Source organism: Marmota monax, unplaced genomic scaffold (assembly GCF_021218885.2).
Source record: "Marmota monax isolate L192 unplaced genomic scaffold, Marmota_monax_Labrador192_F-V1.1 WCK01_AAM20220418_F8-fsc00336, whole genome shotgun sequence".
Taxonomy (NCBI): domain Eukaryota; kingdom Metazoa; phylum Chordata; class Mammalia; order Rodentia; family Sciuridae; genus Marmota; species Marmota monax.
The window spans coordinates 585,567-708,102 of NW_026693839.1; the positions used below are offsets into that span (position 1 = coordinate 585,567).

At 35.8% G+C, this 122,536-nt stretch overlaps 1 protein-coding gene and 1 non-coding gene across 9 annotated transcripts; one reads left to right on the forward strand and one right to left on the reverse strand.

Moving 5' to 3' along the window:
- Window positions 1-19,315: 19,315 nt before the first annotated feature.
- On the reverse strand, window positions 19,316-109,562 carry Kif27 (kinesin family member 27). 8 transcript variants are annotated; one of them, XM_046462430.1, is made up of 18 exons: window positions 109,458-109,562; window positions 103,857-104,241; window positions 95,426-95,626; window positions 91,387-92,345; window positions 87,299-87,442; window positions 76,374-76,571; window positions 72,590-72,759; window positions 72,009-72,112; window positions 69,118-69,273; window positions 65,385-65,590; window positions 61,404-61,601; window positions 46,481-46,594; window positions 44,641-44,817; window positions 38,261-38,476; window positions 31,273-31,479; window positions 29,306-29,504; window positions 26,909-27,073; window positions 19,316-20,805 (listed from the first exon to the last, which is right to left on the reverse strand). In XM_046462430.1, the coding sequence occupies exons 2-18, from the start codon at window positions 104,152-104,154 to the stop codon at window positions 20,321-20,323; spliced, it is 4,197 nt and encodes a 1,398-aa protein (XP_046318386.1). In that variant the 5' UTR covers window positions 104,155-104,241; window positions 109,458-109,562; the 3' UTR covers window positions 19,316-20,320. The 8 variants fall into 8 exon arrangements, with proteins under 8 accessions (XP_046318386.1, XP_046318390.1, XP_058440986.1 ...); XM_046462434.2 differs by lacking the exon at window positions 109,458-109,562 and adding an exon at window positions 96,642-96,749 and having other exon boundaries at window positions 103,857-103,996; XM_058585003.1 differs by lacking the exon at window positions 109,458-109,562 and having other exon boundaries at window positions 103,857-106,243.
- Trnaa-agc (transfer RNA alanine (anticodon AGC)) lies at window positions 77,883-77,954 on the forward strand. The gene has a single exon. It is a non-coding gene; the product is annotated as a tRNA-Ala (tRNA).
- Window positions 109,563-122,536: the final 12,974 nt, after the last annotated feature.

Here is a 122,536-nt window from a genome sequence, read left to right on the forward strand (position 1 = left end):
TGATCTTCCTATATCAGCCTCTTGAGCTCTGGGATTAAAGATGTATGCCACTGTATCTGGTATTTTTTTATACTTATACCATCTCTTAAAAAAAAAGATTTGGGCAAGCAAAAGTAAACTAGTCTGACTGCTATATAAAGTGTAAGAAAGAAACATAGCAGGCTCTCCATGGCCTTCAGATTTCTTTTCTTTGTTTATTATATATATATATATTTGTTTTAGATGGATATGATACTTTTATTTTTATGTAGTGCTGAGGATCAAACCCAGTGCCTCACATGTGCTAGGCAAGCACTCTACCACTGAGCTACAACCCCAGCCCCTGATTTTTTTTAGGGTCCTTTGTTACCTAACCCTTCCTGTCCTCATTTCCAGCATCCTTGGTATCAGCACTAATCCATTCAGTCATTCAGCAGATACTTATTCAAAGCATCTGGTGTACCAGGTCTATTACTAGACTGCTAGTAGTTCCCTGAACACATGATATTGTCTCCTACTTCTTAGGCTTTGCAATGGGATTTTCTGATCTGAAATGTAACTTTTATTCCTATACCTTCCTAAGGCCAACATGTCCATTAATAAACAAAGGTGAGGGGAAGCTTTATCATACCCCTAAAAGTTATACTCTACCACAGCCTTATATTCTTCATTATGTTATGAGCCTCATAAGAGTAGAAACCTTGTGTTTTAGTTACTGGTATGTCACTACAGTGCCAGATTTATTGTTTGCATTCAAATGTTGTTAAATGAACAGATCCCAAATGTAATTGTCCATTTATCTGTCTTTTCTCAACATGGTGTATGCCTCTTGGTGCATGGGTCTGTGATATAATCAACTTTGTTTCTTATAGCATTTAGCCCTTACATAAAACCTAGCACACAAAAATGTGTTTAGTAAATTAATTGTCAGTATTACCATTAATCTTGAAGATATATAACACTGAGGAATACACAGAAAGTATCCTGATGACAAAGAGACATGAGGTGCTGAAGGCTGTCCCTGTGTTTCACTTAAATAGGAAAAATACATATGAAAGACACAAAACTATGAACTACAAGTGTCAAATGACCTACTGAGCTCTATGCTCTCAACTCCATTAATTTAGAAATAAAATAAAAATAATTCTTAAAATAGTCTTAAAATAACCAGGTAAAATTTTATCAACAACAATAAAAGGTGGATTTCCTATTCATTAAATTGGTAAGGTAAGCACTTCTTGATTCATGACATATGTTTATAACCTGAATTTACTTTTCACTAAAAGTAAACCAGGGTCGATATACAAAAATCAATTGTATTTCTCGACAGTAGTAGTGAACAGCTCAAGAGATTAACAGTTTCACTTATAATAATGTCAAAAAGAATTTATGAAAAAGTTTAGCCAAAGAAGTGTAAGACATGTACACTGAAAACTACAAAACATGGTTAAAAGAATGTAAAGATACACCACATTCATGTCATGGATTGGAAGACATGATATGGTTAAGATGGCAATACTACTAAAATTGATCTATAGATTCCATGAAAATCCTATAAAAATTCCAATTTTTTTTCTTTGCTCAATGGGTGGGTGACTGATTCTAAAACTCATATGGAAAATCAAGGGACCCCAAATAACCAAAACAATATTAAAAAAGAACAAAGTTTATGGATTTGCATTCCCTAACTTGAAAATTTACTGCAAAGTTAGAGTTACCAAGACAATGTGGGACTGGCATAGGATAGAAATATAGACCAGTGGAGTAGAACACTAAGAGTCCAGAAATAAATCCCTACATGTGTGGTCAATTGGTTTTCTTTCTTCTTCTTCTTCTTCTTTTCTTTTTTTTTTTTTTTTAGTTGTTGATGGACCTTTATTGCATTTATTTATGTCAAACCCAGTGCCTTGCACATGGTAGGCAAGCACTCTACCACTGAGCTACAACCTTAGCCTGGTCAATTGATTTTCAATAAAAGTGTGCAGACAATGCAATGAGAAACAATAATTTTTTTCAACACATGGTGCTGGATATTTACATGCAAAAACATAAAGTGGGAACCCTACCTCTCACTGAATCAAAAAAAGTATTAATTCAAAAAGGACCAAGGACCCAAATGTAAGATTCAGAACTATAAAATTGTTAAGAAGAAAGCAGAAATCATACCCATGTTTATGGAGCATAATTCTCAATAGCCAACCTATGAAACCAGCCTCAGTATCCACTAATGGAAAGACAAAAGAGAAAATGTGATATACTTACACTGGAATTTTATTCAGCCATAAAGAATTAAATTATGTCATTTTTCAGGAAAATGGATGGAACTTGAGAACATTATGCTAAGCAAAATAAGCCAAACTCAAAAGTAAGGGTCATGTTTTAACTCAGATGTGGAAGCTAGAGCGGAAAAAGGAAAAAAATGTGAGGGGGTATCTTGAAAATTAAAGGGGGATTAGTAGAACAGAGGAAAGGGAGCAGGAAGCAGGAGGAGGGTAAGGAAAGGATAAATATTGGGGAATTATATTGACCAGATTATATTGTTATATCATGTGTATATACAAATATGTAAGAATGAATCCCACCATTGTGTATAATATACCAATAAAAATATGGAAAAGAGGGCTGGGGATGTGGCTCAAGCGATAGCGCGCTCACCTGGCATGCGTGGGTTGCTGGGTTCTGTCCTCAGCACCACATAAAAATAAAGATGCTGGTCCACCAAAAACTAAAAAATAAATATTAAAAAAATTCTCTCTCTTAAAAAAATGGAAAAAAGAAGCATAGGTTTAAATCCACACAATTTTGTATTAAACAATTGGATAAGAAAACTAAACCACAAACAACCAAAGGAAAAACTAGATAAATTTGACTTTAACAAAAGTAAGAATTTTCACAATACAAAGAATACCATCAAGAAAGTGAAACCTAGAGAAAGGGAGAAAATGTTTGTAAATCATATACCTGTAAGGAGAATTGTATCTAGAATATAGTGCAAGGTATGGTGGTGCACATCTGTAATCCAGTGACTTGGGAGGCTGAGGTAGGAGGATCAGAAGTTTGAGGCCAGTCTCAGCAACTTAGACCCAAAGCAACTTAGCAAAACCATCTCAAACTAAAAAATAAGAGAGACTGGGGACATAGCTCAGTGGTAAAATGTCCCTGGGATTTCAATCCCCAGTACCCCCCTAAAAAAGAAGCAGAAAAAAAAAAACCTCTTACAATGCAAAAATGAAAAGACAAATTACTCAGTTTAAAATGAGTAAAGGTACTTCAGCTTTGTTTTATGCCCATTTCACATTGTTGTCTGTGTTGTGATTCAATACCTAGTCCTTGATATTTACATGCAAAAGTATACCATTTCTGATGTATAAAATTGTTTTGTAAATATAGAGAATTCAATTGTAAATAAATTATCATGGCTGTTTAAAAAATAAATAAAATGAGTAAAGGATTTGAAAAGACATTTCTCCAATGATATTCAAATGGCTATTACTAAAAACATTAGTTATTTGGAAAAAAATAACTTAAAACTACAATAAGATGCCCTAGCATTGCTATAATTTTAAAAGAGACAGACAATAACAAGTGTTGGCAAGGACATAGGAAAGCTGGGACCCTAATACATTGCTGTTAGGAGAGGAAAATAGGGCAGCTGTTATGGAAAAAGAATTTCCCTCAAAAAGTTACACACAGAATTACCACATGACTCAGCAATTCCACTCCTAAGAGAATTGAAAACATGTGTTCACATAAAAGCTTATAAATATTCACATCATGCTCTAGTGTGGTTATTTGTAATAACCAAAAAGTAGAAACAACCCATATTTCCACCAATTAATAAAATGGATAAAGTGTGACTTATATATGAAGTATTATTTAGCCATAAAAAGAATGAAATACTGTTACATGCTATAAGGATGAACTTTAAAAACATCCTGAGTGAAGAAGCCAGAGACAAAAGATTACACATTGTATATACCATTTGTATGAAACGTCAAGATAAGGCAAATCTATAGACACAAAAAGATTAGTGGTTGTCAGGGATGAAAAAGGGGGAAATCAGGACTGGTTGTTAATAGGAACAAAGTTTCTTTTCAGAGTGATGAAAATGTTCTGATGTTAGTATGTATTACACAACATAGTGAATATACTAAAAATTACTAATTGTACACCATAAGATGATAAATTTTAGGGGCTAAGTATATCACTCAGATGGTAAAGTGCTTGCTTCACATGCACAAAGCTCTGAGTTCAATCCCCAGCACCACACACATATAAAACAAGATGGTATACTTTATGCAAGGACCTAGGTCTAGCCCCCAGCATCACACACATACACACACACACACACAGAGAACAGGAAATTATGTGTGTTTAATTATGTATACATATCCATGTACATTATGTACATATCTAAAATTATAATTTTATATTTAAAAATAAATTTTTTTAAAAAATTAAGCAGGATCCTAAACTTGAAATAAATTCTAAGCAATTGTTTAGGTCAAAGTGCAAACCTACTTGCAAAAGGACAAAATGGTAAAGTGCCCTTCCCTTCCCATCAGAACTGGTTAGATGTGATTTTTGTGTTCAGATACAATTTATGATACTTGCCCTTTTTTAGCATACATTAGATCAATTGAAAAATAATTTTTTTGTTGTGAGTTTATATCTAGTTCTTACAACATTCTCTTTTACTCTGCTTTATGTTCACCATAGCACTTATTCAGTAGGATATAAGTTCCTTGAGAGAAAGTGTTGTTGGTTCTATCTGCAAAAATAAAAGGTTAGAAAACAAAGCAGGAAAATGCCTATAAGTTTAAAAATCTATAGAAATTTCTATCTGTTCCATATAAATGCCATTTTGTGATGTTTCAGAAAATAAATTACTTGAGCTACCTGTTAATCCTTTGGGAAGAGGCCCAGATTCTTTCCCATATGAGAATTAAAGCCCAGGTTACTAGCCCTGTTCCTGAAGGTCCAGGTTTGCTGTGGTCTGGCCAATTAAACTCACATAATCAGATCCTTACATGCAACTTTCTTTCTCATGGGAGATAGTGAATTTCCTAATAAATCTTACTAAGAGGATCTCAGTACCCTGAAGTTGACTTTCAGGAAAAGTGTATATTAGTATTCTTCCTTTCTGATTTATTTGTTCACAATCCACTAGAATACTTCTGATTGTAGATTCTATTATCCTTAAGGTCTTGGTTTCTCTTGGATTACTTGATCATGGGTGTTTTGATCTAAATACAGACAAAATATTTCTTAACGTTGGCAGATACTTGCAAAATAGGGGGAATGAGCTTCCCTCTGAATACATATGAAGGAGAGGCCACCATGGTAATGTCAAATTTAATTCTAATATACTTATTATATATAGTAGCTAAGAGTGGCAAATGCCAAATGAAGACTGACTACCATTCATCTGATTACATATTTTTGATGTGCGACAAAAATATAAAATTTATTGTTTACCATTTCCTGGTGGGGGGAGGAATATTTAAAATATTTTTATTTAAAATGTTTTTGTGATTACCTAATGGAAACAATTCCATTTAAGACAGTCATCATTATACAAAATACATGTATGAAGATGTGAATTTGGTGTTAACATACCTTATATACAAACAGATATATGATAAATTGTGGTATAAAGGTGTATTAAGAATTGTAATGCAAAAAAAGTAAGAGAGCTCATGTATATTGGCATAATTTGGCGTGAACATACTTTATATAGAGTTATGAAAAATTGTGCTGTGAATGGATAATTATGAATGTAATGCATTCCACTATTGTCATGTATGTAAGAAATAAATTAAAAAATAAATAAAAATAAAAGTTTACACAGAGTTGCCCTCAAAATTAAAAAAAAAAAAAAAGTTGTTTTCTAGCTGTAGTTCAGTAGCTCACAAAGGTAACAACTAAGAAAAGACTATTTCCTCCCATCCCCCCAAAAAAACCCTGATGGTCAAAAACCCAGTGAAAACATATTTTTCATTCATGAATCAAAGAAATGGTCATAAAGCAAAACTTATGCCTATAAAAACAGATTCAGCAAGTTGTTTGTTTTTTGGTAGCAGGGTTTGAACCCAGGGGCGCTTAACCACTGAGCCACATCCCCAGCCCTTTTTATATTTTATTTAGACAGGTTCTGGCTAAGTTGCTTAGGGCCTTCCTAAGTTGCTGAGGCTGGCTTTGAACTTTCAATCCTTCCACCTCAGCCTCCTGAATCTCTGGAATTAGCCATTGCACCTGGCTAGATTCAACAAGTCTTAAATAAATATATGTGATGCTTTGGTTTTAATAATGTTTTCATGTGTTTGATAAAACAACAGACCATTTTCCATATAGTAATTAAAAATAGTAATTTCCCTCTCAATTTATTAAATAAATATTAAGTTGCACTTGAAAATATTTGTAAATGTAAAGGAGTGATTTATAAATAGTTTTTTGTTGTAAAGAAAGGCTATTTGGTTTTTAGGAAACATCATTGTTTAATGTACTCTATATAAAGATTATAACTGGATCATCCTAGTCATCTAACTTGGATCTTGGAACTAACTATGAAAATACCCAAAGAAACAGATGGATTTAAGCCCGATACTGGAATGGAACGATTCAGATGCTGTCCAAGTTCTAGGGATTTCAAGAGGAGACTGAAACCTTAGTGTATAAATACTTTGTCCTATTCCCATTCTCCCATCTACAGCATACAATGCTAGAAAATAACAAAATATTACCAAGTTTAATACTTATAAATAATCAAAATTATAAATCAGTCAAATTCAGCCAACTCTTCATTCTTACTGAGTAGAATAGTGAAATGCCACTGCAGGCCACTAACAAAAATAACATTAATTCTGCCTCTTAAAGTAGGTAGATAGACGCTGATTTGTAATCATGAATGAAAATCTTTTCTCCACAGGGTTTTCAAAAGAAAAATTCAGGGATATTTTAGCAGAGAGAAAAATCTAACAAAAATGGTTAAGATAGTATTGTTTTATAAAAATGAATCCTGTCAATTTTGCCTACAATCAAACGTTTGTTTTTGATACACCATTCATGGTTTTTCACTGGTAAAATTACTTAAATCCAAACTGCTTTCTGTGGTTTATGCTGGGCTATTGGAATTTATCCCAAACTGCTGTCTCTTATAATTCTCTATTGAATGGCTTCACAATTTCCATTTACATTATTTAGGATGGCTTTTCAAGTAATCTCAAATTATATAATCAAAAGAAAGGAGTCAATATAAAAAGTGGGATGTATATTTTCGATTGGTAAATTCAGTACTAACTAGGTATATTCTTTAGGTTTTACAGATAACCAAAGAATAAAGTTAAGTTTTGATCTTTTTGTCAAAGTAAAATATATTCTCTCCAAATATTTTTGAAAACCTTTTGCTTATCTATTGAATGCTTTCCAATAAACCTTTCTTTCCTGTTCTGTCCCCTCCTGCCTCCAGTCATCTAGATGTCTTCTCAGAGCTACTCCAATCCTGGATCACTGTGGAGAGTAAAGGGTAAGTAAATACATAACTATACTTTGTTCTTAATAATTGGAAGGTAGGGATAAAAGTGGTTCTTTTTTTTAATCTTTTTTTTTTTTTGGTGGGGTTCATTTTTTTTTGTATTTTTTGGAACTGGGGGTCGAACCCAGGACTTTGCACGGCAGACACTTTGCCTCTGAGCTACATTCCCAGCTCAAAAGTGGTTCTTCAGGCTGGGGCATAGCTCAGTGGCATAATAGCATTTTCCTAGCATGTCCTTGGTCCTGGGTTTGATCTCTCAGACTATGCTCCCCCCAAATCAAATTAAATTAAAAATAAAGAATAATAAGACACCTCAGATCAAATAAAGTGAATTCTAACAAGATTTACCTCTTTGGACTTGAAAAATTATACTTTGTTTTGTATATACTATAATAAGCTTCAAATTTAATAATATATGAAGTTTAAAAAATTTCCTATTTTCAAATTTCATTACACAGTATTAATAAATGGAGTTTTAAATGTCTAATAATTGTAAGTATATATTTTTATAAAGGTTTAGTTATCTAGTTTTTTCTGTGTTTTTTGTTCTTGGCATAAAGGATCATGCTCATTATAAGAAAGTCTGTGAGACTATTTTATTTTTCTCTTGAACAACTATAAAAAACTCAATAGAACTGTGAGCTGTTGGGTACTATACTACTGCCTGAAATCCCCAGCTACTAGAGAAGTTGAGTCGGGAGGAACACAAATTCAAGGCCAGCCTGGGTAACCCTGTCTCCAAATATAACATAAATATGGCTGGGATGGGGCTAGGGTTGTAGCTCAGTGGCAGAGTACTTGCCTAGAACACGTGAAGTACTGGGTTCAATCTTCAGCCACATATAAATAAATAAATAAAATTAAGGTATTGTGTCCACCTACAACTACAAAAAAAAAAAAAAAAAAAAAAAAAAAGAATGGCTGGTAGAATGCCCCTGGGTTCAATCCCTAGTACTGCAAAAAAATAGACAGATAAGATAACCAGTAGTGGGCCAGGGTTGTAGCTCAGTGGTAGAGAGCTTGTCCAGCATACGTGAGGCACTGGGTTCAATCCCCGGTTCAATCACATAAAAACAAACAAATAAAATAAAAGTATTGTGTCCATCTACAACTTAAAAAAAAACAAACAGTAGTACATAAGACTTAGGTAGAATTAGTCCTAAGACTAATCATATCTTTGGGTGCAAATTACATTGCCAACATTTCAAATAATGAAAATTTTGTTGACTTACTCCGGAACTTCCTAGAAGGAAAAATACGACAAGAACTATGTATAAAGTATCAAAAACCAACATTATAACATCAAGGTTTTCTGAAAATTTTCTTTATAATTTTTCCTTGTTCAAATTACCTCTGTGTTGGGATCATGTTGGATTCAACATTAAGGTCACTTCAACAAACACCAGTATTTGGTGCCCTATATGCAGTGAATTCTATGAGCACGGAATATAAGCAGTAACCCCTGGTGAAGGCAATAAGGGGTGCATTGTTTGTAGAAAATTTAAAAACAATAAAATCCATGTAGTTTTTTTTATTATCAGTAACAAGGACAATAAAAAAATACTACTCCTTATTGGGCAAAGACTTCTACCTTGGTAAACTACTGCCAATTTAGGCTCAAAAATACTACATAGCCAATACATTTGAGACATTTATTGCAGAAGGCTCTCATTCTCACCTTTATTTTAAAATTTTAAAAATATAAATGTAGGGAGTGTGTTACCAGTATTAACAAAGGCAGCCTACAACCTAACTTCAAATGTAAATACATATAATGAATATTTTTTAAAATTCCATCAAGTCAAGAGAAGAATTGTGGACATATGTGACTTTCTACTTGAACCTTCAGATATTAGTACCCCAGTATTTTAAAGTCACAAGTATGTGCCAAAGGAAGTAATTGGAAAGATCTAAACAAGTCATACTTGCATTTAATGTTTGGGAATTTGTGTTTTTCATAGAACTGAACCCACACTAAGTATCTGACTCCATTATAATTCATTCTAAGACTTAAATATAAGACCTTTATTTTTTCAGATAAGGCACCTATTCTCAAATAAGCATTCATAATTTTATTAACCTCAAATTATATAAAATAAGGCAATGCTAGTGGCAATATAGACTATATAACTGAAAATCATCTGTATATGTGCTGATTCTTTGGATCACGAGAGTTCATGAAGATGTGAAGAATTGAGGACACGCTCCCCAGATAAAACCCAAAACAACATTAATAAAATAAATTAATATTTAAGTACAAAGGCAGCCTGAGGAGTATAGTTTAGTGGTAGAGTACTTATTTAGCCCAAATACTGTAAAATAAGAAATTTAAAAAAGCACTTGCTTGTAATCCCAGCAACTCAGGAGGCTGAGGCAGGAGGATTATAAATTGAAGGCCACTTGAACAACTTTGGTTTTTATTTTGAGGCAGGGTCTTGCCTCAAAATAAAAAGCAAAAAGGGCTGGGGATATCGCTTATGGTAAAATGCCCCTGGGTTCAATACTCAGTACAAAAAAAGAAAGAAAAAATAACAAAAACATTTTTTTCATCAATGTTTCCACCACCAATTGTTCCCATACTTATTAGAATTCTCCAACTCTGTAACTCTCTAGTTAAACTAATATTTTATAGAGGCAGACAGTTTTCCTTTCCAATGCTGTTACAGGTAGAGAATAAAAGGACATAACGAACCAAGAAAAGCACAAACATTTTATGTACATGCAAAAAATACAAACACAATGACAAAGTGTTTAATGTGAAAAAGAGAGCAAAATCTGTTCTTAATAGCTGTGTGTGCATACATGTTGTTTTAAATATGTATATTTATTTTATTAAATAATTGCCATAGCAGGGATTGAAACCAAGGGCACTGTGCCACTGAGCTACATCCCCAAGACCTTTTTATTTCGAGGCAAGGGTCTTGCTAAATTGCTGAGACTATCCTTGTACTATGATCCTCCCATTTCTACCTTGTGAGTTGCTGTGAGTTGCTGAGATTACAGGTATGTACCACAGCACCCAGTTATTATAAGTATATTAAAAAATAATTTTATTTGCCCCAAGGGAGGTACCTTATTTTTTATTTATGTGTATATAAATAGTATTTTTATCATAGTATATAAAAGATATATATTTAACCAAAGCCAGGGGGTAAAATCATATCTTTGTTACTTTACAGTCAGATTCACTTGTGCATTATCAAATCAAATCACTGCTTTTCTTGCTTTGTTAGTGAGAAAATGTGTTTTTATTTTCATAGTTAAAACAAATATGTGCTAATTTCTTGGGCAAGTAGGATTCTAGTATCAAAATACATTCTTATAGGATGAATTATTTATAATTAAGGCATTGCACATTAATCTTATAAGAAATTTATAATTGGAACTTTCATGAATATATATATACTTGTTGAGAGCCACAGCCTGAGGGGCCCCAGCAAACTTCCAGCTGCCAGCAAACTTCCAGCTGCCGGCTGATGATTGGCTCACAGCAGCCCCAGCAACATCTAGCTGATTGGCTCCTCGGCCCCAGCAACATCTAGCTGATTGGCTCCTCTGCGGTGATGCTCATTGGACTGTTTCCCTGCCCTTTCAGACCACGGAGCTGCTCATTGGGGGACTTTTTTGGCTCCGCCCACGTGACCCAGCCAATCGGCCTCAAGAGCAGGAGGATTGTGGGAGGTGGAGAGAAGCTGGTGTGAGAGAGAGAGGCTTGGGGAAAGCCGGTGGTGGCAGTTGAGGCTCTGAGGGTTTTTCCTGAGAGACTATTTTGTTTGTCGTGTGTGGTTCTAAAAATAAAGTTAGTTTCTTTTGACAAGTGGCTCCTGATTGTGCCCAGCCAGACTGCGGCATTTGGTGGCCCGTACGGGGAGCGACTGAGGGTAAGTGAACTGCTCGCCCCTGAGGGCAGGGCGAGAGGATGGGTAGCCATTTTAAGATTCTTCTTTTGTTATTTTGTTTCACTTTTGTTTTAAGTTGCCTGTCCCTGGAGATGTGTAAGATGGAAGAAAAACCGCTCACATCTGAGGAACAGATAGGGAGAAAGGACGGATGGACATTTCAGGAGGCTATTATAATGATTTTGTGTTGTTCCAATTTTGTTTCACTCAGTTTCAGTTTTGTTAGGCGTTATCTTGTTGGGTTGTATTATAGTAGAAATACGGGATCAGAAATTAGTAAAAAACAAACTGAAAGAGTGTTAAGTAAATTGTTAGAGGAAGGAGGCATCTCAGTAAAATCAAGAACAATCAGGGCATACGTTGATACAATACAAAAATGTAGCCCATGGCTTTTTAAGGAGGAGTTGTTAAATATATCACAATGGAACCATCATGGTGAAGATTTAAAAAGAATAGAAAAGAAAAGCCCAGGGACTCTGCCAGTTGGCACATTGCCATTGTGGACGTTCATATCTTGTTTGCTTAGTCCAAAGCCTTCAGTTCAGACAATGGTAGAGGAAGAAGAAGACATAATGATTCAAGTAAAAGAGAAGGTCTCTCAAGTTAGTCAGACAGAGGAAAAGATTCAAGTAAAAGAGAAGGCCTCTCAAGCTAGTCAGACAGAGAAAGAAAGTGTAAAACAGAAAAAGCCATCAGGGGGAAAGTTACAACAGGAGACTGCTACTAACACCTTTCTATCACCAGAGGACGTAAATGTCCAACTAACAAGGCCACCTCCATATGCTGGGAGGTCCCCAAGCCCCGCAGTTGATAGTTGGGATCCTGAGACAAGATCTCAAATATTAACATGCCCTGTATTTGAGGCAGGAGGGCAGCGATTTTACCAAGTTTTAAATTTCAAAACAGTGAAGCAGCTAAAAGAGGCTGTAACAACCTATGGTCCTCAAGCACCCTTCACTGTAAGCTTGGTCGAATCCATTAACAACTTGAACATGACGCCAGCAGATTGGGCTAATATGTGTAAAGCTGTGCTAAATGGAGGACAATACCTGTTATGGAAGGTTGCCAATGAGGAATTTTGCAAGGAGACGGCTAGGCGAAATGCAGCAGCTGGTTATCCTCAGAGAAATCTAGATATGTTGTTAGGAAAGGGACCTTATGAGGATCAGCAGCAACAAATTGCATATGATCCTGGCGTATACGCACAAATTGCTGCAGATGCAATTGAGGCATGGAAGACTTTACAAGGACATGGAGGTTTACAAGGTCAATTATCTAAGGTAATACAAGGAGCTAATGAACCTTATGCTGAATTTGTAGATAGGCTTATTCAAACAGCTACCAGAGTTTTTGGGAATACAGAACAAGCAATGCCATTACTAAAACACCTGGCTTATGAGCAAGCGAATCGTTGGTGCAGAGATATCATTAGACCATGGAAACATGAAGATTTAAACACATATATTAAATTATGTAGAGACATTAATGAACAAGAGCAAGTCGTGGCAGCTGCAGTAAAACAGGCTTTAGATGCCAGAGACATTAATGAACAAGGGCAAATTGTGGCAGCTGCAGTAAAACAGGCTTTAGATGCCAGGCCAAGAACATGCTACAATTGTGAACAAACAGGACATTTTAAAAGGAATTGCCCCATTGGAGGAGGGTTTAAGAAAACTAGGTATCAAAGGAGTAGAATACCAGGTATTTGCCCACGATGCCGTAGAGGGAGACATTGGGCTAATGAATGCCGTTCTCAAACCACCATAGAGGGTACTCCATTATCAAAAAACGAACAAGGACCAGGTGTTTATCCACGATATCGTGGAGAAAGGCATCGGGCTCCATTGCCAAAAAACGGACAGGGGGGCCCAATGCTCCGGGGCCCAAAACCACAAATATACGGAGCACTGGAGGAACCCAGCAACCCCATCAGGGTAGTGCCCAGGACACATTGTCCATCAGATCCCTCATCAGACAAACCAGAGGGAGCGCAGGGTTGGACATCTGCGCCTCCGCCAGAGCAGTACTAACTCCAGAGATGGGAGTTCAAATCATTCCCACAGGGGTGAAAGGACCTCTTCCCAAAGGAACAGTAGGCTTATTATTGGGACGCAGCTCTTCTACTCTAAAAGGACTTATGATAAGTCCTGGGGTAATTGATCCCGATTATGAAGGTGAAATAAAAATTATAGCCAGTTCTCCAAAGGGTATATCAGTAATTTCACCAGGAGATAGAATAGCACAGTTACTAATAATACCCAGCCTACATGATAAATTTTCCAGTCGTACTGTAGAAAGAGGTTCCAAGGGATTAGGCTCCACAGGTGTAGATTTGGCTATGCTTTCTTTAAATTTAGATTCTCGCCCCATGCTAAAACTAAATATTCAAGGACATGAATTTAATGGGCTACTGGATACAGGTGCAGACCTTAGCATCATCTCTCGTCAAGAATGGCCAAAACATTGGCCATTACAACAAGCCACTCAAACGCTTCGAGGCCTAGGAGTGGCGACTAATCCCCATAGAAGTGCAATGGTATTAGATTGGAAGGATCCTGAAGGATGTGAAGGAACTATACAGCCATATGTATTGGATCATCTTCCCGTAAATTTATGGGGACGAGATGTCCTAGATCAATTAGGTTTGACATTAACAAATAACATCAACCAAAATGCACCCACTATTATGACTAGACAAGGTTTTAGGAAAGGAAAAAGATTAGAAAAACAAGAACAAGATATAGCAGCACCAATACAAATAGGTCAAGGAACAGACAGACATGGGTTGGATTTTCAGAAAGGGCCACTGAGACAATAAAAATTACTTGGAAATCAGAAAGACCAGTATGGGTTCCTCAGTGGCCCCTGACTAAAGAAAAGATACAAGCAGCCCATGACCTGGTCAAACAACAATTAGCAGAAGGACATATACAACCTTCTGTATCTCCCCATAATACTCCCATTTTTGTCATCAAAAAGAAATCTGGTAAATGGAGATTATTGCAAGATTTAAGAGCCATTAATAATGAGATGGTTATTATGGGACCTGCTCAATCAGGGATTCCTCAGTTGTCTGCTTTGCCAAAAACCTGGTATGTTTTAGTTATAGATATTAAAGATTGTTTTTTTTCAATTCCAATTCATCCTGAGGATAGTCCACGTTTTGCATTTACTATCCCTGCACTGAATCATGAAGGTCCTGATCAGAGATATGAATGGAAAGTACTCCCTCAAGGGATGGCTAACAGCCCAACTATGTGTCAAATTTATGTTAACAAAGTAATCCAGCCACTTAGAAATCAAAATCCTGAACTACAAATATTTCACTATATGGATGATGTATTATTAGCACACAAAGATAAAAACACATTGCTAGAATGTTATGCCACACTTACAAACTTATTAAAAAATTATAATCTAGAGATAGCAATAGATAAAGTACAATTAAATTTTCCAATTAATTATTTAGGAGTTCTATTATCCTCAACCATGGTCCGTCCACCAAAAATTCAAATACGAGTAGATCAACTTAAATCACTTAATGACTTTCAAGAGTTATTAGGAGACATAAATTGGATAAGGCCTTATTTAGGTATACCAACAGGAGAGTTGGGACCTTTATTTGATATCCTAAAAGGTCCATCAGATCCAAATTCACCCCGAATGTTAACACCTGAAGCAAGAAAGGCATTAAAAATCATTGAAACATATATGGAAAATATGCATTTGGATAGAATTGATATAAGTTTGCCTTTATTATTTATTGTACTACCAACAAAAAATATTCCTACAGGAGTATTTTGGCAAGAAGGTCCATTATTATGGATACATTTATCTTATTCTCCTAACACTATTCTTACTAGGTATCCTGAGGCTGTAGGACAATTAATACTCAAAGGAATAAAAGCAGCAAAGGGAGTGTTTGGAATTTCTCCCAATAAAATTATTACTCCATATACTATGAATCAAATTGATGTTAGCTAATGAGTTAAATACTTGGGCAATAATCATGTGCAAATCTAATGTTTCATTTGATAACCACTTACCATCTAATCCTTTATTGTCTTTTTGGTCATTGCATCCTGTAATTTTTCCAAAAATGACAAGAAAAACACCTATCATGAATGCTCCAAATATATTCACTGATGGGTCAAATAATGGTACAGCAGCAGTCGTTACCCCTGATCAAACTTTTACATTTTTAGTACCCAAACAATCAGCTCAAAAGGTAGAGCTTAATGCAGTTTTACAAGCTTTTGTGATGTTTAAAGATTCTGTATTTAATTTATTTTCTGATAGTCAGTATGTAGTTAATGCTATAGTATCTCTTGAAGATGCTGGTAGGATTTCCCCTTCTTCTACTGTTTTCTCTTTGCTTTCCACTATACAAAGTCTAATCTGGGACAGAAAAGATCCATTCTTTATAGGACATATCAGGGCACATACAGGATTGCCTGGAGCCCTTAGTTTGGGCAATGATTTAGCAGATAAAACTACACATGACATACATATTTTCTCTACACTAGAAGAAGCTATAAATTTTCATAAAAAGTTCCATGTCAATGCTAATACTTTACAAAAGCGTTTTAAAATAACTAAGGAACAAGCTAGACAAATAATAAAACAATGTCAAAATTGTGTGACCTTTTTACCACAAGTTAATCTTGGAGTCAATCCTAGAGGATTGATACCTAACCATATTTGGCAGATGGACGTCACACACTTGCCAGAATTTGGAAAATTAAAATATTTGCATGTTACAGTTGATACTTCTTCTGGATTTTTGATGGGCTCCCTTCATGCCGGAGAAAAAACTAAAGATGTTATAGCTCATTGCTTACAAAATTTTGCCACTGTGGGTGTTCCAAAACAGTTAAAAACAGATAATGCCCCTGGTTATACTTCTACCTCTTTTAAACAATTTTGCTCAACATTTGGCATTACTCATATAACAGGAATCCCATACAATCCACAGGGACAAGGCATAGTTGAAAGAGCTCATCAAACTATTAAAATGTACTTATTAAAGCAAAAAGAAGGAATTGGGAAGGGGTATATATTCCCCAAAGATAAACTTAAAATAACCCTTTTTACTCTAAACTTTTTAAATTTGGATTCATCAGGACTTAGTGCTGCGGAAAGGCATATGTGTCCAAAAAATGTGCATAAGCCCAAGGTACTTTGGAAGGATATTCTAACAGGACAATGGAAAGGTCCTGACCCAGTAATTGTCTGGAGTCGGGGGTCTGTTTGTGTGTTTCCACAGGGAGAACAGCAGCCGATTTGGATTCCAGAGAGATTAACCAAGGTCCTGACCCAGTGATTGTCTGGAGTCGGGGGTCTGTTTATGTGTTTCCACAGGGAGAACAGCAGCCGATTTGGATTCCAGAAAGATTAACTAAAGCGATTTCTACAGACCAAAAAGAAGATGATTTGGCTCAAATCCATAACAACTGATATCCAAAACTCCAGTTTGGCTATTCTTACATCTGCAACAGAACCAGGATGCTTTTTTCAATATCTATTTTATTATTGCCCTTTGCCATATCATGAAGTTCTATTTTGTTTTTTGAGCTCATACAGACCTAGGTTAATGTTTTGCTGATCAGTTCTATTTTTTGACTATAGAGTTTTTAAGCATTGCAATGGAGATTTCACCTGTAAAAAGTTATAAGGCCTTTACTATAATGTTATGTGTTGTATGTATTATATTATGTGTGCACACTTGTGTTTTGTGTTATATGTTTGAATGTACGTATGTCCATATATCATATATGATGAGCGCTCATGATAAAATGGATCCAAATATTTTTTTTTCACGTGATTTATATGGTTTAATTTAAATTGGGTAAACAACTGTTGAGGATTGTTTTAATATGTAAACAAAAAAGAAGGTTAACAGATCTGTTTGTTTACTTTCACCTTTCCTTTTCATTATATTTAATAATTCTCTTAAAGACAATGTAAATTGTTAAGAAAATTGTTTTCTTTTAGTGCCTTCTGTAATGTTACATAATTTTTTCTTTAGCCATTATTGCCAGAATTCCTATCTTCATCCCAGTGCCGGTGAAGACAATGTAAATTGTTAAGAAAATTGTTTTCTTTTAGTGCCTTCTGTAATGTTACATAATTTTTTCTTTAGCCATTATTGCCAGAATTCCTATCTTCATCCCAGTGCTGGTGAAGTCAAAGATAAAACCAATCTACAGCTTCTACAATAGCCATCACTGAACTGCTTGCAGAACTTGCCTGGACACATTGTGAGCTCACCTGTATGCATTGTGAACTATCTGTTGGTGCAGCGACTTATGGTAGTGTTGGGGTATTTTTGCTGATGATGTCACCGGTGGTACAATTTTTCAAAGGAGCCCTCAATTGGCTTAATGTCATGCATCCTCCTCTACTAGTGATGGTCTAAAATTTGGGGGCCAACAGAGGTGAGGCAAAGAACCTCACCCCCCCACAGGTGCAAAGGCCTATCCACAAGTATGGCTGTATGCTGGACCGGTAGTCAGTGACGGGTATGATCCAATTGCAGTGGTACCAACCTAAGACAGGAGGCTGACGCCTAGAGGTCAGTTCATCCGATGACGGGTAAGGACCATATGTTGAATTGGACTGCCTAACAGGCACGGTCCCTAAGCCACATGCTTGTTGTTTAAACAGAGAGGGGGAGATGTTGAGAGCCACAGCCTGAGGGGCCCCAGCAAACTTCCAGCTGCCAGCAAACTTCCAGCTGCCGGCTGATGATTGGCTCACAGCAGCCCCAGCAACATCTAGCTGATTGGCTCCTCGGCCCCAGCAACATCTAGCTGATTGGCTCCTCTGCGGTGATGCTCATTGGACTGTTTCCCTGCCCTTTCAGACCACAGAGCTGCTCATTGGGGGACTTTTTTGGCTCCGCCCACGTGACCCAGCCAATCGGCCTCAAGAGCAGGAGGATTGTGGGAGGTGGAGAGAAGCTGGTGTGAGAGAGAGAGGCTTGGGGAAAGCCGGTGGTGGCAGTTGAGGCTCTGAGGGTTTTTCCTGAGAGACTATTTTGTTTGTCGTGTGTGGTTCTAAAAATAAAGTTAGTTTCTTTTGACAAGTGGCTCCTGATTGTGCCCAGCCAGACTGCGGCATATACTAATAAACATATAATTGCTATGCTTTGTTGAAGGCACTAGCCTTTTGCCATAAGACTGAAAAAAAAAATTGTATCATACAAACAAAAGGAAGACTAGCTGAAAACCAGATTATGAGACTTCAAATAGTCTCTGGTAAAAATAAAATTTCCAAGTTAGTTTGTAAATTAATTGTTTGAAACTTGAACAGTTTTTCACTGGGCCAATGTTATAAACTGTTCGGTTTCCAGATAAGTCCACAGAAATCTACTTAACCCATAATTTAAATGAATTTTAGTACCTTGCTTAAGAGATAAACTATTCACTTATTTAGAAGTTTGTTGTCTTTCTTTTCCTGAGGAACAGGTATTTAGCAAATTGGACAAAAAACTCCAGTCCCTAGAGCTAGCAACTAGATAAAGGAAGAAAGCCTTAAGTGGGCACAGAGTGACAGTTTGGGTCTTGGGAGAGATGGTCAGGACAACACAGAGTAAAATACAAAAAAAGTCTGTAACAGCATCAGATAAGAAAAAATGGATTCAACAAGAAGTGGGTAACTCTCATTGGGTAGGCATCTGTTGAGTCAGGGTGGTGTTACTGCTGTCCCCAAATATTAATTAAACTAAGAAACTCAAATTTGGATTTCAAGTAAAAGTTTGGAAAAGAAACAAAATAATACTGTAGGTCATCAGAATGGAATGTTGCCTATAATGAAAAAACAATATGGTGAAAAAGACTGGTTGGATAAATTGTTCAGTTCTTAATTCTAAACATGATGAACAAAAAGGCTGAAACAGAAAATGCAGCAAAAATTTCATTTACAAATTTAGAGTCCCAACGTTGTTTGGTCTGCCTGTTTGAAACTCCTGATGAAGTAGGTTGTAGAGAAAAGTCTCAGACTGAATCCCATCAGATAATTAGCTAATGATCCTTTGACTACATTTCAGGCTTTCCAAAACAGCCTCCATGTTACTAGATATGTCACAATCAATGTTCTTTTCCTGAAAGTGCTGAAATAAATGTTTTTGTATTCTTCTATCATTGTTTCTCTCTTCCATGTAACTATCTTTTCTCCCAATTTTGGTAGCATAAACAAAAGACATGTCAAATGCACATGGCAGGAGAAAGATGAAAATTTACATTTCATTATATTAGCAAACCAATAATATAACACTATAAACAGACAACAATTCTAGAAAAAGAACAGAGATTGTTTTTAAAAAATCAAGACTAATCACCTAACTTCTGTGGGCTCTGACACTAAAATCAACTTTAGTCCATAAACCTGGCAGGTTGTCTTAGCCTACAGACTGTATTTTTGGCAAAAAAAACTTCATCTGTGCCAAAACATATGCAGCAGGTAACTCCCTCTCTAACACAAGAAATATTTATCTGGATCTTTTAAAAACAGCAATATATTTTTATATTAATATATTAAGGATTATTGTATCATAACATGTTTATAATACACTTTTATATTATATAATAGCATACATTTGAAGGATAATTTAATCTATTATTAGTTTTGTTCTTCCAATATACCTGGAAAATAAAAAACAAATAAAATATGCCTGAAAAAAATTTAAGTATATTTGTAAGTGGGAATATTTAAGTGTTATCAAGTATTGTAAAATGTGTTTATTTAATTATTGTGGAAATGTAAATTAAAACTCCCCAAAATATACAATCCTCCCATTCTTCCTTTATCTGGAGAAGAACTAATGAGCTTGAGCTTTACTTTTAACAAGTTAGAGAAAGGAATCTTTTTACATATCTACTATATTAAAATGTCTATCGTTAGATGACTAAGTTTTTAAGTCACTAGGTTTCCTAGACACTTCAATGGAATCAGCAGTCATTGATCCAACCCCAACTCCAAGACTGGAACATCGTAATGATAGTTCCAAGGCAGAAATCTGACGTAATTCTTTACGACACAATTTTACAGGTGTGATACCATGAAGCTGTTCCACATTTCCCACTGGCTGAATTTGGGATGATGATCTACTGTGAGATTTTGTAAACTGATATTCATCTGTTTCTGTTTTATCCTCATTGCTTAACAGTTGCCCACTAGACGGTGCTAAAGAGCTAAAAATAGAAGGTAACTCTGGGGCATCTTCCCAAAGTTTTTGGGAATTTGGTTGTGTTCTTAAATTGCTTGAAGAACTGTTTACTTCTCTTTCTCTTGCACTTAATTTCATACTTTCAGTTCTGGATGCCCATTTAAATTCTTCTGAAATCACACCTGCCTCTTCAGGGTTCAGGACTCCATCTCCAGCATCATGATCTAAAAATAATCCCAAAACCAAAAATTCAGAGATCATTTCCTTCAAATCAGGTATTTTAATCATAATATCCTAACATAACTACATTAATATTACTCACTATGCTTGTTGTTTGTTTAATGTTTCTTTTAGAAACACAATGTGTGAGTATTAATTAATCCACTTATTCCCTGAAAAACTTGGAATCTCTCTATTTGTGTTTCCATGCCTGCCCTCTGCTTAGCTTGTTGCTAGAAAATTTCAAATCCAGCCAAGTGAAAATTTCAAATCCAGCCTCTGTCTTCAAGGACTTGGCATTAAATGTATAAAAAGCTGGTCTTTGGTTGGTTCTCCCAGCATGACAGAAAGGTTCTGATATCCAAATGTACTCAGGGGTGTGTGCCACAACTTCCACCATGGAAATGAAGATGACAGTATACCCTCTCAGTAAGGAACAACCACTGGAATGAGTGATTAGAAGTAAGTGAAAAGACCCAGCTATCCTACTCCTTGGTTTTTACCCAAAGGACTTAAAATCAATGTTTATAGCAGCTCAACTCACGATAGCTAAACTTGGAACCAACCTAGGTGTCCTTCAACAGATTAATGGATAAAGAAAATGTGGTATATATACACAATGGAATATTATTCAGCTTTAAAAAAGAATGAATTTATGGCATTTGATGGTAAATGGATGGCACTAGAGAATATCATAGTAAGTGAAATAAGCCAATCCCAAAATACCAAAGGCTAAGTTTTTTTCTCTGATATGCAGATGCTAACTCACAATAAGGGTGTGTGTGCGGGGAGGCGGGGGGACTAGGGAAAAACAGAGTTACTTTAGGTAGAGGGGAGTGAAGGGAGGGGAGGGAGTAAGGGGGGGTAGGAAGGACAGTAGAATGAATAAGACATTATTACCCTATGTACATATATGACTACACGACCAGTGGGATTCTGCATTATGTACAACCAGAAAAATTAGAAATTATATTCCATTTATATATAATGTATTATAGTGCCATGTATTATACTGTCATGTATAACTAATTAAAACAAATTTTAAAAAAGAAGTGAAGAGATCAAAGCTTAGAAATCGTCAAATCATAATACCTATCATTAAAGACAAAACTTGCTTAAGAGAAATACATATAGGTACTAAATCTAATATGATGAATGCAAACTTCAACATATGACAATACATACTTAATATACTTTTAGTTCTTTGAAGACAAAGTTGCATAGTGACAGACCCCAATTCAAATCTGACCCCCAGATACATTTTATTTGGTCTTTAATGTTAATAATTCTTGACACAAAATTTTAAAATTAGAGTTTCATATAAAATATAGATTTTCAACTTTTCTATAAAAATTAGAAGAGCTAAGAATTTGTGCATAGCAACAGTAGCTGAAAAATTGCCCCTACTCATATAGATGACAACTGTAAAGCCCTCTAATTCTCTTTGGCTTCCTGGTTCCTATAGGCATTCTAGCTTGTAACCTTGGTTTAAAACATTGATTTTTCAGGTTTTGAAGTCCCTCAAAAATAAAAAAACCTGAACTAATAAATGACATAGATCTTCAAATGGAACTAGAGCAGATAACAAGTTGATCATAGATAGTGGCCCCAAACTCTAACTATTGCACATTAGGGTTACCAAGAAGCTTTAAAAAATTCTGCTGCCCAACTCCGAGTGTCATTTTACTTGTAAAGATTTTATGTGAAAGAGCAGAAATGGACCTACTGCCGAGGCTCACTCTCAGGTTCACTTGGATTCTTTATAATAGGAAGTTTCCCACTTGCAAGTTTAAGTTTCCCATTTAAAAATGAAGAAGCAAAACTAGGGAGAGATTAATTTGCCCAAGTTCACACAACTAGTAGAAGAAGTTAAGATTCAAGGGCTGGGAGTATAGCTCAATGGTAGAGCACTTGCCTAGTATGCTTGAGGCTCAAGATTTGATTCCCAGCATTGCCAAAAACAAACAAACAAGGTCTTTTTAAATATTTTTTTAGTTGTTGATATTTATTTATTTATATGTGGGCTGAGAATCAAACCTAGTGCCTCACAAATGCTAGGCAAGTACTCTACCATCGAGCTACAACCCCAGCCCAGGATTCCTTATCTTATATATAGTTTGATAGTGATTTAAATTGGTACAAGAATGGTATTTAAATACTTAAGTGGAAGTGGAAATATTGAGTGGCCATATAAAATTTTATCCTCAAAGTATGTTAAGAAACATATTAACATCATAACTATGACCAACAATTGAACAAGACATTTTACTTAAAATTAATTTTTCTATTTGGAAAAAAATTAAAAGAAGATAAATATAAATCTCATAGGCAGACAACAGAGACTACTATTAAAACCAGTGAATTAAAAGTGGGGTACAGTGGTTTATGCCTTAGTCCCAGTTATTCTGCAGGCTGAGGCAATAGGATTGCTTGAGCCCAGGGGAATTACTTAAGCCCATAAGTTTAAGGCCAGGTTAGGCAATATAGCAAGAGCATGTCTCAAAAAAATAAAAAGAAGACATTTTGGGGAACTCAGAATTTGATATATTTCAATTACTATATGTTATAATTCAAATAGACTTCATTTAATGTTACAAAATTATATCTTGAGATAGGATAATCCTAACATAAGCTCTATCCTTAACATCACTGAAACTATTTTTAAAACAGGATGCAAAAAAAAAAAAAAAAAAAAAAAGAAAATAAGAAAATAATTATGCTAAAATGTAGGTAGATTTATGGATGATTTGTTTTCTGCATTTTCAAAAATTTGTATGACAATGTTATATAATGACATGTTATAGCCAAAAACAGTATTTAAAATGTTTTTAGGTAGAATGGCAAATTAGTGAAATAATATGTTCAACATTATTATCAAGACTAGACTTCTTGGGCAAGTTGGTCAGATAGGTGTGTGTTAGATAGGTGTGTGTTGCATTTTGCACCTCCCCAAGATTATTCAACTTTTTTTATTGTTTCCTTAAAAGACAGAATGAAGGCTGTAGCTCAGCCCACAGAGTACTTGCCTAGCATGCATAAGGCACTGAGTTCGATCCTCAGTACCACATAAAAATAAACAGATAAAATAAAGGCATTCTGTCCATCTATAACTACAAAAAAAAAAAAAAAAACAAAACACAGAACGAGAATCAAGGTTTCTGAAATCTGTGTACCACCATACCACTCTGTCATTTTTCAGAAAAAATGTCTAGTAGACTCAGGAGTATAAACACGGGCCATTTACAAACCAGAAGTCTAATTTCAGTTATCTCAAAATTGAAAGTGGGGGATGGGTCTGTGGCTCAGTGATAGAACACTTGCCTAGCATGTGTGAGGCACTGAGTTCGATCCTCAGCACCACATAAAAATAAATAAATAATATAAACATATTGTGTCCATCTACAACTAATAAAATATATTTAAAAAAATTAAAAGTGGGTGAGATTCTTTTGTTTAAGTGATGGGGATTGAACCCAGGGTCATGTACATGATAAGCACCTTGTACATGATAAGCTACCACACTTAGCTATAGAGTGGGTTTTTTTAAAAGGCTAAAATGGTTTTATGTTAATTGCTTTTTCTTTCTTATTTAATATCTGTTTACTTTTCATTTAAAAAAAAATTTTCAGTACTGGAGAATGAAGCCAGGAGTGTTCTCCTTCTGAGCTACATCTCCAACCCTTTTTAACAATGTTATTTTGAGACAAAGTCTTGCTACGTTGCCCAGACTGGCCTGGAACTTATAATATTCCTATCTCAGTCTTCTAGGAACCTGGGATTAGAGGCATGTGCACCTGGCACTTTTTAATTTTTTGCAAGTAATATTTCAAGTAAAAGTTTTAGTTACATATTTCAGGCATTGTTTTTAAGTAATGAGTTGTATAAATAAGCACCTCTGTACTACCACATTGAGAATCAGAAAGTTTAGTCTCCTTAGAAGGATTTGTATGTTTGTATCATATCTCTCTGTATCTCTGTCTCTGTCTCTGTTTCTCTCTTTTTTTTTGGTACCAGGGATTGAACTCAGGGGCACTCAGCCACTGAGCCACATCCCAACCCTATTTTGTATTTATAGACAGGGTCTCACTGAGTTGCTTAGTGCCTTGCTTTTGCTGAGGCTGGCTTTGAACTCATTATTTTACTTTTTAGTTGTAGTTGGACACAATACCTTTATTTTTTAATTTATTTTTATGTGGTGCTGAGGATAGAACCCAGGGCCTCACACATGCTAGGTGAGCACTCTACTGCTGAGCCACAACCCCAGCCCAGCATATATCTTTTCATTGCATTTATTTTTTTCACTGAACCCATCTTCTGTGCCCATCTTTAAGCAATTTCTTTTAAAGGTACAAATTAGGTCTATTACTGAAATTAGTGCATTATAATTATATATAGGGGCTCATTGTGACCTATTCATGTATGCCTACAACATAATTTGTTCCAATTAATTCCCCAGTATTTCCCCTTTCTCTCCTCTTCCTAAAAGGTTTTATTTAAAAAAAAATTTTAATTGTAGTTGGAACACAATACCTTTATTTTATTTATTTATTTTTATGTGATGCTGAGGATTGAACCCTGGGACTTGCATGTGCTAGATGAGCACTCTACCACTGAGCCACAACCCCAGCCCCTTCCTAAAAGGTTTTAAAGCCAACTTTAAAGCCAACTTTTCATAAACCATTCTTAAATTGTTAGAATATGCTCCAAAGCAGAGTATTTCTTTTATAAAATATAGACTATTATTTTAGAAATATTGACTCCTCTTTATTTTGCTGACTTGAGGGTATATTTTAATCATAGCAATATATTACCTTCATAGCATTTCTTTTTACAGAATATTTTTGTCATGTTTGATAATTTCATTTATGAAGGTGCTAATTCTACTTATCTATATATAACTATGCAAAGAAACATCTTTATCTCAACAATGGGTTTTATTAATTTTTTTAATTTCCAAAAAGGCCAGGATATAAAAAGCCTTGATTTATCTTAGAATACACACACTTTTAACTTTACTTTTTGTATTATCCATTGTACATATTTTTTATGATAATGGAAGGCTTAATTTACCATAAAACAGGAAAATGACAGCTATCTTAAATTACAGGGTTACTTTAAGGATTAAGTGAGTTAAGGACTATAAACAATGGCACATGACAATCAATAAACAATCAAGGTGGTGCATGCCTGTAATCCAAGCTGCTCAGGAAGCTGAGGCAGAAGGATGATGAGGTCAAAGCAGCCTTAGCAACTTAGTGAGCCCCTAAGCAACTCAGTGAGACTCTGTGTCTAAATTATATATAAAAAAGGACTGGGATATGGCTCAATGGTTAAGCACCTCTGGGTTCAATTCTAGGTACAAAAAAAAAAAAAGCTTCCCACAGTTTTAATGGGTATTATTTTATAGTTTATAGATTAGTTTACAGGCCCTGTGTTGAATCCCCAGCACTGCAAAAAATATATATATTTAAAAATGTAAAACACAGGACTTTGTATTTTACATTTTAAAAAATATTTTAGATAGTTGCACTCCTCAACTATTAAGAAAAATAAGGAGTTTGTAGTGGCAAAATACAAACAGTTCTTGAAGTAAAATGAGTAGTTATATAGACACCATTTACTCTGCAGCTGATAACTGTATTTCAGAGATTCATCAATCCATTAAAGAATTAACTCCAGCATTTATACTACACAAGATTATCTGTAGCAACCTTTATTTGGAGTTAATATGACTCTTTGAAATATTACTTCATTCAGCCACATCATACTTTAATTTTCAAACGTGATCTAAATGTTCTAAATGTTCTCCATGATGAATAAACCTTTGACAGCTAGAAAAAAATAAATTTTAAAAATGACTATCTCCAACCCACAATAAAAAATTAAAAAAAAAATGACTATCTCCTTTACACATACGTATGTGTTCTTTCATTCATTCTTTCACTTCTTGCAGGGTTCTGTCTTATACATGGTGAAAAAACTAGTTTTATCCAGAGAGACAAAGAGAAGTTAAATGTCTCATCCTAAATAACCCAGTCACGGGGAAATCGGCATGATCTCACCAAATGCTAGAAAAACAGTGTTAGCATGACAAGTAACTTGTCTTACGTTCTGAAAATGCTAGTTGCCATTGAAATGCTTCCCGTGTCAGTTCTTTAAGTTTCTTCTTAAGATCCCTGCTGGTTTTCTTATAGAAATAAAGATCTTTTTCCAATTGCTGGATTTTATCTTCATATGTTTTATAAGTTTCTATAATGCTTTCTCCATCTTGTTCTATAAAGCAAAAATTTATAGTTACACTTGGTTTTAAATAAATGATTCAAAATTATATTTTAACTTGGCCCCAAACTATCTTTAAAGGGTCACATATCTATTACTTTACTTTAGATGTGTTTTCAGTTACAATTTGGATTCTTCTGCCCATAACATTTTTTTAAAAGACTGAGCCCTTAATCATTTTCTCTACCCTACCCTCAACAACCTCTATAACTACATGTTTATAAGTTTGCATTTTTTTGCAGTTCATATTAACAAGACTTATCCCTAGAACAGAAGAAGTAGGTGTTTCCTATAAAAAGTTCACTTTTGGAACTCTGTCCACAAGCTGCATTAATATCTTAAAGTTTATATCAGGCATTGTGGTTATATGGAAAGTCTTAAGAGGCCCTAAGAAACATTTTTTTGGCCTTAAGAGCAAAAAAAAAAAACACCCACCATCCCCCCCCCCACCACCCCACCACCTCCCCGCCACACACACAAAAAAAAAAAAACGTTAAAAGGGACTAGAGAAAGATAAAATCACATAAGAAAACACCACAGGAAAAGAAGGTAAATAGCCAGCATAAGTTCTAGTTTATGCCAAAATATAACTTAAAGCCTCTAATTACTATTTGTGAATGTCTAACACTGTTCTAGAACAGTAAAATCTAGTATACTGACTTTCAGAAGATACATACTTTTGGATCTACTCAGGAGGCATATTTATAAAATGGTCCTACTATTTGTTTTTGTTAATATCAGCTGTTTCCTAAAATTTTATTTAAGTATGCTTGTATAGTTTATCTTGTTATAACAATTGCTTAATGATATCATAAATCAGAATCCACAGAAAGTAGGGCTGGGGATGTAGCTAAATGGTACAGCACTTGCCTAGCATGCATGAGGCCCTGGGTTTGATCCCCAGCACTGCAAAAAAGAAAAAGAAAAAAAAAAAAAACCTCCATGAAGTATTAACTTATATCTAATCCAGCTGAAATTAGAAAATTCACAAATTGTTAACATTTTTAGTTACAACTTTGTTATGAAAAACTTGTAGTTTAGAAATGAATGATTTTTAAAATGTCTTTATTTGACTATGGCATGAACTTTTGATGTATAATCCTTGTCACTTTAAAGTTCTCTGCACACATCACTTTTAGAGACAACAGAACTAAATTAAGGTAAGGAGAGCATGTTTGAATGCAATAATGATGTTGGGATCCTGCCAAGGAAATCCTGTCATTAGTCAATTGGTTGCTAATTAACAATTATAGAATTAATTTCAAGGTAAGCTGCCTCAACACTTAAATTCAAATGTTCTCCAATTTTCTTCTTCCTCAGGTTACTTCTTCCAGATCCCTTTTGACCCATTTTCAGCTGTGGATTCATGAGACTCAAGAACAGTAACATTATCACCTGGCAGTGATTTTGTTGCCATGGCAGCTGGCCATACACCAGGTAATGTGAAGTCCACTTTTTGTGACAGCTTTTTTCTTTCTTCCTTTTTCTTCTTTTTTGTACTGGGAACTGAACCCAGAGTGCTTTAAGCCACATTCCCAATTCTTTTTATTTTTTTACTTGGAGATTGGGTCTCACTAAGTTGCTTAAGGCCTTGCTAAGTTGCTAAGGCTGGTCTTGACCTTGTGATCTCCTGCCTTACCCCCTCGGGAGTCGCTGAGATTACAGGTGTGCACCACTGTGCCTGGCTATGATAGCTTTCTTTTTGCATCAGAGATGACAGTTGAACAGATACTCATTGATAACTGTGCCTATCAATAGTAGTCTAGTTTTGACCTAGGATACATAACCTTAATGCATAAAATTTTACAATCAACTGAAAATTACAAGAAATATAACTAAGAATGTGACAAAATCTATCACTTTAATTTTGTGAAAGTAAAATAATTAAAGTATCATAGTACTATATTCCTAGGAGATAAAAAAATTTTAACTCTACACTTAAAAGCCAGACAAAATCTCCACATTTCAACATAAAAACTAAACCAACAACAAACAGGATTGTGGTGTGCCCTAATGGGGCAAGCAGAAGGGATGGCATTTCAAGCATGAATAGCCTCATATCAACTTCAGCTATCCCGAAACATAGTACCAAAACAGGTAAAGGGCAAAAATTTGTGCAAGTAGTAACTGCTTATACATTGGACTATTAAGAAATAAGTTCTGTCCCATTTTCCTTCTTAAATATTCCCCCATGACCTTTATACAACTGACAAAAAGAATAGTTACCTTTGAAATGACGTAATAGCAGTTGCACCTTTTGCTCATGTTCCTTTTGCTGGAGCGTCAGTCTCCGGTCACATTGCAATTTCAGATGTTCCAATGCAGATTCCAACTCACGAACCATATTATCCCGTTCCAGAACCTTCATTTTAATTTCTTCATTCTGTAACTGTTGTTTTCGTTCAGCTTCTCGCAAATTAACCACCTACCAAAGACATTTTTTTTTTTTTTTACTTTTTAAGTGTGTTTTAGATAGCCTAACACAATAGATTAATCTACTTTTCTTGGGTTTCATAAAGATGAGCTTCTTTGGGGCTGGGGCTGTGTCTCAGTGGTAGTGCACTTGCTTGGCATGTGTGGGTACTGGGTTCAATTCTCAGCACCACATATAAATAAATAAAATAAAGGTCCATCAACAACTAAAAAACAATGTTAAAAAAAAAAAGATGAGCTTCTTTAATCTCCACAGTGTAAGTGCTTCCTGAAACATACTGGGTCCCTAGGCAACTACTTTATAATATATCCACAAAATAATCTAATAGTTGGGCTGGGGTCATAGCACAGTAGTACAACAATTGCCTAACATGTGTGAGGCACTGGGTTCAATTCTCAGCACCACAGATAAATTAAAAAAAGAAATAATGAAAGTCCATTGACAACTAAAAATTTTTTTAAAAAGTAATCTAACAATCTTTTAAATGTGTCGAAATTCTGAATTGGTAATACTTTCATTTTATTATGTCTTTCTAATAATCACCCCTTCAAAACTTTTTAATTCCCTACTTTAACCCCAAAATGGATGTTATGAATAAGTGGCAGAATTTTTAAACTATAAACAAAGAGGTTCAGTTTCAAGCTTGTATTTCATCTGTTGGGTTCTTTTTTGATATGAAGTAAAAATACTTCAGACACAACATTAGTATCATAGAACTTGTCGATAATTTAATGACCTCCCCACCAGAACAATACTATTTCTACAAAGGATCAGAAAATCCACTGATCTTGGCTAGAGTATCTTGGGGTAAGAACTCTTGCTTCAAGGGTAGCCTAGGACAGTCCTCCATTATTTTCTGCCCTCCAAACACACAAAAATAGAATGCACTCTCATCAGTAACAATAGTTTACTACTGACTGATTATCCACAAAGAGATTGTATATAACATTTTCATCTTTATTTCATACAATTAGAACTTTTAAAAACTTCAATGTTTTGTGTTCACCAACTATCTGATATTCCCATAAACTGAACAGACTTTTCAGAGACAAGAGTTGTCTAACCTGCCATACTATGTATTTTTTTTTTTTTTTTTTTGCATCTCTGGAAATTTAAACCCAGGACCTTGTGCATGCTAGGCAAGTGCTCTACCACTGAGCTATATCCCTACCCCTGTAATATATATCTTAAGTGAAAAAGATATTAGAGAAATGATGTGATGGTTCTGAATGCTATGAAACGCCTCTGGATCACTAAACTGTCCAATTCATATAAAATATTTTAATTGATTTAAGCACATTCAAGTTAATAAAATCTATTATTGTCTTTGCCATTGATGCATCACTTCATCTCCATTTCAACTCACACATTATTCAAGAAAGTACAGGTTTACCTTGCCCTGTAGCATTGAAAGAACTAAATTTCGGAGAGACCTTTATTTTTCAGGAATGCTGCATAGCAACATCCAAATCTGGAACCAAAAAATAATAAGGAAGTTTGGTTTTTAAAACTATATCAAAGAGGCCTTCTATTGAAAGGCCCTATAATTATAAGCACCTCACAAAGGTAGGCTTACAAATTTGGATAATCACAAAGTTTCAGATGACAACATTCAGTAGTATAAAGAGAAAACATGCTTAAGCATGTAATTACACCATAAAATCTTTCAATCTTTCCGTTTCTTTAAAAATTCAACATAAATATGGGGAACATCTTGACCCCTATTGATAAGATAAATACTGTTCTTTCAAAACAATACCTTATTGAAATATCTGAAAAGAATAGCTCTAATATCAACAGGATTCAGGCAAGTTAATTTTTCCAAAACATTTGCTTCACTATGAGAAAGATTTTGGAGTGATGCTCTAAGCAAATTCTGGTGACTCCGGATACTTTCATTCTTGTATTCGATTGCAGCTTCCAAAGCTTCAATCCCTTCTTCAAGCTGGAAAAGAACATGTTCTTCCTAGATATAATACAACAGAAATCACTCATTTAAAATGAAATACTAAAACCTGGACTTTGTCATATACTCAGATCTTACTATGCAATTTGAGTTTAATGGACATTACTACTCTTTTACTATATTTTTTTAAAAATATTTATTTTTTAGTTGTAGTTGGACACAATGCCATTATTTATTTATTTTTATGTGGTGCTGAGGATTGAACCCAGGGACTTGCACATGCTAGGCAAGCGCTCTACCACTGAGCCACAACCCCAGCCGTTTTACTATATTTTAATCAAATAATGTTTGAGTGGATTATGGTAGCACAACCTGTAATCCCAGTGGCTCAGGAGGCTGAGACAGGAGGATCACGAGTTCAAAGCCAGCCTCAGCAAAAGTGAGGTACTAAGCAACTCAGTGAGACCCTGTCTCTAAATAAAATACAAAATAGTGTTGGGGATGTGGCTCAATGTTCAAGTGCCCCTGAGTTCAATACCCAGTACCCCTCCCCCATAATAATAAGAATGTTTTGAGTTCTGTTATGCCATACGATACTGTGTATGTGTGTGTGCATGTATATAAAACATATAATCATTGGGTCTTTACAGTAAATCTTGTATAATAAAATGGAATTGTTTAGGTGAGTACTGTAACATTCCAAGGTCATACAACAAACGCAAATCACCTAATCAAAGGAATAAACTGGAAGGCCTTAGTCCACAGAATTAGCAGTTCTGTCATCTTCCTCCACCATTCCTACAGTTGCAATTTATATATATTGTCACTAATGAGATCTAGAGACCCTTGTTGTCCCTCTAATGATCTTTTAAAATAATATACTGCTAGGAGAGAAATAAGAAATAAATTTAGAATAAATTATTAAGAACTAGGAATAATTGGGGATTAGCTCAGTGGTAGAGTACTTGCCTAGCATGGGCAGGGCCCCGAGTTCAATTCCTAGTTCTGAAAAAGAATTAGGATATCAAAGGAAAGGCTCTGGAGGGAAAATAATAGTATGGCTTAACAAAGGTACTAAAGATTTAAGGACATGAAACATTTCATAAGATGCCCATGAAAAATACAGGCATTAAAAATAGTGAGAGCAGCCAGTGCACACCTATAATCCCAGCGGCTCTGGAGGCTGAGACAGGAAGATTAAGAGTTCAAAGATAGCCTCAGCAAAAGCAAGGTGCTAAGCATCTCAATGAGACCCAGTCTTTAAATAAAATACAAAATAGGGTTGGGGATGTGGCTCAGTGAGTGGCCAAGTATTCCTGAATTCAATCCCTCGTACTCCCCCTCCCTGAAAAAAAAAATGGTAGAAGTGTATGATATTTTTTCACGTATCAGAGAAAATTTCCTTTGTAGGAAAAAAATACCAAAACAAAACAATGACTCCCTGTCTGAAAATTATCCAGTTCTTTGAACTATCCAAATACATGTTATTGGAAGTGGAGGGAATAAAACTTTCTGATAAGAAATTATTTGAGATTTGTGAGACCTGGATATGTTCCTGTATTCCTATACTTGTTGTAGAGGTCAAATTCCATAAACTAAATTCCAGATGGCAGATTGTCCTATACTTGTATCCTTACTGTGAGCATAGTACCTACCACATAGTTTAAACTCTGGAAGTGTCTACTGAATGAGTTAATGAAGAGGAAAAATTATATTTTCATATGTCTTTGGCTGTTTTTTCCTACTCTACCCCTCAGCATGACAAAGGAAAATAATGTGAATATTTCCGGTCTACCAAAGGATAGAGTGACTTCTGGAACTTCATTTTAGGAAATTCAAGAAACAGGTATGTAATAACATAGTCTAGTGGGAGGTTGGATAATACTTATTTTTAAAACCCATTTTATAAACTCTTCTGGAAAAATATTTTCAATATTCTCTTTCTCTTTGTAATCACTAACCATCAGGAATTCAATGATTTCATAATTGCTCCAAAAGGAACAAATATATTTATTCACCTTTTTAAGATGAAAAAAAAACTTTAAATAATGAAACTTTTTTAAAATGTTTTTTTTTTTTTTGTAGTTGTAGATGGACAGAATGCCTTTATTTTATTTGTTTATTTTTATGTGGTGCTGAGGATCGAACCCAGTGCCTCATGCTTGCTAGGCAGGCACTCTACCACTGAGCTATAGCCCCAGCCCAAATAATGAAACTTTTGAGTAAGCACTGAAATATGTATCTTTCTCTATAAATTAAACGAATGTTCTAGGCATAAAACATAGTTCAATTCTAAGAGTGAATTATCCAAAGAATATATTGGACTTTTAAATTTATACTGTGATTATATTTTACCAAATGTTAAGAGTTTGCCTGTATACATAGCTGTGGACAATTTAGTATAAATTTAGTTTCTGGTTTGGGAACTAAGTTAAGAAAATACAGAGCTAATATAAAGTAGTATAACTTCAGAGATGTGAGGATAGCCCACTCTACTGAGCCCACAGCTTATAAGTGGTGGTTTTCTCTAATTTAGCAAAGATGTAGGTTGGTTGACAAGATAAATGACCATGGGAAACTCTTCTGGGATGAAAAATTTACCACAACACAAACCACAAATTACTAAAAAGTTAACTGTGCTTTACAAAGTACATTGCTTTTCAAACTTTAATGAACAACAAGAACTCTGTTACAATTCAAACTCTGATTCAGCAGATTTGGGTGTGGCCTGAGGATCAGTACTTCAAAGAGGCTCCCCCATGTGATGCTGTTGCTGCTAGTTCAGAGACAAGCAACAAGGACCTAAAGTAGTGGTCTGCAAACATTCTGGATTACACATCCCTATCAGCAGAAAATAAAACAAAAAGCTAACAAAAACTTTTGAGTAAGCACTGATATATGTATCTTTCTCTATAAATCAACAAATGTTCTACACATAAAACATGAAATTGAATGTTTAAAAGATGAAATAAACATAATAATTCTTATATTTTCTTCCTGGATCCCACTTACTTAGTAGGCAACAAATAGCTCTGTACTATTAGAAAACTGGAGTTTCAAATAAATAAATAAATATCCTTCAACCCCCCCCCCCCCCAAAAAAAAAGAGAGAGAGAACTGGAGTTGCCAGGCGTGGTGGTGCCTGCCTGTAATCCCAGCAGCTCACGGGGCTGAGGCAGGAGGATCTCAAGTTCAAAGCCAGCTCTAACAACTTAGCAAGACCCTATCTCTAAATCAGATATTTTTTTAAAAAGGGCTCGGGGCTGGGGTTCAGTGGTTAAGTGCTCCTGAGTTCAATCCTTGCTACCATAAAGAAAGAAAACTGGAGTTTATCCTGCCATCTGCAGCAACATGGATGGAACCAGATGACTATTAAATACGCAAAACACAGAAAGAAAAATATTGAACATTAACATTCATTTGTGGAAACTAAAAACTGATCATACAGAAATAGATCATACTGTACCTGTCACTGTATGCTAGGAAGGGTAAGTAGGAGAGTTGACTAACAGATACCAAAATACAGTTAGATATAGGAATTAGTTGTAAGTTTCCTTAGATCACAGTATGATACTTAGCCTACAATAATTTATTATCCATTTGAAAATAACTAGAGGAAGAGATATTATAATATTTGAGATGTAAATGCTAATTATACTGATTTAATAATTGCACAGTGGATTCATGTAGAATAAATATAATATTTATTTATTCATTTGTAAATAAGAATATGAGAAAAATAAATATGCATCAAATAAAACAGAAACCTAGAGTTCAAATATTCTTTTTTTAAAATTTTAGTTTCTGAATTTCAAAAAAAAAAAAAAAAAGGAAGTGATCTGTCCTTAGTAAATTGTTAGGTAATCCTCTATTAATACAGTGATCTATTAGTAAAGTAATACAATTAGAAAAAACATTTTAATTTATTGTGGAAAGAGAAAATAATTTTAAGTAAGTTTAAAGACATCAAGATAGCAAATCATTCCACCTAGATTTTACTGGTCTTGTGTTACTTTAAAAATCTCATGTTTCTAGTCATCTCCTACTGGCAAATCTATTTGGGAATATTAATCTTGATTTTCAAATAGTGGTAAGAGCAGAGCCAACTTCAGAGCTAAACTAAGGAGAACAACCATGCAAAGGAAAAGTATACAGGAGTTCTCAAGACTAAATGGAACCCTAACAATTGTGGGAGGCTCATCACTCCCTCAAACTAATCTAGAATAGCTGCTAATCAGGTATTATGTTTGGTGCTATATTTTCACCACAGATCCATAAATAGTTTTGTTTCAGAACTTCACATGAAATAGAAGCCTTAATGTTTCTTGATAAGGGACCTCTACTCTTCTCCAAACATAATTTGCTTATTCTCATCACTGTGTCTTATTTAACAATGTTCTGTCTAAACTGGACTTCTGTCTTATATCTCATAGTACATGTCATGTTTTTTTTGTTTGTTTTTTAAGTTGTAGGTGGACACAATACCTTAGTTTGTTTATTTATTTTTACCAGGTACTGAGGATCAAACCCAGTGCCTCACATGTGCTAGGCAAGTGCTCTACCACCGAGCTACAGCCCCAGCCCATGTCATGTTTTTTTATAATCCAGCTCAAAATCCACCAAGACTGCCTTACTCCATCTTCTCACAAACCATCACTGCACTGCTTTGCATAAATAATGTAATGAGGATAGCTTAACTACGTTATCCGTAACATGCTTTTTTTATGTTCTTTGGAGTTTTAACATTTCTTAGATTTCCACCTCTGGAGAATTTTTCTTACATTTCTATCTCTTTATGAATTTCGCAAGGGAAGCATGATACTTTCTACTTTTCTTATTTCCTTCATGGGCCCACTAGCAGTCGTGGATCAGCAAAATTCCTTAAATACTTAATGTTTTCTGCATACTTTGCTCTCACACTTTCAAATGTAGGGCTCCAATTTAACTGCTTAGGACAGCTAGGTTCTGTGAGCCTCTGCATAGCTACCTAAGGTAAGTTATAAAACAGGGCAGTAGAAGTAGATAATATTCCTCCAATCAAGTTAGTTTTAATTACTTGCATCAATTCAGTGAATAATAGTCTAATTTCATGCTGCCCTTTCTCTTGTTTCTTCTTTACTAGTCCCCTTACTTCCTCTTTCTTGCCTCCAATCTAAAACATGACAAAAGTCAACAAAGCATGTAATTGGAGCTGGGGATGTGGCTCAAGCGGTAGCGCGCTCGCCTGGCATGCGTGCGGCCCGGGTTCTATCCTCAGCACCACATACAAAATGAAGATGTTGTGTCCGCCGAAAACTGAAAAATAAATATTAAAAAAAAATTCTCTCTCTAAAAAAAAAAAAAAGGTGTTCTAGGAATACTACATGATGCTATTATTAAAACAAGTTCTTTAAAAAAAAGCATGTAATTTCCAGCAACTTAATATAATTTTCTCTTGCTTTGATAATGACAGGACATAAATAACAAGTAATTGCAGATGATTGGTGTTGTGGCTCAGTGGTAGAGTGTTCACCTAGCATATGTGAGGCACTGGTTTTGATCCTCAGCATCACATAAAAATAAATAAATAAAAAAGTTATCATGTCATCTACAACTAAAAAAATATTAAAAAAAAAAAAAAAAAACAATTGCAGGGCTGAGGTTGTAGCTCAGTGGTAAAGCGCTTGCCTTGCACTCGTGGAGCCCTGGGTTTGATCCTCAGCACCACATAAAAATAAATAATAATAAAGATATTGTGTCCATCTATATATAAATATATATATATAAAAACAACTGCAGTGAAAATCAGGCTCAAAAATTCACCTCTGTCCAATAAAGTAAGGTACAGGGATCATATCAACTGAAATAAAAATTTTTAAAAAGATGTTAGTCTGGCTGGATGTGGTGGCACATGCCTATAATCCTAGCTATTTGAGAGACTGAGGCAAGACTTGATATTTTCAAGTCACAAGTTTGAAGCCAGCCTTAGTGAGGCCCTGTCTCAAAATAAAAAATAAAAAAACAACTGGGGATGTAGTCAAGTGATAGGGTTCAATTCTCACCATACTATGAAAAAAAAGATAATAAAATACATAGTCTTTGACAATTTGATAGCCAATGAATGAATCATCTTTATATAGTTCTTAAAAATGGAGGTGAGAGGAGTCATATGTTCTCCTAAATAAAAACTATAACAAAAGATATTTTACTAGGATTTGAATTTCTCTATGTGTTCAGACATAGTGTAGAATATGCTCTCAAACATCAGTCCTTTCTCAACCAAGCTTCCATGGAAAAAATTAACCTTTGTTTTTATTTATTTTTATTTTTAAAATTTTTTATTGATGCATTATAATTATATATATATATATATATATATATATATATATATATATATATATAAAGTTGGATTAATTACTTCCCTAATAGTGGGATTCATTATTAACATATCTGTAAGAATTAACCCTTAAGGTCCTACTATCATTTACATTCATAGAGAGAAGGCAGGTGCCCTTCTTGGAACAACTGAGAAAAGAGTCCCTCAAATCATATTCTTTGTTCTGTGATTTCAGATGAAAAACCCCAGCTGAAAAGGTCACACTCAAGGACAATATTAATTTCCTAATGCCTGGCAATGGCAGGAAGGGACACATTCATGGAACACTATATAAGAACATCTGTCTCTAGTCAAGCATGATTTATGGTGCCAGACAGATGCCAGATGAACTCATTAAAGCTGACAAAGTCTCAAGAAAGCAATGTTTACCAGATTTATCATTTTTATGATTGTAAGAGAACAAGGAAATCACCCAAGTCATTCATCATCATACAGCACTTCCAGTTCCAAAGAATACTGACTTACGTCGGGTGATAGCACTCTACCATTTTTAACTTTTTCATCCACAATGTTTCTTCCACTCTGGAGCTGATCCTTTTCTTTCTGGAGGGCTTGAACTTGTTCTGAAATCCTTATTTTCTCCTCAGCTGAGCTGCTCTGGAGTTGAATACTCTTTTCACACAACTCTTGGTCCAACAAATTCAAGCGACTTGATATTTTCAAACTATCTGTGTTTAAGGCCTAAAAAGACACAACCCCCAGATATCCCAAAAACAGTTACCAGAAATCCACACTACTTATAAAGTAGGAAAAACAGAGAAATTACTTAATGAACGCATTTTTAGCTTTCACATTATTATTTTCTCCCATGGGTTTTTTTTTTTTTGGAGAGTCAATCTTAAGTTGAATGCCTTAAAAAAAAAAAAAAATGAATTTACTACCAAGAATACCTTGGCTAGTGTTTTTCCTTTTTTATTATTTTCTTAATTGAACTTTATTCTTTCTTAGTTTCTTTTTTTTATTATTTATTTTTTAGTTGGACACAATACCTTTATTTTGTTTATTTTTATATAGTGCTGAGGATCGAACCCAGGGCCTCACACGTGTTAGGCGAGCGCTCTACCGCTGAGCCACAACCCCAGCCCTTTCTTAGCTTCTTATATTGTAGAATTGCTACAATTTCCTAGAGGTTGAGATTTGATGTATGGGTAACGTACAATTGTTTTTATTCTTATTTTATTCTGATCAGAAAATATGGAGAAATCTGGTCAGATTTATGGAGATGTTTATTATAGATTAATTCAAGATAACTTGTGAAATATTTTTATCACAGTAATTTATATATATATATATATATATATATATATGTACACATACAGATATAGATACATATGTAAACACATACATACTGCTGCCATATGGTTTATAATATACACATGTATATACTATGAAAAAATTTATCATTTTGAAAAAGTAGTCCTTTGTCTCAACCTTTTACCTGTGGCCCACTCCCCAGAAACAGCCTCCTTCAACAATTGTTTATGTTTATGTCCATATTTCTAAATAACATTAATTTTAGATATTGCCTACTGTCTGTATATTATGGGATTTAGTACTCTTACACCTCCTCTTCTTTACTTCTTCTCCACCTCCATTTTCCCAATGTAAGTTATATTACAGTTCTGAGTTAAATCAATATTTGATTACCTTTTATGACTTTGTGACTATCATTAACTTGATTATGACCTCATGGCTATTAGTTCACAGCTGAACTAATATTAAAATGATCATACTTCCATTTTATATAATTTTTTGTACCTTACAACTAATTCTTCTTCAATAAAAGTATAAAATTCCTTTCTACACTCTTCATTTGATCAAACTTATCAGGAAATCTTTTCAGACCCCTTTTGTCCAGAAACAATTTGTCTGGGGCCTTTATCCTCCTGATCTCCCACTGGGAAGTATACTACCAGCATTCCAGTGAGGGTCAGGAAATGCATGTCTCAGAATTCATATGTAGACTTGCATTTGTTCCCTGTTTTGAGTATTCTAATTGATCCTGACCCTTTGCTGGGCCTGGTTCAATCTTCAGAAAATAAATCATATTGTCCCAGGGCAAAAAAGAATACGTTCCTTCAATATACTGTTTCTAGCCTATGCCTCACTTCAGCCTTGTGAAAATCTCAGCCCATTCATTTGATGTTATATGTGAATTACATTCCAATACAGTTGATATTTTTTAAAAAGCTAAAGGCTTGGCCCTCATTTGTGCTCCTCTCTCTATGTACTCCAGTCTTCTGTTCTACTAAGACAGTAACCACTCATCTATCTGCTTTGCATCTAACAGACTTCTTTTTTTAATTCTTGTTCTCTGGTACTCCTCTACTTTCTTTACAGCTTTCTTCTGAATATCAGCTTTAATGAGATATAATTCACGCCATACTATTCTCATCAATTTAATGTGTATAAATTGGTTTTAGTAAATGCAGTTTTGCAACCATAATCAATTTTTAAAAATTTTCATCATCTCCTCGAAAACAAACTCCATACCCATTAGTAGTTATTCCATTTCCTCCCTAGTCCCTTACCAACCTAGGCAACCACTATTCTACTTTTTTTTTTTTATTTAGAAACAGGGTCTCTTTCTCTTTTTTTTTTTAATATTTATTTTTTAGTTATCGGCGGGCACAACATCTTTGTTTGTATGTGGTGCTGAGCATCGAACCCGGGCCGCATGCATGCCAGGCGAGCGCGCTACCGCTTGAGCCACATCCCCAGCCCAGACCTTTTTTTTTTTAGAGAGAGAGAGAGAGAGAGAGAGAGAGAGAGAGAGAGAGAGAGAGAATTTTTAAATATTTTTTAGTTTTTGGTGGACACAACATATTTTTATGTGGTGCTGAGGATGAACCCAGCGCCCTGCACGTGCCAGGAAAGTGCGCTACTGCTTGAGCCACATCCCCAGCCCCAGCACTATTCTGCTTTCTATCTCTATGGAATTACCTATACTGGATAATTGATATAAATGATATTATACAATGGTGGTCTATTATGACAGGTGTATTTCACTCATAGTGTGTTTTTTTAATTAATTGTTTTATAAGACAGTGGAATGCATTACAATTCTTATTACACAAATACAGCACAATTTTTCATATTTCTTGTTGTATACAACATATATTCACACCAATTTGTGACTTTATACATGTACTTTGGATGATCTCCATCACATTCCACCACCATTTCTAACTCCATACCCCCTCCCTTCCCCTCCCATCCCTCTATCCTAACTAGAGCTCATCTATTCCTCCCATGCTCCTCCTCCCTTAACCCCACTATGAATCAGCCTCCTTATATCAGAGAAAACATTCAGCATTTGGTTTTTTGGGATTGGTTAACTTCACTTAGCATTATCTTCCCTAACTCCATCCATTTACCTGCAAATGCCATGATTTTATTCTCTTTTAATGCTAAGTAATATTCCATTGTGTATATATGCCACATTTTTTTTTATCCATTCATCTGATGAAGGGCACCTAGGTTGGTTCCACAGTTTAGCTATTGTGACTTGTGCTGCTATAAAATACATTGATGTGGCTATGTCCCTGTGGTATTCTGTTTTTAAGTCCTTTGGGTATAGACCCAGAAGAGGGATAGCTGGGTCAAATGTGGTTCCATTCACAATTTTCCAAGAAATCTCCATATTGCTTTCCATATTGGCTTCACCAATTTGCAGTCCCACCAGCAGTGTATGAGTGTATCTTTTCCCCACATCCTCACCAACACTTACTGTTGTTTGTATTCATAATAGCTGGTATTCTGACTGGAGTGAGATGAAATTTTAGAGTAGTTTTGATTTGCAATTGCTAGCAATGATGAACATTTTTTCATATATTTGTTGATTGATTGTATATCATCTTCTGAGAAGTTCAGGTTGTTGGCCCATTTATTTATTGGCTTATTTGGTTTTTTAGTGCTTAGCTTTTTAAGTTCTTTATATACCCTAGGGATTAGTGCTCTATCTGATGTGTGAGGGGTAAAATATTTGCTCCCAAGATGTAGGCTCTCTATTCATCTCACAGATTGTTTCTTCTGCTGAGAAGAAACTTTTTAGTTTGAGTTCATCCCATTTATTGATTCTTGATTTTAATTCTTGCGCCAAAGGAGTCTTATTAAGGAAGCTGGGGCCTAATCCCACATGATAGAGATTAGGGCCTACATTTTCTTCTATTAGACACAGGGTCGCTGGTTGTGTTCCTAAGTCCTTGATCCTTTTTGAGTTTTGTGCATGGTGAGAGAGATGGGTTTAATATCATTTTGTTGCATATGGATTTCCAGTTTTCCCAGCACCATTTGTTGAAGAGGCTATCTTTTCTCTAATGTATATTCTTGGCACCATTGTCTAATAAAAGATCATTGTAATTTTGTGGGTTAGTCTCTGTGTCCTCTATTCTGTACCATTGATCAGTCTATTTTTGCGCCATTACCATGCTGTTTTTGTTACTATTGCTCTGTAGTATAATTTAAGGTCTGGTATAATGATGCCAACTACTTCACTCTTCCTATTAAGGACTGCTTTAGCTATTCTGGGTCTCTTATTTTTCCAGATGAATTTCATGATTGCTCTTTCTATTTCTATGAGAAATGTCATTGGGATGTTGATTGGAATTGCATTAAATCTGTATAGTGCTTTTGGTAGTATGGTCATTTTGATAATATTAATTCTGACTATCCAAGGTCTTCTTTGATTTCTTTCTTTAGGGTTCTCACAGTGTGTTTTTAAGGTTCATTCATGTTGTAGCTGGCATCACTAATTAATTACTGTAAGTTGTCAAATAATAATCCATTGTATGAATAGATCACAGATTGTTTATACATTCAGCAGATGATGAACATCTGTATTGTTTTCATTTTTAGCTGTTATGAATGATGTTGATATGAACATTTACATTTGAGATTATATATGGATATATGCTTTCATTTATATACCTAGGAGTGGAATTTCTGGGTCACATATTACCTCTAATGTTTAACCTTCTGAGGAACTACAAGATGGTTATCCAAAGTACCTGCACCATTTTACAATCCTGCCAGTACTGGATGATCTATTTTGAATTAAATTTGTGTATAATGTGCATATATTTCCTTTCTGTCATTTTAGTGGGGTAATATGTATGTGTACAGTCCATCATGTTCATTGTCTGAAATGCATATAATTAAGTCTTTTCTTTTTTAATATATCTTTTTTTAGTTGTAGATGAACGCAATACCTTTATTTTATTATTTTTATGTGGTGCTAAGGATTGAACTCAGTGCCTCACACATGCTAGGCAAACTCTCTACCATTGAGCTACAACCCCAGTCACTATAATCAACTCTTATAACTACTTCTCAAGCACTGGAAAAGATGTAATATTTTTATTGCTTTTGTTCAGAAAACAATGCAACAGACTAACAGTCACAAGCTTCTCTTCTGTTTCATTAAAACAAATTTTAAAATTTTTGTTTTACTTTATTGTGGCTTTCATTTATTATACTTCCTACTTATCTCAGAATGTTCTTGCTTCCTAAATATTACATCTCACTGAAAACAGAAAATAGATGTTTTCATTTGTGAAGTAAACTTACTTTAGGGAAAATATTTTCCTTTCTCCTTTTTAAATTTCCCTTCTCTTTTGTGATACAGAACATATCATAAAAAGCCAGGTAATTTTCTTCCATTACTCACCTGAGATTTTAATTTGTTAATCTTTCCCTATTATTTTCATGTTTGGAGGAATACATTTTACAATTTGACCCTGAAAGCCTGGTTTAGCAAGTTACTTGGATATAGTACAAACAAGCAGGCTGGCTGCAAGAGCCACCCTAATCTTGTGTTGAGTGGCCTGAGGCTAAAAGCTATTCCAACATAGACTGGGAAATGGAGCACTAAGCAGAGGTAAGTATAGGTCCCCATTACTAACCTCTTATATCAATGTGGAGAGGTTAAACACCACCAATAACTCATATCCTACTGGCCTAGATAATCACTGAAAGGAAGTCTAATAGAGGAAGTCTGTTTCATGAGTGAGTGTGTAGACTGAACCCAGACCCAAAACTAACTGGAGGTAAAGTTAATAGGTCTTCTTTAGGTCTGGGCAAGCCACTTTCATTTTAAAATGCTATTGTTAAAAATATGTATCAGTAGGTAAAAAAAAAAAAATATTTCTGGTCCTGCACTCATTCAAAGTTGAAACGGAGGCAAATTCATTAATAAAACTACTTAACTAGCTTATAAAATCCAAGTCCTGCAGGAAAAGTTTTTATAAAGGTCCTCAAAATCTTTATAAATTAAAAAAGTAAATAAATCTTCATTATACAAAATCTTTCTTCTATAGGAAACTTGCAAAACCCTAATTGGGTAGTAGTAGCAACTAGAGATTTCAATACTATTTTTCCAAATTATTAAAGTTCGCTATCAAACTTATCAAATGGTATGTTTTATTTAAAACATCCACTAAAGCTACTAATAGAGATTACCAGGGACTGGAAGGAGGTGAACTTAATGGTTACAGAACTGCTGTTTGGGGGAATTAAATTTTGGAAATAGTGATGATGGTCCTACAACATTGAAGATGTAATTAATACCACTGAACTGTATACTTAAAAGTGGTTAAAATGGTAAATTTCATGTTTAGTATTATTTTACTACAATAAAAAAGTTAATGATAAATCAGATTTTCAAATAACATTGAACATTTTACTCCAAAATTGCAACATATTTTGGTGAAGGTCATTTGGATAAGTAGTAGCAAACTACACTGAAAATAAGAATAATTTATTTTGGTTTCCAACTTTACAATGGTATGATTTACCTCTTAGAGAAAAAGAATCCTAAAACCAGAAAAACAAATTAAATAGAATACCTGACTAGATCTCAACTTCTTATTTTCCAGGAGGCTCTTTTCCTGTAGTAGGGCCTCCTTCTTAGAAACTATGGCTTCCCATTTCTTTAAGTCTTCTTCTAGCTCTTCTAATACTTGGCGTTGGTTCAGAACTTTCTCTACTTCTTCATCTAACCATTTCTTTTGTTCATCCAATTTCTAGATTGAAATTACAAAGATAATGTTATCATTTATTTTTTCCTTTTTCCATAAAAATCATAGGATAATAATGTAATTTCAGATTGCTGAAACCTCTGAAATGCACACTGAAGGCTGTCAGTAACTCATGTTCGCGAAGAAGTAAGTGGTTCTAGTTAACATGTTGCTGTATTGTTTTATAAGAAATTAAAATTTATTCTCCAGACATCTTAAAAAGTCCGGGATATTTTAGCCTAAAAAAGAAAGGGCAGACAAAATCCTTTACTTATATTAAGAACACACTGGGAGGTGGGTGTGGTGGTGCACTCCTGAAATTCCAGTGACTTGAAAGGCTAAAGCAGGTGAATCACAAGTTTGAGGCCAGACTCAGCAACTTAGACCCTGTCTCAAAATAAAATTTAAAGAAAGGGCTGGGGATATAGCTCAGTGGTAAACTGCCCCCGGGTTCAATCCCCAGTACCACCAAAAACAAAAAAATCCACACTAGGAATCTTTCTCTATTGCAGAGGTATATATATATGAATATACACGTATATATGTGTGTATATGTGTATATGTGTGTATATATATATATATATATATATATATATATATATATCTCCACCATAATAAATTTAAAAGATGAGTAAAAAAAATCCTTTGTAAGCTCCATCCAATAAGAGAAAAACCAAAAAGATTATGATTGAAGACATTTCTGGATGAAAAGGAAGCACGGGGGAATACATCCATGCCCTAAATAGCACTATTAAAACAAAACAGGGTTGGGTCTGTGGTTCAGAGAGGTAGAGTACTTGCCTACCATGCGTGAGACACTGGGTTCGATCCCCAGCACCACATACAAATAAAATAAAGATATTGTGTCCACCTATAACTAAAAAATAAATATTAAAAAATACATAAAATTTAGGAAAAGAGAATAATTTTTTCAAAATTAAGAAGGACATATTTGCATTTTGAGTATAATTATAATTCTAAAGTACATTATTTTTCTTAAATAAAATTTTCAGTTTCTTTGAACTTCGAAGTTAACTTATGGACAATGATTGTTTATTTTTAAAATATGGCACTAAAATAATAGTTCTTTATATATTACATATACTATTCATACAATTTAGTATTGTTAAAAGGAAAGCTCTGAGTTTTAGAAATATACCTGATTATAGGGGAATAAATCTAGTGAACATGGATTTCATGTTCACCTTCCACAAAATTCAAATAAACCCCATTCTACTGAAGTAAGAATATAGTACATTTCTGAATGAGAAAATAATTTTAATAACAGAAATTTCAGAAGAAATATTAGAAATTTTGCACCCACCCAAGTGGCAAAAACCCCTAGAATTTGAAGATTTACTCACAGTCCACTACTTTTTGCCACTATTTATATAATCATCAAAATTGAATAGAGCCGGGCACAGTGGTGCATGCCTGTAATCCCAGTGGCTCAGGAGACTGAGGTAGGAGAATCAAGAGTTCAAAGCTAGCTCAGCAACTTAGAGAGGCCTTGAGCAACTCAGTGAGTTGCTGTCTCTACATAAAATACAAAAAAGGGCTGAGGATGTAGCTCAGTGGTTAAGTGCTCCTGAGTTCAAATCATCCCCATACCAAAAAAAAAAAAAAAAAATTGAACAGAAACTAGAAACACTAAATAGAAATGACAAACCTGGAGTTGGTCTATACTTCCAAAAGAACCTTTTCTCCTTTTCAAGTGAAATGCATCAAAGTCCTCAACTTTCGGTTTTAGACTTTCTTCCTGTTCTGTTTTTAACTGTAGTTCCTGTAAAGAAAGAACTTTTTAAAACCTTATCACTTTTACTACCTCACTATCATTAAATATGAAGATGATAATTTTCTTTTTCTTTCTTTTTTAGTTTTTTTCTTTTGATGCTGGGGCTTGAACCCAGGGTCTTGCACATGCTTATGTATATACATTACCACTGAGATATACCCCAGCCCAAGAGTGATTTTCTTAACATTTACTTTCCTAATTGCAAAAGGAGACAAAATGAGAGAGTGGGGCTATTTGAAAAGAAAATAATTTTAGCTTTTACTGAGGCAATAAAATCTAACTGCAAAAATCAGGGTTTAGTAACAGAACTCAGCATTTCCCCCCATTCTTTATGAGGATTAGCATAACAAAGGTAAGTCTAAAATTTATCAATGTGCTCTTCTCCTTGCCTTTCTAAGCTCATGACCTCCACAGTTAGTCTACCCAAGACAGCTGTCTGCTGTGGGCATATTAGAATTTATTACAGTAGAAGTACAAAAGAAAAGTAATATGCAAGGTGCTAAAAAATGAGAGTCTTCAGCATAAGAACAGCCTTGCAAGACAGATCATGGGCCTGGTGAAGTGTATTTTCCAAATTCCTTTAGTTTCCATCCACATCTTAAGGGCCAAGTCAAGAGGCCCAATGTTCATAATCTTTCCTTGGATTCAGAGATGCTGTTGCAGTCCACCACTAAGGCCTGGCAGGAACCAAAGAGGTGGCCATGGTAAACAGCCCAGTCTGCATACTGTTTGTTATTGGTCCATGATAGATTAATAGAGAAATTGAAAGTAGGTGTTTAGAGACTTATGGATAGCAGTTTGACAGTACTGTTTTATGTCTATTTACTCCAATAATGTTTTTAAAAGGACTTTCAGCTGCTTCCAGTGGCACATACCTGTTATACCAGCTGCTCAGGAGGCTAAGTAAAGAGGATTGCAAGTTCAAGACCAGCCTGGGCAACTTAGCAAGCCCCTGTTTCAAAACAAAATTTATAAAGGACTAGGTATGTAATTCAGTGGTAGAACACTTGCCTAGCATGTGCAAGGCCCTGGGTTTAATCTTCAGTGCGTGCACACGCATACATGCAACTTTATTTCAAATTTCTACTAATTCATATCTAGTAAAAGTATTGGGTTAGGACAAATTTGTAATGAAATAAAAACTGTACCTTTTCCATGGGTAATTTCAGAAGCACAAATAAAATGAAAGTAAAAGGATAAACTACCACTTTTCAACCCTGGGGATGGCAGAAAGAAGAAAAGAGTAATAAAGATCTGTGTCTCAATTGTCCTCTCATTTTGGCCCAGAAAGGGAGTAATAAGTAAAGATTATCATAAAAGGACCCTAAATTCATGTGGGAGAGAGGAATATGGCAGTGCAGAGGCTCTACACCCATGTGGGATTGCCCAGCCTCACTGAGACAGCATAAATATGTGGTTAGGAAAGATTAGTCTCCTTGGTGTCATGTGGCATAAATAGTGAGTTGAGAGGCCAATGCCTGCTAGTCATTATGGGGAATAGGTCCCCAAACTGAGAATAAACCCAGGCCCCTGGAGTAGCAAGCTAGACAGAAGACCCTATAGCCTCAACAAGAGTTTATATTCTAGGGGAGATGATATAAAGCCTAAACACTCCCATACTCTAAAATGGCAGACAGACCAGCCTATGAATTATTCCAGCCTTGGGCCTAATCATCAGGGGTCAGCAGGTTATGTAGGGTTAAGGTGAACAAAAGAGAGCAGATTCTAGCCAGTCGCATGCCTCAACTCTATGGGATGCAATCAAAGAAATCCACACTCAACTACCACAAACACTGGATGCTATCTTGATGAGAGAAGCAAGGGAGGAAGAAGTTAAGGGACTGGACATTCTTATTCAAGAGACCTAAGAATTATTTAAAGGAAATGTTTACATTTTCAGGTAAAGGTCTGAACAAACAGGACATCTGGTTAGTTCTCACTACATTTTCAGCAATTTTCATGCAAAGAATGGTGGGGGGAAAGGGTGCTCACAAAGAAGATAGGTCTGCTAAAGACTAAAACAAAAAAACTTTCTATGCCCATCTGAGTTGTATTGAGTGAATTTGCACCCCCCCCCCCTTTACCATCAGTTCCTTCCCCCTAGACCTGGGTTCACTTAACTCTTCTCATAGTCCCAGCAAAAGCCACCTTAAATAACAGCACCTTATACTTGGAGTTAAATCTCTACTATTCCTAGCCATCCACATAACCTTTAAAAGTATACTGCAGTAGGTCTAATTCTCTCACATGTTGCTCCAGACATTATTGTGTGTTTATATTATAATCCCTGTTACAGAATCAAAATAACTGTGCAACAGGCACTGGATAGACTTTTTAATTTTACTTAACTAATTTTCCCATTTCATCTTCACAATGTTATGAGACATTGTGCTGCGGCATTTGGTGGCTCGCACGGGGAGCGACTGAGGGTAAGTGAACTGCTCGCCCCTGAGGGCAGGGCGAGAGGATGGGTAGCCATTTTAAGATTCTTCTTTTGTTATTTTGTTTCACTTTTGTTTTAAGTTGCCTGTCCCTGGAGATGTGTAAGATGGAAGAAAAACCGCTCACATCTGAGGAACAGATAGGGAGAAAGGACGGATGGACATTTCAGGAGGCTATTATAATGATTTTGTGTTGTTCCAATTTTGTTTCACTCAGTTTCAGTTTTGTTAGGCGTTATCTTGTTGGGTTGTATTATAGTAGAAATACGGGATCAGAAATTAGTAAAAAACAAACTGAAAGAGTGTTAAGTAAATTGTTAGAGGAAGGAGGCATCTCAGTAAAATCAAGAACAATCAGGGCATACGTTGATACAATACAAAAATGTAGCCCATGGCTTTTTAAGGAGGAGTTGTTAAATATATCACAATGGAACCATCATGGTGAAGATTTAAAAAGAATAGAAAAGAAAAGCCCAGGGACTCTGCCAGTTGGCACATTGCCATTGTGGACGTTCATATCTTGTTCGCTTAGTTCAAAGCCTTCAGTTCAGACAATGGTAGAGGAAGAAGAAGACATAATGATTCAAGTAAAAGAGAAGGTCTCTCAAGTTAGTCAGACAGAGGAAAAGATTCAAGTAAAAGAGAAGGCCTCTCAAGCTAGTCAGACAGAGAAAGAAAGTGTAAAACAGAAAAAGCCATCAGGGGGAAAGTTACAACAGGAGACTGCTACGAACACCTTTCTATCACCAGAGGACGTAAGTGTCCAACTAACAAGGCCACCTCCATATGCTGGGAGGTCCCCAACCCCCGCAGTTGATAGTTGGGATCCTGAGACAAGATCTCAAATATTAACATGCCCTGTATTTGAGGCAGGAGGGCAGCGATTTTACCAAGTTTTAAATTTCAAAACAGTGAAGCAGCTAAAAGAGGCTGTAACAACCTATGGTCCTCAAGCACCCTTCACTGTAAGCATGGTCGAATCCATTAACAACTTGAACATGACGCCAGCAGATTGGGCTAATATGTGTAAAGCTGCGCTAAATGGAGGACAATACCTGTTATGGAAGGTTGCCAATGAGGAATTTTGCAAGGAGACGGCTAGGCGAAATGCAGCAGCTGGTTATCCTCAGAGAAATCTAGATATGTTGTTAGGAAAGGGACCTTATGAGGATCAGCAGCAACAAATTGCATATGATCCTGGCGTATACGCACAAATTGCTGCAGATGCAATTGAGGCATGGAAGACTTTACAAGGACATGGAGGTTTACAAGGTCAATTATCTAAGGTAATACAAGGAGCTAATGAACCTTATGCTGAATTTGTAGATAGGCTTATTCAAACAGCTACCAGAGTTTTTGGGAATACAGAACAAGCAATGCCATTACTAAAACACCTGGCTTATGAGCAAGCGAATCGTTGGTGCAGAGATATCATTAGACCATGGAAACATGAAGATTTAAACACATATATTAAATTATGTAGAGACATTAATGAACAAGAGCAAGTCGTGGCAGCTGCAGTAAAACAGGCTTTAGATGCCAGAGACATTAATGAACAAGGGCAAATTGTGGCAGCTGCAGTAAAACAGGCTTTAGATGCCAGGCCAAGAACATGCTACAATTGTGAACAAACAGGACATTTTAAAAGGAATTGCCCCATTGGAGGAGGGTTTAAGAAAACTAGGTATCAAAGGAGTAGAATACCAGGTATTTGCCCACGATGCCGTAGAGGGAGACATTGGGCTAATGAATGCCGTTCTCAAACCACCATAGAGGGTACTCCATTATCAAAAAACGAACAAGGACCAGGTGTTTATCCACGATATCGTGGAGAAAGGCATCGGGCTCCATTGCCAAAAAACGGACAGGGGGGCCCAATGCTCCGGGGCCCAAAACCACAAATATACGGAGCACTGGAGGAACCCAGCAACCCCATCAGGGTAGTGCCCAGGACACATTGTCCATCAGATCCCTCATCAGACAAACCAGAGGGAGCGCAGGGTTGGACATCTGCGCCTCCGCCAGAGCAGTACTAACTCCAGAGATGGGAGTTCAAATCATTCCCACAGGGGTGAAAGGACCTCTTCCCAAAGGAACAGTAGGCTTATTATTGGGACGCAGCTCTTCTACTCTAAAAGGACTTATGATAAGTCCTGGGGTAATTGATCCCGATTATGAAGGTGAAATAAAAATTATAGCCAGTTCTCCAAAGGGTATATCAGTAATTTCACCAGGAGATAGAATAGCACAGTTACTAATAATACCCAGCCTACATGATAAATTTTCCAGTCGTACTGTAGAAAGAGGTTCCAAGGGATTAGGCTCCACAGGTGTAGATTTGGCTGTGCGCTGTTTAAATTTAGATTCTCGCCCCATGCTAAAACTAAATATTCAAGGACATGAATTTAATGGGCTACTGGATACAGGTGCAGACCTTAGCATCATCTCTCGTCAAGAATGGCCAAAACATTGGCCATTACAACAAGCCACTCAAACGCTTCGAGGCCTAGGAGTGGCGACTAATCCCCATAGAAGTGCAATGGTATTAGATTGGAAGGATCCTGAAGGATGTGAAGGAACTATACAGCCATATGTATTGGATCATCTTCCCGTAAATTTATGGGGACGAGATGTCCTAGATCAATTAGGTTTGACATTAACAAATAACATCAACCAAAATGCACCCACTATTATGACTAGACAAGGTTTTAGGAAAGGAAAAAGATTAGAAAAACAAGAACAAGGTATAGCAGCACCAATACAAATAGATCAAGGAACAGACAGACATGGGTTGGATTTTCAGAAAGGGCCACTGAGACAATAAAAATTACTTGGAAATCAGAAAGACCAGTATGGGTTCCTCAGTGGCCCCTGACTAAAGAAAAGATACAAGCAGCCCATGACCTGGTCAAACAACAATTAGCAGAAGGACATATACAACCTTCTGTATCTCCCCATAATACTCCCATTTTTGTCATCAAAAAGAAATCTGGTAAATGGAGATTATTGCAAGATTTAAGAGCCATTAATAATGAGATGGTTATTATGGGACCTGCTCAATCAGGGATTCCTCAGTTGTCTGCTTTGCCAAAAACCTGGTATGTTTTAGTTATAGATATTAAAGATTGTTTTTTTTCAATTCCAATTCATCCTGAGGATAGTCCACGTTTTGCATTTACTATCCCTGCACTGAATCATGAAGGTCCTGATCAGAGATATGAATGGAAAGTACTCCCTCAAGGGATGGCTAACAGCCCAACTATGTGTCAAATTTATGTTAACAAAGTAATCCAGCCACTTAGAAATCAAAATCCTGAACTACAAATATTTCACTATATGGATGATGTATTATTAGCACACAAAGATAAAAACACATTGCTAGAATGTTATGCCACACTTACAAACTTATTAAAAAATTATAATCTAGAGATAGCAATAGATAAAGTACAATTAAATTTTCCAATTAATTATTTAGGAGTTCTATTATCCTCAACCATGGTCCGTCCACCAAAAATTCAAATACGAGTAGATCAACTTAAATCACTTAATGACTTTCAAGAGTTATTAGGAGACATAAATTGGATAAGGCCTTATTTAGGTATACCAACAGGAGAGTTGGGACCTTTATTTGATATCCTAAAAGGTCCATCAGATCCAAATTCACCCCGAATGTTAACACCTGAAGCAAGAAAGGCATTAAAAATCATTGAAACATATATGGAAAATATGCATTTGGATAGAATTGATATAAGTTTGCCTTTATTATTTATTGTACTACCAACAAAAAATATTCCTACAGGAGTATTTTGGCAAGAAGGTCCATTATTATGGATACATTTATCTTATTCTCCTAACACTATTCTTACTAGGTATCCTGAGGCTGTAGGACAATTAATACTCAAAGGAATAAAAGCAGCAAAGGGAGTGTTTGGAATTTCTCCCAATAAAATTATTACTCCATATACTATGAATCAAATTGATGTTAGCTAATGAGTTAAATACTTGGGCAATAATCATGTGCAAATCTAATGTTTCATTTGATAACCACTTACCATCTAATCCTTTATTGTCTTTTTGGTCATTGCATCCTGTAATTTTTCCAAAAATGACAAGAAAAACACCTATCATGAATGCTCCAAATATATTCACTGATGGGTCAAATAATGGTACAGCAGCAGTCGTTACCCCTGATCAAACTTTTACATTTTTAGTACCCAAACAATCAGCTCAAAAGGTAGAGCTTAATGCAGTTTTACAAGCTTTTGTGATGTTTAAAGATTCTGTATTTAATTTATTTTCTGATAGTCAGTATGTAGTTAATGCTATAGTATCTCTTGAAGATGCTGGTAGGATTTCCCCTTCTTCTACTGTTTTCTCTTTGCTTTCCACTATACAAAGTCTAATCTGGGACAGAAAAGATCCATTCTTTATAGGACATATCAGGGCACATACAGGATTGCCTGGAGCCCTTAGTTTGGGCAATGATTTAGCAGATAAAACTACACATGACATACATATTTTCTCTACACTAGAAGAAGCTATAAATTTTCATAAAAAGTTCCATGTCAATGCTAATACTTTACAAAAGCGTTTTAAAATAACTAAGGAACAAGCTAGACAAATAATAAAACAATGTCAAAATTGTGTGACCTTTTTACCACAAGTTAATCTTGGAGTCAATCCTAGAGGATTGATACCTAACCATATTTGGCAGATGGACGTCACACACTTGCCAGAATTTGGAAAATTAAAATATTTGCATGTTACAGTTGATACTTCTTCTGGATTTTTGATGGGCTCCCTTCATGCCGGAGAAAAAACTAAAGATGTTATAGCTCATTGCTTACAAAATTTTGCCACTGTGGGTGTTCCAAAACAGTTAAAAACAGATAATGCCCCTGGTTATACTTCTACCTCTTTTAAACAATTTTGCTCAACATTTGGCATTACTCATATAACAGGAATCCCATACAATCCACAGGGACAAGGCATAGTTGAAAGAGCTCATCAAACTATTAAAATGTACTTATTAAAGCAAAAAGAAGGAATTGGGAAGGGGTATATATTCCCCAAAGATAAACTTAAAATAACCCTTTTTACTCTAAACTTTTTAAATTTGGATTCATCAGGACTTAGTGCTGCGGAAAGGCATATGTGTCCAAAAAATGTGCATAAGCCCAAGGTACTTTGGAAGGATATTCTAACAGGACAATGGAAAGGTCCTGACCCAGTGATTGTCTGGAGTCGGGGGTCTGTTTATGTGTTTCCACAGGGAGAACAGCAGCCGATTTGGATTCCAGAAAGATTAACTAAAGCGATTTCTACAGACCAAAAAGAAGATGATTTGGCTCAAATCCATAACAACTGATATCCAAAACTCCAGTTTGGCTATTCTTACATCTGCAACAGAACCAGGATGCTTTTTTCAATATCTATTTTATTATTGCCCTTTGCCATATCATGAAGTTCTATTTTGTTTTTTGAGCTCATACAGACCTAGGTTAATGTTTTGCTGATCAGTTCTATTTTTTGACTATAGAGTTTTTAAACATTGCAATGGAGATTTCACCTGTAAAAAGTTATAAGGCCTTTACTATAATGTTATGTGTTGTATGTATTATATTATGTGTGCACACTTGTGTTTTGTGTTATATGTTTGAATGTACGTATGTCCATATATCATATATGATGAGCGCTCATGATAAAATGGATCCAAATATTTTTTCTCACGTGATTTATATGGTTTAATTTAAATTGGGTAAACAACTGTTGAGGATTGTTTTAATATGTAAACAAAAAAGAAGGTTAACAGATCTGTTTGTTTACTTTCACCTTTCCTTTTCATTATATTTAATAATTCTCTTAAAGATAATGTAAATTGTTAAGAAAATTGTTTTCTTTTAGTGCCTTCTGGAATGTTACATAATTTTTTCTTTAGCCATTATTGCCAGAATTCCTATCTTCATCCCAGTGCTGGTGAAGTCAAAGATAAAACCAATCTACAGCTTCTACAATAGCCATCACTGAACTGCTTGCAGAACTTGCCTGGACACATTGTGAGCTCACCTGTATGCATTGTGAACTATCTGTTGGTGCAGCGACTTGTGGTAGTGTTGGGGTATTTTTGCTGATGATGTCACCGGTGGTACAATTTTTCAAAGGAGCCCTCAATTGGCTTAATGTCATGGCATTTTGCATCCTCCTCTACTAGTGATGGTCTAAAATTTGGGGGCCAACAGAGGTGAGGCAAAGAACCTCACCCCCCCACTGGTGCAAAGGCCTATCCACAAGTATAGCTGTATGCTGGACCGGTAGTCAGTGACGGGTATGATCCAATTGCAGTGGTACCAACCTAAGACAGGAGGCTGACGCCTAGAGGTCAGTTCATCCGATGACAGGTAAGGGCCATATGTTGAATTGGACTGCCTAACAGACACGGTCCCTAAGCCACATGCTTGTTGTTTAAACAGAGAGGGGGAGATGTTGAGAGCCACAGCCTGAGGGGCCCCAGCAAACTTCCAGCTGCCAGCAAACTTCCAGCTGCCGGCTGATGATTGGCTCACAGCGGCCCCAGCAACATCTAGCTGATTGGCTCCTCGGCCCCAGCAACATCTAGCTGATTGGCTCCTCTGCGGTGATGCTCATTGGGCTGTTTCCCTGCCCTTTCAGACCATGGAGCTGCTCATTGGGGGACTTTTTTGGCTCCGCCCACGTGACCCAGCCAATTGGCCTCAAGAGCAGGAGGATTGTGGGAGGTGGAGAGAAGCTTGTGTGGGAGAGAGAGGCTTGTGGAAAGCTGGTGGTGGCAGTTGAGGCTCTGAGGGTTTTTCCTGAGAGGCTGTTTTGTTTGGTGTGTGTGGTTCTAAAAATAAAGTTAGTTTCTTTTGACAAGTGTCTCCTGATTGTGCCCAGCCAGACTGCGGCAAGGGACTATTACAAACTCTATTGAAGATGAAAAAATGGGTGCTCAGAGGTAAAATGCCCAAGATCACACTAACACCCATAATTCCAGGGATTCCCATTTCTATGGATAAGAGCCTATGTGTAAGTAGTAGTATTCTCTATAAATTGTCACACAAATAGAAAATGGACAAACAACAAGGCTTGGAAAGTTATCGCCAAACAGAGGGCAAGATATCTTTTAGGACTCTGAGCAGGTTTTCTGTTTTAGCAAGCAGTGAAAATGTCAATGAATATTTGGGGCAATCTGTTCCTTGTTTTGAATACCTGTATTCCCCATAAATAGATTATTTATAATTAGAGATGTGACTAGAAAGAAGAAAATTGCTCCTACAGAAGAATGTAAAAAGCAAGTTACAGGGCTGAGTGGCAGAGTGCTTGCCTAGCATGTGTGAGGCAGTAGGTTCAATCCTTAGCACTGCATAAAAATAAACAAGGCATTCTGTCCATCTACAATTACAAAAAAAAAAATTTAAAAAGTAAGTTACATGCAGAGCTGCATTTCAGCAGACTGCACATCCTTTGAACAAAAGTTTTTTTTTTTCTTTTCCTCAAACATGGATTTAGAGAGTGCTAAGTCTTGTTTAAGGCATAACCTATGAGACACGAAGAGTTGAAACCCAAAATCCACAAGATTGACAGGAAGGCCTAGTCCTCAAATTGGAGGGAGGGTTTTAACAAAAAACCTAGGCTGTTGGCAGTAGAAATAGAAACTGGACAGATTCAGGATACTTGAAGATGCACCACAAAAATGAAAAGAAGATATATTCGATAGCACAGACTCAAGGATTTGAGTTCAATGAATGTGAGTCATTAAGGAAAAGGGAAGAGTTGATGATGACTCCTAAAATTTCTCTTACCCAACTGAATGGATTATATATAACATAAACACACTTAAGAACTACAGTGTGTCCCCCATCAAGGGGGCAAGGAAGAGGAATAGTGGGGTTATAAGGAAAATTATTTATTCCCCTATAAAACAACTTAGTGAATATGTTAATGATTGGATATATGAACCTGGAGCTCAAAGGGCAGATCTGGGATTAATAATTCAATTGAGAATTGTCAAGAGTTTAATTGCAGCCATAGAAAAAGACAAGATCAGAATATAAAAGATAAGAGGGCATAGGAAAGAACTTTGAGGAACTCCATATGTACAGAATTGATAGAATAGGATGAAGTAGCAAAGACAAAGGACAAGCAATAAGAAAGATGCAAAAATAAGGAGAATAAAATGTCACAAGGAGGAGAAAATATTTCAAGATGGAGGGAGTGGTGAAAACTGCACCAGATATAGCTGAGTGTTAAGATAAGGAATTTATACTGAAATACCACACTATACCCTCAAAATATGTACAATTATCATATATAAATTTTAAAATTTTGATTCTTTTTTTCTTTTAGTACTGGGTACTGAATCCAGAGGCACTTTCTCACTAAACTACATCCCTAGCCCTTTTATTTTTTTATTTTGAGACAGGGTCGAAGTTGCTTGGGGCCTCCCTAATTTGCTGAAGCTGGCTTTGAACTTGTGATCTTCCTGCCTCAGCCTCCTGAACTGCTGAGATTACAGGCTTGTGCCACCATGCCCAGAAAATTTTTAATATTTTTTTAAAAAATAAGAACTGTAGTGACATTGAGAGAACTAGTGAACTTCTCACGAGTTTTGAAGTGGGTGGTAGGGCCAGAAGCCAGACTGGAGAACATAAGAAAATGGGAATAGAAGAAATAGAAACAAATGTACACAACTTATCTAAGAAGTCTGGTTATGAATGGTAGTTGAGAGAGAGAATACTTAGAGGGAAAAACAGGATGAAGGATGATTTTAGGAGAAAAATCGAAGATGTTAAAGACAAAAACATAGGAGCGAAAAGGATTTGTATTGTTTGAATATAAATACTCAATAAATATTATCTGTGTTATAATTGTTACCCTTACAAAGAATGAATAACTCAAGGAAATTATAAAAACAATTTCACTTTTAATTATCTAAAAGAACTCAACATCTGGGGAAATTTAGCTAAGGAGGTAAAAGATTGATATACTGAGAATTATAAGGCATTGCTAAAAAATTTTTGAAGACCTAAATAAATTGAAAGACTTCCATGCTCGTGCACTGGAAAAGACTTGGTATTGTCAAGATAAAAAAAAAAATTGACCCTCAAATTCATATGAAATTACAGAGAACTCAAAGTATTTTAAAAAATAAGAGCTAAGATGGAGGGTTTATTTCTCAATTTCAAAACTTACTATAAAGTTTTAGTAATAAGCAACATAGTTTGGTACTGGCATGAGCATAGACATATAGACAATGGAATACAACTCAGAGTTTAGAAACCACACATCTATGGCCAATTGATTTTTTAAAAATAAAAATTGGGAGTTGTCAGAGTTTAACTGACAACTGTCCAGAGGGTATACAACATCATGTATACATATACATAGTGAAATGATTTAGAGTCAACTAATTAACATATCCATCTCCCCACATAATTACAATTTTGTTTTTTGTTATGAAAGTACCTGAAATGTACCTTCGTAGCAATTTTTCAGTGTTAAAATATAGTGTTTTTAAATACAGGCATATAAAGCTATCTATTAGCTTTCTGGACTTAACCTAGATAACTCCCAACTTTGTACTCTACCAACATCTTCCCATTTCCCAAGCAAACTTATTTTTGATAAGTGTGTCAAGACCATTTGTCAGGGAAAATATAGTGTCTTCACCAGATGGTACTGGAGTTCCACAATGAAAAAAATGAACCCTACTTCATACCGTATACAAAAACTGACCCAAAGTAGATGAACAACCTAAAGTCATAAAACTCTTAGAAGAAAATGTAGGAGTAATTATCCATGGTCTTGGATTTGGCAAGGAATTCTTAGATATGACACCAAAAGCACAAGCAATGAAAGAAAAAATAGCTGGGCACTGTGGCACACACCTGGAATCCCAACATTTGGGAGACTGAGGAAGGAGAATCATAAATTCAAGGTCAGCTTGGGCAATTTAGTGAGACCCTGTCTCAAAGTAAAGAAGGGGAAAAAAAAGGGATGGGGATATAGTTCAGTGAAGTGCTACATTCAAGTATTTAAAAAAAAAGTTTAACTACACCTATAAAATGGGAAAAAATATTTGGAAATGATGTATCTGATAGAATTTAATGTCCAAAATATAAGAATTCCTACAACTCAACAACAAAGGCAATCACACCCAATTGAAAAGTTAGACAAAGGATATGAATAGACATTTCTCTAAAGAAGATGGCCAATAACCAATGAAAAGATGCTCAACATTACTAGTCATTAGGAAAGTGTAAATCAAACTCACAGTAAGATAAAGCTGGGTGCAGTGGCACATGCCTGTAATCCCAGCAGCTCGGTAGGCTGAGGCAGGAGGACTGCGAGTTCAAAGCCAGACTCAGCAAAAGTGAGGTGCTAAGCAACTAAGTGAGACCCTGTCTCTAAATAAAATACAAAATAGGGCTGGGGATGTGGCTCAGTGGTCGAGTGCCCCAGTACCAAAAAAAAAAACAAAAAACCCAAAACAGTATGATAACTACTTCATACCTAGTTGGATGACTAAAAAAAAAAAAAAAAAAAAAAAAAAAAGTAAGAAAATAACAAATATTGGTGAAGATAGGGAGAAATTAGAAATTTCAAACATTGCTACAAGGAATGTAAAATGCTACTGCTGCTATGGAAAACCACTGGCAGTTTGCCAAATAGCTAAACATAGGATTACCATACGATCCAGAAATTTACTCCTAGGTATCTATCCAGAAACCAAAATCAGAGGCTCAAACAGTTATTTGTATGACAATGTTCATAGTAGCATTATTCATAATAGCCAAAAGGTAGAAATAATTCATGTGTCCACTGATGAATTAATGGATAAACAAAATGTGGTATATCTACACAATGAACTTTTAAAATTTTTTATGTTGCCCAGGCTGACCCCAAACTCTCGGGCTCCAGAGATCTTCCTGCCTCAGCCTCCTGAGTAACTGGGACTACAGATATACACCACTGTACCTAGCTTTGCAAAGTAAGATTATTTGACTATAAAAGGAATTGAAGTTCTGATACATGCTACAACATGGCATAAAAACATGCTAAGTGAAATAAGCCAGACACAGAAGTAGAAATAGTATATGATTCCACTTGTATGAAATATCTAGAAAAAGCAAGTTCATGCAGACAAAAAGTAGTTTTCAGGAGCTGGAGGAAAACAAGATGCTAAATGGTTATAGAATCTCTCTTTGAGATGATGAAAAGTTTTGGAAAAAGAAAAGGTGATGGATGCATAACATTGTGAATATAATTAATGCCAATGGATTGTACATTTAAAATTATAAACTCATATATATTTTACCATACCTTATAAGAACTAATAATATATGGTATATGAATTATATCTCAATAAAATTGCTTTTTAGAAAAGAACAAGTAAATGTTCTTTAAGTTCCCTCCCATAGATTTTGTGACTTTTTTTATGATATGAAAATAGGCTATATCCAATGTTAAAATCTAACAAATCTGGGGAGTATTGCTAATGGGGAAGGTTATACATGTGTGCAGTAAGGGGAAATCTTCCTCTCAATTTTTCTGAAAATCTAAAACTTCTCTAAAAATATATAAAGTTTTAATTTTTAAAAAATCTATGAAGTTTCCAGTTATATTTTAAGCCTTGTTTGCTGGTCACTATTTCAACACACTACAGCATAGTACACAGTGATAGATAAGTGTTTGTTGTTCTTTTTCAAAAAGGCCCTGTAAGCAATGTATAATTAAGGCCATTTTAGTAAGAATAAAAGACTCAGAGAGGGTGAATGATTTTCTCAATAAAGTCCTCAGCCAGGGTGAGAGAGCTGGTATTTGAACCTAATGTTAATCTGAGTCCAGAGCCCAGGCTGACACCATCAGTTCCTCCCCAGTTATCCATTCTATGGAACTGCTGGGCTTACAGTCTGATCATTCTTCTGCTCACTATGAATGAAATGTTACCATTTAACCTGGTATTTTTTCCATGTAGCCACATGACCAAGGCAAAGGCACTTCAAAGCATTGAAAATGGGAAATCTTATTCAAATGATATTAATTAGAAAGCTTTATAAATTTATGGTTTTGGCAGCCTCAACTAAAGATCCCACTAAGAGAAATTTATCACTGTACCTTTTTTTGTGAAGTCAAAGGCTTCAAGACAGTACTCAGAATTCAATAAATAGGTTTTACTATGTAGATGAACAAAGCTTTAAAGTGAATTAAGGACAGCAGTGAAGGACAGGTCAAGGATAGACACTTCACAAGCCAAATGAATCAAGACCTTGGCTTCGTTAGCTCTGAGCCGTTTAACATTTCATATTACACTTAGCAGGAATGTATGACAATATTACTTTGATTTTTTGTTGATCCCGCTTAATTTCTGCATCCAGCTGCTTCTTTTTTTCATTTTCTTCTCGAAGTCTTTTTTGCAGCTTTACCTTTTGATATTTCATGTGATCTATATTCTGTTCTAGTTCATTAGCACGTTTCTCATTTTGGATTGACAGTGATGCTAATTTCCTACTATCCTGTTGCTTCTTCTGTAAGATCTGAGATAATACAGAATATTTCAAAATGAAAAAGTACATCTCTCACATTCCTCAACAAAACTTAATCTTTTCATTCATTAGTAATGGCATCCATTTTTCCTACATTTTCACTTATTTTTGGTAGGTTCACAAACAATTCTTTACTCTTTATATAATTTACACATATGTATACAAATATTTTCATGTGTATACTACCATAGACAATTCTTAACCTCCCTTTTTTGCTACTTATCTTTGAAGTCTTTGTTCTTTCTGTGTGACTGCACAGTATTCTATTGTGCTGTTATTTTTATATTCAGTGTTAGCCTAAATTACTAATCCCTGAATTCAGATGGTTAGAACTGATAACATTTTCCCTACAAATGACCATTATAGCTACTATTTTAACATTAATTAAAATTATCTATAGATAGCATTAAATTTTTGCTAACATTTTTTTAAATATTTATTTTTTTATGTTTTAGGTGGATACAATATCTTTATTTTACATTTATGTGGTGCTGAGGATTGAATCCAGTGCCTCGTGCATGCTAAGCCACAACCCCAGCCCCAAATTTTTGCTAACATTTTCAAAGTGTTTACACTACTAATATAAAACAGCTGGATTAAAATCAGGACTACAATTTAATCCTGATCAAACAAATGAACTCTTTTGGTTTGGATACAAGGTGTTTCCCCAAAGCTCCTGCATCAAAGCAGGAATGTTCAGAGGTCAAATGATTCGATAATGACAGCTGTAACCAAATCAGTCCATCCTAATTGGAAGAGGTGGGTCCTTGGGGGGTGTTCTCTGAAAGTGTTAATTTTCCCTGGTCATGTGTCGTTCCCCCCACTCCATTCCTGGCCACCAGGAATAGAGCAAAGCCATTCCCTTCTGCCATGATGTTCTACCTCACCGATTTGGGTCCAGGGTAATGGAGTCGAAGAAATGAACCTTTGAAGCCATGAGCCAAAATAAAATTTTCCTCCTCTATGTTGTTATTGGGAGGTATTTTGTTTAGAGCAATGAAAAGCTAACACAATTACACTTATATTATGTATTTTAGCATTGCACTAAGTACTTCCTAAGTGGCATAAAAAGTTAAGGAGAGGTCATTTGTAAATTATGCAGACCACAATTAATTATTTTCTTTATTTTAGCAATAGCTGTTACCATAAGCATATTTTGTTTTAATTAAACTAAGTAGTCACAGAGTTACTGCAGCTTAGAGCAGTGCTACTCAAAATGTGGTTTGTGGACAAGTACTAGTTCACAGATTATTGTCTGTACTGCTACTCACAGTGTTAAAGATTAAGTTGGTGTTATTTTCATACAAGACATTCTTGAGGAAGGAAGAGGTGCACCACAGACCGTATCCCATTATAGACGAAAAACTAACAATCTGCAGATACCATGGCTTTGCAGGTCACAGGCCTTTGCAATTTCCCATACTTGGACACTGGCTTTGCCACTATCATCAACAGTAACTGTAATACTAGTCCATTATAATACCAACATTTTGGTTATCTTTTTCATAAGTATTAAAAATATCACCATACATTCTGATAAACTTATTTAAAAGTCAGATACAGTTGCTATTATTTTTTGTATAGGTATTCAAAAGGGCACCTTTATTAGCATTAAACTATTAATGCTACATATAACTCTACATATATCTAAATACATAAAAATACAAAATTTAGATATTAAAAATTTAATTTTTTTAAGTTTTAAAAATGGAAACAATAGCATTATACCAATAAAAATGTTAATGTTTCAATATTTTAAAATGGCACAGTAGATTGATTGATTAGATTAAAATGGCACATTAGATTAGATTGCTGAAAATTGATATTGTTATCATTACTATGTGACTGAGTAAATTATTTAATCTTTCTAAAACATAATTTCCTCATTTATAAAGAGGGTAAAAATACCCACCTAATGGGATTAAATAAATATTAAAAAATACATATAGACATCAGGTACATATAGACACTCAACAAACAGTAGGAGTCATCCTATCCTCATCATCAGCATTGCATAAATATGTCAAAGGAACAAAATTTCTAAAACTACATATTTGTTTCGGTCCACCACTGTATCAAATGTTTCTTCTGAAGTTAAGTTCTGCAACTCCCTTTTCCTTTCCTTATCAGCAGCCTTGGCAGAAAAAGATACACACAAAGAAAAAGGAAAAACAGATATGATAGTTCACGAGCCCTAATAATAATCTTTAAACTCAACCATTTTAGTTATATCAGATTAGAAAATATAAAAATCATCTTTGTTAAATCCATTAACAATACTTAAACTACAGATGTAAACATAACTGCTTTAGAAAAATAATAATTTTGATTATTAGTGATACTAAGAACTGCAATCAGAACTGAAGCTAGGATATCAATCTATGAAGTTATAAATAAAATTTCATAATAAACACAAGAAAAAAATGTAATTGTTTTATTCTCCTAATATCTTGTTAAAATGAGTACTTTGTTTAATATCGTGGCCCTAATTTAAAGGATCAAGAAATGAAAAAGGCTGGGTGTGGTGGCACATGCCTATAATCCCAGCAACTCAGGTGGCTGAGGCCCTAAGTAACTTAGTGAGACCCTGTCTCAAAATGAAAAATAAAAAGGAGGCTGGGGATGTAGCTCAGTGGTAGATCATCTTATCTATGTTCATTCCCCAGTACCGCCCCCCCCAAAAAAAAGGGGAAAAAATAATTCAATCACAAGACTCTCAATTTCCTAAGTTGAAATAAATGTTTTGAAGAAAATGGAAGCTGGTATGCACAACCACCAGCCCTTTTTTAAGAAGTTCAAACATTCAAATCCTATTATTTTAATGTGATACTAACTTAACAGTCTATATGGTTAGAGATGTCTATATGTTTGGGGTTGCACTGGAAACCATAGGGGGAGGGACTCTGGTTCAGTTATCTCTGCATCCCCACCTGAGATGTGTAGTAGACATCTTGTTGGAAAAAAAAAAAATAACAGAGGCAGTTCTCCTCCCACAATAATAATAATACTCTAAGTTAACTACCCTTCAACTCTACCTACAATGGAAATAATATGCATATTACAATATGAAAGCAATATATTGTGATATAAAAAGAAATGGAGAAGCATTCCAGAAAATTCATTTTGACCAAACTAACAAGGACTATCCTCAAAGAACCTGAAACGTTTTCCTTATACGAAATCTCTCTGTAATAAGATATTTCTCTCTTTCTTCTTTTTTTAAGCTAGGGACAGAATCCAGGGTCTTACACATATTTGTCAAGTCCACTGGGTTACATCATCAGTCCTAGAATGAAAAGTTTAACTGTAGCCATTTCTGAAAATACAGCTAAATTTCAGGCATTAGAAAATTAAGGTTGAGTTGTAGGATCCAATGTTATTAACCTTTCTTAAACCACGCAGTTATAATTTAAACAATTCCCATTTGTTGAGTGTCCACAAAGCACCTGATGCATTTTAAACCATTATTTAATCTTTTGTCCTTCAGAAAAGGATACTATTTCTTTGGTTATTCTTTATTTCTCTCCATGTGGTTTTTGATACCAAGATTAAAATAAAACACTTCTCGAATAAATAAAAAACTACTCAGATTGTCAATTATGTAAATCAACCAGCACAATGGGAAAGAAAATTGCCACCCAATTTCTCTTACTGGTAAAAACTGGATGTCTTTCTTCTCTCCTAACATGGTACAAGAATCCTCAAAGCAGGATCCTTAAATAAGGAAAAATATCTTATTTAAGCAAAGAAGAGTTTAAAAAGTTTCTTAGTTACCTGGACTCTTAGCTTTGCTGCATCCATCTTTTTACGGAACTCTTTCTGTAACTTTACCTTCAAAGCAACATCAGAAAGATCTTTGTTTTCCAGTTCCTGTAGCTGCTTTTGTGTTTCATTTAATTCCACTTTTGCCTGTTCTGCTTCATGTTCTAGTTTTGTTACTTTCAGAGAATACTGTTTGCTTACAGACTTGGCATCGTTACCTTCACCATAATGACAGTAATAACAATTATGAATTACATAAAAAAAAATAAAAACATAAAAATCTCTATTCTAAAACTCCAGCTGGGCAGAGTTACCATTTAAGCATCACATTAAAAACCCAGCTGTCCCCACCCACTCCTATTAAACACAGCTTGCCACCAAGACTCTTAAATAATTAGTTCCTTAATGATTGTTCCCATCTGGTGCCATTCAATCTTTTCACTAGTTCTGTGTTTTAGTGTGGCATTTCTAATCCTCTGAATTTGCAGTTGAGTTTTTCTTGCATCAACATCCAGTTAAAAGGATATTTGGGGTGACTTGTCCTCTTGCTCAGTACACTTTGGCTTCCTGATACTCACAATCTGTGTTCTTGAATTTTTAAAAACATTATTAAAATTTATTTTTTGGGGGGATACTGAGGATTGAACTTGGGAGCCCTTCACTACAGAGTCACATCCCCAACCCTATTTTATTTAGAGACAGGGTCTCACTAAGTTGCTTAGTGCCTTGCTTTTGCTAAGACAGGCTTTGAACTCATGATCCTCCTGCCTCAGCCTCCCAAGCTGCTGGGATTACAGGTGTGCACCTGGTGCCCAACAAAAACATTAAAATTTTTAAACGTATCAAAAGAAAATAATAAAATGAATCCCCATTGTTTAGATTCAAGAGTTATTAACATTCTGTCAGTTGCTTCAATTAAGTCTTCTTTTATTATATCTGCTTAATATATAAAACAATCCCAAATGTTATATCATCTTATGTTTATATTTCAATAAGCATCTATATGAAATGTGGATATAACCATAAAGTCATATCAATACTGATAATGACTAACAATACTGATACCTACTAATTCATATTTAGGCTTCCCCAATTATCTCAACGTATCTTTTAATCAGAATCTAAACAAGGTCTATTATACAGCTGATTCTTAAGTCTCTTAAAGAGTCTTTTAATCTAGAGCAGACAGATTCTCTCCTTTTTGATTACACTGACTTGTTACAGATGAATTCTTTTAAAATACTTTGTGAATATTTAGAACATAAGAGAAAAACATGATATAGAAAATTCTATATTTCTTTTCATTTTAAGCCCAAGTATTGACTCTAAACATTTGGTTTTGATTTGTTCTGGAATGAAAACTGTCTCTGAACTAAATTGACAAACTCATGGAAATAGGAATCTAGAGTTCAGGGAACAAATAATCACCAGGGACAGTTTATGACACTATTATACAATTTGTTACATTGCTACATGAAAAATCTTATAATTTTTGATGAAAAGGAATTACTGAACTAAACACACAGTGAACTATGAATATCTGACTAAAATACATATAACTGGGGACTGAGAGTATAGAGTATAGCTCAGTGACAAAGTGTATGCATAGCATGTATAAGGTGGTCCTGAGTTTAAGCCATGGAACTCTGAAATAGATACATAAAACTAGAGCGCATTTAAATAAATCATCTTGGATTGTTCATCAATCATTCAACAGACCAACGTTTTATCAAGAAAAAAAATACAGTGCCAATTATACAATGATAAAATGCTAAACTGCCACTGACTGTAAGACACATTCTGATTTCAGATATTAAGATATGGAAAAAAGTATATGAGAATTGATGAAATACAATATACATGTGCTGTTGTATTGCTGGCTGTAGTAGTTGCTACTTGAAAAGTAAGCACACCGTGACCCTTTTGCTAGTCACTATCTCTGAGGATCTTTAGGAAAGCTTCAAACTTTTTTTTGGTATTAAGAGTTTGAACTCAGGACACTTTAACACTGAGCTACATACCCATCCCTTTTTGTATTTTTTGAGACAGGGTCTTGCTAAGTTGCTGAGGCTGGCCTCAAACTTGTGATCCTCCTGCCTCAGTTTCCCAAGTCACTGAGATTACAGGCTTGCACCACCACACCCAGCTTTTCCAAAGTGTTCTTGGTCCTAATGAGTAAGAAAAAGAAGACTCTATGTACACTTAGGTGTCCTGTTTTAAAGCAACAAAAATAGATATACCAGGCAGAAAAGCATGCTTGTTCAGTGAGATTCATGGCGAGATAACAACCCTGAAAAAAAATTATTTATTCTAGGGATAAATATTCTCACAGGCACTGTCCTGAAACTCTATGGATGGAGAAGGCAATTCAACCCCTCGATCAACTCCTAGATATTCCTATGAGGAGTCAAATGGCATTTGATCCTGCCTGTGAGATATGAGCATTATCAAACTCAAAACATCTGGTAGGTAAAGTAAGGATGACGCCTAACACATGTGTCACTAGGAATGAGGAAGAGAAGAGAAAAGCTTTGGCAAAGCAGAAGAGGTTAAGAAAGGAGAATCAACAGCTAGAAATCAAATTTGAAGGAAAGACAAGTGGGAAAGCAGCTTTCTTCTTGCTGAGAGCAGATGTGAGGCTCATCTTAATGTATGTAGTTTGTGATTACACTCTTGGGCTTGAAAAAAAATGAAGATAATGTTTCCTTCAGTTCTCCAATGAGAACAGATAGTTGGAGTTACGGAAAAGAAATGCTAGTGTCTTTTATTCTTTTAATTTTCTACTGAATTTCAAAGTGGTCAAGGCTGATCCTTTGAGTATTTGGGGAAGAAAAATCAAAAGTCTAAATTGACCTTTGTAAGGCAAACCTAATTTGGGGGAGGACAAGGAGAGGATACCATACATAACCCAATCAAGCAGAATGTGAGACAAAGAGCTAAAAACTTGGCTCACCTAGGAGAACAGCTCCCAAGAGCAAATCCTCATGTCTTTAGAGAAATAAAAATTACCACCATCTAAAATATAATGTTAAAAATTAACATTAAAAATGAACTAAGTCCAGCCATGTGTAGCTGGTACAAACCTGTAATCCCAGCAACCTGGAAGGCTGAAGCAGGAGGATCAAAGTTCAGTCAGCCTAAGCAACTTATCGAGACTTGTCTCAAAATAAAATTTTAAAAAAAGGCCTGAGGATGACCACCCCTGGGTTCAATTTCCAATACAAAACAAAAACTAAGTCAATGATGATTAATAATTTTTTAAAAGAAATTTTTATTTATTTTTTAGGTGTAGATGGACACAACACAATGCCTTTATTTTTATGTGGTGCTGAGGATCGAACCTGGGTCCCACCCATGCTAGGCGAGTGCCCTACCGCTGAGCCACAATCCCAGCCCATGATTAATAATTTAAAACAAATAATTATTACAATTTTGTTAGAATAACATCTCAGATGTATTCTTAGATGTTTAGTATTTTTTTAAATGGGAAAAATATCAAGTGTCATAGAGTTTCAGCACAACACAAAGTTCATACTGGCTAGAACACATTATAGATAAAATCCACCCTAATAAAATTCTTTTAATAACTAACCTCCACATACTGGCTCTAAAACACACCTTGCCATACCTAATCCAGTCTATATTGCATAGTGCTGAGCTTCAAAAAGTACAGTAAATGTTACCACATCAAAAGCAATTTTAAAAGTTTTCTCTCTCATATAACCTGTTCATAGGACACTATTACCTGTTTTTATTAATTCTTTAATCAGATCTTCCTTCATCTTGATGTTAATTGTAAGTTCTCTCATTTTTTGTTTAGCTTCATTAAGTATGAGTTCTGATTTCTTTAATTTTTGCAAATTCAACTCTTGACTCTCCCGGAGATATTCAATCTTTAAATCTTTAAAATAAAAATAACAAAACTGAGAACAAAAATATTCCTGATCATAAAATATTCAAAAGTAGGGTTTTAAAGAAAAGAAGAACAACCGAGTGTGGTGGCACATTACTCTAATCCCAGTAACTTGGGAAGCTGAGGCAGGAGAATCTCAGGTTTGAGGGCAGCCCCAGCAACTTAGGCTCTCAGCAGTTAAGTGAGACCCTGTCTCAAAATAAAAAATAAAAATGGTTGGAGATCTCCAGTACCAAGACAAACTAAAAGAAAAGCAAAACAAAACAGTTTAGAGGTAGCAGAGGGAGGACAAAAAGGAAGGGAAGGAAAGAGGAACAAAATACATAGGAATTGAGACTTCAGCTTTCTGGCTGACAGAGTTTTTATTTCCTTAAAATATGCTTTAGTTGTATCTCATAGGTTTGGATACTTGGTCATTGCGCTTGACATGAGTTCTCTGAGATAGGTATAAAATCTCCAGATGGGGAGAGGGGTGAGTTTTTTCCTATTAACTGCTAGTTTTCTTGTGAACAGAGAATGCACCGAATATCCTGCTTCTGAGAGTGTGGTCCAGCAATGTTTGTCAATGTCCTGCACCAGAATGTGCCGCAGTCTGGCTGGGCACAAATGCCACAGTCTGGCTGGGCACAAAATCACGAGCCACCACACAGCTTGTAGATTCAAACAGCAACTCTTTATTCCCGAACTCACACCAGCCGTCTACAATCACGTTCTGGGGAAATCCACGTTCTCTGCCCAAATCCACCTCCACTGGGCTTCTGTCCCAAAAAATACTGTCTGAATCCCGTGAGAACTCAAGGGGAACTCAGGCAGCAGGATACGCCCTATTCCCAGCAGGAATAATCTTAAACCTGGAACGCCCTAAACCCGATTATCCTAAACCGGGAACACCCTAATCCGCCCTGGTCCTTGAGCAAGGTCACCTACATGCAATGTCACTGCAAAATGTCCTATTTCCACGAGTCCTTCCACTAAGCAACATGGGGTACGCTGGCAAGGAAATTGTCATACCTACTTGGCTAATGGCTCCCAGCATCTCCCCCCTTCTGATTAATTAAACAACAAGCAATGTGGCTTAAGGACCGTGCCTGGTAGGTTGTCCAATTCAACATATGGTTCTTACCCGTCATGGGAAAAACTGACCTTTAGGCGTCAGCCTCCTGTCTTAGGTTGATACCACTGCAATTGGATCATACCCGTCACTGACTACCGGTCCAGCATACAGCCATACTTGTGGATAGGTCTATGCACCAGTGGGAGGGTGAGGTTCTTTGCCTCACCTCTGTTGGCCCCCAAATTTGGCCTTGGTGCCAGTGGGGAGTGAGGTTAATGTGGCTTAAGGACCGTGCCTGGTAGGTTGTCCAATTCAACATATGGTTCTTACCCGTCATCGGAAAACTGACCTTTAGGCGTCAGCCTCCTGTCTTAGGTTGATACCACTGCAATTGGATCATACCCGTCACTGACTACCGGTCCAGCATATAGCCATTGGCCCCCAAATTTTAGACCATCACTAGCAGAAGGGAGGAGGATACAGAAATGCCACGACACCAAGCCAATTGATGGCTCCTTGGGAAAAATTGCATCACTGGTGACACCATTAGCAAAGATATGTCAGCACTACCACAATTAACATGGGGTGCGCTGGCAAGGAAATAAAAATTGCATCACTATAAGAATGTAAAACAACACTGTCATTAGCATCTGTTTTAGTTTGGCTTACTTTTTTTTTTCTTTCAAGGCTAGGCTTTCTCAATTAGTATATTTATTTATATTCAGGCATAAGTTTCTTTTCTGATTGCAGACAAGTAACAAATGGCTCAAGAATAACAACTCAAATAACATCTTTACTATTTCTACATTTTGAGATTAGTTTTATTTATAATCGATTTTTGGTAAATATTATACACATAGGCTCTTAAACAGATGTTCTCTTTATTCACACTATAGCACTTATCATGTTATTTATATTCCCTATAACCTTATTTTTTCTATATTGACCAGTTTTCAGTCATCGGCAAAGAGAGATAAGTTAAATTATCCTATTGTACTATATAGTTTTTGCAACATAATTTTTTATTTTTCAGTACAAGGGATGGAACCCAGGGGTGCTCTACTACTAAGCTACATCCCCATTCCATTGTATTTTTTATTTTCAGACAGGGTTTTGCTAAGCTGCTGAAGCTGGCCTCAAACTTACACTCCTCCTGCTTCAGCCTACCCAGTAGTTGGGATTACAGATGCACCTGGTTTCAAGATAAATGTTTTTGATGCTGTTATGCGATGCATAAAAATACTCATCAATTTTGTTCTAAAACATCACAAGCACCCAGCAGACAACTGGGTTTTAAGACTAAATATATCACTAATGGTAAGCATATGTGCCAATGCAGAGTAGACACCTGAAAGATTACTTATAGTGTACTTTAAAGTAACCAAGGGTACAAAGCATTATCAACTCAAGTCTATAAAATATAATCTCTATTCAAAGAGAGACTGTATCTTAAGACAGAACTGATAGGAAAAAAATTTTATTAAGGAACAAAATTTTATGAAAAATATAGGTAGAAAAGAGAATACAAAGGAAGGTCTACCAACCAGGAAATCTTTCCTATCAAGTTCCAGTTTTGAGAGTTCATAGATACTTCTTAAATTATTGACTGAAAAAAAAAAGCAGTGTCTCTCACAACACTAATTTAAATTATTTGAGAAAGTCTGTATACCTTTACTTCCCAAACTTGACTTTTGTGCTTCATCCTGAGTATCATTCAACTCGACAAGAGAACAAACAGAACTTGGCTTTTTAATCCACGGATGACTTCTACACCTTAAAAAAAAAAAGAAAGAAAGAAAAAATCCAGTTAAAGGGTAATTTGTGTTTATAATCTAGCCTCAAATTAATTTCTCCAAGAAGTAACAGTAATGTTAAAAAATTAATTATATAAAACAAAGCAGGACCTTATTAATGTTCTTCAAAATAAAAGGATGTCCCCCAAATTGGATCCAGTGGGAAGTCCACCATGTTTGCTGCTATTCTGGAAGCAGAATTCAGAAAGCCAAAAAATTCCCTCTGAAAATTAGAATCTAATAACTACCAAAGCTCTGAAAGCAAAATTATTTTTCAATTCTAAGACGTGTTACTTTTGTTCAAGCACTATTTTCACAACATATTAGATGAAAGTACATTTAACAAAAAACTACCTGCTCTTTTATTAAGTGAAAAAGATACACTTTAATTAAAAAAACTATTGCATCATGTAATAAATATAATGATGTTTATTAAATGAGTCTATATTTAACATACCTAGCTCTACATTTCTCTTGACCTTCTGATTCTTCATCATCACTGTCATCAGAAAATTGGCAGTGAAGGACTTCATCTTGTTCTTCTATATGGCCCAACAGCATCTCACTTCGTGTTCGAAATCCAGCAAATATTTGATCCAGAGAGTATGTAGGAGAGCTTGTATAGACCTTGCAAGTGATTCCCCCACCCAACAACAAAAAAAGTGATTTTTTAAAATGTTTATTTTATCCTATTTTCAAAATGTTTTTAAAGAGGTTATTAAATAGTTACTTAAAAAATAAACAATCAGTGAAAAATGCTTCCCTAAAAAAGGGTCAAAATTAATTTCACAATATTGTTGTGCCTCATGGACACATACTTCTTTCAGAATCCACACAGCTCTTTCTCTTCTAGAAAGGTCTTCTATCTTCAATATTAACTTCATAGAAAATAGTATTCAAAAATAAAACCAACCAGGCATGGTAGTGCATGCCTGTAATCCCAGTGGCTCAGGAGGCTGAGGCAGGAGGATTGTAGGTTCCAAGACAGCCTCCTCAACTTAGCAAGGCTGTACGCAACCTATTGAGACCCTGTCTCAAAATAAAAAATAAAAAGGGCTGGTGATGTGGCTCAGTGATTGAGTATCCTTGGGTTCAATCCTTGATACCAAAAAAGAAATAAAATAAAATAAAACCAAAGGGACGGATGGAAAATATCCCAATTTAACATAGTACAGGTACTTCCCAACAAATATACCCACCCCTCAATCTTCCCTGTCCAGAATGTTTAGAGAATTGTGAGATTATTGCTAAATTTCTATATCCCCCCTCATAGGAATAAATACAGAACTACTGCCACTCCCTCAGCCAGAACAAACATTACCAATTTGAAAATCAGAATGCATATATTCATACTTGTCATACGATAGTTAGATACAGCTGAATTAATGTTTTAATGTTTGATATATAATTGGTAAAAAAATCTTCTGTGCTAGTCTAAGGATTTTCTATATTATAACATGCTTCTATTGGAAAAGCACTTCAAGTGCTTAAAAAATGACTCTGGAAAACAAAAGCAATGAATTAGATAGAAATTGCTTTTATACTTTTGTTCGGGGTTCTATTACTCAGTATTTTCATTTTATCACCTCTGTTACCAAACATTAGGTGACTTCTCAGAAAAATAATAAAATCTTAGATGAGCATTCAATTTACTAATGCAAGACATCACAGAAGCTGTTAAAATTACAACATATAGTAGAATATGTATATCGCACGGTAGTTCAAAGTTTAATCTCTTGACAGTAGGTCCCTCACACATCCCTTCCTCAAAAAGCCTTCCTGTTACTAAAGATCCTCTTATTTATATCTGATTTTTGTGACCCTGCTGTTGGTCACTAAATGGCACCATCTATCACATCAACTCCATGATGGATAAGGGGTAAAGTTTTCTAGGCGGCTCCCAGTTTGAGGGAAAATGTTATGAGGGAGAGAAAGTCTTCCCAGAAGAACCAACTCAAAAAGTATATATCTAACAAGTATAATGTACCCAGCATGGTGATCTGTCCTGTAACTGACAAGCATCAAGTTTTTTCTTGTCGGGGTCTGGGTGTCCTCTCAAGAGCAAATAAAACCTTTTGTTCAGAGTCAAACTTAGTTTTCTGGGATTGTAATTTGCCTTTAACTTTTCTTATTTTAAAGAAAACCAAACAGCCAAGCTTAATGATGAACACTAAATAAGATCTGCTTATTTAAGTTTATTTTTTAAATGAACTCATTTTTAAATTTTTTTTAGATGTGTAGACCTTTATGTTATTCATTTACTTATATGTGGTGCTGAGAATCGAACCCAGTGCCTCACACATGCTAGGCAAGCGCTCTACCACTGAGCCACAGCCTCAGCCCTGTTTATTTAAGTTTAAATCAAGATTTGGTTTTGGACTGGGGGTGTAACTCTGCAATGGAATGCTTGCCTATGCTTGAGGTCCTGGACTCTACCCCCGGTGCCACAAAAAATTTAAAATCATGCTCTTATGAGAGAATATTTAATGACTATCAAATGTTCACAATATGTTGTTAAATGAGAAAAGCTACTAATGACATACATGTATGACAAATATTATACTTTTAAAATAAATAAGATCTTTTCACTTTTTCCCTCCAAAATGTATAAGTAAGCATATAAAAAATAAAGTTCAAATTCTTTATATAATTGATTTTAAATTGATTAAAAGTCATTTCCCCCCTTTTCATCTGAAAGTATTTTAAGCTGAGGAAATATTTCACATGCCAGATTATAATTACTTCAAGAAAATATTAGAGGTAGACAGCAGGAAAAAAATATTTGAGATGGAAAATATTAGCTAGACTTCTGGCAAGGAGAAGAAATCCAGGAGAAAATTAAATTGCATTTTAGATGTACTATTTGGCTTAATTTAGCTCATTTTGGTATTCGAAGTGAAACCTTCCCCTCACTTTTAGAACACTGGAACAACACCTGAACATGTGGGCCCTGCCATCATGCCTGACTTCTCCTGGCTGCTGCAGTGACTGATACAAACACAAGAGGTGACCAGGATTTCCAGATACATAATAGGAGCAAGAAAATTCCCAAACTGCTTATCATATGGCCTTTGTATCTCCTTCCTTTTCCCCCTTCTTTTGATGGATGGTTCTTTTAGGGTAGAAGGAAATATTTTAAAACAAAACTAAAAATTTGCTTATTTGAAGCAATGACTGTGGAAGTTTTTATTCCATGTCTATTTCAGATCTAATCAAACAACTTGTGATAAGGAATAATTATAGCCCATTTGATTCAAATATATGAATTGTCAAGACCATTGTACTGTCATGTGTAACTAATAAAAAAATAAAAATTAAAAAAAATTATAATAAAAATAAAAGATGGGGCTGGGCTTGTGGCTCAGTGGTAGAGTACTTGTCTAGAGCACTGGGTTTGATCCTCAGCACCACATAAAAATAAATAAATAAAGTGATTGTGTACATCTACAACTAGAAAAATAAATATAATTAAAAGAAAGGCTTAATGAGGACCTGGGTTCAATCCCCAGTACCACAAAAAGAAAAAGAAAAAAATGACTTAACCCTTCTGGCAGAGCCCATGGAGCCCTAACTCCCCAGAGAGAGAGACAATCAAAAACAAAAAGCAAAAAACAACAACGACAAAAAAACCCTCAATTAGCAAATAAAAGAATGGACAGAAACAGAAAAATTTTCAAATTACAACCAATAATTGAAAGAAAAGGACTTTTTAAATATAGAAGATAAAAATTATTAAATAAATTAATAGATATTTGAAGCCTACAAAGAATTTCTTTCTTCTTAGTCTATGAAAAAATCTGTCATATTCAACCATAAAGAAAGTGTCAACTGAAATAATAACATTTGTTTAAAATTTAAAATCTAAGCACTTAAAACTGAAAAGCATACAGGCAAGGATAGTATCTATCTTACTCACTCTGTGACATTTGGGCCTGGGGCACCATGCATATGCTGAGGATGCCGTTTACCAGGCATTGCAGGTACTTCAGAGTCAGCATCTCATGTAAACCCTCTATACGGGCCCCATCATGTTACCCCATCCTTACAGATGCTTACTCAGGTTCAGCAAACATCCAGGACTACACAGCAAAGTTGGTATTCACACTCAAGTGTAAGAAAAAGAGATACATAAAAGTTCATAAAGCCAAACAGAAAAAAACTGCTAAGACTGTAGAACTACCCATAATATAATACTATAAACAATTTTTTTTTCAATCTCAAAGAAAAAAATAGAACTGTACCTTCCTGGAATCTTGTCTTGATGGAATATAAATATAATGCCCCAAACGAGTATCAAATGGTACAGTATATGGTCTTTTTTCAGGGATCCTGGCATCAGGCCCATCTCCACAACTTTCTTTAGTCATCGACAGGTTAAGTTTTGTTAGTTCTTCACTCAGTTGATCCACAAGAAGCTGCTGTTCTACTATTTTTTCATTCTTTGTAGAACAGAGATGAGAATTTGAATAGAGAACCTTAGCATATGTAATTAAAAATCAATTTTATAAGGACTGGAGTCGTGGCTCAGTGGTGAGCACTTAGCTAGTATACATGAGGCACAGGGTTCAATCCCCAGCACCACATAAAAAAAAATAAACAAACAAACAAACAAACAAAAGGGTATTGTGTCCATCTACAACTAAAAATATTTTAAAAATAAATAATCAATTTTATATTGACCAAAATCACAACTATCTTAACAGTACAGTCAAACTTCATTTATCCAAAGGCTATCTTTCTGCTTTCTGGTGTTCTTTTTTTTTTTTTTTTAGTGGTTATTCTAGAATGAATTTATATATCTATATATATACATACATACACACACACACACACACACACACACACACCATTCTCTTTTTTGTAATCTTTATTTTATTTTTATGTGGTGCTGAGGACTGAACCCGGTGCCTCATGCATGGTAGGCTCTACCTCTGAGCCACAATCCCAGCCCCAAATTAGTACCATTCTAAGTGGCAAAAATCTTTTGAATAGTAAACAAGTAAGCAGCCAAAAAAGTCAATACTCAAAGACTATACCCCATCCACTGTGATTAGTTATTTTGCCACTGTGATTGGAGTAATTTAATTAGCTATCTCATGAAGAATGGACTTTTGGAGTAAAATCCAAGAAGAAACAAGAAAGCTGAAAGACAAAATATCAGATTATAGCAGAGATGTCGGCAAAGGAGAAAGTGCAGTAAAGTGAAAGCTTTTCATTAGTGAAAAAGAAAATCAGAAGTACAAAGAAACAAAAGATAACCAGCCACAAAAGATCCAGGGAGGAAGAAAACTTGGAAATCAAAGGCAGAATGAATTATGGGTCATGTGTGTGGCAGGAAGGTAGTGTTTTATGTATCCTTTAAATAATTTTTTTTTTTAGAGAGAATTTTTTTAATATCTATTTTTCAGTTTTCGGCAGACACAACATCTTTGTATGTGGTGCTGAGGATCGAACCCAGGCCGCTTGCATGCCAGGCGAGCGCGCTACCGCTTGAGCCACATCCCCAGTCCCTAAAGAAAATTTTTGAAGTGTTTCTAATCCAGAAAGCTCTCTTTGTTTTACCAAGATAAAATTATGTAAACAAAAAACTGTCATTCATCTCAATATTTCATGTATACTATAATGTTTAATAGGGAGAAAGAAAAAACCTAAAATTTCATTGTTCATACTATACAATAAAAATGCAATCTTATTGAAAACTATATATTCAGATAACTGAAATAACACCAAAGGTATGTCAGTTGAGGGCTGGGGATATAGCTTAGTGGTAGAGCACTCATCTAGCATATGCAGGGTCCTGGGTTCAATCCCCAGTATCACCACCACCAAAAAAAAAAAAAAAAAAAAAAAAGTATGTAAGTTAGAAGTGTTAAGTGGAATCCCTACATTGCCTGGGAAAAGGGCAAAAGTACTAATTAATATTAGAATTTAAGTCAAGAATGAACAATATATTCTAGAATATCCACTAAAAAATAGAATAAAAGTACAACTTATAAGTTAATGGAGAAAACAACAAAAAATTTAAAAATAACCAACTGATCCAAAAGGTTAGAAAGGAATAAAAAAAGGAACATAGATAGAGCAGAAAGAATAAATATTATTTATTAACCAAAACATAAGAGCAATTATGCTAAATTCATGAATGAACTACATAAGATAGTAGTAAAGACAAAGACTGACAGAGAGGACTTTTAAAATTAACCATATGCTGCTTATAATAAATATAAATTAAAATAGACAAGATTAAAAATAAGACTTTTTTATACATTTATTTTTTAGAAGTAGTTGGACACAATACCTTTATTTTATTTATTTATTTTTATGTGGTGCTGAGGATCCAACCCAGGGTCTCACGTGTGCTAAGTGAGTGCTCTATCACTGAGCCACAACCCCAGCCCCAAGTTTTCTTAATCAATAAAAAAAGCTGGTACAGCTACAGTAATATCAAAATAGATATTTTGATATTAATTCAAAAACCATTAGAAGCATCAAAAAGAGGGTAACAAAATTATAAAAATGTCAATTCACAAGGGTAAAATAACAGTTCCCCTAATTTATATATACTTTGACACATATAATGCAAAAATTATCAGTATTACATGAAGATTTATGAAAAATCACAGTGGGAAACTTTAACATCACTCTCTAATGACATAACAAAAAGATGAAAAAAGTGAATAAAAATACACATATGAATAACAGGATTAACTGTACCCAATGATTGCAGAACAAACATTCTTTCTAAATGCAACTATAACAACAACAAAATTTGGTTTTAAACTTAGCCAGAAAGCAAGTTTCAATATATTGAAAGTGTTGAAATCATTCATGCATGGTATGCTATCTGACCACTGGCAATTAAACTAAAAGTTAATAATATAAAATTTAAAATTCCCCAAAGAGAAATAAAATAACTGTTATAATTCAAAAGTCAAAGGAAAAGTCAAAATAAAAATTAAGAAATATTTTGAGCTGAATGTAGAATTCAAGTAAAGATAAGATTAGGAAGACTTATATAAGGTGGGTGTGGTAGTATATACCTGTAATCCTAGCTGCTCAGGAGGTTGAGGCAGGAGGATTACAAGTTCAAAGTCAGCCTCCGTGTTTTGGTTTGGATGTGAGATGTCCTCCAAAAGCTCATGTATCAGACAATGCAAGAAAGTTAAGAGGAGAAATGATTGGGTTTCGAGAGAGGTGAATTAATCCCTGATAGGATTAATTGAGGATGTTGAGGATGTAGTAAGGTGTAGTTGGAGGTGGTGAGTCATTAGGGGGGTACCTTTGGGATATATATTTTGCATCTGGCAAGTGGAGTCTCTCTCTATGCTTTCTGATCATCATGTGAGACTTTCCTCCACCACTCTTCCACCTTGATATTCTAACTTACCTCGAGCCTTGAGGAAGGGATCTAGCTATCTGTGGACTGAAACTTCTGAAACTGTGAGCCCTCAAATAAATTTTTCCTCCTCTAAAATTGTCAGGTCATTTAGTCACAGCAGAAAAAAAAAAAAAAAAGCTGACTAAAATACTCAGCAACTTAGCAAGATCCTGTCTTAAAAAAGAAAAAGGGTTGGAATATGGCTCAGTGGTTAAGTGCCCCTAGGTTCAATCTTGATTAAAAAAGAAGTCGGGGGAGGGAGGGAGGGAGGGAGGAAGGAAGGAAGGAAGGAAGGAAGGAAAAAGAAAGGAAGGAAGGAAGAAAAGAAGGAAGGAAGGAATAACTTTAAATGCATATATTATAAAAAGTTAAAGATCAATGAACTAATCATCCATCTAAATAAGTTAGAAATACAGCAACCTCCCTCCGTGCAAAGTAGAAAAAATTAAATAATGGGCAGAAAATAATGAAACGATGAACAAATCTACAATATTGAAAATATGAATAAATATTTTCTGTGGTGCTAGGGATCAAACCTAGAGCTTCATGCAAGAGCTCTATCACTATACTACATCCCCAGCCTGAAGATTCTAATAAAATTTTTAAAAAAGCAACTTAGATGCTATCTCAAAATAAAAAATAAAAACGTCTGGGGATATAGCTCAGTGGTAAAATGTCCCTGGGTTCAATCCCCAGTACCAAAAAATAACAACAACAACAAAAAAAACATTTCCACAATGAAAAATTCTCATCCAAAAAGCTTTAGGTGTCAATTCAAACATTTTTTTCAATTCAAACATTTAAGGAAGAAATAAGACCAATGTTTCACATATCCTTCTTCCAAGTTTAGAAAAAGGGAACACTACCAAACCTATATTAGAAGGCCAAATAACTTGTTGCTATATCTAAGAAAAATATTATAAGGGGAAAATATAGGCCAATCTCACTTGTGAGCCTAGACACAAAAATCCTAAAAAATATATATATTAGTAAACCAAATATAGCACAATAGTGCAGAAAAGAGCTGACAGTAAACTTGACTGATATCCTTTAAAAAATCAGCTACAAGGTTGTCAGGTGTCTGAGAACTTAGATTTGGGGAGGGTTCCTTGCCATGTTCCTTTCTACTAAAACACTCAGGGGTCACTCCAGGGGAACTGGACTGCATGAAATAACCACACAAGAGACAGAAATACCTTTTATTTGGGGGTACTGTGACAGCTCCTCTGACCTTAAGGGTCCGCAGAGAGAGCGAGCTTGTGCTGACCCCTTTTATTGAGTAGAAGCCATTCAAAATGAGGCAAAGGGTCAGGTTTCAAGGTGCTGAGTCTAGCTTCACATGATATCGGCTGTCAGCAGGTTGACTGACATCTAGGAAGGCCACACCCAGAGTAAGAGAAGGCCACACGGGGCTGGGGTTGTAGCTCAGCGGTAGAGTGCTCGCCTAGCACTTGTGAGGCCCTGGGTTTGATCCTCAGCACCACATAAAAATAAATAAATAAAATAAAGGGATTGTGTCCAAAAACACCTAAAAAATAAATATTAAAAAAAAAAGATGGGGCTGGGGATGTGGCTCAAGTGGTAGCGCGCTCGCCTGGCATGCGTGCGGCCCGGTTCGATCCTCAGCACCACATACAAACAAAGATGTTGTGTCTACCGAAAAATAAATAAATAAATATTAAAAAAAAAAAAAAGAGAGAGAAGGGCACACATTCTATCCCAAATAGGGCAAGAGGGTAATATCACAAAGGAACAGGTGAGCATAGCTCGACCCATGGGGCTGCATGAAGACACATTTGGCTGCATTTTTACTACTCTCAAGATCAGGGCTACCATCTACAGCCACTTAAAAGTAGCCAGATCATCAGGGAAGACCGACAGTGCCTCAAACGGATCAGGAGAGGAAAACGCTGGTCAGATGACATGGCGGCCTCCCACAGTTCCTAACTGATAACAATAGCTCATCATGCTCAAACTGTACAAGCAATGTGTTTTACACTGAACACCTGCTTTCCTTCTAGTAGTCTGTTCTAGATAGAAGGCACCTTTATAACCAGCCCTCAAGAAAATCATAGCCAAAGTCTCTCCTGAGTTTCCCTGACACAAACTTTTCACAGGTTGTCACAACTCATATATAAACCCTGCAAATGGAAACCAAAAATAAAGAGGGGTTGGACTCTTCTCTCTCACCATATCAACAATCAACTAAAAAAATGGATGAAAGACTTACAATCTGACACTGCTAGAAAAATTTCAGGGAAAAGCAAAAACTTACAAATGGGATTATAACAAACTAAAACGTTTCTGCACAACAAAGGAATCAATCAACAGAGTAAAGGACAACCTACATAATGGGAGAAAATATATGCAAATTATTTATCCAATAAGGGACAGATTCCAAAATTTATAAAGAACTTAAATGACTCAACAGCATAATACTAAAAATATTTTAAAATGAACAAATGATCTGAATAGCCATTGCCCAGAAGAATATATACAAATGGCCAACAGAAATATGAAAAAATGCCCAAGGAGACTACTTATCAAGGAAATGCAAAACAAAACCATAATGAGATATCATCTTAGCTCAATGAGAATAGCTATTATCAAAAAGAACACAGCCAGGTTTGGTGGGACATGCCTATAATCCCAGCAGCTCAGGAGCCCAGGACAGGAGGATTCCTAGTTCAAAGCCAGCCTCAGCAATGGTGAGGTGCTAAGCAATTCAGTGAGACCCTGTCTCTAAATAAAATACAAAGCAGGGTTGGGAATGTGGCTCAGTGGTTGAGTACCCCCTGAGTTCAATCCCCAGAACCCTGTCCCCCACCCAAAAAAGGAAAAACACAACAAAATAAAACAAATGCTAGGGAAGATGCAGAGAAAGGAGAACTTTCATACACTGTCAGTAGGAACATAAATTAGTACAGCTACTATGGAAAACAATATGGAGATTCTGAAAAAAAAAAAAAAACTAGAAATAGGATTATCATATAATCCAGCAATCTCACTATGGGGTATATTTCCAAAAGAACTGAAATTAGTAAGTCAAAAAACCATCTGCAATGTCATGTTTACTGCAGCACTATTCACAAGAGCCAAGATATTCCATTATCATAGGTATCCACCAATAGATAAATGGATAAAGAAAATGTGGTATACATGCACAATGAAATATTATTTAGTTATAAAAAAGAATGACATTTTATCATTTACAGCAACATGGATGGAACTGGAGGGCTGTATGTTAAGTGAAATAATTCGGGCACAGAAAGACATAACTGTATGTGGAAGTTTAGTTGCCACCAGAGTCTAGGGAGGATTTGGGAAAGAAAAATGCATAGATGATAAATGTACACAAGGGTGCAACTGAACAGAGAAATAACTTCTAATGTTCTATGGCACAGTATGACAAATATGGCTTATGCTTCAATGAGTATTTCGAAATAGCCAGTATACAATCAGGGTGATATACAGAATTTAAACAGATCAATTTCAAGTGACGAAATAGCAGATGTCATCAAAAGTCTACCAACCAAGAAAAGCCCAGGACCAGATGGATATATAGCCGAGTTCTACAAGACCTTTAAAGAAGAACTAATGCCAATACTCTCCAATTTATTTCAGGAAATAGAAAAAGAGGCAGCATTTCCAAACTCATTCTATGAGGCCAATATCACTCCAAAACTAGGCAAAGACACATCAAAAAAAGAAAACTTCAGACCAATATCTCTAAAGAATATAGATGCAAAAATACTCAATAAAATTCTGGCAAATTGAATACAAAAACATATCAAAAAGATTGTGCATCATGATTAATTGGGATTCCTCCCAGGGATGCAAGATTGGTTCAACATACAGATATCAATAAATGTAATTCATCACATCAATAGACTTAAAGATAAGAATCATATGATCATCTCAATAGACACAGAAAAAGCATTTGACAAAATACAGCACCCCTTTATGTTCAAAACACTAGAAAAACTTGGGATAACAGGAATATATGTCAACATCCTAAAGGCTATCTACGCTAAGCCCCAGGCCAACATCATTCAAAATGGAGAAAAATCGAAAGCTTTCCCTGTAAAAACTGGAACAAGACAGGGATGCCCTCTTTCACCACTTCCATTTAACACAGTTCTTGAAACACTGGCCAGACCAATTAGATAGACAAAAGAATTAAATCAAAGGCATTTCTCTATATCAGTGACAAATCCTCAGAAAGGAAAATGAGGAAAACTACCCCATTCTCAATAGCCTCAAAAAAAACCAAAAACAAACAAAAAAAAAACTTGGGAATCAACTTAACAAAAGAGGTGAAAGATCTATACAATGAAAACTACAGAACCCTAAAGAAAGAAATCAAAGAAGACCTTAGAAGATGGAAATATCTACCTTGCTCTTGGATAGGCAGAATTAATATTATCAAAATGACCATACTACCAAAAACATTATACAGATTTAATGCAATTCCAATCAGAATCCCAATGAAATTCTTCATAGAAGTAGAAAAAGCAGTCATGAAATTCATCTGGAAAAATAAGAGACCGGAATAGCTAAAGCAATCCTTAGCAGGAAGAGTGAAGCAGGTGGCATCACTATACCAGATCTTAAACTATACTACAGAGCAATAGTAACAAAAACAGCATGATATTGGCACCAAATTAGACTGGTAGACCAATAGAGACTAACCCAAAAAATTACAATGATCTTTTATTAGACAATGGTGCCAAGAACATACATTGGAGAAAAGATAGCCTCTTCAACAAATGTGCTGGGAAAACTGGAAATCCATATGCAACAAAATGAGATTAAACCCCTATCTCTCACCATGCACAAAACTCAACTCAAAATGGATCAAGGACTTAAGAATAAAACCAGAGACCCTGCATCTAATAGAAGAAAAAGTAGGCCCTAATCTCCATCAGGTGGGATTAGGCCCCGACTTCCTTAATAAGACTCCTGTGGAACAAGAATTAAAATCAAGAATCAATAAATAAATGGGATGGACTCAAACTAAAAAGTTTCTTCTGAGCAAAAGAAACAATCTGTGAGGTAAATAGAGAGCCTACATCTTGGGAGAAAATCTTTACCCTTCACACATCAGATAGAGCACTAAAAACTAGGGTACATGAAGAACTCAAAAAGCTAAACACCAAAAAAAAAAACAAAATACAAATAACTCAATCAATAAATGGGCCAAGGACCTGAAGAGACACTTCTCAGAAGATGATGTACAATCAATTAACAAATACATGAAAAAATGTTCATCATCACTACCAATTAGATAAATGCAAATTAAAACCACTCTAAGATTTCATCTCACTCCAGTCAGAATGGCAGCTATTATGAATACAAACAACAATAAGTGTTGGTGAGGACGTGGGGGAAAAGGTACACTCATACACTGCTGGTGGGACTGCAAATTGGTGCAGCCAATATGGAAAGCAGTATGAAGATTTCTTGGAAAATTGGGAATGGAACCATCATTTACCTCTCCTCGGTCTATACCTAAAGGACTTAAAAACAGCATTCTATAGGGACACAGCCATATCAATGTTTATTGCAGCACCATTCACAATAGCTAAACTGTGGAATCAACCTAGATGCCCTTCAATAGATGAATAGATAAGAAAAAGTGTGGCACATATACACAAAGAATATTATTCAGCAATAAAAAGAGAATAAAATCATGGCATTTGCAGGTAAATGGATGGAGTTAGATAAGATAATGCTAAGTGAGGTCAGCCAAACCCAAAAAACAAATGCCAGAAGTTTTCTCTGATATAAGGAGTTTGATTCATAGTGGGATCATGGAGGAATAGATGAACTCTAGATAGGGCGGAGGGGTTGGAGGGGAAGGGAGGGAGCATGGGGTAATTAATGATGGTGGAATGTGATGATTATTACTATCCAAAATACATGTATGAAGACATGAATTGGTGTGAATATACTATATATACAATCAGAGATATGAAAAATTGTGCTCTATATATGTAATAAGAATTGTAATGCATTCTGCTGTCATATATAAATAAAAAAATTACATTAAAAAATAGCTAGTATAGAGGATTTAGAATGTTCTAGGCACAAAGAAATTACATATGTCTGAGGTGATAAATATACTAACTTTTCTCATTTGATAAAATATGTGCAATTACTGTGTGTCAATTTTGTAAAAAATTCTAAATGCAGCACAGTGGAACATGCCTGTAATCCTCGGGAAGCTGAGGCAGGAGAATAGTAATTTTGAAGCTAGCCTTGGCAACTTAGCAATATCTAGTCTCAAAATAAAAAATGAAAAGGGCCAGGGATGTGACTCAGTGGCAGAGCACCACTGGGTGCAACCAATATCAAGAAAAAAAAAAATAATAATAATTCTAATGTTTTATAGTACAGTAGGGTAACTATAGTTTATAGTTATAATATACAGTTATAATATTCTAGTTTATGTATACAACAATCTAGTATGTTTTATAAAGTCTACAACACTCTAGCATATATGTTTTATAAGACTAGAGGAAAGGGGTTAAAAAGGTCCAAATGTTAGATGGAAATGCTAATTACCCTAATTTAATCATTACACACTGTATGTACTGGATTATCACATTATACACCACAAATACATGCAAACATAATTACACAATTAGAAGGGTTAAAAATAAAACAAAAATAAAATAATATTAAAATCAAAATCTAATTTGTATTGGATCAGATTATTTCTTAGGGCACTAATTATTTTACTGATAGGAAACTAAAGGCTTTAAATGATATTAACTATTTGTGGGGATGGTTAGAGAGTGACTGCCAAGGTTCATACTCAGTATTAAACTGCGCACATATCTATGTTAATGATAGGAACGGAATATGGAAGATTTAACCAAAGTTAAAGAGCAAATCACTGCTGGTCTTTTTGGTTCATGCCTGGCTGAGGCAGGAGGACCACAAGTTTGAGGCTAGCCTTGGCAACTTAGGAAGACCCTGTCTCAAAATTTTAAAAATTAAAAAAAAAAAAAAAAGAGCTGGGATGTGGCATCTTAATAGTGTACCCTTGGGTCAATTACCCAGTACTAAAAAAAAAAAAAAAAAAAAAGAACAAATCATCCATAGGTAAAAAGATACTCTAGTAAATTAAAAAGTTTAAATTATACGTTTATCTTTCAGATATTTTGTGTTTGGTTTGGTGGTGTTGAGGACTGGTCTCTGGTGTTCAGAGACCAGGCAAGCACTCTACCACTGAGCAACATCCCAGCCCTATCTTCCAACTCTTAATATCATGTTACCTAGTACCTTTGTAAACAACTGGAGGAGAAATATGGAGAAAAGATAATTATAATATAATTTGTAAATTAAGTCCTTGGATATTGATATTATCTTTATATTTGTGAAACAGAAGTCTCACTAACAATAAAAAGGTTTTCCCCTTGCTAGGGGCAGTGGCACATGCCTGTAATCCCAGCAGCTCGGGAGGCTGAGGCAGGAGGATCTCAAGTTCAAAGCCAGCCTCAGCAATGGCAAGGTACTAGGCAACTCAATGAGACCCTGTCTCTAAATAAAATACAAAATAGGGCTGGAGATGTAGCTCAGTGGTTGAGTGCCCCTGAATTCAATCCTCAGTACCAAAAAAAAAAAAAAAAGAATCCTTAAGCAGATTAAGGGGGAAACCTATAATTCTTTCAGTATAGAACTCTTCAACTGAAATATCCTTTTGGAAATGAACCCACTTACACTTAAAAGCTATTAGTTAAGTATTACATCTACTGAGCTAAATATATTAAGAAACCCTACCTGTAACCTATTCACTTTTTGAGCTTCTTTCAAAGAAACAACATGTCCTTTGTTTTCCTGTACCATCATTTGCACTTGATCCTTTAGTTCCTTCACCTCCAGTTCCTTCTGATTAAATACTACTTCATCAGCAGCAAGAGCACACTGGGAAGGAAAGAAGGCACATGTGATATTCACCACAGAAAATACTCAGGAGAACCTATATAATACCACAAAAATCATGATTTAATGACAGCTTGACAATGTCTCTTAAGTTCGTCTTATCCTTTTCATTTTGATTTTTTTCTGGTTTCTAAGAAAGACAGAAACAGTTGAGGGACCTATCATAGTTGTAACATAGGAATTAACTACTATGAAGACAGAAATTTTTATTTCCTGCATATGAAAACTATTTATCTAGTTTAATTAAATAGTTACCTAGGTTCTAGAGAACATTTTACAAGTCTGCAAGAATTATTGTGAGGGGCTGGGGATGTGGCTCAAGCGGTAGCGCGCTCGCCTGGCATGCGTGCGGCCCGGGTTCGATCCTCAGCACCACATACAAAAAAAAAACAAAGATGTTGTGTCCGCCGAGAACTAAAAAATAAATATTAAAAAATAATAAAAAAAAAAAAAAAAAAAAAAGAATTATTGTGAGATTTTAATGTGGGTTTTTAAAAATCAAAGAGTTCTTATTTTCCAAACTGACCTACAGAGTTTAAGAACATATTTGGACATTTAAATAAAGTATATTTGCAGATTTTGTATTCTTTCACTATTAAGAGATATATTTTGAAGCCTCAAAAGATGGTTAAGCAGTTTTAGTACTTTGTTTCTGATGAAACTAGTCTGTTTTAAAGTAAACTTGGATTATGCAAATAATAATTATTGAATAATCTTTAAGTTAAACAGAAAATTATTTGCCAAGGGCCTACTTCATGCCAGATACTGACTCTCTCCTTTGTGTGTATATGCATGTATGTATTATATATATATATATTTGGGGGGCGGGTACTGGAAATTGAACCCAGGTGCACTTTAGCACTAAGCTACAATCCCAGCCCTTTTAATTTTTATTTTGAGACAGGGCCTTGCTAAATTGCTTAGGGCCTCATTAAGTTGCTGAGGCTGGCCTCAAACTTCCTATCCTCTTATCTCAGCCTCCCAAGTTGCTAGGACTACAGAAGTGCACCATCACAGCTGGCTCCCCTGCTTAGTATTTTAAAAATTTCAGTGAGTAGACATGATTCCTTTACATTTAAGAAACTAAGACTCAGTGAGATTAAATCTCTTTCCAAGATGATACAGTGTATCCAAACCCCTGAGATTAAATTCTAGGGATCTATTTCTTCTTTCTTTTTTTTTTTTTTTTGGGGGGGGGACGTACAGGAGATTGAACCCAGGGGCACTTAACCACTGAGCCACATCCCCAGCCCTTTTTTATATATTTTTTTAAATTAGAGACAGGGTATTACTGAGTTGCTTAGGGCCTTGCTAAATTGCTGAGACTAGCTTTGAACTCATGATCCTCCTGCCTCAGCCTCCTGAGCTGCTGGGAATATAGGCAGGAACCACAGAGCCTGGTGTCCCACCTCCCTTTCTTTTGGTACCAGAGATTAGACTCAGGAGCACTAAACCACTGAGCCACATCCCTAGCCCTACTGTGTATTTTATTTAGAGACAGAGTCTCACTGAGTTGCTTAGTACCTCACTTTTGCTGAGGCTGGTTTTCAACTCGTACTCCTCCTATCTCAGCCTCCCAAGGTGCTGGGATTACAGGCATGGACCACCACACGTGGCTCCTATTTCTTTTTTGAGACACACATACACATACACATACACACACACACACACACACACACAAAAATACACTCATTCGTATTCTAACTTTCCTTCATAGGAATGTTCTTTCTACAAGGCGACAGGTATAGTCAAGAATGACTAGTTCATTTACAAAAATACTGCTCTCTTTACAAAAAAGATTTAATCAATAAAATGTAGATGTTTGCAGTATGTGTATGACTCATCCAGAGGTGACACAGCAGTGGATGGGCTCCTATACTGGGAACCCTGGTCCAAAGCCAGCCTTGATTTTTATCACAGCTTCATAGCAGGACTCTAGGCAAGTCCCTTTTCTGTTTGGGATTCTTCACCAAATTAGGAGGGGAAGTGATGCTGATTATCCTTATAATGCTTTATGGCTGCATAACCTATAGTTACATCTGTAAATTAAGATATAATTCTCATTAGTTAATATCTTCTTTCTGTAGGCAACTAATTGAGAAATTTAAAATGTAACTTCTAGTTTGGTATATTTAAGTACAAATTATTTATAACTTAGTTTTATTTGGTTTATTATTTATTTAAAAAGTTTTTATCTGTTCAAAATATGTACCTTCACATACTATTCTTTTTTTAAAAAAAATATTTATTTTTCAGCTGTAGTTGGACATAATATCTTTGTTTTATTTATTTATTTTTATGTGGTGCTGAGGATCGAACTCAGGGCTTTGTACGTGCTAGATGAGCGCTCAACTACTGAGCCACAACCCTAGCCCATACATACTATTCTTATATCCAAAATTTGGAATAAAAAAATTCCTTTAAGAGGTATTTATAAGGAGGTAGAGTATTCTAATAATTGACTAATGGTGAAAAACCAGACTGCAATACTATCTGGCAGCTTCTAAAAAGGAGATGATGATCTCAAAATGATGCTTACTTTCCTCACAATAATCTGGCTAATACTGCATCTGTGAAATGGTCTACAATCTTATGTTAGCCAAGAATTTTTAAAATTAAGCACTTACCTGCTTGCCTAATAGACTCAAGAAGCAGGACTGAGAAGAGAAAATATTTCTGCTTCTTCTCATGCAGAGCATGCCTCACCTTGTTACCTTGGCTAGCAATCTCCTTAAGCAGTCCATCTTACCAAGCTGCCCTCACAATAACCTTTGGGATGTTTCCCTACATATGTCTATAAATCTCATCCCTTAGCTTGCCACTGTTAAACTCCCTAGGCACAAAGACAGGAAAAGTAAATTAGAAGAGATATTTATTGAGCCTTACAAAATGGAACATATTCATAAATATTCCTGCTGCATATTGAAGGGTAACAGCTGTCTATGGAAAAAGCACCTGTGCAGCTGAGTTTTAAGTAGAACTAACAACTTTCTTCATACAGTACTATTTTTCCCATAAAGAATGACAAACTAGGGCTAGGGTTGTGGCTCAGCAGTAGAGAGCTCACTTAGCACATGTGAGGCCCTGGGTTCAATCCTCAGCACCACATAAAAATAAATAAATAAAATAAAGGTACTGTGTCCAACTACAACTAAAAAAAGAATGACTAACTATAACCCCAGGCTAAGGCAGGAGGATTCCAAGTCCCAAGCTAGCCTCAGCAACTTAGTAGGCCTAAGAAACTTAGCAAGACCCTGTCTCAAAATAATAAAAAGGGCTGAGGATTTCTGTGGCTCAGTGGTTAAGTACCCCTGGGTTCAATCCCTAGTATCAAAAAAAGAATGACAATCTAAGGTTATCCAGACTTGAATATGTTGGCAGTCATATTCTTGAAAATAAGAACCTCTCATTTTAAGAAATCCATCAATATTTGTTACAAATAAAGCCTGAATTTCAGGAAAAAAAATCATAATTTTGGAAAACGCTTCTTCCACTAAGAGCTTGACAGCTTCTAATTCTTAACAACTTTGTTAATGAGATCACTGATGATATTAAAGATTTATTTTCCAAATAACCAGTGAATGATGATTCAAAATCATGTGCATATAAAAGATCCATTCAAAGGATTAGAAAAAAATAAGTAGGTTTTAGTATATATATATATATATTAATATGACAAAACAGTGCTAAACCCACATTGCAAATAAACACGAGAAATTTCTATTTTGCTTTGAATTTTGATGCAATATCAAATAACTTTCAAAATTACCTGAAAAAGTTATTAAAATACAACCCCCTTCCAACTACAAATCTATATAAGACTGGATTTTCCTAATAATTTCAGCAAAAAAATGCTAAGGCACATATGAAAATCCAACTATCTTCTATTAAGGTAGATGTTAAAAGACATTTCCAAAATAGAGTACCTGATATTTTTTAAGCTCTCTCTTCAGCTGGAGAACTGTGATATGCTGTGGTCCTCCTTCCAGGTTTCCAATTCCTTGGTTTTCTTGAAATGAGGTGAGGACAGCCTTTCTGACCTCCTGAGTCATGTTAAACCAGTCCTGCAATTTGTGTTGCTGCTTTTGGTTTAGTCTGACTGCATCTTTTAAGTCCATCAGGAAGGTAAAGGCTTCCTCTACACAATTTTGGTAACCCAGGCATTCTCCTTTTAACTGAGTTACTTGCTCCTCAAGAGAATGGATCCTGTTTTTATCAGGATTGCCCTCTCGCGGGATCTGGCTAGTTTGGCTGATACTACTCTGATGGCTTTGCAATGCTTCTCGAAGCAATTTAATCTCAAATTCCATTTCATCTATACGGTCTGATTCAGGGCTAAAGTTTAAAGTGGGTTTGTTTCTAATATTCCGTGCTCTGTTGGCATATTTCAGAGAATTTAAGGACTCATCAAAATCCAAGGAAGATGGACTGACACACGTTATCATGACAGTCTTGGCACTGCCTCCCAGGGAATCTTTCAAAAGCCGAGTAATTTTAGCATCCCTGTATGGAATATGTGAACTCTTCCTACGTGGGTCCCCAAGGGCCCTTATTACATTTCCTAAAGCCAGCAACCCACTGTTGATCTGAATGGATTCTTTGAACCGTTCACCAGTATTCCCTGTTTTGGTTACTCTTTCCGATCCAGCCAAATCTACAAAATGGAACTTTGAGATAATATGCCGATGGGAATACCATGATCCATCTTCTGATGCCTCCATAGTTTTCTCAACTTGACAAATGCTGATTGTAAAAATTGCATGTGATCTACTGGAGTGCTCATTCATCTGGGTGGTACCTGTATGTCTGGCTGCATTCCCCATCTCTAGAAGACTCATTACTTCATCCACACTCTCCACGTGGCATTCCTTGGCCCCAACAATCACTTGAAATAGCAACAGCAAGATTTCATCAAAGTCCATATAATTAAACTAACCACACAACACTTATCATTTGTGAAACAGCTCAGCTAAAATATTTCATTAAAAATAAAAAAATTTCAAATAGTAACATCAATAACATCATTAAACAATTTCAGAAAATCTCCCAAAGGACTCATTTTAGCAGACAGCACTCAGTTTAATATTTAAACTGTACAAGATATAATTTTTTTAGGGGCTGGGGTTGTGGCTCAATGGTAGAATGCTCGCCTAACATGCATGAGGCACTGGGTTCGATCCTGAGCACCACATAAAAATAAAATAAAGGTATTGTGTCTACCTACAACTAAAAAGAATTAAAAAAAAAAAAAAGCCTCCCAACTGATACTAATTGTCCTGTATACAGTACCTCTGAGTTCAATCAGTATAAAGTACCTCTGAGTTCAATCCCCAGGACCAAAAAAAAAAAAAAAAAAGAAAGAAAGAAAGAAGAAAGTACTAAAGAAAAAAAATAAACAGAAAAGTACTATAAAGAAATTTGTCAAACAAATGCATTTTTGGTTGTGAATGGGCCATTAAACAAGATATAGCAATTTATTTTAAGATTGTTTGTACATCCTTCCAAACCTTTGCAGGAATGATATCAGCTGTGAAATATTTTAATCATTAAATTATTACAAGTAGTATAGCATAGACTTCTATGTTGTTTAATGCTTCACAATTAGTATATATTATTTTTGTGATTTTTTTGATAAAGGAAAACATTCAATAATTCTGTTCCATATGATAAAGAAGTTCAAAACATCAGTCTGAATTCTCTTCAGACAAGAGAAATTATAGTGATTTACCTAATAAGATCATAAACTACCATGTTTACTTTTTTCTGAAAAATAAGACAAAAATCATATTCTTCAGACATCTAAAAACACCAGGACTGCCAGGATGGGTCTATAAAGAGGCAAGATCTAAAGTCCCCTACAGATTGCTATTTGAATGATAATGCCCATCTTCCTTTCCTAAGCACTAGGAAGTCAACAAGAGGCCCATGGTGACCAAGAACATGAACAGGTCAAAGCACAGCCACCATTGGAGGCACCTTACTAAGCATTCCAGTTCATGCAGGACAGGATCTGAAAGGTGTGTGGCTGTGCCCACTATGGGCATCATGCCATGGAGCTATTCAAGATCTCCAAGGGCAATTGGGCCCTCAAGTTTGTCAAGAAAAGGATGGGGACACATCCACCACGTTAAAAAGAAGCAAGAGGAGCTAAGCAATGTCCTCCGTGAGGAAAGCAGCTGCCAAGAAGGACTGAACCCCATTTTCTCAATAAACCTTTACAGGAAAAAAACAAACCAAAAAACCCATTCGTTGCAATGTTATTAATAATAGTTATAACCTGGAAACAGCCTAAATGGCCAACAATGGAACACTACTTAAATAAAACATGATAACACATTCATAAGACAAATTACCACAGGACCACAGAATCATAAGTTTCAAAACTATTTAATGACATGTGAAAATGCATATAAATATTAAATAAAAGTAAAATGCAAAAACTATAAGAGGTGGGTGGTGCAAGTATATACTTAAAAAAAATTACACGTATCCAGAAAAATAAATCTAGAAGGAAACATACCAAAGAGAAGTTGTAAACTGGAGGTGTAGCTTTGTGGTAGAGTACTTGTTTAGCATGTGAGGCCCAGGGTTGGATCCCCAAAGACAGACAGACAGACAGACAGACAGACACACAGACACACACACATACATACATACACACTAAAATAAATTTAAAAAGAGAGAGAGAAGGAGAGAAGAGAGAGAAAGTTGCTATTTCTAGGTTCTGGGATCAAAGGCAATCTTTAGTTTTCTTCCCTATAGTTTTCTGTTTTGAAAATGCACTATAATGAAAATACTAGCTTTTAAATCAGAAAAACAAAAGTCATTATTTTTTTAACTACTTGTATTTTGAACCGGGCATATTGGTACACAACTGTATTCCCAGCAACTCAGGGGGCTAAGGCAGGAAAATCAAGAGTTCAAAGTCAGCTTCAGCAACTTAGTGAGACCCTAAGCAACTTAGTGAGACCCTGTCTCTAAATATTTTTTTTAAAGGGCTGGGGATGTGGCTCAGTGGTTAAGTGCCCTTGGGTTCGATCTCTGGTTTAAAAAAACAAACAAACAAAAAAAAAAACTTGCATTTTGACCCTACCATTGTAATCTTCGATTTCCAAACAATTTTTTATTAATTACTGAAGTTAAAAAGGTTGCCAGCACAGAAAGGCAGACATTGAAAAGCATAACAAAAGATGGTAAATGTCAATATAAAGAAGTAAAAACATAAAGAATATAAACTCTAAACTTAAAAAAAGAAATAGGAATGCTGGAACAAAAATTTGAAAATTTAAGAGAAAGAAAGGAGAGTTTTGGATCAGCCTGGATGAATACCTAAAGTAAAAGTCATCCCCAATCTCTGGGGAAAATATACAAAAATAATTGTAGCTGATATCACAGTCACACTTGAGTTCAATTCAGAGGAAGGCAATTATAGGAAATCACTATCATGAACTAGAAATTAATCAGAAGAACTACTTTTTCACCTGAGTATTTACGTAAAATTAATAATCAAAAGATTAATAATCAATAAGCTATTCAACTTAAAAGTAAAAACAAGGGGCTATGAGTATAACTCAGTGATATAACACCTGTGTACTATGGGCAAGATGTTTGGTTTGATCCCCAGCACCCCAAATTTTAGTTAATTAATTAATAAAAAGTTAAAAATAAACTCAGGCTGGACATAGTGGTACACACCTGTTATCCCAGTTACTTAGTAGGCTGAAGCAGGAGGATCCCAAGTTTGAGGCTAACTTTAGCAACTTAGTGAGACCTTATCTCAAAATTAAAAAGGGTTGGCGATATAGCTTAATGGTAAAGCACACTTTAGTTAAATCTCCAGTGCCAAAACCAAACAAACACACAAATTCATTCTGCTTCTATCATTTGTTTCTTTGGAATATCCAGAAACTGAATAAAGCATATCTATTTGCTAATGAAGGCAATCAATTAAGTAGGCTACTTCACCTGTGTTTCCTTTTTCATCTTCTCGGATGTGAAGATCTTTCATGGATGTCTCCAATTCCAGAAGATCTCTTAGGTCTTCCTTGTATACTTCTATGTAGGATACTTTTATAACAAAGTTAATGCTAGGATTTTCCGAGATGCTTTGAAATATTTCTTCAATAGCACGAGGAATGATACCCTTTTGACCCTCCACAACTGAAGCTGAAAATTTAGAAAGGAAAGTACATCTGGAACTTGAAATACAAGAAAAGCTACTATCCAAAATTTATACTTAATAAATTTTCCTACATTTCTATTGTGAAATTTTTTAAACCACAATATGATAAAATTCATAGATCAAAATATTTATATGCATCCCTTTACTCAAAATTTATTCATACATTCATTCAACAAATATTTACTTAGTACCTAATATGTACCATGCACTATTCTAGCACTCTGGACAAAACAGAGGAGAAACAAATTCCTGACCTCTTGTGAGTCTACTAAGGAGAAAGAGCAATAAAAAAATAAATGTGCTGGGTGCGATGGTGCATGCCTGTAATTCCAGCAGCTCAGGAGGCTGAGGCAGGAGGATTGCAAGTTCAAGGCCAGCCTCAGCAACTTAGTGAAACCTTAAGCAACTCAGCAAGACCCTGTCTCAAGATAAAATAAAAAAATAAAAAGAACTGGGAATGTAGCTCAGGGATATAATGCTCCTGGGTTCAATCTTCAGTGTAAAAAAAATAAAAAGAATACATATTTATACATCCAAAGATGTTATGTAAGGATAAGTAAGTATTGCTTGTTTGAAAAAAAATCAACACAACCTAATGATCTATTAAAAGCATGCCTAGTTAACAATGGTATACCCTGCACCTACTATAATATAGATGTCTAAGATCTATGAATAAAAGAAAAGCAATTGTCTTATCTGGCTAAAAGAACATACACATATCTATACAAAAATACTTAAAATAAAATTGTTTACTTTGGGGAGTTAGAATAAGTGAAAACAAAGGAACATTTTAATTTTTTTTATCTTATAGTTGTCATATTTGAATTTTTACCATTTAAGATCATTTAAATACATAAACCTGTTACTTAAAGGGTTCTTGTTGTTTAGATTTTTTTTCCCCCAGTACTGGGGATTGAATCCAGGGGTGCTTTACCACTGAGCTACATCCCCAAACCAGTCCCTCCCCCCACTTTTTAAAATTTTGTGATAGGGTCTTACCAAGTTGCTGAAGCTGGCCTCAAACCTGTGATCCTCCTGCCTCAGACTCCCTAGTAGCTTGGATTACAGGCATGTATCAGGATATGCATCATACCCAGCAACATAAAGCTTTAAATATAGTTATAAAATAAACTAAATATATTGTAGAGAACTGGAAAAAGCATATAACAAGGAAGTTTATAATAACTAAATGACAAGCCAAACCAATAAATTAAACATATTTATATAAGTTTAAGACAAAAACAAAAGATGTGATAAAATATATTATTGAAAGTCCCATGAATACTTTAGGCCACAAGTGGCATTAGTGAAACTCAAAGCAGGTAGGTACAATAGAAATGTCCATTTTGATATAAAAGATTAAATTATGTAAAAATATATTAAAAGTATGTTATATATTCCATAAATATGCCATGCCATTTTTTTTAATATTTAATTTTTAGTTTTCGGTGGACACAACAACTTTATTTTATTTTTATGTGGTGCTGAGGATCGAACCCAGCACCCCACACATGCTAGGCAAGAGCGCTACGGCATGAGCCACATTCCCAGCCTGCCATGCCATTTTTTAAATATTTTCTAGTTGTTGTTGGATACAATACCTTTATTTTATTTATTTTATGTGATGCTGAGGATCGAACCCAGAGCCTCACACATGCTAGAGGAATGCTCTACCTCTGAGCCACAACCCCAGCCCCAGCCATGCCATCTTATAAACACATTATCTTCCTAATTCATCAATTCACTGTTCCTTAAATACTACATCCAAGGAAGTGGACCTTGGCTCATTAAAACTCCTTTTATATAAAGGGCTGTCCTTACCCAAATCTACCCCATCCCTGGAGTATTCACCAGTGTCCCCAATACTAGTGGGAGCCTTGGTGATAAAAATGCTGAAGCTTTTAGACAATGTAATTTCTAAAGCAGAAAAAGATGCAGGGAGGACAAAACAATACTGGCAACTGACCCCACATGAGACCAACCTATTTCATAGTTCTTTATACTAAAATCTCTTTCTATTTAGATCATTTATTACAGACTGGGTAGAATCCCAATCACTAGCATTGTTTATATTAGTAAGAATAATTTGTTTTTTAAAAAAGCACTCATAATAATCGTATTTCTTCACTCTTAGAATCTTAAGATTTATTTATTCACTTGAGAATCTACTGAGATTTTGGGGTGGGGTAGAAAGGTGAAGGGGACTTGAAAATAGAAAGGTGTAGAAATTGCAGGGAAGCAAAGCAGTCTGATGGTGACAGGATATGTATACAGGAGAGATGTAGAAAGGCCAGTTCTGCCCAAGCCTAGAAAAAGAATCCAGGAACAAGGAAGAGAACATATCAACATCATTATTTGAATCCACAACTTACACAACCTGGAACACAGATTAGTACCATAGCATTTGAGTGAACATTTATTTATGTTCCATTTTAAAAAAGGAGTTAAAGCAGCTTTACATATACCTATGACAGACATCTGTATACCAGTGTTTACAGTGGCATTATTCACAAAAGCCAAAAGGAGATTATAAACCAAGTGTTCACTGACAGAGAAATGAATAAATAACACTTAGTATATACATACAATGAGATTTATTCAGTCAAAAAGAAATGAGGTTCTGATACATACTACAATATGCTGAGAGAAGTCAGAAGCAGAAAGACAAGCATTATATGATTCTACTACTATGAAATATCTAGAATAGTCAAATATTTACAGAGATAGAAAGTAAATTGGAATTAGAGGGTAAAGGCTAAGGTATTCATTGCTTAATGGATATAGAGATAAAAATTTTTGGAAAGAGTGGTATTAACACTGTGAATATATATCTGATACCAAATACCTATGCACTTAAAAGTACAATTAAAAGTACTAGTTGTTTGTATTTATGTATATTTTCCACGATTTTTAAAATAGTAAAAAAAAGTATAAAAGATAAAATTTAAAATAAATGGAGGGCTGGGGATGTGGCTCAAGCGGTAGTGTGCTCGCCTGGCATGCGTGCAGCCCGGGTTCGAACCTCAACACCACATACAAACAAAGATGTTGTGTCCGCCGAAAACAAAAAAATAAATATTAAAAATTTCTCTCTCTCTTAAAAAAAAATAATAAATGGAGGTATAAATTGAAACTTAAGGTTAGATACATTTTGTAAACCAGCTTCAGCATGTTCAGCATTGTATCAGAGAAAATATATTCAAAGCAATAAAAGTCTGCCCTCAAATGAAACTTAATAACTTGCTTTCTGAGCTAGATATAGTGGCGCACACCTTTTTTTTTTTTTTAAATCTTTGTGTGTGTGTGTGTGTGTGTGTGTGTGTGTGTGTGTGTGGTTCTTTATTTTGTCTTTCTTTTTTGGAACTGGAGATCGAACCTAGGGCTTTGAGAATGTGAGGCAAGTGGTTTGCGCTGAGCTACATCCCAGCCCAGGGGTACAGACCTATAATTCCAGCAACTTGGGAGGCTACAGTAGGAGAATAACAAATTTGAGGCCAGCTCAGCAATTTATTGAGGCCCTAAGGAACTTAATGAGACCCTATCTCAAAAACTAAATAAAATAATAATAATAAAAATAAAGATACCTTGCTTTCAAGTAGATTACCAAACTAGATTCGAGGCAACACTCATCTCAAAAATCTGAACCTTTGGAGCTGGGGTTGTGACTCAGTGGTAGAGTTCTCGCCTATCACACATGAGGCACTGGGTTCAAACCTCAGGACCACATAAGAATGAAATAAAGATATTGTGTCCACATACAACTAAAAAATAAGTATAAAAAAAACCTGAACCTTTATTAAGACATTAAATCCCATTGTTTCAGATTTGGGATGCCTATGACAACTCAAATTGAGGAACAAACATACCAGTACCGTAAATTTTGAAATAAATGTTTTTAGAGTTCTATTCTTTTGAGAAAAATTAATAGGTGAATGACAGATCATTTAAAAATATATACATTTTCATATACATTTGAAAAATATATAAAGGATATGTAAGTTCTGTATTATTATTTCCAAACTATTTTAATGCACCTGTGCCAATTTTGTTGAAATATCTGCAGTATTAAAACCTTGGAACTTATTGGGTAACTAGGATGGCTGCCTTTTTCCTAATTCAAGATTTAAAGCTGCCATTGTGTAGCAAGTAAAGGAAGCTATAGGTTTTTACAAAAGGAAGAAAACAAAAATTCTTTTTCAGGGCTGGGGTTGTGGCTCAGCTGTAAGAGTGCTCGCCTACCATGTGTGAGGCCCTGGGTTTGATCTTCAGCATCACATATAAATAAATAAAATAAAGGTATTGTGTCCAAGTACAACTAAAAAAATATATATTTTTTGAAAAAAATTCCTTTTCAAAAACTTCTAGAAAGAAGTTTCTAGAAGAAAATACCTAAATTCTTTCAAACTATAATATAAATAAGCAATCTAGAGTAGCCAAAATATTCGACTGACCAGAAACAGCTCAATTATTCCCTTTATCAGCAGGTAACAATGCACAGCAATTTAAAAACTTAAATGTCAAATATTTATAATACGTTTAAACATGTATTTTGGTGCCCTTAGAGACATTTGAGGGATGGGGTTATATATAGCTCAGTGGTAGAGCACTTCCTTTGCATTTGTGAAGCCCTGTGTTCAATCCCCTGCACCATAAGGAAAAATAAAACAAAACTACCACATTTGCAATGTTGGTAGTTATATTCCTGAAATAGACTAAATTAGAGAACCTGTCAAGTTTAATACTTCAACAGCCATCATTTAGACAGTATATACTGTTTAAAGGGTATACAAAGGGTATACTCATGACCTCTTAATAAAAATCAATATAACTACTGGACGTGGTGGCGCATGCCTATAATCCCAGCAGCTCAGGAGACTGAGGCAGGAGGACCACGAATTCAAAGCCAGCTCAGCAAAATCAAGGTGCTAAGACTCTTTCTCTAAATAAAATATAAAATAGGGCTAGGGATGTGGCTCAGTGGTTGAGTGCCCCTGGGTTCAATTCTCAGTATTCCCTCACAAAAAAAAAAAAATCAATATAACTATATCACTAGGTTCTGAATATCTCAAAAGTACTATTAGTGTAAAGTTGATAGTAGGTCTTTAAGATCATAAACCATTTGCCAATTTTTTAAAAAATTACCATCTTCAAAAGAAACCCAATTTTCATTAGAAAAATTTAATTATATATAGATTTTTTAAAATTGGAAGATACTAGGGCTGGGGTTGTGGCTCAGAGGTAAAGCGCTCGCGTGACATGTGTGAGGCACTGGGTTCGATCCTTAGCACCACATGAAAAAAAAAAAAGATATTGTGTCTACCTATAACTAAAAAATAAATTCAAAAAAACTGAAGGTGGGCTGGGGATGTGGCTCAAGTGGTAGCGCGCTTGCCTGGCATGCGTGCGGCCTGGGTTCGATCCTCAGCACCACATACAAACAACAATGTTGTGTCCGCCGAAAACTAAAAAATAAACATTAAAAAATTCTCTCTCTTAAAAAAAAAAAAAAATTGAAGGATACTGGGCACTTCAGGTCCCTCAATATAATCTTTGAAACAAGGACTTCTTCAGAGCCACAAGTTTTTTTTTTTTTTTAAGTATTTATTTTTAAGTTGTAGTTGGACACAATACCTTTATTTTATTTATTTATTTTTATGCAGTGCTGAGGATAGAACTCAGGGCCTCATATATGCTAGTTGAGCACTCTACCGCTGAGCCACATCCCCAGCCCATGAGACAAGTTTCTGAAAGTCACATATTCTACATTTGAGAAGTATGAAAATAAGAAAATTTACTGAGCCACTATATAGAGAGAACACTAAAATTTCAGGCAATAATGCATATGTACAATATTCAAAAGTTTGCTTTATATCACACTGAACCAGGTTTTCCAAGTGCTTTTTTAGTGTCAGAGGTATGTTCCTTGGAAGCAGATGTGAAGGTGGAGTTTGAGTATGAGATAAAGGAATAGGAGGCAGGAATGTACAAGAAGTCATTCTGGCATGTGATTTCCTAAAAGATGGTTTTGTTTCTTCACAAAATAACTTTTAGAAATGCTTTGAAGACTTTGTTGTGAAAAAAGCTCAGATTCTTAAAATGTCAAGCTCATTCAGCTTTCATAAGTAATATTCACAAAAAGCTTCTGATTAAAGCTTTTTGACAACCGTGAAAAAGATTTTTTTACTTGGCCAACCTTTCTTCAAGTTTCTGAACATTCTCCTAGGCAATCTGTGCACTTTTTTGTAAAAAATCAGTTATTATTAAGATCTGTATTAGGGCTAGGGATGTGGCTCAAGTGGTAGCGCGTTCGCCTAGTATGCGTGAGGCACTGGGTTAGATTCTCAGCACCACATAAAAACAAAATAAAGATATTGTGTCCACCTAAAACTAAAAAATAAATATTAAAAAAAAGAACTGTATTAAGTCAGTTTAGCAAGTGTTATGGTTTAGATACAAAGTGTCCACCAAAACTCATGTGTGAGACAAATGCAAGAAAGTTTAGAGGGGAAAAAATTAGGTTATGAGAGGTTAATCTCATCAGTGTATTAATCCACTTGAATGGATTAACTGGGTGGTAACTGTAGGAAGGTAGGGTGTGGCTGGAGGAGGTAGGTCACTGGGGGCTTGCCTTTGGAGTACATATTTTGTCCCCAGTGAGCAGAGGTCTCTTGTTTCCTGTGCAATGTCCCGAGTTGCTACTTTCCGCCATATTGTTCTGCCTCACCTCAGGCCTCACCTCAGGCCCAGGACAACAGAGTTAGCCATCCATGGACTGAGACCTCTGAAGCCATGAGTCACAAATAAACTTTTCTCCTCTACATTATTCTTGTCAGGTCTTTTGATCACAGTAGCAAAAAAAAAAAAAGCTGGACTAAAATAGAAGAATCCTCCACTCTCAATATCTGATATGGTTCCTAATCCTCTACTATCTCCCAGGAGATATCTAATCACACTAGCCTGTCTTGGGCAAGAATCCTATTAGTTGATTTTAGCCAGAATTTCTCTTACTCTTGATGTTACCTCATAGTAATTTTCTATTGGCCCCACCTTGTTCCTTGGCTATAAATTCCCTCTTATAGTCCATACTGTATTTGGTATCAAGACAATCTTTTTCCCTCACTGCAAAAATCCCATTGCAGTGGTCTCTACATTCAGCACACCAATCCTGAATAAAGACTTTTTTTTGTTTTCTTTTTAGTACTGGGGATTAAACCCAGGGGTGCTTTACCACTGAGCTCCATTCCCAGCCCTTTTTATTTTTAATTTTGAGACAGGGTCTCACTAAGTTGCTTATGATCTCATTAAATTGCTTAGGACTTTGCTAAATTGCTGAGGCTAGTCTTAAACTCTGAATTCTCCCGCCTCAGACCCCAAATCACTGGGATTAGAGGTATACACTACCATGCCCAGCCTAAATACTTTCTTACCATAAAAGGAAAAAAAAAAAAGCTTATAAACAATCTCAACAGAGGAGTTGGCTTTCAATCCCCATTCCATTACCAATCACGTAACTAAAGAATTCATTTCCTTGGCTGGAGCTCCTCGTGTTTCGTGAAGAGAAATGATTTCCAGGGTCCCACCAAGTCTATAAGAAATCCCATGATTCTACCTCTTCTACACTATTATTACAATTAGAAGAAATTATATTCTAAAATACACTTGAAACTACAAAATAAATTTTTCTGGGCTGGGGTTGTGGCTCAGTGGTCGAGTGCTTACCTAGCATGTGTGAGACTCTGGTTTCGATCCCCAGTACCACCCACATAAACAAATAAAGGTATTATGTCCATCTACAACTAAAAAAAATAATTAAAAAAAAGGTTTAAAAATTTTTTTTCTTCCTGCCCCTAACTCCTAGTTGTAGGACTCTTAATATTTCTAAACAGTTTATTAAAGAATGCAAAATCTGATCATATCAACTTATTTATCTCTATTTTAAACTTTGTTCAAAATAACAAGGTAAGCTTAGCACTAAACATTGTCTTAAACATCTTTCCTCAAGAAAATACCATCATAAGTTCGATTATTTAATGGACTTTCAATATTTAAAAACTAATCTGTCAAATATAATGATCTTATGATCACATTTGATTATACTATATATTCTCTAATTATTCAATCAACATGCCAAACATCTACTGTGTGTCAGATATTGTCATATTTTCACTTTTTTCTATTTTCTCAAATAAAAGCCAAAGAATATGAATATCTTACCAACATGGCCTCCTCCAATGGTGTATGTCTTCCCAGATCCAGTTTGTCCATAGGCAAAAACCGTTGCATTATACCCCTCAATAAGTGATAATACTAGGGGCTTTATACAAGTATTATAAACTTCATCTTGAGTGGAATTTTTGCCAAAAACAAAATCAAAAGTAAAGACTCTATCTCTCCCAATGATAATTTGCTGGGTATTTGGAATAACTCTCACACAAACTTGATGATTATGAAGAACTTCTTTGCAAAGTAGAGGTCTAATTCTTACAGCAACTTTTACTGGTATTTCTTCCATGGCAGCTTAGATTTTACTAAATAGGTTATTTACTTAAAGTTCAGTATCTAGTGTGAGAAACACCCATTTTACATGAGATCTGGACTCCTGTGTATCAAAACAAAAGACAAGTTATTGACTCTGCTTACCTTAATAAAACTACCCACAATTTAAAGTCAATTAAAGCAGATTCTTTTTTAGTTGAAAATAGTTACAGATAGTAAATGTGTCTTGGAAAGTACATCATTAATTTACTGATAAAATTATATGATGCCTGAATTTGCTTCAAAATATTCAAGCAGGCAGAGGCCATAAGTTGATAAATTATGAAACTAACCATTAGGTAAATGGAATTCCACTGTGCCTTTATTTCTATAATGGTAATGTTTCCCTGTTCATTAATCTAAATATTGAATAGTCAGAGTTAGAAAAGAAAAATAATATGTAAAAATACACATGAGAAAAGCAAACATTTGTATTAGATTTTGTAGCTAGCTATAAAAATAGTATCTCCTCTTTTCCAGAAATATCAGAAGTAAATCCATGAAAACAGTTTCAAGAATTCCTATTTAATGGGCTGGGGATGTGGCTCAAGCGGTAGTGTGCTCCCCTGGCATGCGTTCGGCCCGGGTCGATCCTCAGCACCACATACAAACAAAGATGTTGTGTCCGCCGAAAACTAAAAGAAATAAATATTAAAAAAAAAAAAAAAAAGAATTCCTATTTAAGAGCTGGGGCTGTAGCTCAGTGACAAAATGCTTGCCTAGCATGTATGAGGCACTGGGTTCAAATCTCAGTACCACATATAAAGATCCATCAACAAGTAAAACAAATTTTTAAAAATTCTTATTTAAAAATTAAAAATTTTAAACTAGTGTTTTTATTTCAAGCTACTCAGGAGGCTGAGGCTGAAGGATCTCAAGTTCAGGGCCAGCCAGGGCAATTTAGTGAGACCCTGCGTCTCAAAATAAAAATTAGAAAGGGCTGTGGACATAGCTAAGGAATATAGCATCCCTGGGTTCAATCCCCATTATCACACACAATAAAATTGAACTGATGCCAGGAACGGTGGCACATGCCTATAATCTCAGAAACTTAGGAGGCTGAGCGGGATCACAAGTTCAAAACCTGCCTCAGAAACTTAGCAAGGTCCTGAGCAACTTAATGAGACCCTATCTCAAAATAAAAAATAAAAAGGACTGGAGATAGGGGTCAGTGGTTAAGGGTTCCTGGGCTCAATCCCTGCTAAAAAATAAATAAATAAATAAATAAATAAATTGGCAACTAAACTTGACAATAAACATCCTGAAAATTAAGAAAACAATTTTATTCATAATTAGCATCAAAAAGAACAAAATACTTAGGAATAAACTTAATAACAGATATGTAAAATATATACCTGAAAACTACAAAGTATTGCTAAAAGAATATAAAAGAAGATCTAAACAAATGACAAAAGTCCTATGTTTATGGACTGGAAGGCTTAATAGTGTTAAGATGTCAACATTCCCCATATCAATTTAATCAAAATGCCAGCTGACTTCTTTGAAGAAATTGACAAACTAATCCTGAAATTTATAGAAACTCATCAGACACAGAGTAGCTAAAACAATCTTGAAAAAGTACAATAAAGTAGAACTCACACTTCCTTAATTTCAAAACCAAGCAACAATAATCAAAACAATGTGGTGGGCTGGGGTTGTGGCTCTGTGGTAGAGCACTTGCCAGCACTGGGTGTGAAGGCACTGGGGTTCAATCCTCAGCATCACATAAAAATAAATAAATAAAATAAAGGTATAAAAAAAACAAAACAATGTGGTACTGGCATAGGACATATAGATCAACACAACTGAACTAAGAATCCAAAAATAAACCCACTGGGGCTGTGGCTGGGGCTCAGAGGCAGAGCGCCTGCCTCGCACTTGTGAGGCACGGGGTTCGATCCTCAGCACCACATATAAATAAATTAAAAAAAATAAAGATATTTTTAAAAATAAATAAATAAATAAAACGGCTTGTTTACAAAAACTGATTTTCAATAGGGGTGCTAAGATAATTCAATGGGGAAAGAACAGTTTTTTCAACAAATAATGAATATCCTCTGTATAAGAATGAAGTTGGAATTCATTCATATATACATATAAAATAACCAAAATTGAATACATATATATATATATATATATATATATATATATATATATATATATATATATATAAAATACCAAAAATGAATCACAGACTTTTAGGTTTTTATTTAAGAGCTTCAACTATAATTTTTTTTTCTTTTTTCTTTTTGTGCTGCAGATTGAACCCAGGCCTTTGTGCATGTGAGGCAAGCACTCTACTGAATGAGCTATATCCCCAGCCCTAAAATTTTTAAAAGTAAACACAGGAGTAACTCTTCAAGACCTGGGATTTGGCAATGATTTCTCAGATATAGCACCAAAAAGCAAAAGCAATTTAAAAAAATATATACAAACTTTAAATGAAAAAATACTTAAAAACTATGTGCCTCAAAGGACTCCATCAAGAAAGAGAAAAGACACTGGGCATAGAAGCACAGACCTGTAATTCCAGCTATTCAGGAGACTGAGGTAGGAGGATCACAAATTCAAGGTCACCCTCAGCAACTTAATGAGACTGTGTCTCAATCTAAAAAGGGCTGGAGGTAAAGCTCAGTGGTAGAGTATTCCTGGGTTCCATCCCTAGTAATAGGAGGAAGAAGGAAGGAAAAAAAAAAAGGAAAGGAGGCAGCTGGCGGCTCAGTGAAGGGAAGAAAACATTTGCAAGTCATAATCTAATATGAGACCTTCCATCTAGACTATATAAAGAATTATTACAGCTGGTCACGGTGGCACATGCCTGTAATTCCAGCAGCTCGGGAGGCTGAGGCAGGAGGATCACGAGTTCAAAGCAAAAGTGAGGTGCTTTGCAACTCAGTGAGACCCTGTCTGTAAATAAAATACAAAATAGGGCCTGGGATGTGGCTCAGTGGTCGAGTGCCCTAGAGTTCAATCCCCAGTACCCCTCCCCACTAAAAAGAATTATTACACAGTGAAGCTCCACATTATGTACAACCACAAGACTGAGATCCTAATTACAAAAAGATATACTCTTATGTTTGTATACAAATGTCAAAATATACTGTACTGTCATATATAACTAAAAAGAACAAATAAAATAAAAATAAGTAAATAAATAAGTGAATAAGAACTATTACAACTCAAAGACTTTAAAAAGCCATTTTAAAATGAGCAAAGGATCTGAAAAGGCAGTTCATCAAAGAAGACATACAAATGTCCAAAAGCACATAAGAAGATGCTCAACATCATTACCTGTCAGAAAAATGCAGTTAAAATCATGAATACAACTCCACACTCACTAGCAAGACTATTAACAAAGAGATAGATTATAATAAGCATTGGTGAGGGTGTAGAGAAATTGGAACATAATTCACTCCTGGTGGGAATGTAACATGGTACAGCTATTTTGGAAAACAGACTGGCAGTTCCTCAAAAAGTTAAACACAGACTCAGCAATTCTATTGCCACCATTTGCATAAAAACTTGTACATCCATTTTCACAATCTTGATTGTATAACTCTAAAAAATGTAACACGTAATCTATGACAGTGTTTGAGTACAGGTAATGAAAAGTAATCATTTGGGTATCAGGCTAGATTCTTTGCAAAAGCTGTATTTTGATCACTATCATTATACTAGCAGGCTACTGGACACAAAATAACATTTTACACACTGCTGCTATGAAGATGTTAATGACAACATGTTTAATATGCACTAGCCTACTTAAAAATTCTGCAGCAGTACCATGCATTTATAATTCTAAGTAGACAATTTGAAAAGGATCACAACAAAAACCATTTACATCATGCTACTAGGATCCCATTGAGAGTATGACAATACTAGGTCCCTTGGGCTGTAAAATCCCAAAACAGAGCCAACAAGCTATCCTTTACAGCCAAAATAAAGAGATGGCAATCTTGCCAGTTTTAATCATTCTAAAGAAATTCTGCAGCAGAAAATAATACTCCTATGTATGGTAAATTCCTTCTTGGATCCTAAAGGACTCCAAAAATCATTTGGTATTGGAAATTTTTCCAGACTTTAGGGATGCTGAGTTGATTCTTTCAAATGTCTGTGAACACCCTACAACTGAAGTCTGTATCATACATATCATTTTATTTTTTATGCCATCACATTAAAACAAAAATTATGGTCTATGGTAAGCCAACCCTAACTACTTTCAATGAAATTAATAATAATAAAAAAATCAAATGTAACTAGGATATTTTCACTTTTTTGCTATTATGATGGGAATATCTATAAACAAATTTGGCCACCTAGGCAATTGAAATTCACCTAATCATTAAAAAATAATAATGGTTCATAAATATAAGGCTTGTAAACTGTCAAGAAATCAAGGTTTAAACCAGTAGTATGTCTTCAGATTCTGATTACAGACATCAGATACATATGTATTATTGGTTATAGATGTAAAAAAAGAAAGCAATCTGATAAGCTAGTAATATTTAGGGTCAATGGGTATTTTATGTGTGAACAAAAGCAAGAGCAGTATTTATTTGACCTCCCATGTCACTGATGAGGGTGTCTCCAACTACCAGTGCCATCTTAATGCTCTTGGTTTCTCAGAAAGTAATGGTTGTCTAAAAATCGTGGTTTGTTAATTTTAATATTTTTGTAAGAAACTTCCCAGCAGATGGATAGTGAATCGTATAAAGATCTTATAAAAGGCCTCAAATGCATAAATAAGTAAAAAGGTGAAAAAATTTAAAGATTTTTTAAAATTAGAGAAGGCGGTGTTATTTAAGAGGTGTTTCAAAGAAAGAATCTGGGTACCCTCTTTTTTCCATTATCACCTGCTACTGAGGGATGCTTTTAGGTTTCCACAGTGCTTGAATGCCTCAGTTTCAATCTCTTAAGATGGAAAAAAAAAAAAAAAAAGAGTTTTGCGACAAAACAAAGTTTCAATCTCTACGACGGGAAAAAGGAGGCCCTCCTCACATCCCGCAGTGAGACATATAAATCCAAGACGTACTCTGGCCCCATTCCGCAGGCCTTTCCACCTCTGGGGCACCCAACTACCCTCCGGAAGCGCCGCTCTATCTCCGGCCGCTCACCCGGGTCCCAGTAAGGACTCCAGTCTTTTCCGGCACACCAACCGCCCCCTGCCAGCGGCGGCCCCGACTCCCGGCCAGCAGCCAGGAGGAGGGGACGCAGAGACGCCGAGAGCCGGGTGGCGCCCCGCTTTCTCGCCCCGCCCGGCCCGGCCCACAGTACACTGACCGGCTCGGGAAAACCCGGGTCTCCGGCGGCCAGCGCAGGACTCCTAGGCTCAGCTCGCCGCCGCCTGCGCCTTTGTTGTCACGGGTTCTCACGGCAACAGGCGCGGACCGCCGCCGGACCGCCTCCTCGAGGCCACTGCGCCCCGCCCCGGACCCCGCCCCAAGCCCCGCCCCCCCGTGGCGTAACGCCGGACTCCTACATCCCCCAAGGGGCTGCAAACCTCCGCTGAATCCCGCTAAGGCGATGGGCGTGCTTGTAAGTGGTGAGTGTGAATTGCTCCGCAGGGGTCTGTAAAATGAATGCCTGAACTAATTTTTTTAAGGTAAAATTTTCAAAACATAAACCATTTTAAAGTTTATAGTTCCCTGGTGATTACTGTTTAGGACGAAAGGAATACTCTCCTTCGCCTTCCGAAGGTTCGATGGAATGAACTGGCAGAAGAAAAACCGCATACAACTATTAACACGCAGAGGGGAAGAAATCACAGAACGTGGGGGAAATCACAGTAGTGTGATTACCCCCTAGCCCAACGTGATTCACAAACTTAATGGGTTGGCGAACTTGTTGAGCACCAACTGCAAGAGAGTTAGGAGATAGGGTGAGTTTGCCTTGGTCTGGAGAAGCTATTGCTGTGAGTAAAGGGAGTTTACTACCTTTTTCATTAATTGCTAAAGCTCCTTTTGGTTCTGGGAACTCCTAAATGCTACAGGTTGCTCCATCCTAGTCCACTTTTAGAAAAAGGAAACTGAACTCAGTGAAGTCAGGACACCCTTGGCCATCTGGTGTGCATGCGGAGACCCTTCAGTCTACAATCTGGTTCCTCTTTATGGGGACTTCTGTGGTGCCACTGCTGTAGGAGTCATGGTTAAGCAAGACTTGAGAACCTAGGGATATTTACTCCTTTCTGGTCTAAGTTCTCAAATCTGTTTGTTGGCCTTGTTTTGGGGAATTCCCTCTGTTGTCTGTGTTTCTGTTTTGTTTGTATCTGTTTCTGCCCCTTTTAAGATGTGGTCAATACTGCATTGATCTAATAATAGGTAGTCTCTTGGGAAAGATTTTGGCTGGTCAATTTAAAGGTTCCCATCTGCCAGCCATAGTTTGGGTGCTCCTCTCTGGTTGTCTGTGTTTATTTTTTGTACAATCTTATGATTGAAGTTGGTCTGTCAAAGGTAAAGGAAGTTGCAGGGTCACCTCTAAGTATAAGCTTTCTAAGATAATGTTTTACTGTTAATGATCTGGCCTTTGAATAGCTTTCTGGATTATTATGCACTCTTGCAGTTGGAGTTGGTCTGCCAAAGATAAAGTAAATGGAAGAAATCTGTATGTGCAGGTCTGTCTGTTTTAAAGGTTCCTTTCTGTTAGCCCTGGTTTTGGTGATCCTCTCTTGTCTGTATTTTTTGTATCTGTGACTAGCCCTTTAAGATATAGGCCATGCTGTGTTGATCTTACTAGTAGTCTCTTGAGCAGAGAGATCTTGTCTGAATGGTCCACCTATAGGTATAAGCTGAAGAGAAAGAGAGTTTACTGTAACACAATTTGGTCTTTTAAATTTTTTTTTCCAGATTATTATACAATCTCGAAGTTGAGGTTGGACTATCAAGGGTAAAGTATATGAAAGAGATTCTGTATGTACCAGACATTTATGCAGTTGTATAATAACGGGTTTTAACAGTCAGGAACTAAGTTGAAGGTGCCAAAAGTATAGCAAGGATAGCAGCACACAAGAAGAAAGTGTTTAAAAAAAAAAAAAAAAAGATTTAAATCTTCTAAACCCAGTGCTGGCACTCTCAGTCCTGTTTCTCAGCCTGGCCCCAGGCAGCCACAGAACAATCTCACTGTAAAAAAAAAAAAAATCCCAGAAAAGCTCCTGGACTGTAGAAAAATGCATAAGGAGAACCTGGCCTCTGCCCTGACATTCAGCCCCTTTTGCCCATAGTGGATGTGTGTGTGTGGAGGAGGCTACTGGCCATAAAGATGTGGCTGTAGGTTCCAGCACTGTCAGTTCATGACGTGGGAACAGGAATAATCTCCCTTTTTAAGATCTGACAAGACATCTCATTTGGCCAGGGGATATTCATCACTGGGGCAAAGCAATTCTTGCTATAACAGTATCCCATCAAACTAAATGCCTGGGAAGACTGGCAGAATCCCCTCCCCCAGCCCCCAAAAAGACAGAAACTAAAACTGACAGGTGTTTTGTAGGCAGCCTCTGCAAAGGGATCTTCAAGGAAGCTTAAAGAAAAGGATGGAGAGAAGATTACCACTAAATAGGGAAGAGAGGTGGGAGGGAAAAGGAGGGAGAAGGGGAGTTGCATGGAAGATGGAAGGAGACCCTCATCGTTGTACAGAATACATGTATGATGTTGTGAGGAGAAAAAGAAAAAAAAAGTGTGTCACATTAGATTGGATAGAGAGAAATGATGGGAGGGGAGGGGGGGAAGGGGAAATAGGAAGGGCAGCAGAATAGAATAGACATTATGATTGCTGTATGTATATAGGTGACTCTATGACCAGTGTGATTCTGCAATCTGTACAATCAGAAAAATGAGAAATTATACCCCAATTGATTCAAATGTATGAATTGCCAAGATCACTGTAATGTCATGTGTAGCTAATAAAAATAATAATAATAACATGGATGCATGCTATAGCATCAATGAATTTTGAAAACATTACGTTAAGTGAATAAAGCCAAATAAAAAAGGGGGAAAAAAAAGAAAGAAAAGGATGGAAAGGGACTCCTCCACTGAATATCAATATGCCAAGTACAAGAAAAAGGCCTCAAAGGAACTTCTGGGTACAATTGACAGTGGGGAATTCACTTAAAGTTGATGGCATTGTGATAATGATAAGGGAGATATGTCAGGCTTAAAAATATCCTGTGCCCCAACCCCTTGAATGCCACCCGGGAGAAAGAAAGATTAGAGCAGTTTTTGTATATGCTGGATTGTCCAGCCTTCTCCTTGTATGAAACATGTTGTGCAAATTTAAATGCACAGATAACATTCATAGGGATTGTTTCAGAATATGAATTTAAGAAAGGGTCTAAAACTAGAAAAAAGAAAGTTATAGGTATGGAAATATTTTAGTATGTAAAATTGGAAGGTAAAAGAAATGTTTCTGGATGAGAAAGCATTTTGTTGCGGAAAGTAATATTCTTGTGCTAAAGTCCGAGATGAAAGAGAGGTCAGAACTAAGGAAGTAAACAAGCTGTGAATGTCTAAGTAAGTTGCAGAAGGTAAATCCCCCAAAACATTCTGATTAAACTGACTATAATTAGCACAAAGTTTTTGAACTTTAATGTACTGAGTTTGTACCTCTTTAAAAACTCTCAAATGATTACTTTGTAACTGGTTAATCAAACAATTATTATTTTACGTTATATCAGTGTAGTTGACACTCTAAATATATATAACTAGATATATGTATACATCTGAGAACTATATTTTTCTGAGTCTTGTCTGAGTGTTTTATAAGTTTATAAAATGAAAGTTTACCCAAATTTACTGGCACGTTAACCAATAAATGCTCTCTTTTATATATTGTATATCACATGGAAGGGTTACACTCTCATTTGAAGACCTGTCCTAGATCTGTTTGCTTTGACTAAGTCTATTTCTGATCATTATCACTATTTCCTAAATGTATAAAAGATTTAAGGCTGTCCTTTGATTTTTGCTAGCACTGCTAACCCATACAGACCTGTGATTATTGTTACCCGTACACTATGGATTTTAAATTGTACTTTAAAAGTTAAATTTACTTAAATGTAAAGCTTAGGGAACAGCACTGTACCAATTTGGTATTTTCCAAAATAAAATTATCTGTAGCAATAGTCTCATATTTGTATAGAAATAACAAATTTGTTTGGTGTTTATTCATGTAATTTGATGTTTTATAGCTGTATAAAGCAACCTGTTGTCAATATATACAATTTTGTTGTTATATATACACTTTTGTGTTATTCTTCACACTGGAATAGAATTTAAATGTGTTTTTGGAAGGTAGTAAGGAAAGCCTGATCTGTTTAGAGGTGACATAGAAGCATTTGCCACTTTTTCCAAAAAAGAAAGTTAAAAGCTCTCTTAGCCTTTGATTCATGTTTCAAATATAATGTTATATTGTGTTATTTGTCAAGAGCCCCGCCTTATCTGAAATAAGGCTCTGCCTTCCACCTTTTTCCATGTTAGAATGGCTCAAAAATAAGCTAGACTTGAGCTCATTTAGAGTTGTATTCAAAAGATTGAATTTTGTTGTAAAGATTCCTGTGATCTCAAATAGGTGATATAATAAGTAAAGGTTTTAGATTATAAAAATCATTTTACTTGGTTCATAGCTATTACACAAACTAATGTGTTTTTGCTCTATTAATTTCATTTTTGTATTTTCCTTGTAAGCTTTATAATTTTTGCCTGTTAGGGTTTGGCAGAGATACTGCTTCTAATAAAACAACCTGAGATAATAAGCCATCAGCTGTAGGACAGATATGATATAATGCTGACTTATAGTATTGACCCGGTTAAATGAAAGGGGTAACTGTAAAATTATAAATATTTAAGTTGTAACCTATTACTCCCACTTTAAGACTGGTAAAACTACTGGATGTTTAGAACAAAAATCCTGGAAAAGGGCCAAGGAAAGAGCAGTCAACATTTTGGCCCTTGCCCTCTAAGGTCAGCCAGGACCCAGAGAATGATGGGACCCCTTCTGGGCCCTGCAACTCTGGTGAGTAACCTGATGTACTGATCCAGGGAGATGGAGAGGACTCTAGAGAACCAGAAGCCAAACAGTGCACATTCTGCAAATAGGAGGGTTATTAGAGATGGAAATATCACTGATGCTTCCAAGAGAAGCCACATGGTCAGCCAAGACTCTGACCTATCCTGGCAGACGGCACCACTGGTAGAGGAAAACTAAAGGAGCCAAAAGGCTTCGCACTGTCTCCAAGAGTAATCTCTGATGAATCTCAGCTGAGTAGATTAGTGGACTGGGGTTGTGGCTCAAGTGGTAGAATTCTCGCTTAGCACATATGAGGCACTGGTTTGATCCTCAGCACCACATAAAAATAAAATAAAGATATTGTGTCCACCTAAAACTAAAAAATAAGTAAATTTTTAAAAAAGAGTAGATAGGAACAAAGTCAGTTTTGACCAACTTGGTCTTTAAACAACTGGCAGGAGAGTATAGCCTGAACACAGTCTTACATGGACATTTAAAAGGAAAAAGAATGTGGGACTTTGTTTTTTAATGTAACTTAAGATATACACTTGTGTGAGCCCTACCAAAAGTGAGTAAAGCTAGAGGCTATAAAGGAAGGGTTCATATGTAGGAATGCTTTGTCCAGTCACCTGCCATTTGCCAGTGTGGACCTCCTGACAGCCCTGATGCTGAATACCCTCAACTTGTCCATGACTCACCCAATATAGAACAAGGACTTTGGGTTACTTCCCCAACTTCACCTTCTTTCAGCAGGAAGCAGCTTGGAGATGTCGTTGTCCGTTTTTCAATAGAATGGAATGTAGAAATTCCAAAAGTGGGGAAATGTAACAATGGTCCACGTTATGCTTTGAATATAGCCCTTGCTGCTCTGCCATTTCAACTTATTTTTTAAATGGACATATTTCTTTCTCTTCCTCTGTCAATGCTCCTCCCTTCCCTAATTTCAGGGATTACCTTTCCTCCCCATTTAAGGCAGATTTATCTATCCTTGAGTACACACCCACTATAGGAATGAAGTAATCTAGACTTTGAGAATGGTACCAGAAGATCTCAGAAATTAACAAGTGAATTACAACTCCAAAAGGAACATAACCTTTGAATATAACCGTTGAATCACCTCTTTAAAAGCCCCTTGTTCATGCTGATGGACAGAATCACAGGCTTTAGGACAGGGGTCCCTGGTGTTTCTCCTTTGCTAGCAAAGCAATAAAACTTTTTTTTCTTTTTTTCAAAACTGTGTCCTCGTTACTGGATTGGGATTGGGGACAAGGACCAAGCTTTTGGTAACACTTCCATTATGAAACTTAGGTGTGAAAGTGAGGAAAAAAGATGATTCATTAACTAATTATTTTGAATTTTAAAAATTAAAAGAAGTAGGGGCTGGAGTTGTAGCTCAGTGGTAGAGCACTTGACTAGCATGTGTGAGGAACTGGGTTTGATCCTCAATACCACATAAAAATAAATAAAAGTATTGTGTCCATCTACAACTAAAAATATCTTTAAAAAATAAGTGAATTCATTATGTTGCATTTTTAGAACTCATTTAAGAAAGAAGGAAAATGAGCGAGCAACAAGTGTGTCATACATGGTGACTATGAATTCATAGGACAACTGGCTTGCTGACAAAGCCTCAGTAAATAAAAGTAACAATTTAGGTTTGAAGGCTCAGTGGAAATTCTCAAGAAGTCACAAGTTGAAGAGGTGGTCAACAAATATCTAACAGCATTTGAATGAAACATTTCCCTATTCCCAAAGTTGGTATTTTGAATCCAAAGATAAAGAGAAGGGATTACTTAAGTACTCCACATTGTAAAGTGAATGCCAGTCACTTTTACGATTTACAGCAAAAAAAGGGTTTTGGATTTTGTGGGTTGGAGAGTGAGAGGCAACCTTTCTATGTCAAAGCAGTTTAAGAATGACCAGCAGAGCCACGTGCAGTGGTGTACAGCTGTAATTCCAGTGGCTCAAGGGGTTGAAGTAGGAGGATCTCAAGTTCAACATGAACCTCAGCAACTTAGCGGAAGCCCTAAACAACTTAGCAAGACCCTGTCTCAAAATAAAAAAATAAAAATGGCTGGGGATGTGACTCAGTAGTTAAGTGCCCCTAAGTTCAATCCCTGATACCACCCTCCTTTCCGGGGCGGGGGTGGGGTGGGGGGGGTGACCTGCAGAGCCCGCAAGAGCCTCAAGAAGGGGTAACTGGCCTTCTGGCAAGCATGACTATAAGGGAAGAGAGCAGCTGATCTGCTGCTATTTCTCTTGAGATGGGAGCCAAGCAATTGAATGGCAGTGCAGGGAGAGGGCCCTGGAATGGAGCAGTATGTGTTCCCACTGCTTAACTGGGTTAAAGATCCTGAGGACTGGCTTCTGGGGTGGAAGACTGGCTTCCCCAGCTGCAAGAGATATTGGGAGGCACTGGGCTTAGTGCTAAAGGAAGAAATCAAGCCTGTGCTAAGCTCCCTTTCCAGAGATGATGTCTTACAAGTTCTTGGAAGAATTCTATCTACACACTATGAGGGAGGACCTTTGGGATTCCTGCCTTACAGAAAACATCTGTGATCAGTCCATTTGAGCAAAGAAGCAACAACCAACAGAAGATTATAGCTGACCCAAATTTTTAAAAACTTGTTCTTTCCCCGTAAAACTTCTTTCCTCCCCACATTCTCAGAAATGCTAGTTCCAGAAAAGGCAGTGCATATTAAGGAATCAATAGTTCACACCTCTTCTTCTACTTTAAGTATCCTTTAATGTTGATATAGTGTTTATTGATTTTTCCCTCCATTTCTTTAGCAGAGAGAAGACTCTTTATACTTACAGAAGTTTCTGTGCCATCATTTTTCTTTGGCTCCTTAGGTTAGTGCACAGAAGTTTAGCTTTCCTAATGAAACAGGGAGCATGGATCCTGTCAACCCATCCCAAGTGAATTTGTTAGGCCTTACAACTACAATCTTCACTCATCATGAGGGGAATCTTGGAAGATGAGAAAAGAGTCAGCATTCCACTCTGAGAAAACAGGCCTGGGAAAGTGGCTTTCGAATTTTATTGATGGGCTGGGGTTATAGCTAGAGTGCTTGTCTAGCATGTGTGAGGCACTTGGTTCAATCCTCAGCACCACATAAAAATAAATAAATAAATAAAGATATTGTGTCCTTCTACAAGTAAAAATTCTAAAGAACTTTTGTTGAACTTGAGCCACTATCAGAAATCCATTTGACTCCATGATTCAATACACTTACACATATATGTGAAAAGTTTCATGAAATAATACTTGTCTTCTGTTTTTTCTTAATGTTGATTACCACCCTCTAAACTGATTCAGCTGGGGTTAGGGGTAAAGCTAAGGGTAGAGCATATGCTTAGCATGCACAAGGCCCTGTATTCAATCTGCCAGCACCAAGAAAAAAAATGATTCCATAGACTACTGATGGATTGCAGTTTGAAATATTCTGGTCTTAAGTGACAGTCTAGCTGATGATAGATTAGAGATGACATTTTCATCTAATAAGCAGCATTTGAAGCTAGGCAAGATGGTACACACGTGTAATCCCATCAACTACGGATGCCAAGACAGGATGATAACAAGTTCAAAGCCATCCTTAGCGACTTAGTGAGATCTTGTCTCAAAATAAGAAATAAAAAGGACAGGGGATGAAGCTCAGCAGTTAAGTGTCCCTGAGTTCAATCCCGTACCAAAAATGAACAAATAAATAAGCAGCATTTGCTATAGTTTGGGTCTTAAGTGTCCCAAACTATCATGAGGTAAACATTTTTCTCTACCATGAACTACCTGCATGACCATGGCATTATCACAGACCCAAAGCATGAACTGAAAACTCCCAAACTGTGAGCCAACATAAACCTTTTCTCTATAAATTAATTATCTCAGACATTTTGTCATAGTGATAGATTAACTAACACCTATGGCAGTTTTCTCTTTCTCTTTTTTTTAATGCTGGGAATTGAACCCAGGGCCTTGCACATGCTAAGAGTATGCTCTACCATTGAGCTACACTCCCAGGCCCTGGTAATTCTATTTTTAATTTGGGGAGAGGGGCCACCATATTGTTTTCTATACATTTTACATACCTACCTATAGTATACCAAGAATCTGATTTCTCCACATCCTTGTGAATCCTTGCCTTTTGAAAAAAATCATTTATTTGTTAAAGAAACGATGTCATTTGTCTTATAGAATTTCTCCCACTAGATTTGGCTAAACATATCTTTGTTTTCACTTAACTTGTTCCTCTATTTCCTATAGTTCTTGCAAACTAGTAGTTAGATCTAGATTCTTGATTAGATTCATGTTCAAAATTCTGGCAAGAATAATTCATACATAGGGCTTTGTACTTCCTATTGCAACAGACCAGAAGGTAGGTAATGTTTGCATAACCTCTTTTAGTGATGTTCAGATTGTTAGTAAATTCAGGACTTTTTCAGTCTAATTCATCTATTTAAAAGTTATTAATCAATATTTTTCCCTTCTTTAATTGGGGATTGAACCCCAATTACCTATTTTTTTATCTCATAAATGATTAGACCATTTTGTCCACCTGAAACTAGCCAGACACAAAGATAAACATTTCTTGTTTACCTGAGACTTCTGACTGTAACCAATCCCACCTGTAATCCTCCCCACCCCTCTACCCCTGCCATAACTTGTCTACTCTTCCTACAAAAGTCTAAGACAAAATCACGCTGCCAAGAGACTCTAACTTTGGATCTGACAGGGGTAGGGAGGGGTTGGCAGTTTCCTATTGAAATAATATGAATAAGATTAAATCCCTTACTTGGTCATGGTCTTTGATAATAGCATCTAAAAATTAAAAATTGACCCCCCCAACCCCTGCCACACTGAATAAAAAGAATCTAAGCACAATGAAAGTGAGTTATAAGGAAAAGGAAGGCCAAGTCCCTAAGTCACATACTGTGGCTTACTAAATATCAAGCCATTGCCCAACTAGCTTCAGGAGGAGAACTGTGATAGAATACAAAAAAAAAAAATCTGAGTTGAATTTAATTAATTAAATGTATTAATTTGCTTTGGCACTAATTAGAAACAAGTTAAAGGTTGAAAAATGACAAAAGTAGTCCCTGGCAAAAGTGGGCTGGCACTCCCACAGTTATGCCATCTTACTCCTTTTGAACACAATCTCACAGAATACTGTTAAACCAAAACTCTTGAGACCAAGACATCTCTGAAATAAAAAGATTGATTAAACTGTTACAGATGCTAGCCAGGTAAAGGACCTGGTCATAGGAGGAGTTTCTGCAACCACCAGCAGCACAGCTAACTTGCAACTGGAAAAGAAGACCTAGAACTAAGAGTATTTTTATAACCAGAAGTTTGGGTAAAGACAGAACAAGTGATTTACACTGAACCTCCATTAGCTATAGATAAGATGGGTAGAATAATGAGAAGCAGGGAGAGCTTTGAGATATGAGGATGGTCCCTGAGAAGTAACTGTTGTTTCTGAATTGGTTAACAGTCCAGAAATTTTAATGTAACAGAGCATGGTAGCTCTGACAGTTGGCTATAATGGGATTAAAGTCAAGGTTTCATCAGGAATATGAAAGAGTCTTTTTTCTTATTTTCATCTGCAGCAGTTAACAGATGAACTTCCTTTGTCTCTTCCTCCCTCCATTCTCTGGCCCTTGTAATTAAATTTAGGACATCTCAGATTTTTTCTTTACCAATACCAACATAAGAAATACTAGAGGGCTGGGGAAATAACTCAGTCTGTAAAGTACTTCCCTCGCATGCATAAGGCCCTGGGTTCAATCCCCATCACCACACACACACACACACAAATACTAGAGTCTGCTTGGTGCGGTGGCACATGCCTATAATCCTAGCAACTGGGGATACTGAGGCAGGAGGACTGGCAAATTCAAAGCCAGCTTCAGCAATTTAGTGATGCCCTAAGCAACTCAGCAAGATCCTTTCCCACAAGTGGTTAAGTGCCCCTGGGCTCAATCCCCAGTACCAAAAAAAAAAAAAAAAAAAGGACACTAGAGTCCATGATAAACTAAGACGAAATAAAATCATTTCATAATTTTGTGCAAGCAGATAAAAATAAGACCACTGTGTCATACACAAAGTACCAAACATTCTTCTATCTCTATTATGTGACTGCCAATGTCTTTACTAATAACAGCTTTCTCTTCGATGTAGTCTTCTCTCCCTGTAGATAAGATTTGAGATAGCCAATGGTACAATTGCCCCATCTTTTTGACAGCAGCCCATCTGGAGAGAACTCTGCTTTCTTACATCCTCTCCCAAGTCATCCTCTTATTAAGACACCCTTCAATGCATTAGGTAATAAATCCAGTCTGCTTACTTTCATTGGTAGGCGTTAACAAAATACTTTTGCTAAATTACTTGAATTTATAGAGGAAGATAAATTCTTTGGTGACTACTGAAAAAGAACCAATGAAATATGTATTTAAAAACACTGAATGGAAGGCCTGGGGATGTAGTTCAGTGGTAGAACATTTGCCTACCAAGTTGTGAGGCCCTGGGTTCTATCCCAGCACTATGAGGAAAAAAAATTAAAAACTGAATGGAGGGAGTTGGTAGGGGACTGCGTATAGTTTCATCACCTTTACGAGTGTGTGGAATGAATCAACATAGCTAAAAATTTTTTCTGGAACATATTTCCACATCCCACTTCCTTTATCTCTTCCTCCCTCCATTCTCTGGCCCTTGTAATTAAATTTAGGACAGTTGTGCTGGTCGGATCATTTAGTCACAGCAGTGAAAAAACTGACTAAAACACCACTTTTTTCTGGAATTTCAGGAGCTGGTTCTGTGTTCTCAGCCTACCCTGAAATCCACCAAGAGAAGTTATCCCTAATATAAGATCCACAAAATCAAGAATATTAAAATTACATTATCATTTTGTAATGAACTAACAGATCTGAAAAATGATGATCATTATCTGTTAAAACCATTACATAAATGTTATTTAAATTATCTTGGTCCAGATAGGGTATGAAAATTATAAAATCCATACTCTGGTCACCAAAACTTGCTGTCCCCAATCTCCATCCATACTCCTTACATAGTTTAGCTGGTAACCAATGTCCAGAATACAGTCTAATTTCCTAGCCTCCCTGGCAGTTAGTTGACCAAGTTCTAGTTAGTGAGATGGAAACAAATGTAATGTGGTAGCTACAGGAGCCTTCCTTGTCAACCCTTTCTTTGTACTCTTCAACTTCATTGCTTCTTCAGTTGTTCTGCAGGATTAGAGTGCAGATATCTTGAATCATGAGTTGAGGCTATGATCAATGGCACAAGAGACACCTGAAGCACCACAAAGCCCTGAATTGCCTTTTCTGTCTTTTACATATTAGAAAAGCAGGAAGAAGGAAAGGCAGAGAAGGGAGGAAAGCTGGGAGGATAAGGGGTAAGGGGAGAGGAGGTAAAGAGAGAACTGGGAAAGGAGGGAAAAAGAATGCAAGGAATAGAAAAAGCGGGGGAGAGGAGGACGAGGAGGAAGGACAGAAGAGAGGGAGGAAGGGAAAGACAAAAAAGAAGGGGTGAAAAGAGGGAAAGGGAAGAGGAAAAGGTACAGGAAAGATGGCAGGAGCAGAGAGATTATGTGGGAAATTATCATGATGTATTCTGGTACAAGTTACAGAAAACTAATTGAAAAGGTAATGTGTTTATCTCAGTTCATAGAACAAGCTCAGGCATAGTAAGGAACACAGTAGACTTTGGCTTCACACAATGGCTACTATAGTTTCAGTTATGTTTATAGACAACATCATTTCAAAAGAAGAGGGACCATCTCCTATGTCTTTTTTTTTTAAGGTACCGAGGATTGAATCTAGGGTCTTGTACTAGCTGATGAACTTCATCCCCAGCCCCTTTTATTTTTTTGATAGAGGGTGTTGCTAAATTGGTGAGGCCGGCTTCAAATTTACAATCCTGAGCCTCCAAAGTAGCTGGGATTATAAGCATGTATCACTGCATTGAGTTCCTATGACTCTTTCTTCCTGCTTTTTTTTGGTGTGTATGTATGTGTGTATGTATGTGGCAATCTTTCTTGAATGTGATGAACTGTTTTCTAGAAACCCTCTAGTCCAGCATCACTAACCAAAACTAGATTATTTACCCATTACCGAAGCAATCACAGGCAAAGAAATAGGATTACCATGAACAAGAAATCATTCACACTATGCCAGATCTACCTCTGGAACTGGGCATGAGATCACCTTCTCTTGAGTCACAAAAGGAAGAGACAGACACCAAACTACTTATGTTTATTACACAATACTAGGAGGCCTAGTGATTGTCATCTGTAAAGTGATTATGACAGATTTCCAGCAGATGGCAGTAAAGTGCTTGGGGAAAG

Bases quoted from the DNA above. Each gene is read 5' to 3' on its own strand.
- Kif27 (XM_046462430.1), bottom strand. From the start codon at position 104,154: ATGGAAGAAATACCAGTAAAAGTTGCTGTAAGAATTAGACCTCTACTT. The intron at 92,346-95,425 runs GTGAAGTAGCCT...TGCTATTTCAAG, and splicing joins AGATGAAAAAGGAAACACAG to TGATTGTTGGGGCCAAGGAA. The intron at 44,818-46,480 runs GTTTGTCATTTC...ATTTCAATCTAG, and splicing joins GAAGTATAGACCAACTCCAG to AAATTGGATGAACAAAAGAA.